Below are 135,828 nucleotides of genomic sequence, written 5' to 3'. Positions count from 1 at the left end.
TGGGGGTGGGGTGGGTGGAGGTTGGGTAGGGGTTACGGTGGGTTTTGAGGTTGGGGAGGGTTTTGGGGGCAGGGGTGGGGTGCCTCTTCGTTCAAGTTCTATTTTCAGGCAGCACTGAAATGATAAAAGAAAAGTGGGCAAATTAGACTGCAGCAAATAGAGGCGATAAGATGTAATCACCTGATCCGATCGCTCTCATGAGACGTTTTGCGTGTGTAACTCCTGCAATCGGAGCAGTCTACCCGGGCCCTTCTTTCATTCTGTTTTGTTTTTCTTTTCTTTTTTTGTTGTTCTTTGAAAAGAGATAAACACGACGAAGCGGTAAATGTGTTTTGGAAGAAGGAAAAAAAACAGAAGAAGAAACCTGAGGCCCCCGTGGTTCTCCGCGATTCTCCGTGATTCTCCCTTTCTGCGAGCAGCCACGCTGCTCCCCGTGCAGGACCAGCCGCACCGCTCCCGGAGGATCTCCCGGCCTCGCCTTTGTAGTCGGGGCCCGAGCCGGGCGGGTCGGTGGGCCGCGATCGCATCGGGCGCGCGGGCCTTGATGATAACGCCGACGGAATGTTGACATCGGGCCGATAATATTTTACTGTCTCCTTTTTCGCTCGGCCGACCGGAACCTCCCCGATAAATGATTGACCTGAAAAACAGAAGAGCCGCAGCCAGGATTTTTATCGACGCCGACAGCTACGGTGAAAGATTTCAGGCCGGGCGGCTGCCGTTGTCTCAGCGAAAAAACAGTTCGGATTTCGGCTTGTTCAAAGTCTTTTCTTTATTTTTTTCTTTTTTTTCTTTACCTCAGTTGCAGTACAAGGACCTGCCACATCACCGCCTCGTCATTCTGTGCTTTATTTATTTCTCTTTCATGACGGTTTGGGACAGATTAGGGTCTTTTGTGGCCTCAGCTCCTTTTTGGATTCACACTCGCCATGAAAAAATAAACTTTGTTGCTGTTATGAATAGAGGTCGGAAAAAATAAAGTTTCATCGAACACAAACAGTAATTTTGTTACATCCGGGAAGCATAATAAACAGACTTTTTTTTTTTTTACAGGGCCTACAGTACCAGTATTCCACCCACACAGCACGGTGCTGTTTAAGCAGAGGAATGTGATGTGAAAACAGAGATGTTATGGATGGGAAGCATGCCTTTGAAGCTCTGAAACTTTATTTAAAAATATGATCATATTATGGCATTCAGAAGCACAAAAGAACACCAAACAGGCAACTGGCCTTGACACATTATCCGCAAATGACAAAACATGTTTTCTCACATCTCATCTTTCCTGCTTTTCCCTAACACACATTATCCTGGTTAGACAGATTCTTCATGGACGGACATAGGCAAGCTGATGATAAGTCACAAACTGACTGTAATGGTTAAAATACCAGTTTTGACGCACCTTCCAGAACTATCTGCAAAAACACACGCAACGCCGCCCTCTACTGGTCCAACCAGATCTGAGTTGACTGAAGGGAACCCACTGATAGACTCACAGAGGGAATTTGCATTGTACTCCCATATCACCCTTTGTGTTCCCCAGCTGGTCAGGCAGTGTTGCTCTGGCCTAATGCCCTCTCCAGTTAGAGCTGGCTCTCCCTCTCTTAATGAGCCTGGCCTGGCATTCCATTCAACAGCAGCTCCCTTGCCACTCCGTCCCCTGCCAGCAGTGCTCTGGCAGTTTACCACCCTGTAATTCAGAGATTACCCAGCATGCCCTCTGTCACAGAGCAGGAACGCCAGCTCACAGGGAAAGGTTTGGGGAAAAAAGGCCTTTATTCACACATTTTCTCCGCAGGGTGAGGCTGAGGATGAGGAGGTTGCAATGTCCTCGTTTGCGTGACGCATTCAGCATGTCTCTGGCGCACAGCAAATCATGAATTGTCTGGTGTGAAAATTGCAGTGGGAGAGGGGTGGCTTGTGAAACAATGAACTCCATTACAACCCCTTCGGTCTATATACCCCCCGTTCTCCCAAACAACCTCATTTCAATTCAGTGAAAATATTTTGCCGCTGTGAATTGGAGCGGATATGAGAGGCTGGGGGTTCAGGTCTTCACACTGCATCTCAGCCTCTTCTTAACCAGGAGTTTTGAAACTCAAATATTATAAGCCCATGATGTATGTATAGTAAGATAATCAGAAATATTGGGTAAAGCTACAAAATTATGGATAAATAAATGGGCATTAAAGTTACCACATTCACAAGTTAGGTGATTATCATAAAGCAAGCAAACATAAAGACAGTTAACTAAAATGATTACTATTTTTTGCGTAAAATACCCTAGTTGTCTACAATTATCTGACCAAAAATAACATCGAAAGTGTAAAAAAAAAATGAACTGGGGAAAACTAGTTACTAATTTTTCTAATATTGAAAACATTTAATGTGCAAGCTAACCCAAAAATGTTCTTCAGCCATTTATTCTTAATTTCCTTCTCAACCCTTAGTGTATTAGCTGATTTATCCCAAAGTGTTCTCTCAGACAATCAAATCTAAAATATCTTCAGTGTTTCCTAGCAACATTGAAGCCAAAAAAAATTGAGATCTAGGAATGAGTCACGGAAATCAATATGTCATAATTACTCAGTCACAAACCGCAAGCCAGAAGTAAACAGCTTTGACCCCAACTCAAATATTTACATATAAGATAAACTGATCTGTCAATCAATGTTGCAAGCACATTACTGGATTAAATCCTCTGCCTACGCCCCCCACTTTGAGTGTCGGCTTGGCCAGACAACATAACAGATATTACCGCAAACAAGAAGTTCCTTTTCATACAGTGGGATATATTTTAACGATCTGAGCGCACAGTCTAAAGCGCATGGCGCAAGTGCATTTAGGGTGTGTCCAAATCCACTTTTGCTAGTTTAACGGCGGATAATCTGAGCGCAAAGTCAGGCGCATGGTTCAAAGGGGTTGTACTTAGTCTCGTAATTAATCGTAGGTGTGTTTCGGGCGTAACATGAAATAAACCAATCAGAGTGTCATCTCCCATTCCCTTTAAAAGCCAGGTGCGCTTGCACCTTGGCGGAGTGCTGTTATAATGACGGATTTGCCAAGTAGTAGGAAAGAACGCTAATGACTAACCATTATGACATGTATTTTTTATTTTTTATCGCGCGTTGTGCACCCGCCTATGTAGGCGCATATTACTAACTTAATAATGCGCCATTAAAATAACAGTAAATACTGCGCCATTGACTTAAGACCAGGTTTTTGTTGGTCAATCGCGCAATCGCTTTCCGCTGCCTGAAGATAGCGATGCGCCTGACCACACCTCATTTTAAGACCATGGGCGCAAGTACATTTGCTATTTAAACAACGTGGGCGCTGACGGGAAAATGACAACAGCGTCGGTCTGAAACTAGCAAAGACACTTGCATTGCGCTTGGTGCCGCTTTGTGCCGGGTGTAAGATAGAGCCCAATGTGTTCTTATCTCAAGATTTACTGAATGTGGCTTGAACTGAAGGGAACGAGAACGCTTGCCACTGCAAACACGTTAAACATTTTGGCCTGTCCTGGTCCTGCTCGTCCGTATCTAAAATGATCCCACATGATTCCTGACCTGCAATACCTTCTGCCCATGTACAGATCAGGCTCCGAACCAGAGTGTAGCTTTGCATCAGAATTAAAGTTAGTATGGGAGTGGGCGATGCTCAGATAGACTCCCTTGGGTCCTTTTTAATAGCCTTCTGCTCGCTAACAGTGGCCCTTCCTGCCCTCCAGCAGCCCACTTTGGGTGCAACTGTTGGCCTGCCAGCATTTCAGAAATCGACACTACGGTGGTCCGCTCGCAGACTGCTGGTGATGCGGTTGAGATGATTATCAACTTTTAAAAGAATACTAAGAGGCTGGTGAACGGTCCTGCAGCAAGGCACCGCCAGTGATCCAATACCTGCTTGCTCTCTGGCCCATGGTAATACCTGAAAGCTCTGGCATACAAATCAATAAACCCTGAATGCATTGTGTACCAAAATATGTGAAATTGTATATATGTAATCTATGGGTTAAGCTACTGGTTAGACTGGTTATTTCTTCACTTAAATTTGTAACAGGGTGTCTATTTTACATTTACATATACCTACACAATTTAATTAGAATAAGCATCAATTTGCACAAATGATGTTAAAACTAAAATTCCCAACTTCAGCTTTCACTTGAATTGAATTGCCCTGATATAAGTTACGGTAAATTGTTCAGGTGTGTGCAGTATTTTATTTCCACAGTCGCTCAGTTCAGGTAACGGATGTGACAACGCAGTACCACCAGTCTGCTGACTGATCCTTAAAATATACTTAGCTGTATCATTCTATTACTTTACTATGTTTGTATTGTTTTAAGAAAGGTACAGCGTATTTCAGTATAATCAATATATTTAATTTCTTGTTGTGAGAATTTGAATAACTGATTGATACTTTTTGTGGCCGACCATGATACGCTCTTGTGACCGTGGAATGAACTCCGCCCCATCCCATTAGTGCGGTGATTGGGCACAGGTGATGAGTGGATCCAACCCGTATAAATATGAGGGCTGGCGGAAATCCAGGAACTATAAACAAAGCGAGATGCCATGAACACTGAGTGACTGAAAACGTAAACGCAGACAGGCTTTGACTTCAGCATTAATAACAACAGGGTTTCTTCTGGCTCCACAGCCAGGCAAACGCTACCAGCAATGGCACCAAATGGAGCCTAAGCAAGCATGCTTCAAGGAGTTAAATAGTGTGCATTTGAAGTATGCTTCAGCAACACAGCAAGACTGAGGGCCTAAACGTCTATGGCACATTCAGTTATGTGATTGGAAAGCAGTCTTACCACTCATTACAGAGATTATAATGCTCCAATATATCTCTGAATATACTGTGTGCACAATGAGGAATGTTCTACCTCAAGAAATATGGTGAACTTATACTGTAGGTCAAGTGAAAAGCCATACTTTGGTTTGACAAAATACAATTTGTGATGTGAATTGGTCAGTGATTATTGCATAAGCATTTAATAAAACAATCTACATACATTAAAATAATGTAACTGTTTCAGTCAACAGACCCTGTATAAATAATGGTTAATGGCTAATAAGCAGTCATTAACAGCAACACAAAATGGCTGTCTGCACTGGATGCATCAAACTCACTGGTCGTTCATACAAAAATCCAATAAACCACTGCTGTGGTAACTAACAGTCTTGGCTAGCAGAATAGCACTGGCAGCATTCATTTAACTGTTCAGTCTATATAAGCTACGTATTTCACAGATTTACAACTGAGCTATTATTAATTGTACTAAACAAACAGTGCTGGGCTGCGATAATATTTATCCTCCCACAATGAACAAGCCTTTTCCACTGTCAATTACTGACATTGCCACTGGGTGGCATCAAATACACATCTTGGAAGCAATAAAACCTTTTAATTACATTTGCTTTTCAACAATTTAATATTAACCTTTCCACTGAATTAATTTAAATCATATACACATGGTTTAATTTAGATGACACAAGCTTTTTATCTAAGAGACTGAAATTCTCACACAATGAATGATTATTTTCTGTCTTGGTGAAATATGAAAGTTTAGATTATTTTGTCATTTGAATGTTATTTTAAATGAATGATAGGTATTTTAATTCAAAATATACTTGAATTAAGACATTTGTTACCTTTACCACACTGACAGGTGCAATTAAAATATCATTCTTCATGCACAATTCTCCCTCTATAACATAATATTTCATATTTGGGTTAAGCCCAAGAATGCTTGAATATGGTAAATACATCACAAGCTTATTTCCAAAGTCTCTGAATGTTTACATTTTAAGGTCTTTACCTCTTCATCTAAATCAGCGACAGTCAGGGGTGTATTCATTGTGAAAGACACACAATTGGATAACTTAAAACAAGCCTGTCTGAATTTAAAAGCATACCTTCACCTGGCTCCATGTAAGATGTCTTAGAAAAATAAAGTTTTGAAATACAGTTTACCACTTGATTTGGGCATACACTGTTATTAAGCTTCTGGTATCTGAACAGGATCTTACTTCAAAATGGGAAAATGACTTTTACTTGTACATAGTACGGTTTTAGCATTGATTTCATGATTATTTTGACAGAACTGAGTTTTGCTCATTCCACAGTTGTTCCTCAATTAGCAATGTAATTAATGGGATCAACCGAGCCATGAATATTGTCCAAGTAACTCTTCCAGGTCAGAAATCCTCAGTCTTCCTGACTGTGGAAAATGACCAGCACAACGCCGTGCGCTTCGCAGCTGTCCTATGGGGAATGGTGTGGGACGACGGTTTACCGTACTTCCTGTGGAAGGCAAATCCTCTTTGCTAGCACTCTCTCAGTGGTCACTGTCATCTATAGAGCATCGGTAATGTCAAACCCCTCCTGGCCCAGCCAGCCCACAGAATTACAGCACTGTTCACCCTCCAGGTCCTTGTAAGAACGGGTGCTTCTGATAAGCCTTTGTTTTGGGCACATGAGCACATAAGCTTGGCAGTAAATGCCGTGTCAGCACCGGTAGGTCAGGGTAAGTGTTAGATCAGCACACAGAGCCAGTGAAACCAGGCCTTCTGTGCAGTCAGCTGGTTGCATGCGCTGACTAAGCAAAACATGCAATTATATACAAGAAGAAATGTGTTTATTTCTTTTCAATAATCTGCAGTTTTAGTGGAGTCTAAAGGGCTATCCCTATGCCATCATACACAAATAATGTACTAACCCTTATTTCTGGTAACCCTTAAAGGGGAATTGCACTGTATAACTAATCGAAAAATGAAGGGCGACACATTCATTAGAAGGACAATATCAGTCATGAGAAGCAGGGGCGTGTGTTTACAATGAGTCTAACGTGGTCTAAGTTTGATGTTGAATGGGCTGCTATTGGATGGGGGGGGGGGGGGGTGAACTAGGCTGCTGGAAGTTATGCTTTGTAAAACAAAGTGGTGGCTATTTACAACAGAGCGGCCATCAGATACAAATGGCGTCAGTGCCAGAGGCAATATTGAACGATATGATTTCTCTGTGGTCAGAGTATCAGATGGACTGAAATTGGCTACAGTAGGCTACCCCTGGTTTTATTGAATAAAATTTAAAAAAAACAATTTGACAAACCATACATTCTTACAAACTGTGCTGCTAAACTTTGGTGAAACCATGATTGTAAATACAATAGAATTTATTTTGTTTGGGTTGTTTTATGATTCACATGGCCTTTTAAAAGCCATTCCCATTTTTGGGTTGTTTCTTAACGTTTTTTAATTTTAAAGTATTGTCATATGGATATGACTCTTCTCCTCTAAAAAGATTAAATAATGACAATCATGCCAGTCCTCACCCATTCAAATGAACAGGGTCACTTCAGTGATAGGACAACTCCACTAATGGGTATTTCATTTTGGGGAGAGAAAGGAAAATAATAAACAAAACAAAATGGAGTTTAACGGCCAGTGAAGGCCATGCAGCTCCAGTAGCTGCAGAGACAGAAGGAAACATCGAGAGACATCAAATTTAACATCAAAAAAATTGTGTTCGAAGACAGACTTCAGACTACTGTGCTATCCAAAATATAGTGGCGTGTACTCAATGTCAGATGGTGGTAGCGTTAACCTCATAAGACTTCACTCTCTTGAGAGAAGACAGCTGATCTCATGCACTAGCCCACACCCTTCTCCGGGCAGAACGGCATATATGGAGCCACCTCCTGATTGGTCAACGGAAACGAAAACACAGAATGGCCTCGCATGACCTCTTACACCTGATGAATTCAAGCTGACATTGCCCATTTTTTTTTTTGACAGTCGGATTGGTTCGGAATGGTATCTCATACCTTGCAAGTTGTGACGTTAAAACCTTCTTTTTTGTACAAGATGGTCCCGATCTGAAAAAAACAAAACAAACGGGAGCCCGCGAATCGTATAATGTACGCCCGCCCTAGGACTGTTGCCTTGGTCCCGTGAAGCAGAAGCCGCCACAACAAACGTCCATCTGCTGAGGCCCCCCCCGGAAAGCAGACCACGATCTGGGGCTGGGCAGGGGATGTGAGACAACGACATGGGGCTGGAAGAAGTGTTGCTCTGCAGCGAGGCCACAGAATGACACACGTTTTCACACACGCGTCAGCCGACAGCTTCTTCACCGTCACGGATTCTCAGAAATGACACGCGAAGCTGGGCGCTGCCTCATCTGACTTAGATATCGGATTTCATATGCAGGAAAACCATCTATCAATCAAACATGTCTTCATAAAATACCACCGTGACTTTTGTGCTGTTTGGCTATGTTGAATTATTGGTAACCGCTGAACCATATGCTATTAAGTCTTCATAATGCAATAATAAGCATGGCATATCCCCTGTCCTAAACTGTAGGCTATATGGCATTGTAGTATATGTGCTGTATAAAGTATATGATTAAAATAATTTAACTTACTGCAGGTGAATGCTGTGAAATGTTCACAAAGTTATTACAATGGTCATTGCTAAAACAATAGAGATATATTTCCTAGCTATCCTTTTGTAAAATTAGATACTGTTGCTTTCACACACAGTTCATAGTTTTCTGACCTAATACAAAGGGCTTCACAAAACAGACCAAAAAAAAACTGCTCCTGAAAGCTTGGTTCTTTGAAACATCTTGTCAGAGCTGGAAAGGACGAAGAGGTAACATATAAGACCTGTGAGATCTGGGAATGTAGCCTTTCCTGGATCTGGTGTGAAAGGATGATAGGCTCTCGCTGATGTTCCGTTTCCATGATCTGCAAGTGGGACACGTCTCGCATTGCGACGCTTCCGTAACTGAATATTTCCTGAGGAGACACTGCCCTGCTCCCATTGTGGGTCCTGGCAGCCTGTTTGGAGGGTGAAGCCACTGTCTGGATCATTCCGGCAGGAGAACGGTTTGAGCAGACAAATCCTGCTCGCTCTTCTCTTACACTCAGGCAACAGTAGTCTGGAAAAGACAGACTTCGTTTGCAGGTTGAGAGAGAGAGACTGTTCTCATCTTTCAATTTCTGCTGGTACAAAACATGTTATCCCTCATGACTGCACATGCACGTCTCCAGAACAACATTTTCTCACTCTCCACAAAAACTGACATTATACAGATACATTTAAAATAAATTATGAAACCTGTGCAAGGAATGTTTTCATTGCCCACTGTGAAAAGTCTAAGACTCATTGCTTGGCCAATGGAATTGTTTTCTCAAAAATTTCTCAAAAGATAGTTTCTTCTAAAATGTATTAGCAGTTGTGCATTATGTTTAACCAATTAAGACACTAGGGGCCAGATGTACTAAGCCTTTCGCGACTGGTTTCAGACACAGATGTAACGGATTCTGCCCCATAAAACAAGCGCACGGGGTTGGAAGCGCGATATGCGTGTCATCTACGTGAGCCATCGCAAAGTGCACCTCTCTCCTTAATGTAGGCTATGTGCATTTAAGGGAGGATCCGACAAATAACGTTTGGAGATATAGTTGAGGCCAAAAGTTTGCATACACCTAGGCTAAAAACATTCAAACTCAGTTCTTCACAACTCCGTGCATTTCGTGTTACCATTCATTTCCTGTGTTAAGTCAATTAGGGTATCCACTTTATTTTCATAAGAGGTCATTTCGAAACAATAGCTAAGAGACAGATTTATGTCAGCTTTTATGTACTATATCAGATTTTTAGTGGGTCGATAGTTTACATACACTTTGCTAGTATTTGGTGGCATTGCCTTTTAATTGAATCAAGCGCTTGGGGTAGCCTTCCACAAGCTTCTCACAATACTTTGCCAGAATGTTTGCCCATTCCTCCTGACAGAACTGGTGTAACTCAGTCAGGTTTGTGGGCCTCCTTGCTCAGACACGCTTTTTCAGTTCAGTCCACAAATATTCTATGGGATTCAGGTCAGGGCTGAAATTAACATCTTATTTACTAAGGCTACAGCTAATTACGCAATCAGGCTGCATTTTCTCTGTGAGTTTCATGTCTGTAAATGGGGCCCTAGGGGTTTTCCTGATTGGTTATTGTACACTATTGAAGCTGAGCATAACTGAACATGGTTGTATTTAAGTCACCCGGCACAAGCAAACATTTGTGAGCATTCCCTGACTAAGTGGCTTTTGATGAATGCATAATAAGTGACAGTCAAATCATCCTGTTTTATCATTGGCTTAAAGCCCCAATTTCTGTTAGTCCTGGCCGGATGATGCAGCACAGTGTCCTATTGGCTACATCTGAATGAAACTATGACTGATAAAATCTACAGCATTCATACCTGAACTCTCATTTCAAGTCAGTTTTTTTTTTTTAGTCCTGAGGGAACAGAAGCTGCTAAAGTAAGGAGTGTAATGATTATCAGTTGTGTGGTGTGTTATTCACTTACACTGTGTGCAGTGAGCCTTATTATATTTGGATCTCAAATACACATTATAGCATTTAGGGGAAACCATTTTTAAAAACAGCATAGCTATAATAATACAATGCTCCAAGGTTTGTCTGCCATTGAGAATAACTATTCTGACAACATAAACATGTGGTATTCTATAATCTAAAGCTATATACATTATGTTTATCTTGTTTCATTTTGATTTGTGTTTAAAACAAACACCTGGTAACCTTTCCTCAAGAGCAAATGGTCACATTATTGGTAATTGCCTAAGCACGGAAAACCAGACTTTGTGTCATTATTAGTTCAGAGGGGTCTGAAAGTAATGGTTTGCTCCAAGTGCCTCAGAGTTATGTAACTACTGAAACTTAATAGGATGTAAACATGTGCTTTTAGTGTGAAAGGAATTTTTTCATACCAATTGTTTTATTAAAATACTATCAAATACTATTAAATACTACCATTTTCACTCTAATAGTCATTCATTGCGCAATAAACACTACATTTAAGCAAAATGTACCTATTATAGATATATAGAATTTAATTTATAAGGAGGTTTTGTCTGGCAATATAACAAATGGGATTATTACATGGGCCAAATTACACATAGTAAGTGGCGGACATGACAACTGGAAAAAAAATCCTAAATTTGCACTATAAATGGAAAAAAGAGTAAAGAAGCAGAGAATGCATTAGGTGCATGTCTTCTCCACCTTCACTAGAACCCCTGGGAATTAAAATATTCAAAATACAAATTAGTTGGAAAGGGGTTGGCACACACACCCCATCCCCCAGTTATCACCGTGAATTATCACAAATATTGTGAAACAGAAGACCAAACTTCAAACCAGTTTAGCACACTACGGGGCTCACTTACTCTGCGTGTGTTACGTTAAGGGAATGCTTTGTGTTCGCTGGGAAAACAGATGCAGTCCTTAGACTCAACACGTACAGGAGCTATTATTGCCATTGGGGGTGATGACCAAGATGTGGGAGGAGTAAAAATGATAAGCCTTTGTGTGTAACTGCCTGACTCTGTCAGAACAGCTGCAGGATGAAGTTGGGACCCTCAAAGAAAAAAAAAAAAGAAAAAAAACCACACCTCACCCTGCATGGAAAAGCCAAGCCAGCAGTTGGGAGTTCTACAGTTAATATCTCATGACTCATGTTTGCCAAACTGCTCAAATAAAGGAATAACAGTCCTTTGAGCAAAATGCTCCTAATTCATGGACTCAGCGCATGTTATCTCCTCCTGCATGGAAAACAAATGATTTATAGATCGATGTATATGTCCAGTTTTATGCGAGTGCGATAAAAAGGTTTGTTTGCTTAAAAAGAAGTTTATGGACCTCAGACGTTGACGATCGCGACAGTCCCGTGGGACAGGAATTTAACTGGAGTGTTCCCTGCTGGAATATTATCTGCCCAATTCCCAGAGCACGTCACTTTATGGGCCACGGATTATAAATCAATATGAACCAACTCCTTGCACCCAATCACGCGCCAGAAAAAATCTCTCCTGGGTCCCAGGTGTACAAGGATTACACAAATAAGAGGAATACCTGGAAATGAAGCCGTGTAAATTCCCTGCAAACACACACACACACTCGGACATACAAACACATGCATGCGCACACACACACTCACACACACAGACACACAGACACACACACATGCCCACACATACACACATGCACGCACACACTCACTCACAGACACACACACATACACATACATGCACACACACACACACAGACTCAGACACAGATACACACACACACATACATGCACACACACACACACTCAGACGCACAAACACATGCATGCACACACATACATGCACAAACACACACACACACTCTTGCTACACTCTCAACCTCAACCGATAATCAGACAAGATGGATGTGTTGGCGCTGCCTTTCCGTGATAGATGCACCCAGAGTCTGGTTGTGTTGACAACGGCCACCTGAAAATGCACGGTCATCAGGCCCTGGCTTTGTGAAAGGCTCTTCCATTTTACCTTGCTAATCAGACCTGTTTCGGACACCAGCGCCCTGGATCGGCGCCTCAGCTTTGGAAAGGAGGGCTGCCCCCTGCAGAACATCCGCCTCGCAGGACGGGTGAAATCCGCTGCTTTATCCGTCCAGCAGGGCGGCCTCCTGGAGGGGGACACTGGCAGAACGGGGAGAAACCCTGCAATCAGTTTCATGCAGTGCAATGATTCAGATGTCCTTCTATTGTGATTGTGAGGCTGGAGATACTGCTGATCAGCATCACAAGATCAATCAATATCTATCTTTGAGATAAGCAAAACAGAGGCTGACTGAGAGGCTATGAAAATGAAGGGCCAAAAACATAAACACAATTTCAAATAGTGAAATAGTAATTGGAGAACTTGAATTTGTAAGTACAATAACTATAAGTATTACAAATTCAAAATATTGCCGTACAAATTTAAGTTATGAAATTCGAATAAAATTTCTGTGGACGCTAATTTCTGTCCATAACCCCGAAGGCCACCTGGGGACGTGTGTTGAAAATGGACGCTTGAGTATACACAGCCCAACACGTCTTGGCACATTTCTTTACACAATCTGTGCAGGGTTCATTGTATTTGCCAAATCAAAAACACAACTCAAATAAAATCATACAGGAAGTGACGAAAGAACAGCTCACTTCGCGGAATAGCTCTAAGTCAGCGTCTTTTCGTTTTTTGCTCTTCAGTGTCACCCTTTGTCTGTCAGGAGACATCCTGTGTAGACTTGGGCCTCGTGTGATTTGAGTCTGGTTTTTCGCGCCGGTCGAAGCCCGTTGAGGTGGTTTTCCGCGGACCATGCGAGCAGAACAATGAGACCGGTGTGCATCTCCCCTGCTCTGGAGAGAGAACTTCCCTTTCGAAACCCCTGAGGTTCAGCCTCTGCTTGGTTCCCTCTGAAGGCCTGCACTGTCTGCTCGCATCAGAGCCCCTCCTGGATGCTAAATTGACCACTTTGTGTTCGGCACATGATTGCTTTGCCTGGCTCGGTTACAGATTAACCAGAGATTGGAGATCTGCGAGCTCTCTGCCCACACTCTCTCTGCTCGAACAGTTATGGCCTTTGTGTGACTCTGTATGCGTAGTGAGGAATTAAATGGAATTTTATTCAGTTTAGTGCAAGAAGAATTAAAGATCATTAATAAACACACATGTTTCTGGCAGTGCAGAAGAACATTCGCTATTCAAACATTGCTCTGGTCCACAGTGTATCTTTTAATTATTTAACCAAAAATATATAGAAGAAGAAGTAGTCATTAATAGCCATGCATTATCTTAAAAGGTATGACCAAATTCTTCATAGTTTATTTTTCAAATATACAAACTCTTTATGAAATGTTTGTCTTTAATTCACCATGTACCTCTTTCTCTTCTTTACTGTTTTTTAAAATTTATTTAATAATATTTATTTTGCAATGAAAATGTGCTTTGAAAGTCATCTTGAGTTGAATGGACAGTGATGTCCGTAAACAGTTAAACTATATAATTTGATGTGTTGTGTTTTACGAAAGTGACCTTTGTGAAAATCGTATTGAATTGTTTTTTTCATGTTTGCATTTGTGTAAAAATATTTTATCAAACAACACTATTTGTGTGTCATGTAGGATTTGAATGGTAGTACTTCATATTTTCACTTCTAAAAGGCACAGCTCAGTGTCATTAAATGGATAATGAACAGACCAGTAATCCCTCAATAATTGTGTTTGAGATAATTCAGTATTCAGTTATACGTTGCTCATTAACTGTTCTCTTAACAATGGTTCGTTTCTAAATTACCGTTAAGTGGATAAATTAAACTGCACATGTTGGCAACGTGCCTGAAATGTGGCTGCTAGCCAGCAGGCCATATTAGCCCAGTGTTCCTCACACAAAGCCCTGCTTCCAGTAACCATCCGCATCACACAAAGGGCCGTGGCCCCGTCTGATAAAAATCTAATGTCCCAAAGGCCGACGCGCTCAGAAATTAAGTGCAGGAATTAGGGGCGGACGGACCTGTTTGCCAATAGCGCGGCAGTCCACCGGTGAGAATATGTCATTGTGTCTGGAAGCACGGGGGGGGGATTCCCCTGCTATGTTTCCTCGTACCTGTCTAATTTGCTTGTGGCCGGCTTTCATTGAGTGCGGGGTGTGGGGCGGGGGGAGGGGGATTCCTTCAAACTGTAAAACTCTCACACCTGGTCATGGGCGATTGTGTGTGGGTCACACAGTGCCATGCATTTGGGGGGGGGGGGGGGGGGGTTGATGCTTATCCTGCAGCCAGAGAAGCCCCGTTTTCCCCCCCGCTCCCTCACCCATGTGCAGCCGAGCGGGAAAACACACCAGATCTGCCCCCCCCCGGTTCCTCTGGAGTGCGGGTCCAACAGGCAGCACACTTTCCCCATTACATTATTAGTGTAAATCCGCTCCGACGCTGATAGATTTGCACTGATAGACTCATGTAAACTCGGCTGGAGTTCAGTTAAAATACTGAACGTTTTACTAGGTGCGAGGGAAGCAGAAACACTTTTCCGCCTAAGGAACCTAAATGTGTTAAATCATTTACAGCTATTATAACTTATGGGCCGGTGGAGGAGGCCTTGGGTTACGATGAACAACACAAAATCACCGTGAAGCGCTTTGAGCGTTCGGAAAAGTGCTACACAAATGCAACGATTCATTCATTCAGAATACACATAGACATAAAAGACTGATGAAATACATTGGTAACTTCTGAGCTGAAAATTGAGGAGGCAGAGAATTTCCGCTAAAGCTGATTATTGGTTTCGACCTGCTTTCAATCATTTTATTAAAAAGTGTGCCTAAATAATCTAAATAATCCATTGGCAGGTAAACACACAGCTTCTTTCTTCATATCAAGTCAGGAAAATGAATTAATATATTCCATTTAGAAATATCAGTTTTAATACACCATTTTATACAGCATTCTGTTAACTACCACGTTAGCTTTTAGCACAACCTGCGCTATCTAACAATACCTACCTGATTTAAATGGCAAGATCTGTGCATTGCAGTACTTTGCCATTAATCGTCTCTGAGTATGAGTGTGGAGAACAAACAGTACCTGTATCCACAATTTTAAATGTCGATAAAATGTGCACAATTTTGCAATGCAAATTAAAAGAATTGTATGACTCGTCTAATACCACAATTGAGGAGAACTGGTGACATCTGTTGTATTGAGTATTCTGTGAATGAATAGCTGGTTTGTTGAACAAGGGAAATGACTGAAAACAGAGACAAATAATAAGTTTAAGGGTAAGTGTTCTGTCTCCTAAATTTCCAGCTCAGCAGCTGCCACCAATGAAAAACGACCACCAAAATAAAATTAAACTCTACAGAGGCCCTACCCTTACATAACTAAACATCGAGGAGACACGAGGCTCGGACAGTCAACATCCCTCAACATTAACAGTCCATAGGAATGTCAGGACAAGTATCGTTCACAACTAAAATGATGCAAATCGCCATGTGGCTCCATTGGCCATTGAAAACGCCTTTTATGTGCAAGGTATGAGGCCTGATATATGTAGAATGTGCTCAATTAATTCTTCACATATGTTACGCCCCTGTTTATGGACAGACCGTAACAGGGCGAATGATAAGGGAAATGGGTAAGGGAACGTACTGCAAACTGACCACTACCTCTGGTCCCCATCTGCTTATCCAGACTGTAAGCTAGCTAGTCAATTAAGGGTACTGGGCATGGAGCGGCTTTGAACGCTGAACTTCGGACAGTTAGCCGATAACCTGAAACTAAAAATTCTGAATAGCGTACCCCCAACGGAGAGTTAAAACTCCACCCAGACTACCTTCAAAAATAATAAAGAAGGAAAAAAAAACAAAGAAAAATAACAAACTTGTGTCCCAATGGAAGGATCGGTAGTCCAGCTGGGAACACACTGACTAATCGGAGCGCTATACGGCGAGCAGAGGGCTAAATGAGAGTCGAGGTTGAGAACGAATCAGTGGTGAAACACACGATCCAATCAGCAAACAAACCAGAAGGGCTAGATGGGAATCGGAATCAAACAAAAATAGGGTTGAATACATGAAGTGAAATGAATCAATCGCTATACACAACACACCAACCAAGGGTTCGAAGAGCTCGTCTCCACGGGTCGGTGGCAAACAGCAGCCACCAGAGTAACCAGAGACGGAAACGGCCAATCAGAACCAGAAAGCCGAAACACACACACAACAGAGACAAACGTAAACACAAACTTACAACAGGGGGTCGCCACACATATAACACCCTGCTATGCATGTAGTTCAAATTAACCATATGTTCAGTTCAACCCACTTTGAGATATCTTCTCTTTATCTGTCCTGTCTTTGTACTGATATCCATCCCTCCCCTATATCTGGCAACACAGGTGCAGTTAATTGGAATACAAACTGCCAAAAAAAAAAAAAGAGTCTATTATCATGGGGCTTTTCCAAACTAGTTTGTCCAGTCTTTTTCCAAGAGTGCTTTAAAAAAAAAATGAAGACAATAAACAGCAGTTTCCCAGACAAGAAGTTTAAAAAAATTTTTTTTTATTTTTATTACCATTTAGCCCAAAGGGAGAATCATTTGAATAAGAATGTATGCGGAAAAAAAGAAACAATAAATAATGAAATAACTGTGTAATAGAGTGAGTTCTGTTGTAGAGGCTGAGGTACAAAAAATAATCAGTTATTGGTAAGTTTGTTGTTGGTAACAATTATACAAATCTTTGTTTTTCTCTGTAAAGGGAGGGTCTGTCAAGTGTCGTCAGTTGATGAAATGGAAGCTCTGTGATCTCTAACGCCTTACAAAACTTGATTCCGTCAGAGAAAAAAGTAGAACATCCACCTCAGCGTGCTGAACAGGCAGATGCCAAACACAACAATCAGGCCGTGTTTGTGGAGGAGCAGTTTCGCTCAGAGGGCTCTACCCCTGGCACGGAGCCCTCCACGCAAAACAACAACCGCAGAACTCACTCGTGGGGCTTTCTCCGAAAGGGCTTACGGAAAAGTCATCGTACGACATGAGTGAACGTCATGAGAGCTGCTTCCTTAATAAAAAAAATATGGTCTAATGAACAGTATTGAATTAGTTTTTATTTTTTCATCTGTTAGATTGATTGCAGTGAGTGAATGCATTTTTCACATTAACATTTACAGATACGCATGTGCAGGGGAACGTGTGTAAACAACACACACACAGCTCCATACTGTGTACAACACTGAATGGGGAAATGAACATAGATCAATGAAGGAGCTTTTGTCTACGATGTGTTAATTTTCCACATAAACACATCGTAGACAAAAGCTCCTTTAGCAACCAAATTGCTTATTCACAGGGGTCATCACTGCTTCCTAAAGGCTAGTTTTTTACATGAATGGAAGGGGATGCTTATACTTACAATGTAATTTCATGGTGTTATGCAGCACAATATTGCATTACGTAATTTGTAAATACAATATACTACTTGTTATACTATATACAGTATCACATAGTTACATGTACATTTACATGATTTCATATACAATTCCCAATTATAAAATTATCTCTTTTCAAATATACTGTTTTTTTCTGATTTTGTTAGAGTCTTGTAACTGTTTTACACTGTACATATTTGGTGTACAGTCTCTCAATTTTACTACCTGGGGTTTTATAGAAGAGTTTTTAGTAATTACATATGAGTATTCAGTATAAGACAGCACTATATATAACAATATATACATACATATATATATATACACACTCACCAACCAGTTTATTGGCTACACCTGCCCATTAACACACACAGCCTGTTCCTCCAAGCAGCGAATTACATGGCAGCAACTAAATATATAAAACATGCAGACATGGGGTTTTTTTTTTTTTTTTTTTGCCCAAACATTAGAATGGGCAACATACAAACATGCATAATCTAAGCGTGGTATGATTGTTGTTGTCAGTCATGGTGGTTCCAGCATCTCAGAAACTGCTGCCCTCCTGGGATTTCCACACACTACAGTCTCTCAAGAATTTTTAGAGAATCAGTGTGCACGTGATGATCAAAACTGGGCAAATGAAGACCGGTAAAATGTTGCCTGCTCTGACAAATCTCAATATCTGCAGATGGTCGGATCAGAATTTGGTTGCATAATGGTGTGGGGAATGTTGCCTTGGCACACGTAAGGTCACATAATAACTACTGAGCATCATTTGAATGTCACAGCATACTTAAACACTGTTGTTGACCATGTGCATCCCTTTAATGCTACAGTCTACACTTTTTCAAATGGATGCTTCCAGCAGGATAATATGCCATGTCACAAAACGCACATTTTCTCAAGCTGGATCTGTGAACATCACAATGACTTCAGGTTACTCCAATGTTCTGCACAGTCCCCAGATCTCAGTCCGATAGAGCGTCTTTGGAACAGGAGGTTCGCAGCATTGAAAGTGTGTCCAAAAAATCTGCAGGAACTGCATGATGCTATTGAGACAGCAAGGACCAAAATCCCTGAGGATGTTTCCTGCACCTTGTTGAATGCATGCCACATGTATATATACACGTATATATACTTAAAAAAATTTTTTTTTTTAAATCTAATTTGTTGTGTTCTTTATTAAAATGTATTTGCCTGTTAGGCACTTTCATGAACGGCACAAAGGGCGTGCATATCGCACACCACCCGTTTGTGCATTAGGACATGTGTTGAATCTGTTCCAAGTAAAGTTGCTTGCTCAAGGGCGTAACGGCTGAGTCCCACCCATTCTTAAAGCTGGTGAAAAAACGTCTGGGTGCAGTACAGCTGTCTCACCACAGCTAGAACAAGGGGCCAGCTGCAGTTCCATTTAATATTAACATACCTCCATTTAACATTAAAACGAAAAACATTTTTTTTTTTTTTAAAACACCATAAACAAGTACGCCAAAGCAGTACTTAAAATTCACAAAATACTGTTTGAACAGTCCCACTTACAGTATGTGTGAACCGCTTTGGCATCTGTTAATTATCTTTCGTAGAATTTGGAAAGAACACTGGAAATTCTGCTGGTATTTAAAACACGAGTCTACCGACAGGTACAAGAATTTCACAGAAGCGCTGCGCGGAAGTTTTATTTACTCTCCGAATGAGCAGGTTTCCTTTGGAGTTTGCTTGCCAAACCGCTAGGTAAAAAAAAAAAAAAAAGAAAAAGAAAAAAAAATTCTATTTATTTTTTAAATGGTTAGAAGCATATTTATTGAGAATATAATCGCCAATGTGTTCACTGTTTGATAATTGGGCGTTTTTTGTTTTTTTGGGTTTTTTTTAGCAGCTTGACGGGGAGATTGGCGGTTCAGCATAGCAGACACTGCGTGAAGGACATCCATAAAGAGTGCCATGTTCCAGATGGTGCCTTATCAGCGTCAGTAGTTCAAATCACAGAGAAATATTGTTCCAGCTGCCATTGGCTTTTGTGCAGGTGACAGCATTGTCATTTACAACAAGCTTGTCACTGCCACTGCTACTGGGACTGCCATAAATTTCAGGACTCCAAGTCAGTCCACAGAAACTGTGTGGAAAAATCAGTGGACACTCACCTACTTTCTCCAAAGTATCACAAGCCACATGACATTGTAAATATATCATTTTCTCTCTTCTTACATGAATTTTTCAAAGAATATGAGAAAGTCTGTTTTCCTGGTAGGGAGTTGCTTTGATTGGTAATTATTTTGGATATAAGATGGCAAATATACTGGATTGTAAAAAAAGGCTATGTTTTGGGACCTTTTTTAATCCTACAATGCCTTTTTGTATCTCTCATGACATCACTATGCCACTCGGACCCAAGGAGCACTGAGCTGAAGACCTCCCTTCCACAAAACAGTTACTTTTTTAACCCTATAGGTCATGGTCAGCTAATGTCAACCAGTACTGAGTATTAATTGCAGCAGATTGTGTGTGAATGTATGACTGTGTAAGATTCCATTATTGCTCTCTCACACATGTGAACTGCCCTTTTAACCCTTACAGTACTACCACATCCTTCCTTTGTCCCTTAGAGAAGCTGAGTGGCGAGCAAACAGGAAAGAAGTATTTGAACGTGTCGCTGCCCATGGAAAACCTGCAGGGTTACCCTGTGGGCTTATGGGAATTCACTCATTCATTTGACACGGTCAGCCAATCAGATCAGTTGAACTGTCTGCACTAGAGAATTGGTTAAAAACTGAACGGTAAAATCCCTCAGCGATGATGTCACCAGGCTGTGGTATATGGGAAGCATAATAATTTATCCAGTAATATTTCTGTCATGCAGCAATCCACGGGAACAATTGTACTGGAACATAAAAAAATTCCAGCGACTGAACTATACAAAGTCAGATAGTTCGTAGGTCATTGCTGGAGAAATGGAGCCTGAAAACCTTTGTAAATCTATTTATTTACAGCGTGTGCTTACATTTTTATGTCACATTATATTAAACTTATAGTACGAATTACACACAGGTGTAATTTCACAGCTTTGCCATTGTGATGAATTGCCTCGCATTCTTCTATATGCTGTAAATTTCAATTGCCCCAAACCCCTGATTTGATTGACAAAGATTATTTGATTTACTACAGTAAACACTGCTCTGTCGTAAATTCCTTTGTGGGCTTATTTGCTTGAAATATATCACAATATCAGTGTAAACAGGAGGTGCCCTTTACAAACTTTTATCTTAAAAACACCTGGAGCAATTTTTAGCTAGGGTACATTTTTTTTCTTTTTTTTTTACTGTGGCTGGGTGTGTCTGGTAGATAAAGATGAATTACTACAGAAGCTTGAACCTTCATACATTATACCAGAGCTGCAACCAAGTCCCAGTTTTCCAAGTGACAGTTAAGTGTCAAGTCCTTCGACTTAAGTCAAGTAGAATTTGACACTTAAATTTGACTTAGGTGTCAATTTAGTCAAGTCAAGTCCAAGGCAAGTCACAAGCTGTCTCCACGTGCACAATCCAGTCAATTCTTTGAAACTGTCAGGACGTTTATGCATGCTTGGTTAATATTCCAGCAGTAATATGGACAAAGACATGAAAAAAAATGCAATTTATTAGGGCACCAAGTACCAGAGCTATGTAGGCACCCTCTTGAGCAGGTTGCTGAGGCTAAACAGCTGGGAGTCCACTGATGGACAGCTGTCTCGGGTAAATAACATACACAAAACAGTCTGAAAAAATGGGAAGAGGAGTATCGATTATAAGAACATACTCCTACTTCATTACTCCTAGTACTATCCTGCAGGTTAAAGGAGCCTTGGTATTGTCTCGTTTTGATTAGTTTGGTCAAGTGCTGTAAATAAAGAGCTGCGTCAGCTTCATTTAACACGGAACAGAGTGGCCCATCTGGCAGCCCGGTGAGCTCAGGGAGAGTGAAAATGCCTGCAGTTCTGACTTGGCTGAATGTGGAGGACAGATGCAGTCTTATAAATGTGTTTAGAAATATATGTGTTTTAAAACAGCCCTACTATCTGTACTCAAAAATAATATTTTCTGAGAGTCGACATGGACGTGAAACCAGACAAGGGGTGAATAGGGGTCACCCTACAATTCCTCTACCTAGAACCAATGCAATGAAAATAACTTATCATAGAGCCATTTTCTCATTTCTCGTACGCATGCTTTTAGACCAGCAGATCGTAGTTGCCCTTTCACTGTAGTCAGGGGAACAGGTTTCTTTCTAGCTTGCATTCAGCTCCTCCTGTAGTTGTGGTGGAGTTTTACAATGGTTTCTCTGGCTAGACTGTGTGAACTAAACTGTGTTCTTGGCTAGAAATAGCTGGACAAAATAAGTATTGTACCTTACTGAACCTGTGTTTAGCAGTTGTCTATGACCATGAAATGCGCTTTTTGTACGTCGCTTTGGATAAAAGCGTCTGCCAAATAAATGTAATGTAATGTAATGTAGACAACACAAGTCTTCTCCTGTTAACATTACTGCCCATCAGCTGGAACCCTCCTTCTTTGCCATATTTTTGCAACTTTAGTGCCTATTTCACTTGTACTAAAGGCTTGTATTAGGCTGCCTGGGGTTTTTAAAAATCTTAAGGTAGATAAGATTTCACTCACACACAGTTTAATTAAGTGAAATAAAACGACACAACATCTTACTCTCATCGTCTTCCTTATTCACTGTCTCAGCTCTGGGCAGCAGAAGCTGATAACATGGGCAACAACACTAATGCATGACATTAGCTTGCTGACTAATGCCATTACTAATGCTGTGCTTTGAATTTCTCAAAGAGTGAATTAGTAAATGCACCTGTGTCCCACTGGAAGACATGTACTACTCACTGATCCTGCAGAAAATTTCAGTTTAAACTAGCCAAACTGCTCAAGCTTGTTTAAGATGTGTTTTTGATTATTTTAACTGGCCAACCAGCTGATCACCTGTATAGTCAGCTAATCTACCAGTCCGATCACCAGATTACTCTACTAGTTTAACCAGCTTTGTCCAGCTAGAGACCAGCTTTTACCAGCCACAGACCAGCTATGACCCACTGTGTCAAAAAAAAAACTGCTTAAACCATTTTAAACCAGTTTAGAATCCCAGTTGATTTTACCTGGAGGCACAGTCTTAGCAAGTAAATGAGTAAGTCAAATTGCAAGTGTAACCCAGTAGAAAATGTAGGTTACTAATATTTTTTTTGTTAAAAAAAACTGTGAGGTCAAGTTAAATCAGAAGTGAAAAAATATGAAGGCCCCGCCTTTAATTGATTTTTGAGTGACACTTATTGCATGCGTGATCAGCAGGGCAGTGAGATCGAACAAAGAACAAAAAAAAAACATTCTGTGTAGATTGTGTTAAAATAAGTTCATAATTTGATCAGAACATTAAATAAATGGCTAAAACTTATTAGATTCATTGTAGGAAGGTTTATGCCCACGGTTGAGCGGTAGGGAGTCCGCCTGGAGTCTCGTTTTCACACTCTTTCCTTCTTGGTGAGTGAGTTTGCTTTTAGCTTGCTAACATGTTCACTCTTTAATGTGAAGGAGGCTAGCTCCGGTTAGTCGCTAAGTTAAATTCATGCTCAGTTCATGAAATAGGTAAATGTAGCTGTTGATTTGAGCTGCCACGGTATAAGTATTGTTGGTGTGTATTCAGCAGAACATGTGTTATGGTTACCATTCGATCATTTCGTCGAATTAACAGAGCTGTTGTTCATGGTTTTGTAATCTAAACTATGCTAAGCCTACACCACGTTAAAAAATAGCCAGTAGGCCTACCGCATTTATTTGGTTACAACCTAAACATGTTGCATGTTGGTGACTAACTTCTGTGTTAATTTGAGTCGAAACACTTAATAAAGCTGAGTAAGCTAATTGAGTTAGGCACTTATTCCAGCTACATAAGCTGTAATGTTACTCAGTTTTATTTAATGTGTTAAAATGAACTGCCTGTTCATTTTATGGTTGAATATTATACTGTACAGTTAAAGAGGATGTTATTTTGAGTTGATACTTGAAATTATTGAACTAAAGTATAACAGATAAAGGGCCTATATTGTTATTATCCTAGTATTATGTTACAATACTATACAACAGTAGACTGTAAGCCCTGTTTTGTAATAGCCTACTAGTCAGGTCTAACTGGAGATCCTCAGCTTTTGGGAGACCCTGGTCTTTTGAGGAGACCTTGGTCTTTGTGACCCCGTGATTGTGATGATCCGATCTTCTGGGCAAGGAAAGGAGTCTAATGTTAAAGAAACCAATCTGTGGCTGATTTGCGATTAGTGATGGCGAGCCACCCAGCTTGATCTTCATTGACACGCAGAGGACAGAAACATCACCTGCTGGAACAACTGAACTTCTCATCGTCACCACGGTGTGGTAGGACTGTATCCACACAGAACATAGATATTCACACTTACATTCATTCTAAGGGTGAACCCAGGACAAAGTCTTTCAAAGAAAGGCACACACTGTTAAAAAAAAAGGCCTGTTTATTATTTTATTTTCTTTAAACAGAGTTTATTGATGCACGCCCAGTACTTTTGTAAATATGTACGAACCTTGTTTTCTAATTTCACTCTAGCAAACCATTTTCTATACAGTTTACACCTTTTGTCGTCTCCATTCATTTATGGTACATTGTCTGCTCCGAACCTAGCTATATGGTGTACATACCCAGAAGTGGGTTACACAAGTATTTAACTTGATCTCACAGCATCACATATCTAAAAAGTGCAGGTTCAGTGGAAACTGGGCATTGTCTTGTAACAAGATTTTACCTTTGGCAAGCACCATATTTGAACAGTGATTTCAGTATGGTCTGTTCCAAAAAGCCACGTGATTTACCAGTAGGTACATTTTATACCAGAAACCACCACCAGACATCTTAGCAATTGGGGTGTTTAGAATACCTTGTTTTAAAAATTCATATAGTTCAACAAGGAGGCTAAGTTGGGCACACCCTAGTGTGCTAGGAAACGCAAGCCTAATTTAACTGTTTCCATTTGGCCCCTTTTCCTTTGGTTTTTGCTGGTAAAATGAAAACTGTTCACCAGTCTGCATCTGAACTCACAAAAGGAAGAGTAGGTCTACCCGAAATTTTTTTTTTGTCTCTCCAGAAAACAGCTTTTTGGCTTCATGCCAGAATTTTTTTAAATTCAGTTAGTGGGTACCTGCAGGGATGAACAAAAAAGGTATTCAGGTTAATAAGGAGGGAAACAGATACAGGAATCCCATCTGGTGCATCCCTGGTGCATGCTGGGCCTGTGAGCATGTAGCTACACGCTTTCAGATTAATGGATAGGTATGCTTCAAAAGTATGGCTCCTGAGGACAGCGTTAAAAAGAAGAAGACTTTTTTCCATTCCGGAGTGAATGCGTAAGACAACATCCCGTAAGGTGGGGGTGGGGGGGTGGGGTTTACACACGGGCTGGGAGTTCAGGAGAGACCTGCAGCCAGAGGGGCAGCGCAGCGGGGGGTGTGTTTGGCGAGGGCGGGGCTAGACGGGAAGAATAACTCAAGGAGGCGGTGAAGGTGACTGCTGGGGCGTGCGATCCGCTGGCGGCCGTTATCAGAGCCGCGTCCGAGCGCAGGCCGGGGACACGTCAGGGGCAGTCCCCGTAGCGCGCGGAATCCACGTCTGCTAGCAAAAGACTGAGAAAAAACGGGGAAAATACACTCCCGACTCAAACGTCCACAGAACATTTTGCATTGACAAATGAACTTTTGGCTGTATTTGTGGTTTTATCTTTTTTAAATTCCAGTGTAGCTGTTTTTGTCTGAATGAAGTGTATTATCAAATATGAAAAAAAAATTTTTGCAAGATATTATACATACAGTGCCAGCCATAAATATTTGGACAGTGACACAATTTTTGGCTCTGTACTCCCAACACATTTGAAATAAAACAATGAATATGAAGTTAAAGTCGGCTTTAGTCTGCAGGTAGGCCTATTTATATTCATATCAGATGAGCCATGTAGAAATTACAGCCCTTTGTGCACATAGGCTAATTCCCCCATTTTAGGGAACCAACAGTAATTGGATAATTGGCTGCTCAGCTGTTTCTTGGCTAGCTGTGTGTCATTGCGTCATTAATTCGTGAATAAAAGGTTAACAAAAGGTCTACAGTTGATTCTGGGTGTAAAATTTGCATTTGGAGACTGTTGCCATTGTCTCTCGGCATGAGGATTAAAGAAGTGCCAATGCCAGAAAAACAGAATCAGAACAAATCGAAATAATACTTTCCATTGTGAAGAAAAACCCCTCTTCAACTGTCGAACAGATCAAAAACACTCTCCAGGCTGAAGGCATAGTTGAGTCAAAAACAGTGGAGTCAAAGACAATACTGCACCAGCAGGGCCTCAGAGGGTTCACCGCAAGATGCAAACAAGACGGTAAGCTTCCAGAACTGAATGGCCTGGTTAGTGTGGGAGTACATTGTACAATTTTTTCAAGGGTTACGATGTCTGGAGTTCGGGTGCCCTCTCATACTTAACGAGGTTCAGATTGTGGCAACCCATTGGATGATAGCATAGACTATACAAGCTCCCAACCAGGTCAGATGACGTTACAGTTGGCAAACCACAGCAGGCAAAACATCATACACGGAGCCATCTCCTGATTGGTCAACGGGAACTGAAACACAGAATCGGCTCGCATGACCTCTCACATCTGACAGATTCAAGCTGACTGTGCAACAGGGGTTAGCAAATCCCTTAAAAAAATCTACTGCTTCTATGATTTTAGTTTTTATTTAGTGTCACAAGCAATGCATTTAATTCCACTTTGTGCACCAGTGGTACCGTTTTAAAGTGTGTCAAGTGTTACTAAATTAGTTTAACTCCAATGCCCTCAAACTTCCAGGGTTAGTGTAATATAACCACCTGAATGTGAAACTGACCTGATGACCAGGACTGCTTCTTTAGGAAAAGTATTGAAACAGGAGCTCAAATGTTACCAAATTTTCCTTTCAGACATGTCATTAAAAATAGGATGCCATAAAAATAGAATTTTAATCAACTTTTTTTATTTTACTCATTTGGGTTTTTTTCTTTAGTGTTCCTCCTCTCATTTTCCGATTTACACCATTTTTTTTTTTTTTTTGTCGCTTCCTTTAATTTTTCAATTTTTAAATCCTTCATTCCCATTGCCGGGAAGAGGGGATGTTTCTGTTGGTAAATCCCTGACACTCAGATTAGTCATGTTGCCACGACAACCTGAAGTGAAACACGTCCTTCTTATGATAGAACCACAAAATGAGATCTGAAAGCGCCATCACACACCTGCTGTTCAATTCCGAGACTCACTGTATCGCTCCCTTGTGCGTATGAGCATGCAACCGCATCCATGCGAACAATCGCTTTTATGTTTAGGCGGCAAACCGAGATCCAGAGCCTCACCTGTGGAATGTACTTCCTTTTAGTGTTGCAACTGGTGAATTTTTGAAAAGAAACAGAAACATTTGCCTCTGAGTCGGTGTTATTGGGGCATTTATGTTTATTTATGTTTTTTTTTTTTTCACTCAGCAATTGAACTGCATATGCCACTTCGGTTAGGTTCACTTTTACCAGTATTACTGCATGTTTGCATACACCTTTATTGGCTGTACTGGCATTTACATACTGGTCCGTATCAAATCAGAGCACTGGATGCCAGATTTACCAGTGATATGTATGCAGCATTGCATTAATCTATGGCATTTAGCCATCCTCTGATTTAATTGTTTAAAAAATTGCTCCCTCCCTCTCCAATTCAGCTGATGAGCTCAGGTGATGAGCGTTCTGGTGTAAAATGGCTGCCGTGCATCACCCAGGTGGATGCTACGCATTGATGGAGGTTGAGGCCAGTTCCCCTTCAGCACTGTAGTGCGCTTTGACCTACCTACGTGAGATTTACAAGTCTGGTTTTCTATTCATGTGACTAAACCGTTACCCTGTAGAGTATCGCTCTGCACTGAGGCTAGAACGGCACTGAAACAGGCATTGTTCGTCTGCACCTGTCGGACCGCTCAGTGGAACTAAAAGAGCATGCGCAAGTATTGTCCTGAGTCAGGCGCAACCTGACTCGAAACATTGTGGTGTTTCCATTTATTTCCTCCTGTCGGCCATGTGTTCGGATAACCGTTATGGGAGCTCAGCAGTGTGTCCACACAGGGAAGTCAGACTCACTCACAAAAACAGCACTCTTTGCTTAAGCTTGGTTGACCTCAGCCAGGAGAGACTACTACATTTACTTATAAGCACATACTAAATTAGCTTTAAGCACATTATAATGTGTTTTAATGTACACTCAGGGGCCACTTTATTATGTGCTGTGTTTTAATGTACACTCAGGGACCATTTTATTACGTGCTGTGTTTTAATGTACACTCAGGGGCCACTTTATTACGTGCTGTGTTTTAATGTACACTCAGGGGCCACTTTATTAGGTGCTGTTTTAATGTACACTCAGGGGCCACTTTGTTACGTGCTGTGTTTTAATGTACACTCAGGGGCCACTTTATTGCGTGCTGTGTTTTAATGTACACTCAGGGGCCACTTTATTAGGTGCTGTGTTTTAATGTACACTCAGGGGCCACTTTATTACGTGCTGTGTTTTAATGTACACTCAGGGGCCGCTTTGTTACGTGCTGTGTTTTAATGTACACTCAGGGGCCGCTTTATTGCGTGCTGTGTTTTAATGTACACTCAGGGGCCACTTTATTGCGTGCTGTGTTTTAATGTACACTCAGGGGCCACTTTATTACGTGCTGTGTTTGAATGTACACTCAGGGGCCGCTTTATTGCATGCTGCGTTTTAATGTACACTCAGGGGCCACTTTATTGCGTGCTGTGTTTTAATGTACACTCAGGGGCCACTTTATTGGGTGCTGTGTTTTAATGTACACTCAGGGGCCGCTTTGTTACGTTCTGTGTTTTAATGTACACTCAGGGGCCACTTTATTGCGTGCTGTGTTTTAATGTACACTCAGGGGCCACTTTATTGCGTGCTGTGTTTTAATGTACACTCAGGGGCCGCTTTGTTACGTGCTGTGTTTTAATGTACACTCAGGGGCCACTTTATTGCGTGCTGTGTTTTAATGTACACTCAGGGGCCACTTTATTGCGTGCTGTGTTTTAATGTACACTCAGGGGCCACTTTATTGCGTGCTCACTTTATCTATTTGGTACGGGGTAGGACCCCCTTTTTCCAGCAGAACAGCTTGAATTCTTCGATGCATGGATTCTGCAAGGTGCTGAAAACTCACTTTTGTATCCACAGTTCCTGCAGTTTTTTTGGCTGCACATTCTGCAATCTACCCTTTCCACCTCATCCTACGGGTGTTCTATTGGATTAAGATCTGTGTGCTTTATGACATGGTGCATTATCCTACTTTGGATAAAAGCGCTATATAAATGCAGTCCATTTACCATGCAGTCCATTTACTGGAAGTATCCATATCAAAAATGGTAGACAGTGGCCATAAAGGGATGCACATGGTCAGCAGCAATGCTTAGGTACGGTGTGGCATTCCAGTGATGCTAAACTGGCATTAAGAGACCTAATGTGTGCCAAGAAAACGTTCCCCACACCATTACACCACCACCAGTAGTCTGCACCGTTGACACATGTTAACATCAATCAATCTAATTTTATTTATATCGTGCATTTCACAGAAATGATCACAATACGCTTCACAGACAACCCTGGCCTAGACCCCCACAGGAGCAAGCCTAAAGAAACAGTGGCAAGGAAAAACTCCCTGTGGTAGATGGGAAAAAACCTTGGACTGACCCAGGCTCAAGGGGGGAAACCCGTCCTCCTCTGGTCGGCTCAGGGTGCTGGTTGGTGATCATGGTCATCAGTCAGTGTTTACGGGCTCAGATGATGGGCGGGGCCGGGTGGTGGTGGTGGGGAGCAGCAGGTGGCGACGACAAAAGAGGCTACAGGCTTCTCCAGAGTATAACTGATTATAAGCCTGAGCATAAAGGTGCATTTTAATCTAGATTTAAATATTGAGACTGTGTCTGACTCCCTTATAAATTTTGGTAGCGTGTTGGGATCAGAGTGACCTTTTGGGTTTATAAGCTAGGAGCAGCTTAGTTATGTACACTGGTGCACGTCCATACAGAGCTTTAAAGGTCGGGAGCAAAACCTTGAAATCTATCCTATGCTTAATGGGTAGCCAGTGAAGCAACAAATTCTTAGTTCTGGTCAAGATGGATCAATTGGTTCATGCTGTTCATTGCCAAATTCTGACCCTATCATCGTCAGACCAGGCAACGTTTTTCCAGTTTTGGTGATCATGTGCTCACTCCTAGCCTCATCTTCTTGTTCTTAGCTCATAGGAGTGGAACCTGCCATGGTCCTCTGCTGCTACAGTCCGTTCGTTTGAAGTTTTGACGTGTAGTGCATTCAGAGATGCCCTTCTGCGCACTACTGTTGTAAAAAAGTTGTTATTGGAGCATTTGTGGTAGATTGCAAGTCTGCCCAAGTCTCTTGTGACCTCTCTGATTCACTCAAGAGTTTTGTCCACAGAACCACTGCTCACTGGATGTTTTTTTTTTGTTTATCACACCATTCTCTGTAAGGGCAGCTTCTTGAGATCTAGGATCCACCACAGCTAGCACCTGGAATCCCACCAGGCTCAAAGTCTCTTAGATATTCTAGTGCATTCTAATGTTTGGTCGAACAACAACTGAACCTCTTCACCATGTCTGCATGCTCCGTGTATACAGTGCTGGAGCCACGTGATTCGCTGTGTGGAGGAACAAGCTATTTGTGTAAAAAAGCAGGTGTACCTAATAAAGTGGCTACTGAGTGTATCATAGTATCCTTTGCAGGGTCAACATGGGTTATAACTGCACATGGATGGTTATGCAGGGCAGAAATGTCCTTTAGGGGAAGGTTTTGGTTATAGAACTGCACCATATTTTATCTTTTTCACTGCTGCAGCATTTAGTATTTCTGTATTTCAGGAAATTAGCTTCTCTGTGTAGCGAGGGGCATGCACATCATGTCACATATTCAAAAACACCCCAAAAAACCATGAATATCTCACATTGCAAGGCCCAATGTGTGAGAAATTGAGAATATGACGCTTCCAACCTCAAAAATATTTCCGTCCTCCCAGCTTCTGCCCACTTCGGAGATCGCAAACCTTTGACCCAGAGAATAACTGTACATACAATTTCTTTCCACGTTTATTCCTTTGATTACAGTCTTTTTAATCATTTGAAATAACTGTAAGAGCCAAGTCGCTGCCTATTTTAGGCTTGTACTGGTCACCCAGGGAAAATTATCTGTGTGAGGCTGCATCTGGACTGTCTGTTAAAGATAAAACATTCTAAATCAAGCACTGCTGTATGTGAGAAATTTGGCAATGTGAATGGGAAGTATGGTCATGATCAGTGGCTCCCAACCTCAATCTTGGGGGACCCCCTGTGCGTGCTGGTTTTCATGCCAACCAGTCTTACAATCCCAGAATTGTAAGTGTGGTTGTAAAGCAGTTAATATTTCTTAATTAGGTGCTTTTTGTGTTTATTTATCCTCTTAAGCCATATGTCAGCAATGGCTTTGTATGGCATGAAGAATAAAAATCCTATGTTCGCATTGTGCTTATTGCGCTATAGTAGAAACAATTACATAAACATAGGTAACAAAAATATTTAACCGATCAAATTAAAGACTTGTGGTGAATTGATAAGCTTCTAACTGGTGAAAGTGTGGACACTTGACCGCTATAACTAACAGTTTGGTAGAAAAGTAAGAATTCAAAGGCCAAGCAATAACAAGCCAAACCTGCTTTGTGTTGATAAATTGAAGGAAAAAATTATGAATGGACTGAAACGCATTCTGGAAAATCTAATTAGGAGCCTACTGAATCACCTAATTTGACCAGTTTAAAAAATCTGTTACACTTTTGTTACTAAGAGAGTAAATAGTTCCTCTAAACATGAAAAGCAACTAATTAAGAACAACTAACAGCTTATTCAGTTCTAGGACAGCAATTATGGCTGGAACAATAACCAGCATACACAGTGGGTTCCCAGGACCATGGTCGGCCTACAGTAGATGTCACCGAACATCCCTCCTAGATGCACATTGTGACACAAGGCCCAGTAGGGGGCAGTATTCAGCATTTCTATTTTTGCTTTTTAACTAAAAGAATGCTACATTCTTATTATCCCTCTCCCTATGCACGTCCACACTTTGGGTAAATACTTACAAGCGTATATCGCATACATTTTTATTTACTGTACTCAGACGCTATGTAAATGATGCCCTATTTCGGAATGACACTCTGTCCTTGGCTCCTTCTCAATCTTGCCCGGAGTGCCGAGCAAACTGTCACCTGTTGCAGCCTTTGACATAAGTATTTATTTGAAGCTTTGAAGCCAGCGCCCGCTCTTCTGTAATGCCGGGCGTGATGACTCCGCACGAAACTGCATTGTGCCATAAGAAAGACTGTCGTCATTCTATGAAGCTTTTCCTTGCTTCATTCATCATCCTAAGACACCCTTTTACAATGAAGAGAATGACCATTTCAACTCCTCGCGAAGGAAAGAGTGTGGAGGCAAGATGTTTGTGTACCTATAAAACAATACAGTGTTATGTATGTACGTACAGTCAGGTCCATAGGTATTTGGACAGTGACACAATTTTCATAATTTTGGATCTGTACGCCACCACAATGGATTTGAAATGAAACAATCAAGATGTGATTTAAGTGTAGACTTTCAGCTTTAATTTAAGGGTTTTGTCAAAAGTATTGTATGAACAATGTAGGAATTACAATCATTTTTATACATAGCAAATGCCACACTTGAAATCAATTCTAGACCTTTTATCTGCTTACTTGTAAATGAAATAATGAGGGAATAACACACACCTGGCCATGGAACAGCTGAGCAGCCAATTGTCCAATTACCTTTGGTCCCTTAAAAAGGGGGGGGGGCACATATAAAAAGTGCTGTAATTCCTACACTGTTCACCCGATCTGGATGTAAATACCTTCAAATTAAAGCTGAAGGTCTGCACTTTGAGCTCATACTCATTATTTAATTTCAACTCCAATATGCTGTGGTAGACGGCTAAAATAACAATAACTTTGTCAATGTCCAAATATTTATGGACCTGACTGTATGTATGTTGTATACAGTGATGCTTGAGACAAAGACATATTTTTTCTTGATTTGGCTGTGTATCCCACAATTTTAGATTTGCAATCCATCAATTCACATGTGGTTAAAGTGCACGTTCACTGCTTTTATTTAAGGGTACTTTTTTTTACACATTTTTCACTATGTAGAAATTACAGGACTTCAGAATTAGAGGTTCCTATTTCAGGGCCATCGTTAATGTTTGGGACAAATGGCATCACAGGTGTTTATGATTAGCCAGGTGTGTTCAGTTGCTTCCTTAGTGCAGTATAAGAGCTTTCAGTATCAGTATTCAGTTTCATTGTCTTTGTCCCAATGATTACTGAGCTCACTGTACATTATGTATGTACATACATGCATGCATGCACGTATTTGTGTATGTTTGTATGTATGTATGTAAGTACATGCGTGCATGTTTGTATGTGTATACTGTATGTACGTGTCTATGTATGTTTGTAATGCAGTGTGTTCACTAATGGGACAACAGTATGACAATAAATCAATTATCAGATCATCCAGACTATTTCCTGAGTGACTGTTGATTGTTTGTGTTCATATGATCTGAACAGTATGGACCCAAACCTGAACATGTAGTGCATACGCACGGCATGAAAAGGGTCGTTTAAAAAATGTTGTAGATTAACTTTTGATTTAACAGCTTTGAAGTGCTTTTGCGTATTTGCTTGGCACAGTCGCTGTTATATTGCTGCTTTATAGCTGGTCAGGGAACATGCAATTCATCAAAGTGTAAATGTGTTACAACCTTATTTCAAAACAAACTTTTCTTAAGCTGTATCCCAAATAGGTGTTGTATGACTATCACTTTCTCAATCTGAACTTCCAACTAAGTCTCAAATTCCATTTCAACTGATTCCAGTGCCCGCCTAAAAAGTACAGCGCCTCACACATCCCCTTTCAGAAAGCCGAATTTTCCAGTTGCCATTTCTAGTTCGTCTGCCAGTGCATCCCCCACCCCCCAGTTACTGTGTGGTGGAGAGAAATAAGTAGCTTTGACACCTGTGTCAAGTTACAAGATGCCTGAATTAAAATTAAAAAAAAAAAACCAAACAAAACAAAGTACTGTACTCTTATTCACGAAGGTGATGCAGGCACGGCTTTAACGACAGGGGGCCGAAACAGAACAATGGGAACCTTAGAAAACCACGGCTGCCCGTGGTTGGAGGGCCACTGGCAGGACTGATAAGAGCACCGCGCTGTTAATCTTGCCGAGAGTCTGATTATGAGAAACTTTGCATAAAGCGATAAGGACCTTGGCAGCGGGCTGTGGGGAATACAGCCTAGGCGGGGGAGGGGGGCGGGGGGCGGGGAGGAAGGGGCGGGGGGGGGAGGCAGGGTTTATAAAAGGCCGGGCCTCTCTGTTGACAGCCTAGTTCAGGTGTGTCTCCGCTCTCTCTCACTCTCGGATATTAGCCTCTCCCTCCCTTCCTCTTCCGAACTGCTCTGGTCCCTCAGCCGCGTCTCCTTCACCATCACTGCCTCCTCCTCCTCTTCCTCCTCCTCCTCCTCCTCCTCCGCTTCAGCACGCAGCTCCAGCGGCAAGGTATTCCCTCCTCCTCGAGCCTCGAGTCTTTCTGCGCCTTCGGTCCTGAGCGGGCTTCTCTGACCTGCCGAGTGGTGGAGATGGCGGTGCTTGGTGTGGGGAACTTTCTTTCTTTAGATTTAAAAAAAGCAGTCGCATTTTGCTCGATTGTGTGTCTGTGCCAAATTCTGAAAAGTCAGCTGAGTTTCAGTCAAGTCCAGACCAAATCCAGACAGTGAGGCATTTATGATTGAGGAATTGCATTTCAATGTCATTTGTTGATCAAAGGGTCTTGATCGATTCAGAGCGACTGCCTGAAAAGTAGTACAAAATCATGAGTTGCTTATGTTTTTTGTTTGCATCGCTGTCCTTTAGAATGGTAGACAGAAGAGCAACAGCTTTTATCTGTTTTGTTTTTTTTGAACGGCGGGCGATACAGTGTTTGGACTTGAACCTGCTTTTGGTACAGTTTCTCTGCTTGCTATCAGAATTGGTGTTTTTGAGAAATTCAATGTATTACACGTTAACACACCCAAACATATTATGAGGTATTTCAAAAACCTGACCCAAGATTCCTACCTCTCTTGATGCTCATTGAATTCTCTCTTTTTCTTCTCTTTCACAGGTCTTGTTAAGCAGTCATGCTGGCAACGCTAGAATCTGTGAGTGTATATTTCTGAACGGGCGTACTGTATTTAAATTATCTTTCTCACTGTCGTGTGAGGTTAAAATTAACTCCCCACTGTGAGTTACAAGCTCAAAGTGTGAATTTGATCATTGGTCAGCACTGACAGCAGGCTGTGTAAATGTAAATGTAATTCAATAGCAATATCACAAAATTTAAAGAAAATTTGATTTTAATTAATTTTTTTAAATGTTTTTTTTTTAAGTTCATTCATGTGTGTAGCTGATCTTGCTAAGGCCAAAGCAATGTATTTCTATGGTTTTTTTTAGCAGTTACCTGCACAGCTTGCTCAAACACATACACACACACACTCACACAGGGTCATGTTATGTACAAGCACAGAATTTGGTCTGTCATGCAAAATACTTTTTGATGTGTGCAGATAACAGACTACATAATCCTGTGCTCTCCATGCAAATAACTCCATGTTGCCTGGAAGCTCATAAACTTCACTTTCCCTGAATTAGAGTTGAAAAGGTTGCGTTTCACTAAATGAAAACACTCCTCTATAGAGCACGTTCAGAAGGAGTAGCGAAACATACATTTTCTGACCAGTACCCAAATCATCTAAAATATGACATCACAATCATCTAAGCTGAGTCACAAGCAGGCATCCATTGTGTGTAAAAAAAATTGGCATGACAAAATCAGCAACCACCAATCACGGGCAGCTACTCCCTTCCTAATTTTTTTTTGTTTGTTTTACGGAACAGAGATGTTTCTGTGTATTTCCGCGACAGATCCGATACCTCCAGGATTTCGGGTCGAGGGACTGGGGCTCTTCCTCTTCGGCAGAAGTGGACCTGGATGTGATTGAGGAGTACCTGCAGGAGCACTCGGTGGAGGTGCAGCAAGGAGGCCCAGCTCCCTGTCGCAGGAGCGAGGAGGAGACCAGCATCGTGGGTGAGCAAATTTCCCGCCAAAAAGCCAGCTGGGCTGCTATCAATTCCCACTTCAGTTCACTTCAGGAAAATAACTCTCACACAATTTGGAACTGAAAGATATGGAGCCTCCTAGCTCTCAAGAGAAAACATTCTGAGGGAATTATTAATTTGAGAGAACATATTACAAATTTTAGGGAATGGATTACTAATCTGTGGGAACAAATTATCATTTTTTTCTCCCTCGAGACCCAGGGAGCTCCATAGAAAGATGATCTCACAATGTATCACAATTATTTTAATTATTTCTTGATGAACTTACCTGAATTTCAATTATTTTCCTGAATTTCCTGACTTGGAATAAAATTAAACCCTATTCTAGATTTTAGTTGCACACAAACAGAGAGAGAACACACATTGCATGGCTATTAGTGTCAGTATCCCATCAAAGAGGGTTTTGTTGAATGAATATTGTGCTGGATTGCTTTCATTTGGCTACTTGTAACTACTGGACTTTAGCTGAAATAAGAACACATTCCGTTTATATTTAAAATGATAGGAGTAAATAAATAAATATGTAATCCTATATTTTAGGTGAGAAGGAAGAGCTTAACCTTTTCAAGTTTTTATATGTTTTGTATTATATTTAAATACTGTAAAACTTTGTATTTGTGAGCAATATTACAGTATGTAATAATGTAAAAAAAAAAAGGTATTATCAGCCACATTTACAACACAAAAAGTAAACCATTTTATATTAATGTTCTCCTATCTGATTACATACTGTACAAAAGCACCTGCCTGAAAACCAAAAGAACATTAAACACATTGCAGATTCTTAATGTTTTCTGGCATGTTTCCCAAAAACTTTTAGTGACTCAAGAACAGGACAAATAACAGTAGCATTTCAGGAGGAGTTATCTTCTTTGCATTTTGTGTGTGTGTGTGTGTGTGTGTGTGTGTGTGTGTGCATTTGCCTGTAAGTGTGTGCAGTACGTGTTTGTGCATGGGTCCAGTGCTTTCATGTGTGTATAGTATGTGTTTGTCTTTTTTGTTGTACATTATGTACGTACATTATGTGCCTGTGTGTGTACAAAATGTGTTTGTTTGTACTTCCATGCACCTATTACCAGTGTGTGTGCGCGTGTGTGCTTTTGTGTGCGTTCTTGTATGTTTACAGTACTGTATCCAGTCCATGAGCATGAGTTTGTATCTCATGGTTAGGGTTAGGGTTAGAGTTATATGTTTGTATCTCAGGGTTAGGGTTACAGTTATATGTTTGTATCTCAGAATTAGGTTTAGAGTTATATGTTTGTATCTCAGAGTTAGGTTTAGAGTTATATGTTTGTATCTCAGGGTTAGGTTTAGAGTTAAATGTTTGTATCTCAGGGTTAGGTTTAGAGTTAAACGTTTGTATCTCAGAGTTAGGTTTAAAGTTATGTGTTTGTGTCTCAGGGTTAGGTTTAGAGTTATATGTTTGTATCTCAGGGTTAGGTTTAGAGTTATATGTTTGTATCTCAGGGTTAGGTTTAGAGTTAAATGTTTGTATCTCAGGGTTAGATTTAAAGTTATATGTTTGTATCTCAAGGTTAGGTTTAAAGTTAAATGTTTGTATCTCATGGTTCGGGTTAGAGTTATATGTTTGTATCTCAGGGTTAGGGTTAGAGTTATATGTTTGTATCTCAGGGTTAGGGTTACAGTTATATGTTTGTATCTCAGGGTTAGGTTTAGAGTTAAAAGTTTGTATCTCAGAGTTAGGTTTAAAGTTATGTGTTTGTGTCTCAGGGTTAGGTTTAGAGTTATATGTTTGTATCTCAGGGTTAGGTTTAGAGTTATATGTTTGTATCTCAGGGTTAGGTTTAGAGTTAAATGTTTGTATCTCAGGGTTAGGTTTAAAGTTATATGTTTGTATCTCAAGGTTAGGTTTAAAGTTAAATGTTTGTATCTCATGGTTCGGGTTAGAGTTATATGTTTGTATCTCAGGGTTAGGGTTAGAGTTATATGTTTGTATCTCAGGGTTAGGGTTAGAGTTATATGTTTGTAACTCAGGGTTAGAGTTATATGTTTGTATCTCAGAGTTAGGGTTAGAGTTATATGTTTGTATCTCAGGGTTAGGTTTAGAGTTATATGTTTGTATCTCAGGGTTAGGGTTAGTATCTAAGGCAAACTGAATTTGTATGAAAGTGCCAGTGTTGACTGTGCCATTTCGCTGTTGCGCAGAAAACAGTTGGTCAGGCCGCTTTGCGTACGAGTGGCGGTACAGCTCACTCGCCAGATCCACAGAGGAGGGCATGACTCAGCAGTTACCACAGCAACCTACCTGGCCTGGCCCATCCAGCACCGAGTGGGTGAGTTTACTCTCCTTATACATGTGAAAACTAAAAACATGCTTACTGTAACTCTCCTTATACATGTGAAAACTAAAAACATGCTTACTGTAACTCTCCTTATACATGTGAAAACTAAAAACATGCTTACTGTAACTCTCCTTATACATGTGAAAACTAAGAACATGCTTACTGTAACTCTCCTTATACATGTGAAAACTAAGAACATGCTTACTGTAACTCTCCTTATACATGTGAAAACTAAGAACATGCTTACCGTAACTCTCCTTATACATGTGAAAACTAAAAACATGCTTACCGTAACTCTCCTTATATATGTGAAAACTAAAAACATGCTTACCGTAACTCTCCTTATACATGTGAAAACTAAAAACATGCTTACCGTAACTCTCCTTATACATGTGAAAACTAAAAACATGCTTACTGTAACTCTCCTTATATATGTGAAAACTAAAAACATGCTTACCGTAACTCTCCTTATACATGTGAAAACTAAAAACATGCTTACCGTAACTCTCCTTATACATGTGAAAACTAAAAACATGCTTACTGTAACTCTTCTTATATATGTGAAAACTAAAAACATGCTTACTGTAACTCTCCTTATACATGTGAAAACTAAAAACATGCTTACTGTAACTCTTCTTATATATGTGAAAACTAAAAACATGCTTACTGTAACTCTTCTTATATATGTGAAAACTAAAAACATGCTTACTGTAACTCTCCTTATACATGTGAAAACTAAAAACATGCTTACTGTAACTCTCCTTATACATGTGAAAACTAAAAACATGCTTACTGTAACTCTCCTTATACATGTGAAAACTAAAAACATGCTTACTGTAACTCTCCTTATACATGTGAAAACTAAAAACATGCTTACTGTAACTCTCCTTATACATGTGAAAACTAAAAACATGCTTACTGTAACTCTTTTTATATATGTGAAAACTAAAAACATGCTTACTGTAACTCTCCTTATACATGTGAAAACTAAAAACATGCTTACTGTAACTCTCCTTATACATGTGAAAACTAAAAACATGCTTACTGTAACTCTCCTTATACATGTGAAAACTAAGAACATGCTTACTGTAACTCTTCTTATACATGTGAAAACTAAAAACATGCTTACTGTAACTTTCCTTATACATGTGAAAACTAAAAACATGCTTACTGTAACTCTCCTTATACATGTGAAAACTAAAAACATGCTTACTGTAACTCTCCTTATACATACTTCTGCATTAATGACTACAAGACTCCCTCTCATAAGCCTGCTTATAAATGTATCTGCTAATTATTAATAACACCAAAATGCACTCACCCTGTGGTATAGCCTGCCTATATGTAAGTCATCATTAATTTCACCAACACATACATGCTTGCGGTTACGCTGGATAATAGAACGTTAAATATGTATACACACACGCACACATACATACACAAACACACACACACACACAAAGATAAATATAACATACAGTAACTATTCATAAAATTGAGAAAATCTGAATATTATATAGAATTCTCATAGAATTCATGCAAAATGCAAAATGTTGGTACGATGTCAGAACTTACAGGAAAATAAAATTTTACTGATGGAATGTTGAGAGAAACCCCCAAAATCTCACCATGACGCATACATCTCCCCAATAACTCCCCAGCTCCCTAATAACCAGCGTATTCTGGATAACTTGGACCCCTCGATTTATTTCAAATGAAGAAATGACCTGCATGTGTGATTGACAACTGTTGGTAAAAAAAAAAAAAATACTCCTCATCTTGCACCATCAAAAACACAAACGTTAAAGAAGAACAAAGATGTAGGCTGAAATGTGTTAACTCGACTGTGACTGCGCTCTCGTGGTAAAATTGACCATCAGATAGGGAGCCTAGAAAGAGGAACAATGACCTGCAAACAGTCACGCAACTTCACATTGCCCAGCACGACTAAACCATCCTCTGGCCCTTCTAGCACTTAGTCCATGCATAAACGCAGGAAACAACACGTTAAAATTAGTTTTATTGTGCACACGTTGGTTTGTTCTCTTTCATTGAGCTGCTCTGAAGTTTGCCCCGCTGAAACCTGCTCATTTCCAATGGAACACAACACCGTGTGCACATTATTGAGGAGGAGGTGTGTGTGCATGCGTGTGTGTGTGTGTGTGTGTGTGTGTGTCTGCTTGTTTGTACATTATACTGTGGCCAGATATGCAAATGGTGTGTTTATGTGGGAGAAACCTTGTCAGAATTTTCTGAGAAATGGCACAGTGTGGCAAACACCCATTCTCACTTCTCAGCCCAGCTCTAAACGAGTGCAGTACATTTTCTGACACTTTTCTGACGCTGGTATGCAGATATGAACTGATGTGGATTTTCCTGTACTACAGTATGTGCTGTCAGACAATTATGTTTTTACGTCTGATAATTCCACGGGAACAAGGGGATTCACGCATCAATGTGTGTTCCAGGGTGAATTTATGGTTGAATTTACATTAATTTTATAGTTTATCATTACAATTTTACTTTCAACATGACTGTTTGGTATTGCAACCCCAGCAAGGAAAGCTCATAGAAGTCATAATTATGGCCAGAAGAATTACAGCAATGCCACAGGTGCGGTTAGGTCCCGTATAATCACTTGAAGGAAAGATTTCTGAAAATTTCCCATACTTTCTCAACAACAGAAAAACTACCCTATGAGAGTCATTTCAGTATGCCACAGGCTACTGGAAACATTTTTGTGAAATATTTTATTTCAAGTGCAACAAGCTACGATCCTGATGGTAGAAGAATACTCCTGTTTTTACATTGTTTGTCAATGAGTGTTTTTGTGATTCCGAAGGCATATTTCCACATTGTCTGGACAGTGAGGTTTCTTCTCTGCCCCATTAGAGGGGGGGGGGGGGAGGGGGGGTTTGCAAGCTCTGTGTCCACTCTGGCCAGCGGAAGTGGTAGTGTCAGTTGGGAAATCTCTTTGTTTAACTGGTTCCAGGGCCACTGCCAGTACGCATACCACGCCAACAGTGATTCAGACTCCCAGTCCATCAGCTCTGGGGACTACCCCCACTCGCCCCCCATGGAGAAGAGAGGAAAGAGGGGGTGCGACAGCTTGCCTCTCGCTCCCATAACGGGTACGACAGGACACCCTCCATCACAAATTTATACATAAATATACATCTCCCCCCTTTTAACAACTGCACTGTTTGTTAATGTTGGCTCTTTTCTTTTTTAACATGGTGTTTCTGTATTCTGTTTTTACTCTGTTAAACAGCCTTGGGTTCGACATATATGCTAAATCATTATTATGGATGTGATACATCTTCTGAATGATTGATGCAGCTTAATTTGTAAAACTTGTCATTTCAGCACTAAATATTATCTGTAACACTTGTCATAAGCATACTAATGCAATAATAGCAATAATAATAATAATAATAATAATGCATTTTTATACATTTTTACACTTTTATAGTGGTTTTTACAGAGACACTGTCACAATGATGCTTTAAAAGAAAATATAAAAACAGCTAAATAAAAGAACAAAAAAAAAAGCAATTAGGGTTAAAAAAAAAAATCCCCAGTAGGAATAAAAAAACAATAGAAATGAGAAATGCACATTATTCTACTGTTACACTATTCGGCCGTTTGTTTGATTCTTTTTCCCATCAGGGAAGAAGAAAGAGCGGCTCTTCCAGTTCCTGTACGAGATGCTGCAGAACCCGGACATGCGCAGCTGCATCTGGTGGGTGCAGTCGGGTGACGGGACCTTCCAGTTCTCCTCGCAGAACAAGGAGCGGCTGGCCCAGCTGTGGGGCCGGCGCAAGGGGAACCGCAAGACCATGACCTACCAGAAGATGGCGCGCGCGCTGCGCAACTACTCCCGCACCGGCGAGATCTGCAAGGTGAAGAGGAAGCTCACCTACCAGTTCAACGAGGGCACCCTGAGGGGGCTCCGGACCGGCGGCGGCGGCAGCAGCAGGACGGTAGGATGTTAAGGGGGGGTCCCCCAGAGGGGGTCCTACAGGAGTGCGCACGGGGGCGCCGGCTTAAATACTGAGTATTTGCGGGGACGGTGAGTCGCGGACACGAAACGGCATTCTGGGAGCCCCTTCGTACTTCAGCTGCGGGTCGGGTCCTGAGCGGGAGAGCGGGTGTGGAGAGTGCGTAAAATGCCACGAGTGTACAAATGTGAACTTGATTTAAAAAGCCAGCAATTACCACAGGAGTGCTGAGAGACTGAATCACCGCCAAAAAGGAAGGTCCACTGTGCTTTGAACATATCTGTAAATCTGAGGATTGTCGAGTTTTAAAGAGCTACTTTATAAGTAGAGTGTGCCAGGAGGTCGCTGAAGCTTGTCTATGCCATGAAGAGGATTTTCTTATTTTTCCCGTGTTTTGTTGAAGACTGTTTTGTTCGCTGTTTTTTTTTATACAGAGTGCTGATCGGTGTTGAAGTACACATGTACATAATGAATGCTTTGTAATAAACTTTTTTTTCTAAGAAATTAATTTGAGCGATGGTAGATTTTTAAAAAAACTCATTTCAGTTCTAGTTGTTTACCCTGGTTTAAATAGATCGTTATGTACACCGATGTTGTAGATTAGACCACGTTAACATTTCATATATACGGGGGCAAGCGCAACCTTCAGCAGACAGTTCTTTAATAAATGTGACTAAAATGTCACAACGTGCCAAAATCACATGAATGATTGAATTGCTAATGAAGTATTTAAGAGCAGAAGTTAAAGCTGAAAACAGAGAGTGCCCTGATGGAATTGTGCTTCAGGCTGTTTACTCATGGTGTGAATTAAAACGCAGGCCGCCCAGTGCAGCTGTGCAGCCGCAGCCTTTAGCTTCTTATCTCTGCGTTCGTGTGAACGGCCATTTGCTAACCAGCAGTGGTCCAGGGTGACAATTTGCTGAGCGGTAAATTGTCGGTAAATTGAGCGGTAAATTAACTGCATGCTAGCGGTGGTTCCGATAGGCTCGGAGCTGCTGCAGCAGCAGCAGCAGGCGAACCTTTTATCTCGTTTCTGTGGTCCCCCCTCCTCGGCCATCGCAATGTGGAGAACATGCAAACCACATCTGCTCGAGAAAACTGTCACCGCAACAGAACTGCTAATGATTAACAGGAAATGCAAAATGTGTGGCCTGGCTAGAAAGCCGGGTGGGCACGTACACTACACTCACAGAAAACACAAACACTCCTGGACGCACGCACGTACACTACACTCACAGAAAACACAAACACTCCTGGACGCACGCACGTACACTACACTCACAGAAAACACAAACACTCCTGGACGCACGCACGTACACTACACTCACAGAAAACACAAACACTCCTGGACGCACGCACGTACACTACACTCACAGAAAACACAAACACTCCTGGACGCACGCATGTACAGAACACTCACAGAAAACACAAACACTCCTGGACGCACGCACGTACACTACACTCACAGAAAACACAAACACTCCTGGACGCACGCACGTACACTACACTCACAGAAAACACAAACACTCCTGGACGCACGCACGTACACTACACTCACAGAAAACACAAACACTCCTGGACGCACGCACGTACACTACATTCACAGAAAACACAAACACTCCTGGACGCACGCATGTACACTACACTCACAGAAAACACAAACACTCCTGGACGCACGCACGTACACTACACTCACAGAAAACACAAACACTCCTGGACGCACGCACGTACACTACACTCACAGAAAACACAAACACTCCTGGACGCACGCATGTACAGAACACTCACAGAAAACACAAACACTCCTGGACGCACGCACGTACACTACACTCACAGAAAACACAAACACTCCTGGACGCACGCACGTACACTACACTCACAGAAAACACAAACACTCCTGGACGCACGCACGTACACTACACTCACAGAAAACACAAACACTCCTGGACGCACGCACGTACACTACACTCACAGAAAACACAAACACTCCTGGATGCACGCATGTACACTACACTCACAGAAAACACAAACACTCCTGGACGCACGCACGTACAGAACACTCACAGAAAACACAAACACTCCTGGACGCACGCACGTACAGAACACTCACAGAAAACACAAACACTCCTGGACGCACGCACGTACACTACACTCACAGAAAACACAAACACTCCTGGATGCACGCACGTACACTACACTCACAGAAAACACAAACACTCCTGGACGCATGCACACATACTATATCCACAGAAAACGCAAACACTCCTGGACGCACACATACACACGCACGCACGCACACACACATACACACACACACAAAAGCACACGCAGACACACACACAAATGCACGCATACATACACACATACATACACAAACACTCACATGCTCAGGCACACACACAAACACACATGCATACATGCACACACACACACACACACACACACACACAAAGTTTCAGAATGGAATGAAGTTTAAATTATATCAGGTGCTTTTTTACATCCTGAAAATCATCTCTAGATGGTTGCATAACTGTCTTACTGTAAACTAATCACCTGTATTGTAAAACACTAGGTATTTAACTGTAGGACTCAAGGGCCTGGGTGTAAATGAGATTTCTCTTTAAATTATCCTTAAACATTTTACAACTCTCAAAATGAAGGACACACTTTAGCAAATGAGGCATACAAAGTATACTGAAAGCAGGTTCCGTCACACAGGTGTGGTTCCTGAGTTAATTAAGCAATTAATCTCCCAGCATGCTCAGGGTGCTGTATAAAGATTTTGATTAGCCCAGCTGCACTCCTGGTTGGAGCTTCAGTGACTAGTGGCAGTTCAGGAAGGATGTTGCCATGGAAGTCAGAGGGAAGCATCTTCAACCAGGGCAGGGCAACAGTGGTTGAAATCGCATACTCCTCAACTGTGATGTGCATGCATTGGCAAAACAGACATGCAACTCTGACAACTCTGATCATTTGACAGCACATATCAATATAGGGGATGCGAATGTTGTTTAGTCAAGAACAGTCCACTGAGAACTTCAGAGCAAGTGATTAAATGGTGGCTGTTTCCTGGACCTTTTTAATTTCTATAATTGAAAAAAGACTTAACTATCATTGAGGCCTACGTAACTGAATAGTGCAGCTTGATTAGGTAAGGCTGACCCTGTGCCAAAAATGACTTCTGGTAGAAAAGGTAATTCATTGAATGTTTACGTTGACAACTTTGTAGAAGACAAACAAGCTGTCTTGTTCAAAGACTGCCACTAGATGGCAGACATGTAACAAAATGTACAGCAATGTGCCCACAGTTTGAAAGCTATATTGTTAAAACTGCATCCTCCAGCATTGTTATAAAATGTGAGTATTTAGCAAAATGCTAAAAATGAATACTTTTGTCTGAAAAACTCTTGCCATCTCAGCCATCTGTGAACATTTCCCTAGCATTAAAATGCAAGGCATTTTGTAAGGCAGTACTGTAGTTGTGCTTTTTACACAACCACATCTAACTCTTCACATGGCTGTTTTGGAAATTATATATGGGGCCTCATTTATAAAACTGTTCTTAGATTTATACTTGAACTTAGTCTTAGTCTCATTTCCGACGGTGTGCTTACATTCGATTCATAAAAGATACTGAGCATAAAAAACCTTGCTTACGCAGGTTCTAAGAAGCCCATTTGTAACTTACGCACCTATGATCTATAAATCTCAAATTAACTTAAAAGTGACGGCACCTGAATGTGCCTTACACTCAGCGAGTTCCCCTTATATATTGCTAGTACAAATGAGGGTTTAGTCAGGAATAACCGTGGACCAAAAGAGAAAAGTAAACTTTTTGGAAGACGAGATCATGGCGATGGTAGAGGAGACTGAAGACAGGCAACACATATTATTTGGTGGACTAAATAGTGCGTGGTTGACAAACAAAGCCAAACAGGTAACTTGGTAGTGTGATGCTACTGCAGTGAACAAATTGTTTATAAAGCTAATGCAAATTCACCACAGGCTTGAATGCATATGCGTCCCAAACTGCAATACCCCTACATAGCCAGCCGGAAAATCACTTACGTCAAGTCGAGACTTTGCGTAGAGATAAGATCAATTCCACGTCAAAGTAAGGTTTTATAAATAACTACTTATATGTGATTTCCTGCATAAGTCATACTTCTGTTCAAAATTGATCATAAGACCGTTTTATAAATGAGGCCCATGACCTTTGAAATAAATAAATAAATAAGATGTCATATTGAAAGTGGTCAGATACCCATAAAAAGCAGGGTAAAAATAAACTTCCCTCAGCAGGAAGTGTAGGTGTCAATGTGCTGGGGCAGGAGGCGGAGCAAACATTCTGCCAAGAACATAACCAAGAGAGCCCCCCCAGAAAAGCTTTCAGGACTCAGGTCGCATGGCTTCCCAAGATGTCTATATGGCTCTGGAGATTTTGGTGGGCCTGGCCTGTTGCCTGGGCAACCTGTTGGTGGTCTGGGCGGTGTGGAGGAACCGCTCCCTCCGGAAGCCCACCTTCTGCTTCGTGGTGTCGCTGGCGGCGGCGGACTTCCTGGTGGGCGCGGTGGCCATCCCGCTGGCCATCCTGGTGAAAAGGGAGGTGACCTCCTTCTACGGCTGCCTCTTCTGCACCTGCGTCATGCTGGTTCTGACCCAGAGCTCCGTCCTGTCCCTGCTGGCCATCGCCACGTACCGCTACCTGTGCGTCCACATTCCTCTCAGGTGAGTCCCCAGCACAGCGGGCACTGCGAAGGCACGGGCGCCTGTGATTGGTCAAAATGTGCGTCCCTGTTCAATTTCATGGTGCGTGTTACATGTGACTGGGTGATGTTACATATGATTCTATGGTTATAAAATGCAAAACTATTTACGTGACATGACAGGCAGTAAAATAGTACAAGTATGTATGGATGGCAGTGCTTTTGCAAGGTGACATGCAATTTTCAGGTAATGGGTTAGAACCGTTTACAAATTTGATCGATTCCGTGAGGATTGTTAAGGAATCTCTCATAAAGTGGCTCACATCACCTGGACTTTAAAGAAATCTATTCATTACTGGACATTTTATTGTAGTAATTCAGTACTTTTCAGGTATTTTTATTTATTATTTATTTAACCTTTATTTAACCAGGTTAGTCTCATTGAGATTAGAAATCTCTTTTTCAAGAGAGCCCTGGCCAAGAAAGCAGCAGTCGATAACAGACACAACAAAATTTCAACATTTAGGAGCTGAGAACCTGAATGCTTTTTGCCAGCCTCAGTACAAACCTTTGGCACAGACAATAAAACACTGTTTTGTGAGCGAAGTCGGTATTTTCCATTAGTCTGCTGGACAATGTACATTTCAAAGGTAAGATGAAAGCAATTTCAATATGGCCTTGTAAATATGAAAATATTAAATATGATAATATTGAAAATATACCAGTGACACAGCCTATGTAATGCCAACGAGGGCCAGCCCAGTCTTCTATAAAGAATACAGTGATGTGTCAAAAATTTGTAATTTGTGACAAACCTCAGTGCCCCATGATACACCATGTCCAACCGACGCAATGACGCTAAAGGTGCATGCATATATAAAATGTCTCCATAATCTATTACCAGTAAGAAAGTAGTTGAGGCTAGCCTCTGTCTCACCTCAAGAGAAAAACAGGACTTGTTTCTAAAATAAAAACCCAACTTAAGCCTAAGCTTTTTTACAAGGGAATCTATATGAAACTTAAAAGTGAGACCATCATCTAATAAAAAACCCAGGTACTTATAAGTTGTCACCCTTTCAATTGGTTTATTCTGTGTGGTAACGATAAAGGTAATGTCTGCGGCTCTATCTTTGACCTAGTGAAGAGCATCAACTTGGTTTTCTCAACATTTAAAATAAGCTTCAGCTGATAAAGCTGAGCCTGTATGGTAAGAAAATCCTATATTGATCTTTGTAGCATGATGTCATGATCTACAGTGTCAAATGCCTTTGACAGGTCAATAAAAAGGGTGACACAGTGTTGCTTCTTATCCAGCGCACAGATAACATCATTAACCACTTTAATTGTGCACACACCTGTGTCTCCAAAACCTTAGCCAGAATTGAAAGCTTAGAAATAGGCCTGTAGTTATCTAGATTTGAGGGCAGATTTCCATACACTGGGGATAACATTCAATTCAAAAGTGAGATTAAAGAGAAACGTTAGGGGCTCAGCAATAAAATCAGAAGAAAGTTTCAATAGATCCAAGTTGTCAGGACCAGCTGCTTTTTTTGAGTCTATACCTTTAAGCACTTTGTGTACTTCTGGTAGAGAAAAAGGGGAAAAACAAAAACTTTTTCCCATTCTCTTATTTACAACGGCATCAGTAAATGGCTGATTACCTGATGTAGCCTTAAACAGAAAACCAGAGGAAACAAAAAGTTTGTTGAAACAGTTGAGCATTTCAGCTGTATCAGTGACCTTATCAACACCCTTTATAATACATGACGGCAGTTCATAATTACAGTTTGTACTCAGGGATTTGATTACTTTCCAAAATTTGAGAGGGTTGTTTAAATTTTTAGTTGTTGTTGATACAAAGTAGTCAGATTTTAGCTTCTTAACTAAAAGTGTGCACTTATTCCATAGACAGCCTAAATGTTAGCCAATCTGACTCTGAACTTGTTCTCCTAGCAGTAGCCCAAGCTTGGTTTCTCATGTGTAATTGCTTAGACAACTCGTCAGAAAACCAAGGATTTTCCCTACCTTTAATCCTATAAATTCTAAAAGGAGCATGTTTGTTTGAGATTTTCAAGAAATTGTCCCTAAAGAAAGTCCAAGCCATTTCAACATCTGGAATAAGACTGATCCTGCTCCAATCACAATAGTGCAGGTCGTGTAAAAACGATTGTTCTGAAAAATGTTTAAAATTACGTTTTTGGAGAAAAGGGATCTTAGTGTTGCGTATAGCTGCAATGGCACAGTGGTCACTCAGATCATTAACAAAAATACCAGTTGCAATATATTTGTGCGGAACATTTGTCAGGAAAAGATCAATAAGGGTCGATTTCTCTGCACATTTCTGATTAGGACGTGTTGGGCCACTTATTAATTGCGTTAAATTCATAGAGTCGCAGTAAGCCTTTAAATCATCAGAGATCGGTTTTAACCAATCCCAGTTTAGATCTCCGACAATGACAACCTCACTGTAGTTCAGTTTCGCCATGCATTTCGTGAAAGAAGACGGCATGTTACTTGGAGTAGATAGAGATCTGTAACAACCAACCACAGTAATGAAGACGTCTTTCGACACCTCTACTCTTACAGCAAGCATTTCAAATTGTTTGGACGCGGACTCTGACAGCAGTACTCTCGTACGGAAGTTGCTTTTGGCATAATTAGCTACACCTCCTCCCCTTTTGTGTCTGTCAGTGCGGAACACGTTGTAGCCATATATATGAATATCTTTATCAGGAACCGACTTGCTCAACCAAGTTTCAGATATCACAATTATATCAGCATCAGTTGATTCAACCAAATCCTTATCAGGTCTATTTTCGGAACTAAACTACGAACATAAAAATGTACTATACCCAGACCTGATGCACTTTTAAAATTTGACGGAGTTTCCAAACATTTTAGACTTCAGTCTGGGCCAGGGTTTGGTTGAACATTTCTCGATAAAAGCAACAGTAGAACAATTAAGCTTCTCAGTTTAGTGTGCTTCACTTTTTCGGCATTTAATTTGTCCACAAAATAAAAACGTATTTCGAGTATTTCGATACAACAAAGTAGTCATTCAAAAGCAACAAAGTAGTCATTCAAAAGCAACAAACTATGAAGATGATGTAGGATTTCCGAATTGTTTGTTGGCTTGACGACAGACAGGGCATGATCAAAATGAAATACTGAGTCCGTGGCAGTCAAAGGGAAGATTATCCGCGAAAAACGCTCGTGATTGGAACTACTCACCACTTTCTGCTCGGTACGGACGGTGAGTAGATAGTAGCTATCTCATAAAAAAACACGTTTTCAACGTACAAAAATGCCAAGTTACTCACATACAAGACATACACCGTCTATAACTCATTCATTCAGACTGCCAAAATCCAGGCCTGCCATTAAAAGTATTGATATCAAAATGACGCCAAGTTACGGTAGGCCCCTACTACAAACAATATAGGCTATCTTGCCTCACCGAAATTAAATAAGATGTATTCCAAAGCAATGCTACCCAATATTTCCTCAATTCTTTCAAGTCACTTGGCCCTGTGTGTATAAGCATGCAGTACATGGACAGGCCAAACATATGTGTGGATGGCTTTCTCACAGTCTAGATTGATTGAATAGGCGTCTAATGTCCAATTTGTATTGCTATGTATGTATTTCGCTGCCCAGCGTTTCTGTTGCGTGAATGATTGTATGTTTCTTGGTATAAATGTCTGTTTGTAAATGTGAATGTAACATGCTGCGAGGGAAATGTCCCCATGAGGATAAAGAAGTTCTCTATGTATGTATGTACAATATGTATTTTACATGCAGTATTTATTGTACGTAGCAAATGTACAATCACTTGTACATGTACTGAAATTCAGTTCAGAAGCAAGTATAAACATATGTTTTCTGGAGAAATATGCTTCCTGTAGTTACTGACCAGCAGTTTTCTACGTGAATTTCAATGTGTTCCGTGAGGCAATTCGAAATATTTGACACTTTGATCTGACACAAGTTTGTATGACACTGTAAAATGGTAAGATTACAAAACACAGGGCCAAGTGATTTGAAAGAATTGAGGAAATATTGGGTAGCATTACTTTGGAATACATCTTATTTAATTTTGGTGAGGCAAGATAGCCTATATTGTTTGTAGTAGAGCCCGACCGATATATCGGTTTGGCGAAATATCGGCCGTTATTTGACTTTTTTGACGACATCGGGATCGGCAGTTATGCAGCCGATGTGTCCCGATTTTTAAATAAGTATAATAAACAAAAAAAACATTGATTATTTATCTGTACTTGTCTGTTCGAACGTTGTAATGGCTATTTACTAGAGTTATCCAGTAGAGGGAGCTCTAATACAAGTGTGAGCAGCTGACACGCTACTTCTGTAATAAGACGTTTGTCACTCGCGCCTCATCGAATATTCGCCACTACAAGACTTGTCTGCACAGATTCGATTGCCGCAATAAAGGTATGTATATTTAGTGAAAGTTTTTAATTAAATGCGTTTATACGACCACTATGTTTATCAATCCTCATTATCAAGCGAGCGAGCTAGCTAACATATATGGTTCACTTTAGCAAGCTAGCTGGCTAGCAACCCTTTATGAAGTGGCAGTGAGCACATAGCGTAGGATCTACATTTCCGAAGGACATCGCTGTATTCTCAAATAAATAACCAGTCAAAAATGGTGATTGAATGCATCACACATTTGTTTTTTTATCTGAGATAATGATATTAGCTACTATATGATGCTGTGTCAATAGCCGACGCGTTATTGCAAGCGAGTGTGTCATCTAGTCATGCATCATCGTAGCAAGCTAACCAGACAGTAAAAACTCAGATAAAACACTTCTAACGTGGATCATTTTAAGCCATGTTATCTAGCTTTGTCGTGGTAACATGAGAGAAGGATTGCTGTTGAAGTGAATCAACCAACAGTTCGCGTGGGTAACCTGCACGAAAGTGCATTGTTTTTTCACGTATTTCATCCAGTCAATTTAATTTAATCTAACGTTACACTTGATTCACTCATTAGCTCCGCTAGATAATGTCTTACTCTTTGAGATCGTGTAGTAGAAATAAAATAAGAAAATATAATTCATTTAACTTACTGAGATTATATAATAAGAAATAATGAGGCTGTGTCAATAGCTAATGCGTTATTGCCAGCGAGTGTGTCATCTAGTCACGCGTCAGAGCGCATTGTAGTTATTTTCACCACCGAATTCTTATGGACAGGGAAGCTCGGTAGATAAAATCTTTGCGATCATGTTGTAGGAATAAAATAAGAAAATATAATTAATTTACTGAGAATAGATACTAAGAAATAATAATAACAAATTAATGACAACAACAACAATAATAATATTCATAAAAATACATGTTTGAAACTGGAAAACAGATCTTTTTTTTTAATTAATTTTTATAGATGGCTGGAAAAGAAAGGAGTAAAAGCAAGGTGTGGAGTTATTTTGATTTCACACACTTAAAGATGGTGTTAATATATATATTTAATTTAATATCATCTTTTACATTTTTTTATCTAAAAAGTTCTTTGTGTGTTTATTTTTATTTTTGTTTGTTTGCTTATAAGTTAAATGTTCTTAAATATAGAAACTTTAATAAAATATTTTTTATTTGAAATATAATTGATTTGAAAACTTTGCAGTTTTTGACAAAATATCAGTCAAAACATTGGTAATCGATGGGCTAGGACTCTCCAAAATCGGGATCGGCATCGGACCCAAAAATCTGGTATCGGTTGGGCTCTAGTTTGTAGTACCGTAACTTGGCGTCATTTTGATATCAATACTTTTAATGGCAGGCCTGGATTTTGGCAGTCTGAATGAATGAGTTATAGACAGTGTATGTCTTGTATGTGTGAGTAACTTTGCATTTTTGTACGTTGAAAACGTGTTTTTTATGAGATATCATTTCTTTTTGCAAAGCGTTTTATTATGAGAGTGAGAAATGAGAAGTGACCCTGTAAGAAACGGTTGTGGATTATGGCTATCCTTGTGTGAATTTGTACAGTCTGATGAGTGTGTACCGTTTAGCAGTTTCTGTTTGCTATATATGTAAAACAGTGGCTGTGACAAAGGGTGCGGTGGCGTAAGTGTAAACGCATCAGAAACGCAGGTGAAATATGGCCAGTGTATGTACTCACGGATTTGCCGGCCATCCAACGAGCCTTGATTGACAAAAGAATCAGCAAACCCGTAGAATTAGAGCTCCCTGGGTCGCAACTTGTGTACTGTTCTGTCCTGCTCCGTTGTCTGTTATTTCGTGGAGATGCACTTTCAGTGTTTGTAAGGTTTATAAGGCATTTTGATAGGCTTATCTGCAGGTAGGAATCCTCTTCACTGTTTTGCTAAGCTAGAACCGGAAAACTTGATAGTGGAGAACAGGAGCAGTTTCCTTATCGAACGGCATATATAACAGTCTGTATGAAGTATTGGTCGTTAAAGTGGAGGGTTAAGTAACGTGTGAAATCCATTGCACTGATGTGCTTTTCTCATGTTCAGTAGTAGTTATAATTATGAGTGAGTCATGATTTTAAATGTAGTGTTTTAATAGGGAGTTGCAGAACGTACATTGTTTGTATGTGGCTAGGTAGAGAACAGGGCGAGGTAACATGAATGTAGAAACGTGGCATTTGCTGATAAGAAGGTTTTGTATGGTAGCCAAGTGAAGAAATATAGTTAGTAGAAATGGCACAGTGGTGAACTGGTGTAACTTTTTAATAAAAGGAATACATTTGCCGTCATGAAATACATATGTGTGGCCGTGAGTGAGTTTTGGTAAAGCAAATATAAGCGTAAGAAAACGTAACGTGTAAAAGAGGAAATTATCTGCCTGAGGGCGTGGCGGGATTCAGTCTTTCAACCGGAGGTTTACCAGTCTGTGACTTTGTTAGTGCAGCACCATATCATAGCTATGCAATGCGTGAAATATCATTAGCAAACCTGTCCGTGGTTTGAAAGAAGAACACAGGCGAGTAAGCACAGAAGAGCTCCCGTTGAATCCATATGGCTTTGAAATATTGTAGCCGGTTAATAACTGAACGTGCAAACGGTACGTCATAATGCAGTGTATACGTTCGGTGAACGGCGGGTAGGTATGGTGCAAAAGCAATAAGTGAGAAGTAGTAGACAATTATTAGTGAGAGTAAAAGCAGGTTAAAGAAACACGTTCCTAGCTGGGCTTGAACCTAGACCCCATGTTCCCAAGACTGTGACCTTGCCCGCTAGGCCACAGGCAGACTAGCTGTTCAAACTGGAAATGTTTCAGAGTAAAAAGGTATAGGTATATTTTGCGTGTGTATGCAAGTTTTTGATTGGGTCGTGTAGGTGAATATTTGGCTGGTGTCGGTAAAATGTCCAATGGGGAGACATTTTGTTTGTGGGATAGGCGGCAGGAAAAATAAGAACGAGACGAAGAAGAAGAAGAAGGAGAAGACGCAAAATCCCCTTAGTTTGGGGCTTTAATGTGTGGACGTGAAGTTGTTTATGAATTCTGCCTGTTGAAATGGGGTGAGAATGTACAGAATGTAATGTTTTTAAGGGATGAGTGTCTGTGGCTGTTGTGGTTATTTCTGTGGGGAACCCTGAAAAGTGCCAAACTCTCGGTCCTGTATAGGTATGGGGCATGCCCCCGCCAAGGCGTAACTTGGCGGGATGGCATACCTGCCATCCCAATATTATTACCAGGAGAGCTTTCATCTTGACTGTACTTCGACCCACTGATTTGTGTTGTGAGCTCAAACACCAGGATTGCCAGATGCGCTCAAAGCTGATTTCCAGGCTGTGGTGTGCACTATACGGGTTGCCAGATAGCCATAGTCTTTGATCACAGAGAGACACTGTGTGGGTTGCCAGGTGCACGAGGACAGGGTTGCTTGTTGCTCACAAAGTGCCGTGAAGTGCAGGTAGAAAGAAGATTCAGCTGACCAGGAAAAAAAACTTCTACTGATGTGCAGGCCAGCTTCCTTCATAGACAACATCAGTAGGCAGCCATGGAGAATGTTGACCATGGAACAGGGGCTGGGAGATGGTGGTCTAGCTGATCAGAACAACTCCAGGGAGAGGCGCTGAAGCCACTCTTATGCCATTTACACTGGCATTTTGAATCATATAATCCACAAGCTTTTCTTTTGCAGACTTTGTCGTACTTCAAGGGGCCTTTTGCTAGGCCTTGTTTGGTGGTCCTGTTTTCAAGTTTGGGCAGCAAGCCAAAAATAATGCATCAACGAACTTTTCAACATACTCTACTCCATCTTGTTGGCGGGGTTTACCCAACTTGATACTGACACTGGGATGTAGATTTTGTCCACAGGAGACATTCCTTAAATTCCTGCCACATCCGTATGGCTCACCTAATGTGATTATTTCTTCTACACTACAGCAAAAGGAAACTTTTAATGACACTGTGAGAGATACCTTTCTATATATTTATTTGAACAACTTATCCCGTATCATTTCCCTTAACTACTAAAAGCAATGTGGACAGCAGGTTAACTCAGGTTAAATGACTAAATGGATACAGTTAGATTTATTAAATGACTCAGGTTAAATGTTTGTCACACTATTACAAATACTACTCCTATGAATGGGGACATATTTAGAGTACATATTCAGCAGATGTGGTTATCACAACTTTTTTTTTTTTTTTATATATACATACAACTAACTTATATAGCTGGATATTTACTGACCCATTTCCTTGCTGAGCAGCGTCTCCCCTTTGATTCGAACTTTCAACCATTAACCATTATATTATTCTTCCCATGCTGCATCACTGCTATTAACAACAACAGTATTATTGATGCAAATGACTGTAATAAAAAATAGAAAAAAATAAGCTTGATGTGCGATAGTTTTTCTTGTGATAGCATTTAGGATATTCATTCAGAATATATTCAGAATACATTGTACATTGTTTTGGAGGTGTTTGTCTACTTTTGTGTTAAATATATGCTTACTGCATTTCTTTCTGAAAAATTAAAACAACGAGTATTCATTCATTGCGGTTGGCGCCAGTGATGTTTTACGTTTTCATCACCTGGCTAACTGCTTTCTAGGTGAAGCCAGTTCACCCAAATTAACTTTTTCCTCGTATGGCTTTGACTGCTGTACCCTTCAGCACCTATGGCATAGGAGGCCAACCCAGGTCCTGGAGAACCACAGGGTCTGCTGGTTTTTGCTTTTACTCAGCAATTAATTGATCAAGTAACATACTCGATTACACAGTGAACTCAACTCACCTGCTTTCTTTGGTCTAAGTGGTTGTTGTATTTAAAGTGAAAACAAAAACCAACCGACAAAAACATGTGGCTCCCCAGGACCAGGGTTGGCCATCCATGACCTAAAGTGTGTATCAAAATGTTGGATGCTCATAGTTTTGAGGGTTAATCTCTTTTTCACGCAAAGGTTGATTTGTGCCAGATTTTGAGCCAGTGTGTCCAATCTTTTCCCAAAAGATACGGGTGCACGTTTTCATTAAGCAATGCAGACACCTGATTCTACTTATTAAAGTATTGACTGAAGACCATGATTAGTTTATTAATTTGGCAAACCAGACTCTACTAATTGGCAGCTCAATAAGATCTCTAGTTGTTGAGTGAGGAGTGCTTTGTTTGGTTTGGAAAGACGGTAGATCTGCAGGGAAAGAGTTGGTTACCACTGTTCTACGTGAAGCTAGAAGATGTAAATAAACCTCTACTGTTTAGGTGCTTGGAGTATCTTCTGGAGTATTATATGTAATTTCAGATTGCAAACTAAATTAACTGACATCCCACTACTTGTCATGCAAGTGGGGAACACCTGATTTTCTCTAAATGACATGTTTCCTGTATGAAAAGTTTTTCGGCATATGGGTCTACATTGTTTTTGAACCCCTTCTGTAGTACCCCATTTTTTAACACAAGCCTGAAAATGTCATACCCAAAAAAAAAAAAATGGTTACAATTCTTGAATGTAAAGTAACCCTTGGGAGTGAGTATCCCAAGAGGGTAACTCTAAATGTTACTGAAACCAAGTAACAGAAGCTCAAACACAGGGAAAATGGGAGCTTTTTTTCTTAACTAAAACATTTGAGTGGATACAGAGGCTTAAGCCTGTGCCTGGTGGTTTTAGAAACAATGTAGACACAGCCACAATGCTGGACAAATCCTGGTTCAAATTAGATGACAATACCACCAAAAAATGCAGGTGCAAGCAGCGATGAGGGGGCCAAGCAGTCCAGCAGGGCAGAGTCGCCATGGCAACTTGATCGGATCATGTTAAAAGCGTGGCTGTATGTCAGGGTTTTGGCGGGTTGGACCCAAGCGCAGAGTAAAAAGAAGACTCAAAGGTAAATGAAACAAAGACTTTACTTATACAAAAAAACAAACAGGAACAAACAAAAGGCATCGAGGGGCAATAACAAATGAAAACTCAAAAATACTTAACAAAAACACAAGCATAGAAACTCAGTCAAAACACTGGGAACACACAACAGGCAGAAATCAAGCAGGGCAAAACAAGCAGACGGAACACATAGGCAGAAAAACAAATGAAACGCACAAGCAGGACCGAAGCGGGCAGAATACACACAGTCATAAACGAACACAGAAACAAAGTCAGAAACACAAGGAACCAGCACCCGAGTCAGGGAGACAAAGGACTTAAATAGACTCAAAATCAACAAGAGGCAGGAGGGCACAATTAACAATCAAACCAGGACAGGGTGGGAACAACGAGACACAATCAGAAACAATAATAAAATAATTGAAAGCAGTAATACAATTAACGGGAACGAGGAGGACACAAAACAGAAGTGCAGCCAACAAGGAAAAACAGAGACAGAAACACAGAACCATGACACTGTAAGCACTGATAGCAAGTTTTAGGTCAGCTGACCAAAGATTGGGTGTAACTGAGATATGAGCTCATGTCCTGTTTGGGTCGTTTGCCTTTGATTTGGCTGTAATGGATGAAGGTTTAGAACTTTTTTGATGGTTGGTCTGAAGATGATCTGTGCCACGTTTGGTGAAGATTGGACAAAATATGTTGGTGTTGAAATGCCTACTTCAGGGTGAAGGACTGGGGCAAATCCATGAGGGACACAGAGGCGATCGAACAGCACTTCATCAGTATTGGTGAAGTTGACGTGTTCGTCAACGCTGAGGGGCTGATTGTTTCAATTAAGGTGTATGCGGCAAACAAACAGCGCAGAACTATGCAGAGGGATTAGATTAGTTATTCTTAGAGGATGGCAAGGAGGTAAAGGCCTGAACTACTCATTTTTGTAGTTTTTGTTTTCTTTCGTGTGTTTTCATGTTTCATGTGTTGATGTTAATTTGCCACTTGTTCATGTTTTCGCGGTCTAGTTCTAATTTTCCAGGTTAGTGTTTAAAAGTACTTGCTGTTAGTCTGATTCAATTTGTAACGTCTCCATTTGACATTGCCTCTTTGTGTTGTTGTTTTATTTATGTCTGTGTGCATTTTCTCCAATAAAGTCCACTTTTTGTGTTATTCGTCTACTGATGTGTAAGCCATGCAGTTATTTTCTGGAAGGAGAAAAAGAAATTCATCGGTAATTGGTATTTCATTAGTATTTCAGCGCAACTGTCTGCTCTTGGTAGAGCAATGCTGCAATAAATGACACCAATGTTTTTGCCACATCCTCAGGAAGGAGTCCTGAGTCCATATACCAAGTTTGGTATCAACACATCAAAGCGTTGCTGAGATATGCCCTCACTTCCTGTCGTTTTGTGTCCTCAAAATGGGGTACTGAGTCTATGTGCCAAGTTGTACCAAGTTCGCTGTCGATACATCAAAGCATTGCTGAAATATGAGCTCACTTCCTGTTTGGCGGTTTTGCCGCCATTTTCTATTGACTGTAATAGACAAATGCTTTTTTCTCTGCCTTGGGATCTCCCAAGATACAACCACATACAATAATTACTTCTTTAAGGCAAACACATCAACAGTTATTGGGCAAAACACGTTTTTCCTTATTGCGGTGCCCCCCAGTGGTCAAACGACATTTTTTTGCACGTCCTCAGGAAGGAGTACTCAGTTTATGTACCAAGTTTGGTGTCGATACAACAAAGCGTTGCTGAAATATGAGCTCACTTCCTGTTTGGCAACGTTGCCGCCGATTCTGATTGGCTGTGATGTACAAACGCTTTTGGAAATCAAAAATCCATCTGATAACTTTTGTGAGACTTGTTCTGAACATCATCTGTGTCAAATTTGGTGAAGATTGGACAAAATGTGTGGCCTGTGAAAATTTTTAAAACTTTTATAGAAAATCCAATATGGCGAAAAATTCAATATGGCGGAAATTGATGTTAATGGATGCGTTGAACTCAGCTTGACGCAAGGAATCCAACGGTACCTCATTTTTAAAAATCGGGCATACGGCTCAAAACTTACATGCATAAACATACCTCCAACTTTGACCCATTGGTGGCGCTAGAGCACTTGAGGTGGAGACATGAATCTCGGTGAAAAGAATCATGGGACAGTCCCCAATCAGTGTGTCAAATTTCAAAACTTTTTACCATACGGTTCTAAGGGCTGCCATAGACACCCTTGCCAGAAGAAAAACATGAGGATGATGATGATGATGAATAATAAGAAAAGGTACAAACACAATGGGTGTCAACCAGCTTTGCTGCTTGGCCCCCAATGAGCATTCTGCATTTTTTTCTGAGCTATGTCTGGGGGGGGTTGACAGTCAGGGGGGAAGCAAGCCTACTACTTCTTCCATGAGCATATAGTAAACATTATATTGAATTTTGCACCACTAATAACCCATAGTACCATTTGGTTAATTACAAAATAAACATGAGCTATCTAATTTACTAATCCATTGATTGCAGTCCATTGATTAAAGTTTACAATGCCTTCTGTTTTGGAGTCAAAGCCATTTTCACTGTCCTCCTCAGAAATATTCACTCAGATGAGTGATTTCTTCCAAGACCTACAAATGCAGAGTCTTCTGTTTGGACTGCAAAATAAATTTTTGTTGCAAAACAACCTTTGTCAGCACAAAGTCTCAAAAATTTTGAAAAAAAGTTATGGCTTATTTACCCAGGGGAAACAATGCATGTCCTTTTATGCAAGCAAAACATCCGATACACTGAAATGTCATTTCATTTTCTAAAATGCTTCTCAGTCGTCACTAAAATACCAGCATATCACTAGCTGACAGTGTACAGGGCAGAAGTTATACTGTCCATGTTGAGTTGTTGTGGGTCCCATTGGCTATAGTGAGAGACTGCTTGGCCAGTACTGATCAGAGAAACTTTTTGGTGGGCTTGTTTTGTTCCGGAGACTCTATACAACCCAGAGATGACATTCTTTTGTACACTTTTATACGCAAATATAACACTCATTTTCATTGTTATGCCGACAATATGCAGTTATATCTACCAATAAACCCAAATGATCAAGCCTGCATAGCAGCCCTTCACAAGTGTCAAGCGGACATCAAAATGTGGATGTCTGATAATTTCCTCCAGCTTAATGATAAAAAATCTGAGGTTATACTGTTTGGCCCACTCCATGCCAGAGCCCAGATTGAAACTGACCTTGGCCCACTCTCATCAAATCTAAAGCCCACTGCTAGGAGGGCGTCATATTCAATCCTGACCTCAACCTAGAACAACATGTAAAGAAGGTTATCCAATCTTGTTTTTATCATCTAAGAAACATTGCCAAAATAAATTTTTTTCTGTCTCTGATCTGAAGAAAGTCATTCATGCTTTTGTTTCTACACGTCTTGACTATTGTAACTCTGTACACCTGTCTTACCCAAAAATTCCTCAGTCGTCTTCAACTAGTACAGAATGCTGCAGCTCGGCTTTTAACTGGCTCAAAAAAATTTGACCATACCTCTCCTATCCTAGCATCCCTACACTGGCTGTCAGTCTCTTCAACGTGAGGGACTACATTCCGATAGCGCTTAAAGGTTTTATGAAGGAGCCATTTGGCTAAAAATTGTAAAGGAAAAAGGCATTGTGGGGGGGGGGGGGGGGGGGGGATGGTATTAATATTAGCATTAGTAACCACTGTCCAATAGTCTGTGTTAGGTGTACAAAATTAAACTAAGCTAAAATATGTGTAGTTATGAGGAGATATTTTAGAATCTTCAGTGAACAAGCACATTCTTGCATTTCATCTATCATAGTGACCTCTATCATTCTATAAACATTCCAAATCTTGAGCTGGCCTTAAAGGACGGAACCCTGTCTGTTATGACGTGTTGGCCTTAATATGGTGTAAATGCCTGCAATTATGTAAATATGTTATTAAAACCACATGAGAGACTTTAGTTATTTAAATATTTTTTTTAAATCCTTCAACTCGTAGGTTGCCTATGTTATTACTATCGCAATGCACTCATTACATTACATTGCATTACAGGCATTTGGCAGACGCTCTTATCCAGAGCGACGTACAGCAAAGTGTGTAACCATAACCAGGAACAAGTTTGTAGAAAACCCTAGAGAGAAGTACCGTTCCAAGTGCAGGGAACAACCGCATAGTTCAACATGGACCCTGTAGGTTAAACTGATTAACACTAACACAAACAAGAACAGCAACAACGCAGGCTATGCAAAAATACAAGCAGCTTTACGACGAGTGCATTAACTAAGTCAACTACGAAACAGCTACCTAGTTACAACCCTAAGCTTACAGTCAATTTAGAGATAACAGGGAGGTAGGGAGGGATGGGGAGAGGTGCAGCCTGAAGAGGTGAGTCTTCAGTTGTCGCTTGAAGTGGGTCAGGGTCTCAGCTGTTCTGACCTCCACGGGGAGGTCATTCCACCATCGTGGGGCCAGAACAGACAGGAGACGTGATCGGGATCGGGAAGCGCAGGTGCAAAGAGGGGGAGGTGCCAGGCGGTCAGACTCTGGGTAGTGACGTCAAATTGTTGCTCGGGTCTCGATCCATTGCACTTGTGCATTGAGCGGTATCGAAAATGCCTTATGTTCGGACTTTTCGATTCGAGTCAGAGCGGGACATTCCTCAGGAGGAAAGCACAGAGGACGGCCCTCATCAAATAAATCAAATCAAAACGAGGAAGATCGGAGGAGACGAGAGCAGGGCATAAGACTGGAGACTGTGTGCGGCAACTGCTCGCATATGCCAACAGAGATGGAAAAGTTGACTATTGTAAAGAGCTGCGCTTTCTAGCAGCAGCTGTTCAAAGTCATTTTAGCATATGGGCCAAACTGTCCTTTTTGGTGAAACTGAAACGTGTCATCATCCCCGTTAATTTAATTGACATAACGTTACTGTATATATACGACGTGGATCCATAATAACGATATTATGATATGCATAATCCCTAAATTATAATATGTGCTGATGCACTAAGATGGTTTTTGAATCCATCCTATTCACAGATTTCCCGTGTATCACATCACACACAAATTCTGAGGCATTGCATTAATATTTTTCACTATTAATAACCGCAATTGCTGTACAAAACAGCTGAGATAACTTCCAGTGCAACCATTTTACGTCACCTACCCAAAGTGCACTGCGCGTCTAAAATAATGGAGATTTCCATAGGTCAAAATTTCAATTAAAGGCTGGGTTTTTATTTTAAAAAACTGAAATCTTTGTGTTGTTTTTACAACATATTTCCATAGTTGAGGGAACATATTAAGCCATACCAGTCTTAACAGGCAGGGTTCCCTTCAAGTCTCTCTGAAAATACCTACAACGTATTTCTTAATAAACATGCTCCAGTTAAAATGATTGAGAATTAAGTATCATTACATTTTATTTGGCAGCACTTTTATCCATAGCCATATACAATACGTGTATTCCCAAGGTTGTTGTAACAACTACTGAACACAGGCCAGATAAGGTGCAATTCTCATAAAGTATCAGTTATGCACAGCCATGAATAGTTCTAGTTCATTCTGCAAGCATAGGCTGAGTCAGTAAAAGTATGGTAAGTCATAAACTAGAAGTAACGTAGAGATAGATCCAGCTCTCTGTTCACCTCGAAGCTTTCAAATTAATTTCACTCTATAAAGCCTGGGCCCTGGCTAGATGCTCAGGAGACCCTGGTCATTGGCTTGCTTTTAGACAGTAAGCAGCAAATCAGCATTGGGGAGGGCCAAGGCCCAATATTATATGAATGAATTTACCAGATGCTATGCAAACCCTACAAAGTTCTGGAAGTTAGTAAATTCTACCTAGCAATATAATGCCACATCTTTGCATGTCCATGTCAATTATTGCACTACTTTAGTCATTGGACAAAAGGATATGCACAACAAACATGCAGGCCCTATTCCTTGTGTGATAAGGACCCTGCTTTAGTTTCTGGCCAGATATATCCAGATTGTGTCTAGATTAAGTCGAAACAGATGTCAGTTCACACCTGGCATTCACACCTCCACATGTGTCTCGAGTGACCACTTGTGTTCAGATCTCACTTCCCCACTCAATATGCAAATAAACATGTACATATTTTCCGTTTGCAAAGACCAAATGCGTTGTTTTGTTTTTTTAACCGGCGGGAGGTTAAAAACAACCAGTATATATGTTTTTAACTGGTATATTTTTATACAGTCTATGGCAGCAATGCACTACCTGTGCCTAGTCTGCCAGAAATTAAAAGAAGAAGAAGTTTGCAAAGACCTTGGCGCGTGGGCAAAATCAAAACAAAAACAGACTGGGTCTATTCCTTGGCGTGTTCCAGGCAAACCAAACCAAAGGATGTCAGATAGGTTTATCAGCAAACATATGGCTTAGCTATGCCCAGAAGTCCTCAATAATAATAGTATTTATTATGAAAAATCGTTCACAACATTTCTTTAGGTGCAGCGTCTTTTACTGCTACCACAGAGTGAATGTATGCGTAAGTGTATGCGATGATAAGAATATTTTCGGTTACGCTGACCTATAAAACGCAAAATTAGATTTTTCCAAAAGCAAAATTAGACATGTTATACATCGTTAGAAAGCTTATACTCTCACCTACTGAATAAATGAATTGTCAATCAAGCCAGACTGTACTAAAAAGTAAGACAACGCCATAAACAACACGTGTGGTATTACGCACAGCTATTTTGGAAGGTACCCAGGCATTTTCACAAACAGATTGTCCAAGACAATATATGTCTTGCATAGAGTATGCATCAGTCCTCATGCATAGAGATGTCCTCAAAAGGGACATCTCTATGCGTAAAACCGATGGTAAGGTTGTATATTTATTCAATATTTAGTCCCAGATATTGACTGTAGAATGACATGGTATCATTTTTTAAACTTTGTTTCGTTTATTTCGTTATCCAGTGTGGCTTCTTGTTGTTTCGCACTTTAATATGATGCCGTTGACGTGCGAATGAGTATGTACTTCTGTTTAGGCAGAGGACGTCAGTTGAGGGGCGGTCCTTCAATGTGGCCCAGGACGCATTTGTGTACACACTGCTAAAAGAATGTGGCCATATGCGTCCCAGACCACCACCGAATGTGGTCTGAGTGATCGGATCTCAGTGCATCCTGGGTGCGTTCTCACCTGTAGTTAGAGTTGTCCACTTCTGTTCAGATCACCGAAGACGCATTTTAATGCCAGGTCTGAACAGGGCCATTGTCCTTGTACAGCTAGAGAGGTTGCAGATGAACTTTTGGCTATAAACCCTAGGTCCTCCACTGGGGAGAAAAACCTGGACCCCTTTTTTCTAAAACTTCCTTCTGATTGCTGAGTATGTTGAACATATTTCTGACCAATCAAAATGTCTATGGCATTATCCCTGAAGTTTGGAAAAGTGCTCACACTTTGCCCTTGCATAAAAGTTGGGGGGAAAGTAATTTAAATAATTATCAGCCAATTTCCAAATGGCCATGCCTAGCTAAAATTTTGGAGTACCTGCTTAATATCCAGCTGAAATAATTTAATTGGAGCGAATCTTTTCTTAGCCTAACTTGCTCAGTCTGGGTTCAGGGCTAAGCATAGCACCATGCCCAAGGGCGGTTTTAGCGATTTGGAGGCCCCAGGCAAAGACCAATGTGAGGCCCTTCTCCATTTTGCTTAATGCAATCATAGCTAGTGAACAAAAACTATTTGGAGGCAGCTCTTTTCAGTTAACAAAACCACAGAACTAAAGGACAGACCCAAATGAGAATTCTAACTGAATAACCTCAAATGACCTTCAATCAGTTAGAAGAAGACAATATGGCAAGAAAAAGATTATAAGTATATAATCTTTAATTCTTTCAAGACAAAAGTATAGTAAATGCTTTTTGATAAAGCATTTGAACATCCACTTTTGTCTAGGGGTAAAAGTCCCGGTCCAAGCGGGTGTCTGGTTTGTGGTGGGCTGCTGCTGTCTGTCGGAGTCGACACTTTCCTCCCGCACTGTAGCTGGTTCACCGCAACCAGCAGAGACAGTAACGCTAGAAGTTGCAGTAGGTGCGGTGGGTGCACAACAGGCTGAGGCAGCAGTAAGGCTGCTAACGTTAGCTAGCCCAGCTTCTTCAACTAACGTTACACCTGTTGTAACGTCAGCTAGAGTGAGAGCACCTATTATCAACCAACTTTGTTCAACAGACAGGAAAACGTAAATTTATTTGCAAAATATCGGTAACAACCTGTACCTAGTTATGTAGGGAAAAATGTCCTCGTTATTCTCCAGTAGTTATTTTTTTTTAAGTACTTTCACGATTTTTTTGGGATTTGAGCGAGAATGGCCTTCTGACAGGCAACATCTTCAAGCACGGCTGTCAGGCTTTTGAACTTGGACACCCACAAGTCTTTGTCAGTTATGTCGGCCAGCTCAATTTCAAGGTCGGGTTGACTTACCCCTGGGAAAGCGGAATGTTCAACAGGGATGGGTCAATGTGCAGGGGTGTGACAGGGAAAGATAGTGTCGTTTTTTCCTTTCGGAACTCGCTGAATCTTTCCCCAAATGCAGTTTGCATTCCGATGATCGCACGTTGTAAATAATCACAATTGATGTGATTGTGTCCTTCTTTGAACTCTCTTAGGGAGGGGAAGTGAGAGAGCGTGCCTCTCTGTACATCTCTGGCGAACACTGTCAACTTGCGCTCAAACGCTAAAACATCTTCCAGCATCTGCAGGACCGTGCTTCCCTTTCCCTGGAGGCTTTTGTTCAGCCTGTGTAGGTGACTTGTCATGTCCACCAGGAAGTGCAACTTTTCCAGCCAATCGGGATCTTCCAGTTCTGGATAGGTCAGGCCTTTGCTTTGCAAGAAAGTTTTCACATGTTCTACACAAGCGGCAAACCGTTTCAGGTCCTCCCCCCTGGACAGCCAGCGGACTTTGTTACGCAGCAGGAGATCCGAATATGCGCGGCCGACCTCATCTAGCAATGCACAGAACGGTCGGTGGTTTAAGCCTTTTGCCATTATTTTATTCACTATCTGAATGATGAGGTTCATCACCTCCATACACTCGGGGGGGAGTGTTTGAGCGCACAGTGCTTCTTGGTGCAAGATGCAGTGCAACGTAAGCAGCTTTCGATCCAACGACTTCTGTAATAAAGTCACAAACCCCTTCTGTGTCCCTCTCATACTAGGTGCCCCATCTGTAGCCACTGGCACCATGTGGCTGGTGTTCATTTCTTTGGCCGCACAAATGTCCTCCCCCCGTGTTTTCCTGCGGCCCATCAGAGGTCACATACCTGCATAGCAGCGCTGTCTGCTCAGTGTCGTTCACATCGCATGACTCATCGCAGGCAGTTGAGCATGCTGATCGCTTGACTCATCGCAGGCAATCGAGTATGCTGGAGTATACTGATGTCCTCGATTTGCTGACTGGTGATATTTGTTGCCATTTTTATTGCCCTGTCTTTGACGGCCTTTGCAGAGAGGGGCATATCTTTAATATTCTGAACTATCTCAGTTTTGTTTTTGAAGTCTGAGAATAGATGCTCTGATATTTTGATGAATGGTTCTTTCATGTATTCACCAGCCGTGACCGACTTTCCATGCCTTACTATCTCCTGAGCTGCCACAAAACTAGCAACAGTAGTAGAGTTTGGAGATTTGATCCAATTCTTAAAAGTACATTTGCTCTGCTCTGCTTTCCACAGTAGTTCCGAAATCACTCTCTTTCTCCCATCCCCAGCCGGATACTTTTCATCAAATGCAGTGTGCTTGTTCTGGTAATGTCTTTCGATATTACTTATTTTGTTGTTTGCTAATTTCTCGCTGGGGATCAAGCATACCGGTAAGCCAGCAGCGTTGGCGGTGAAAGCAAACAAATCTGTCCACGCACTATTAAATTCTGTATATTCGTCCGAGACTTTTCTTTTTTTGGATTTGGAATCCATAGCTATCCTAGCAAGGTAAACTCAAGACTTGTGCAAATCTTAACTAGGAGGTATGATATGATGTTACTTTGACTTCTGAAAGCTGATGACAGAAATCCAATATGGCAGACCAAGCTAGTGTGTACTAGAAAATATGTTTAATGCCAATGGGAAAAACTATTGGCCTGTTGGCTAATAGAAGCTTTTTCGGTGCATAACATGAGAAAAGCTTTTTGGCTCGTGTTATTACGTTCACCTAACTTTGCTTTTTTTTCTCTGCAGATACAAAAGAATGGTCTCCCAGCAGCGTTCCTGGGTTGCTGTGGCGACGTGCTGGTTGCTGGCATGTGTCCTGGGATTCACCCCGTTGCTCGGGTGGCACAAGCCCATGACAGAGAAGCAATACGGCTACAGGTTCATGGACGTGATGGACATGTCCTACTTGATCTACTTCAGATTCTTCGGCTGCATCCTGGCCCCTCTGGTGGTGATGGCTCTCCTCTACGCTCGCGTCTTCTGGACCATCCATAAGCGCCTGCAGGAGTCCGCAGCCAGCGGTTCGGAACACGGAACGTATTACCTGAAGGAGCGGAACCTGGCGCTGTCCCTGGGCCTGGTCCTCGCCCTCTACGCCGTCTGCTGGCTGCCCCTGCACATCATGAACTGCATCTCTTACTATGGCGGTGAGGACCTGACTTTCGACGTGGGCGTCCTCCTCTCGTACGTCAACTCGGCCGCCAACCCCCTCGTTTACGCCTTCCGGATCCGCAAGTTCCAAAAGGCCTACCTGGAAATCTGGAAGCAGTACTTCCTGTCCCGGGGCAAGGAGGGGCCCCAGGGCGAGCAATCGGGCGATAACTTGGGCAGCGCCTGCCCGACCAGCACTAACCAGAGCGACAGGATGGTGAGGGGGACCATGTAAACCCATTGGCCACGAGCTGGGGTTTTGAACGCTGAAAGTTGTTGGCGTGAGCGCCAGAAAGCATTGCTCTCCAAAGTGTTCAGCGTCTCTGTGGCGGTCGGCGATTGGCAGTTGGGATGGGGAATTTCTCTCTATTTAAAATGTCTCCTTCCGAGGTCGAAGAAGACATTTTATGTCTGTATGCAATATAGTCAAGGATATTAGAAAACGAAAATGGTTGTATTTGTGTTGTATGAAATGTTGCTAAACAGCTTCTCCTATCATCCATATCAAGAGTAAAAACATAAATAAAAAATATCTAGAGAGATATATATATTCATATATTTTTTAATTAAATACTCACACTGAATATTAATTTTGAGTGTCAATTTATTTATTTATTTTTTTTACTTTTGATTGTTTACTCTTTTGTTTTTGCGATGGTGGATATTGGGGTCACCCGGATAAATTGATCTCAGGTCCCAAAATAATTACAAATTAAGCGATTACTCTATTACTTCTCCACTTATATAGTGCAATATACAGCAGCCTGTGCTAAGACCAACATTTCCGCTGGTAAGGTTTTGCTGTGGCGTGGCGCCACGGCAAAATCCTTGCCGCCAGACCATAATAAAAAAATAATAATTAAAATAAAATAAAAAATTATAAAATAAAAAATTCTATATATACTGTATAAAGCCTATATATTAAATTCATAAATTAAAAATGTTAAACTTTCTAAATATTTCTGCCTAAATGCACTTTCAAAACCATACTGTCGCGTCCACATATTTATTTTCGAAAAGAGCCTAGGCCGTGCGCTCCGTGCTTGCTCCTTTCTGAGGCGGTCGGAAGACTTGCAGCACGCGAAGGTGCTTCAGCGACCTAAAGACAACGAAGAGGTAGGTAGGGACGCTTCAAATATTACAAAAATACCATAGTGTTAACCATCTAATTGGACCAAAATACGTGCCGGTACCTACTCATCAAAATACATACCAGTGTTTCCTGTGCAATTGATCTCTTGGTGTGGTGCTGGGTGTCTGAAGGGAGGGGGGGGGCGGGGGGGGGTGTAGCAAATGCGAAAAAGTGAGACTGTATACAAAAAACAAACAAACTCATCCCACCTCATTGTATGGTATCAAATGCTCAGACAGAATGATGCTAAAACAATGGGTTTTATGGGTTAACAATATGATTATATGTCAGATTAAATCGTGTTTTTGATATTTAATTTAAAAGCAAAACGCAACATAATTTTATGACTGTGGCCTAATTTGAAATTTTAAGAAGCTGAACTTTCTCAGCAGACTCAGTTCTCTGGGGGGAATTTGTCTGACCAGACTGGTTTCAGAAACTTTTAGCAGCCATCACTTTCCTCAGAAGCATTCGCTCATGCATGCCAGTTGTTATGTAATGTGTAGTTGTCAAAAGGAAAATGTAGTTTAATACTGCCTTACCAGGCTACAAAGGGGACTGCTCCTTCATAGTTAAGAAGATCATCAGTGTCATGGTTCTGTGTTTCCCTTGTTGGGCCGCCAGATGGCGGCACTTCTGTTTTGTGTCCTGCTCCCCCCTGTTAATTGTATTATTGTTGTCTCGTTATTCTATCATTGTTCCCACCTGTGTCTTGTTATCCCCTCCTTTTCTGGTTTGATTGTTTTTTGAGTTCACCTGTGTCTTGTTACCCCCTGTCTATTTAAGTTTTTTGTTCCCTTGACTCAGGTGTGTTTGTTTCCTACCTGTGTTTGCTTCCGACTTGTACTTGTTCCTGACCTGTATGTATCTTCTGGTGTTTCTTATGTGTTTGCCTGTGTGTTCCACCTGCCTGTACCCTGCCTGCCTGCCTGTGTTCTGTGTTTTTTTGTTCTTAAGAATGTTTTGAGTTTATTGTTTTGCCCTTTGTGGCCTTACCTGTTCCCTGTTTGTGTTTGCCTTTTTTTGTTGTAGTAAAGTCCTTGTTCGTATCTATCCTTTTGAGTTTCGTGGTTTTTTTTTTTTTTTTTTTTTTTTTTCTTTTTCCCCCCTCTGCTTTTGGGTCCGTACCCCCCACGAGTCCTGACACATCAGACTGTACACACCGGCCAGAACCCCCCCCCCAAGCCAGCACTTTACGGTCGTATTTGCGCTGGCCTCTCGGAGGTTGAATGAGGTTCCCACGGTGACCAGAGCAGCAGAGATGTTGGCCATCTTCTGACTCAGACTGAAGACCCACTTCTACAGACTGCAGCTCCACCCCAACCATCCCGAGCAGTGTTATTTAGCCCTAACGCCTGATGTGTCCTTTCCGGTTTCTTTTTTTTTTTTTCGAACCTGTGATTCTTAACTTAGTTTTTTGTTTAGTGTGGTGTAATGCTCCTTAGGGTAGTTTTGTTCTTGCTTGTATATGTAAAGTTAAGCTAATGTTACTGGCTATACTACTATCAGCAAGGTGAGGATTAATTGAAATATGTTTAATTTTCCAAACCCAGCAGTTTTAACCATGAACACCTTCGTTTGACGTCACCCGTTGAAACACCTCACTTATCTAACCTGTAAAATATATTTATTTGATTTATTTTGGTCATTATTATCAGATATAAATTATCAATTAAATTGCCAAATTCTTTGATAGGCAGAGCAAACTGTTGGATCAACTTTATCAAAATGTACAACTCACAACCAGATGAAAACTAAGAAATTTATAACTTAATTGCAACAAATATTCACGTCTAATCTAAAGGCGAGGTTCAACTACCTTAAAACAATTAACAAAGGTTACAGACATGGGCAGTCACGCAAGAAATGAATGAAAGCAGATACCAAACCACAGCTTTTCTCCACAAGTAATCCAAGGACGTGCCCACTTCCAACTGACTTCTTTCCAAGTTGCCCAAAACTGACAGATTAAAAGAAAGCTGCATATTTTATGTAGTGAAAAGGAGGAAGGGGGATGGCATGGACACACACACACATGCAGACACACACATTCACACCTCAGGTGGTAACCCCCAGTTCCTGCTCTGTCTTCTCTCCAGGGTATGCTGGCCGAGCACTTTTCTGCCTGCGTGCACTTTTTCCTCCAGAGTTGGAGACAGTTTGATTGGTCCTCACAGTAAAAAGCAATGGTATGATGAACTGAGAACATAATTTTCTTTTTACAGTTGTGACCTATGGCAATGGGAAGTGATTGTGTATCCAGGCAGGGATAGAATAGGATTTGTGTCTTGTGTAGACAGCCAGATATTCTTAATTTTGTCTTTTAACCAGGGCCAACACCCCTTATTTTTTATATTTATCTTTAATGACCTCCATGAGCAAGCAAGCACAGGAGGCTAAGCTCCCATTTCAAAGACAGCCCGTTCTATGGCCAGAGGGGCATCAGGTTTTACTTTGCTGGGAAGATTAACGCCCTCTACTGGCTCAGCAACACGGTTTTGTCAGCACTGGAAGTTATCCAGAGGATAATTGTTGACAACCTAATGTGCAGCGCTCACTTGGGCGATGCATGGCAAGCAATTTGAGGGAGGAGATTTTTGTGTCCTGTCACTGTCCGGGTCATTGGATTTATTTCATTAGTACACATAAGTACTCATGCATTTTGAACAAATAAAATATTTTGACTTTGCAAGCAAGTAATGAAATATATTGATATTGGTATGCATTATCAACACAATGTCTTTTTCCTTTATCTGTATCCATCTAGTATATCCCTGGCACTGTGTATTGAATTCTAAATATTATTACTGCATTTCGGTTCTTTGCAATTTCTATGAACACATTTAATGGCTATTTACAAGAGAATAAGGTTGTGCAGTGACATTCACAATGTTTAATTTTAAATATAAACATTTGAATGTTTTCATCAGGAAATATGAGTCTCCACCAGGTGGCAACCCAACCCTAAAAACCCCCCAGTTCTTGTGTTCGTCAGTCAATGGGAGGCGAATGTGAGAGAGAAGGAGACTGTTCTGTGCCTCCTGTGAGGTTTACCCAGCTGCAGGTCAAAAGTCTCACCGCACTAATCCGCTCTTAAACATTATCAAACATCAGCTTTCCTTCTTCTCCCTTTTTTCCTTCGAAGAGCTGCGTCGCTATCTTGCGCAAATCCTGTTTGTTTTGCTACCGGGGAGGGAGGGAGGGAGGGAGGGAGGGAGGGGGGTGTTGGGGGGAGTGGCTTCATGCTTCGGGAAGAATCCTTGCGCCTTGGCACAGTTCTGAGGGGACTGGCGTTGCGCCGGAGGGGGAAAACTGCAAGCCGCCAAGCTCCGCACGCTGTGCCCGTGCCTCCACACTCACATAACTCTCACTCCTCGCGTTGTTGGGGCAGGCTCTTATCAGCAGAGCCACATCGCCGCTCAGAGAGACGTGAAAGGTACCCGAAGAGCGCGTGGTCTGCTCAGAGGAGTGGCCGCAGTTTTATTTAAGACGTTTTCACAGAAACGGGTGGACTTTAGCCTCCTTCACGGGATAAAACAGCTGATTTCGTTACCGTCCAGGTAGACCTGCTGGAATTCTTCCGGCTGTTCCGGGCTGAGTCGAAGCCCAGACTCAAAACCTGGCTTCAGCTGCATCCTTCATCGTCCGCATTCGATAAAATGCAATTAAATCTTAAATCTAGATTCACAGCTATTACAAGTTTGCAATAATCTTGTCAAAATTCCACTGTAAAGACAAGCTCATCATAGAGTCTTAGGGTCTTGCGGTTTAGCCCTGAGAGAGTTTGGCTGTAGCAAATGCCATTATACCGTGGCAACAGTCATTTAGATGTGAGCGCTCTGGTTAAGGGTGACCCAGTGATACCAATTCATACAATCCACAAGTGCTTGGCCAATGTTATTATGTTATTATTGTAAGGAACCTCAAATTGGATTCTTACAATGTACTGCATTACAATGAAATAATTTAGCTGATTTAGCCAAAATGACTTTAAACGCATGTTTCACTTGGAAGCACAAGAGCAAGATGTAGGTAAACCTACCATCACACGTGCAACTGCATGCCTCAAAACCAACAAGACAAACAGAGTGAAGGGTCAGCTTTTTTATAAAAACATTGAGCCAATCAGAAACACTGAGGTACACTTTCAAAAGGTGAGTTTCCATGCAGACATCAGTAGAAAACAGCCAGTGAATCTACCTTCCTTCCTGACACGTCGAATGAAATCATTTAAAATTTTTATTTGCCATTTATCTGCCGATTTAAATATACGAATGATAAAACTCAGCAGGTCCTTGTCGGTCCATAGAATAAATATATATATATATATATATATATATATATATATATATATATATATATATATATATATATATATGTATATACAGTATGTGTGTCGGAAGAACAACAGGAGCTTTCCGTGCATTGTGGCATTCTTCCTATAGATGTGCACCAGCGCACAGCAAGCCGATATTGATGTTAATAATGCAGGATGTGCTTGCTGAAGAAACAGGCCTCAGGGCAATCTGAGGCTTTATAAGCCACAGGGGACTAGAACTCAATTAACCTGCATGCACCTGGCAGAAGGGAACAGTCTCTTCCTACACCATCTCTTCAGCACTAGAAATCATTCAGTGTTAAAATGAAGTTCACTAGAGGGAGTAAAATACCTAAATAAAATCTACTCTATCAGATGGAGTTGTTTTATCGGTAAAGATTTTACTGTGCATAGTCCTAGTAATACTGTCATATATTGATACATATATTTCTCAGCTATTGTGTAGTATTACAATCTCTGAAAGCAGCAATAACTTGTGTATTTGTCAATATATTGTGAAGTGCTGCTCGAGTGTGTTTTGTTTCATTATATTGATAATATATTCCACGTTTGTAACAGCTGTCCGAACTGGAGGTCTGTTCTTTCCACAGAAACGACCCTTCAGAGGGTTAAGGGACTGGCGGGCCAAACCAACAGAAAAAGCCTTTGGACGTTTGCCCGGGACCCCTGTTTCCAGGGTAGAATGGGGGAGGGGGAGCCCGTTCCCCGCGAACAGTCTTCCTGTTCCTCTGGCCTTCCGTAAATACGAGCACGGGGCAGGGGAGACGCAGGCGGTTCGAAGCGGTCGGACGGCGATCGACGAAGGGCGCCTTTTTCTCTCGGACGCTCTGGCCACGCCCCCTATCGCGCACACACCCTTCCTGGATGCCAGCACGGGCGCCCGTCCCCCTGCCGGCTCCTCGGTGCCCGCCTGGCTGCCCGTCCCGGGCCAAAGGGCGCTGCTCACGTGTGTGCACGACATAGCTCAGGAGGTAAGAGCGGTTGTCTGGCAGTCGGAGGGTTGCCGGTTCGATCCCCCACCCTGGGCGCGTCGAAGTGTCCCTGAGCAAGACACCTAACCCCTAATTGCTCCCAACGAGCTGATTGGTACCTTGCATGGCAGCCTTTCACTGTGAGTGTGTGTGAATGGGTGAATGAGAGGCATCAATTGTAAAGCGCTTTGGATGAAAGCGCTATATACATGCAATCCATTTACCATGTTTGTTTGCCCATAAATTCATTTACACTGCGATGGCGACGGGAGGAACCCAGAAGCATTGTACATGCGTTGTGCTGCTGCTACGTTCTTCTGAGTGTTGAAAGTCTGTCTGTTGCACTGCGGACAGCCTTTCACACACAACGGGCTGACCTGTTGCCTAAATTATTACCCACCGTAAAAATGTGTACAAAGTTCACAGAGAGTCTCCACCTCTGTCCAGGCTGTTTTGATTCTTTTATTCTTTTAACTACTTAATTCACTCAGTAAAGATATTTTGTTTTACAGCTAAAATGGGATTATGAACACACACACACAAGCACACACACACACACACACACGCGTTGAATTTGCACGTCACCATTTTCTCATATAATCTAAAAACTAGTTTGTGTACACTATTAATGCTCCCAAAACAAACTTGTTATTGTGTCAACATTTTGTTTAAATTGATTTTCATCGGTCAGACGTGACTGACCAGACAAAAACAATGAAGCAATAAGTGTGTTTTGGTAGCATTGATATTGTGTGCTCTTAAAAACCTTTTTTTGCTCAGTAACCTAAGCATGACGTCCTTGTATTTCACAATGTATAATGTAATAAACATAATGAATTATGCAAGAGTTATATACAATAGTTCAATAAGACATCAAATTACATACAACAGTTCCATGGATATTTTTGTGGATCCTCCACAAAATCATGTTTTTTAAAATACCTTGGTCTCCTTTAAGATTAACATCCAATGGTACCTCAAATTAAAGTTTGAAATGAAATTTACCTTTTCCGGAAAGAGTGAATAGGTATTTAAGATGATGTCCTTGTATTTGGTATGACATCCAAATCACTTGCCATGTCAATGACCTTCACAAAGCTGGTTTAATAATATGCTCATTCAGAGAATTCTTGAACAATAAATAGTTAAATGTTAAAATAACTAGAACTTTCCTTAATTAATATGATTTCCAAGCAGAAAACGTAAACTAGGATCTATTTCTATAACCTGGTTTGTAAAGCTATACTTGTTCATGTAAGACAAACAAAAAGGAGCCCTTCTCTACACATATTTCCTAGGTCATGAGGCATGCACATCGACTGCAGCACTTATTACAACTTCTCTAAACTCGAGTGGTGTTTGCTTACCATGAAAAATGCAATTTTGTAAGTTGCTTTTGGTACAAGACTCTGGCAAATGATTAAATTGTAAATGTAAAATTGTATCCCAAAATGTAATTCTAAGAAACGGCAAATCTGTCTAATAGATTATGAAATCCATTTTTATTTATTTTTCTCCTGATCCAATACATTTAAGCAAGATGATAACTGATGACCATTTGTCATCAATCAAAAAAAACAACAACAGTATTTCATTCCCCTCAGCCCCCAAGCTTGAAGCTACCTGTGTGAGGCAACAGTACTCGCAGTGGTAGTTAAAATACCTAAAGAATGTTCCAGAAGAAATTCCCACTTTTGACCTTGACGCGTGCGCACGGCCCGCCCAGGGAAACAGTGCTTTGCCCTGAGGTGTTCTTCCGCTTCCTGGTTTCCCGGCAGTCGTCAGTGTGCCTCTCGAGGAAGGCAATAGACTGTATAGTTATCACCTGAATAGGGTGCGATCCCACCCAACAAACTATACAACCTACTACCTCACCTCGAAAGGGCACGGCAGGCCTCCAGCATGTAGGCCGCAGCCAAACTCCTCCGGCAGGGATGCATACCCTTGTCTACGGACTGTGAACCCTGTAATGCAGGGCTAACCAGCTGAACAACTGTCCCCCTGAATTACTCATTCAGTGTGTCAAAAATACAACCATTTGTAAAACAAAGACAGTGCCTCCTGATGGAGTGTGTCTAGCATTCAAAACATATTTGTACCTGTAGTGGATAAAGGGCTGCGTGACCATATTTGAGCTGAAGCTGTGATGGCTGGGCTTAGAGGGCAGGTGGGGTAATATCATAAAGGAGTGGATTCAGGAGGAAATGGCTTTTCGTTTCTCCGCTCGCAGGCAGTGTGGTAACTCTCTTTCCGACGGAAGATGTGCCTGTCTCCTTAGGAAAGACAGTAGATTGCATAGTTATCTCAGAGGGAGGGCACATACCCCACAACTATCCAATCTACTACCTCAGCCCCAAGGACAGCATCTACTGCGCGATCGCTCGAGAGAAGACGAACAGGAACTCTGAGGAGAAAGAGAGGGAGAGAGAGAGGGATGTCTGTTGTTAGTCGAGCATAGACTCCGCATACACCATGTGCTGACCGTGTGATTACAGTTTGCAATGATTCATGGGAACTTTACTTCCTGGACAGGTATGTGAGAGCGAAAGCAAGAGCTCCTCGCAGAATGAAGAGGTTTCTTTAAAACAGACCAGAAGATGACAGCACAGAGGAGTCTGTGTTTGATTTCCCTCTCATAGCCATTCAAATGTTCCATTTCAGTAAAAAAAATACATTAGACCTGATAAACTGCATTACTCCATACCCTATATAATTAATATCATTAACAATCAATATCTGTGCATGATAAAATTTATAATAATTACAGCACACATGCATATTAACCAGTAGTGCATCTGCAATACCAATTGTAATAGAATGTAGGCAAGGTTAAAAGCTGGCACACACATCACAGGAAAGGTGGCGGAATTTTCACACGACTGTGCCCAATACTACGGTCACATTACCATAGCGACCACAAAAGGCATTTCAACAAAATTATTTGACGCGGAATTGTCCAGGAGGGTGAAATTTATTTGGTCGTTTGTTTGTTTGTTTTTTGTCTGTTTGTTTTGCTAGTCGTAAGATGACTGTGAACGCTTAGCAACTGCGTGATCATAGCCTGATACTGACCCCCGAAAATGACTCGGTCCTGGGCAGTCAGTACAGACCTCACTAGGAGAGAGAAGAAAAACGCCTCGGAAAAAAGGAGAGAAGAATACAGGTGTATCGTCCCCACGGAAGAAAGCTGGCAAAGGAACAATGGCACTATTTACAGAAGCATACTTTTCAAAAAAGGCAAATAAACACACAAACACACAGAGACGTGACACAGTAAGAGTGCTAATTTGTGAAAGCCTAAAGCATAACTCACTGGCATCCAGAGAGGTTGGCATGCGGTAGAGAAAAGCCGCTCGACTGTTTGCCAGGAGCTGGAGCCCGTTTTGCCAAAAACTGGGCGCATTCCAACTAGACGACCCTGCGGAAGCTTGTTGTTTAACAAGCGGGAGTAAACAGCTGAATTTAAACATGGCTTCCCCCAGCCGCCCTCCCAAGCCTGCACAATGCTGTGATTCTGCTACGTGAGGGGGGGGGGGGGGGTAAACAAAATGGCCACGCTGCAGCCATTTTAGGGTACTAGACTCAGCACTTTAAGTGACAACATCTGTACAGCAAGCCTGTAGACGTCTCCAGGTTCTAATCTGGGCGGGTGATATTCAGTGTAAAACTGGGATTTCTTACACAAGAAAGAAAAAACACTTTGACTTTGAAAGCAGGCTCAGAGGAAAGGCCCATTTTGTGCATGTTGCATCAGGCAAATGTTCTCTTTACACAAGCAAAGCCAGCAAAAACCATTTTAGTCATGAAGGATACTTCATACATTTCAAAATTCAGATTCACAGAAACCATTCTTAATATTTAAAAAATTAAGTCATAAAACTATAGCCCCCAAGATGTGTTTAAAATGTCGATAACTCATAACACCATTCCTCCAACACCGTTAACATAAGCTTTCCCATGTCCCAGGTTATGATTTATTTCTTAGGGTGAATGTAATATTTTGGCCTTGACACAAAGTTATAAAATTGTGAAAGGTATTGTATGATTCACAGGGTGAATAAACAACTCTCTCAGTATAAAGCAGGTCTACAGTCTTCCCTCACACACTGTTCTAGCAGCTTCCATGAATATGCCAGCAGTGTTTTAAAGCCAGCACATTACCTTGGGAGAGTTCGGTGATGTCACCTGGGTTGAAAATCACAAATCTACCGAAACGACACGAGGAAATGTAGCCTGCTGTATACTGAATGAAAACGATCAACCTGCACCCCAGAAACAAGCTTCATAAATTCAATTTCTTCTCCTCTAGCTACTTGGAGCAGCCTATGTATCGCGTAGGTGCATAGGCTGCTCAAAGTGGCTGGAGGAAAAGAAAGACAGGAGCGGGCACTCAAAATAAAAAACGATTCTGTAATATATCGTAAACATCTTGGCAACGGCTCTTAATTATGGACATTGGAGATGACCACATTTCACTGAGACACAGCCATCCTCAGTGTCTCAATGCTCATCGCTGGACCGCTCTGAAAAATATAGCCTATACACAAGGGCTTATTTGAGCTTCTATTTTAGCCTGTTGCTTGTACATGTCACCTTAGGTTAATGCACTCTCACTTGGCTGTTTCAGGAAGCGCCGATGTTTGGAGTTCATCCCGCGTTCACCGAACAAATCCCCGCCGAAACAGGCTCATGAAACATTTCTCGCTGACGTCAAGATCAGACATGAAGCCGATATACGTGCTCCCTTTTTGACCCATCAGGAAATTAGGATATATTTTAAAGGTGGTGATGAAAAAGCCTGCTTGTTCCAAATTGAACCAGCTACATAGTTCAGATGGTATCATAATGTAAAAAAAAGAAGGTACTCCACTCTGGTTCTGGAAGTCAATAATGCATTTGTTAGTCACGCTATTGAGAAAATCATGGCTGAGCCGTGTTAGCCAAGCCAACCTCCCCAAGGTGGGTTTGAGGTTTAAGGTGGATGCCCGTATGGTAGAGTGATGAACTGCGGAGGGATTTGGGGTGGGTTGGGGGGTGGGTTTTGGGGGTGTAGCATGGTCCTGCGGGGGTGGGGGGTGGGGGGGGGGTTAATACCAGGGAGCCCGTGAGCAGCCCCACCCCCGAGGATGCGAGTGGGAGGGGCGGACCCCACTTTGCATAATCTGGCATGAGAAGCAGAGCCTCTGAAAGGCACCAGACCTGCTCATTAACATTCAGGACTCCTTTTTGGCCTAATTAACACAGAAGACAGTGATTGAAATGTTTTGGCAAAGAATTAGGCTCCGCTAGAGCCGGGCCATGTTTGGTGGGGTCAGAATGAATAGGCGCTGGGGCAGGGGGAGGGTATGGGACGTGGTGGGGAGGGGAGGTGAGGGAGGGAGGAGGGGGGGTTGGGGGGCTTTAATTGAGATGTTGAATTTATTTGATGATGAACGGAACCAAACCACTCTCAGTAGCCACTATGTGATGAAAAGACATACATTTAATAATAAAATGTGCAGGCAGGACAGGACATGGTCTGTCATAACAACCAGAGACATTAGAGTCCAACAAGACTGCTGTTCTTGGTACCACCAATCTGCTTTTAGAAACTGTGGTACCACCAATCTGCTTTTAGAAACTATGGTACCACCAATCCGCTTTTAGAAACTAATTGCTTTTTAGATTAATTTGTTCCAGTGTCCACACGTTTGCTTGATTCTCAAACAGATTAACACTGATTAAGTTTTTATCAAGACTGTAATGTTCTTTGTGCATAATGATTCCCTAATTTTGCTCAAAATATTCTTTCTGAAACTAACGGTAGGCTGCCCGCATTCATTAATGCTAAACAAATCACAGTTTGTACAATTAATATAAACAGAACCAAATTTGCATTCATTACCACACTCCTGTCCAATTTAAACTATATTTCGCCGTTTGTCGTCAATAAAAGACTTTAGTGCTCTGTAACGAGGACCGTCAGATGCTGCTGACACAAAAACTGTGGTGGAGAGCTAAACAAAGCCCACCCTGAACTGGACCAGCACTGCTGAAAGGGTACTTATGCGTAGAATGGGATTCCATTTGGCAGCTGTTAGGCCCCCATCACAAGCCGGTGGCGATCTGTTCTTGGGACAGAAGCCTGTCTCATCCAGCACTCCCTCCTGCCACAATGCAACGCCACGCCGCTCCGGAGGAACGTTACCCAGAATGCCGTGTTTTGTTGGCATTTGGAGGCGTGTGGACGCTGAGGGCTTGCCACCTCGCTCACTGACTCAGCCACTAGAGGAGTTCTCTGCATCTGTCCCTCTCTCCCCGTGAAAAAAAATATGCCCTGGCAGATGTGACAGTTGGATAATTTTCAGATAAAAGCAGAGAGCAGCCTGTCTGTCCTCAGATCTCCAAACCAGGTCTGCCTTACCGTAAGGTTTTTACAAATCGTCCGTGTGATTGCTGATCACACAGACTTCACGTAGTTCTTTTCCAAAAGCAAAGTTGATTCCATATTTTCAAAAAAATATTTTTTTTTAAATATGAATACCCTCAGTTAAAAAAACTGATTTGTACTTTAGCATGGAATTACAATAACCCAGTAGAAGCAGGATTATCCATTGTTTCATTAACCCTAATTACAAGTACATTGAAAATATTCAACAAATGATCTAGTTGTATTGTGTAATAGCACAGTCTGAACAGGTAAAGAAAAATGTCCAGTTGGTGTGTTATTACTGAATAGCTATAATTTTCATCTAATTTCAGGTGATCCTTAAAATGAAACTGCTCTTTATCAAGCAGTGCCATCAGATTAATTTCCTATTAAATATGTTTTAAATATTTTAATTCTAAACAGCATATGAATTAGGAAAATGAAAAATTACATACACACAAAATTTTTTCATCTAAATATAGCATTCTATTTCATATTAATTTCATCTCATGTCTACTGTCAAATTTGTCAAATAAATATATGTATGTGTGTATGTGTGTGTGCGCACCTGTATGTGTGCATGCATGCTTGTGTGTGTACATGCATATGTGTGTGTGTGTGTGTGTGTGTGCATGCATGTGCACGTGTGCGCGTGTGTGTGCATGCATGTGCACGTGTGTGCATGTGTGTGTGTGTGCGTGCTTGTGTGTGTACATGCATACGTGTGTGTGTGCGTGCATGCATGTGCACGTGTGTGCGTGTGTGTGTGCATGTGTGTGTGTGCATGCTTGTGTGTGTACATGCATACGTGTGTGTGTGTGTGTGTGCATGCATGCATGTGCAGGTGTGTGCGTGTGTGTGTGTGTGTGTGCGTGCTTGTGTGTGCACATGCATACGTGTGTGTGTGTGTGTGTGTGTGTGCGTGCTTGTGTGTGTACATGCATTGTGAAAATATCATGAGTTGCTCTAAGTCATGTGACTTAAAAAATCTGACATTAAACTTCATTGCACCAAAGTATGAAAATGCACGTGTACAAGGCTACACATCTGTCATGTGCAATCACTTTATCAGGGCAAGAGCACCCAGTACATAACACGTCGCCATTTGTTTCCACCTCTGTTCATTTTGACCTGGCAGCATAACAGGAAATGTTTTTCTCGGCAGATTTCCTTTCCTGCTCTGCTCTGACTGAGATGACCGTCGCTTCGTTTTTTAAGCGAGGGGCCGCGTGTCCCTAACAATAGCAGTGCGAGTGCAGGGCCGGGGCAGGGCCGGCGTGAGTCAGTGCCGAGCTGGGACGGGGGGGTGAGCTGAGGTTACACCCGTGTCCCGTGTCCCTCGTGAACTCTCTCAAGACCTTGCGCAAATCCAGCCAAATCCTATGTCCTCAAGTGACCAGGCCACAGTGGTCATGTTGTGCATCTGTTTTGTTTTTTTTACACGAATCCTCAACTGGTGTACTGTACACTCAGATTTACAGGCCTCAGTTCTGTGGTCATCTTACCAGCACCTCCTACCCGCAGTTTGCTTACATGTACAGCTATGGAAACATGTCTTTAATGTGTTTTGAGATAGTTAAATATAAATAGCTAGGAAAATCTCTCCTCCATTTTGCGTATTGCTCAATGCAGGATTGTTCTTAATCGGCTAATCGGAGCCACACACACTGAATGTGGGTGTGCATCAAAACCTCCATTGTCTAATTGGTGGCTGAGCCATGCAAAGGGACGTCACATTGCAGTTTTACACAGTGAGCAATCTGGCCAAATGCCCTCTGTTTGGACTCATTCCAAGGCGTATGAGTGACTCCCTTGAAAATATCATTTCAAAAGGGAATGTGAGGTTATACACAAAGCCATTTAAGGAAACATGCACAGAGAATAACAGCCCAATAACTTAAAGCCATGCTAGTAATACACAGAAAACATCCAAGTCACTTTTGTTTCTACATCTGGTCTCTTTGAGGTCAACCTCATGCCACGGAACATGCTACCCAGGCCTCTATTCTAACTAGTTGATCTTATCAGTAAGAAAATGGCTGCCATGTTGAATTCTTAGCATTACACAACCCCACAAGCGTGCCAAGCCTAAGCTTTGTCTCAACAGCAGTCGTCATTTTGTGTAAAACGGTATTTTTGAAAGACAATTCTCGCACTTTTTTTTGTTTCTTTAACAGAAATGAAAAGCGTGAGAAAAAACAGGCATCACAAATCAGACAAACAATAGGCCATCTCTCAGTCTGCTCCCCGCATACAGCCACAGGCAGCTTTCCTTGCCACCCAATTCAAAAAGTAAATACATTACCAAAGATCCCCCAAACTGTTAAACTGCCAAACATGACGCCTGACCGACAATCACTGGAAATAAATACATCAGAAATACCTATTGGTACGCAGGGTTTTTTTGTCCGCAGGAACCCAGCTGGCAGAAGGGCACAGCCACGGCGACTGTGACCGAGACGACTGGTAGAGATTCCTGTTTTTTTTTTTCTCCTCCCAGAGCACGATGCCAAGAAATGGGCAGCGTCTGCGTGCCAGGCTGAATTTCAATGAAGGGAAAAGAGGAGGTGGTACTGGGGGAGTGCGTGGCGAGGTGGGCACAGAAAGGCGGGGGGGGGGTGGGCTTTTGGGGGTGGGGGGTGGGTGGGTGAGGTTGGCAGCAGGAGAGTGAAAAAGCCTGTCATTTTTTAAAAATGGAATCTTAGACAACGCTTTTGTCGTTGCTTAATTTGAGGGGGGGGACTTTCCCTATTAAGCTTTCCTTGATTCGACAGCGACCCAAAATGAAGCAGAGGTCTGATACAAACATCCTTCGCCTGCCTGAGATTATAACAGAGAAAGAACCTCCCCATTCCAGGGAGTGTAATTTATCAGTCCTGCGAATGATTGGCAGCATTTTGGCATTTCCTCTCCCCTCTGCATTCCCGAAGGAGTGTATATTTCTTTTGCTGTTATTTAAAATGCACTGGAGGAAGGGGGAGGGGGGAGGTTCGGGGGCGCTTCTTCTTACCATCTGCACCAAACACTGTTCGTCCTGCCAGGCATCCCCCTGTCTACGTAATTAACTTGAATTTCTGATTACTGTTTCGTTTTTGTTTTTTTCTTTTTTTTCTTAATTGGGGAAGGCTTGAAATCCTTGTTTCTGGTACAATAATGATAAAACTGCCACTCGCTCAATTTTTTCTGTAATCTCAATCCTCGGAAAAAGTGTTTAGTTCTTCAGCATTGATCTAGAAGAATAAAAGGGGATACCTCATTGTTTCAAAAGGTGGAACGAATTTCTTGTTATTGTGCACGACTGTTTACAAATGATTAGAAAATCGCCTGCCTTTTTAGGAATGGAAACTTTGTCATTCACACCACTGATCTCTGAGAAAAAAATGTTCCGAAATATGCAGAATCTGCAGACATAAATGTGTGAATCTAAATGTCCAAGAATTTCAAAATAAATTTTAAAAAAACTGTCTGTACTTATTGAAACATATTGTCTATAATCAAGAGCAAACTTGATTAATTTCATAACAGAATTAGTGTGAGAGTGTGAGAGAGAGCGATAAATCTTTTGTTAAATATTTAGCCTTGATTAGCTGACATTAGCTGCGTTCTACCTTATTTTATCATTCAGTGTCATTTCATTTTAGTCTTTTGAGCAAATAAATGTATTACTACTCACTGCAGTATGAACTAGAAAATTATTAAACTATAACCTTTATTGTGGTGATGGTGGTTTTGCCAGGCAATTGGGAGCTTTTTTGTTTGTTTGAGAGATTTTCTGCTTATCCCTTTTTAACTGTGATATATTATAGCTGAAACTGTAATTAAAATGTGCAACGCAGTCTCAAAGCAGCTTATATTCCATCTGGACAATGTCACATGTGCTGTTTCAATGGTTTTGACTTAATGGTATTATAGGTTAGCTTCGGAATGTCTGTCCAGATTTGGTATTTGCATTGGCACTAAACAGCAACAAAGCTTAATCCAAAGAAGCAGCACCATATTTCCACAGAACAATTTTAACTCACTGTTGATACAGCACAAAATGATCTTTTTTGACATTTTATCTTTAATAAAAAGCAGTTAAATCATTTTTACTCAGTCATGCATCTGAAAAATAAAGCATTTAAATTAAAATTAAGGTATTAATAATTGAGTCCGTGTACTTACACAAAAATACATTTAATTATTATTTTAAAAGCTTTTTATGTTTACTATATGCTTACTACAATTTTATATGATTTAATTTGTATTATGTCACTTTTTGATTTTTTGAGCCACTTCAGTTTACCCACAGCGCACATTCTCTTTAAACAACATTGTGTTTCCTGAAAAAATATTTTAGCATGCCCTTAAATTAAGAAGAATTGTGTATTATCAAAACAATTATCCTTACTTCATTTTGCTAATATATGGCCTGTTCACCGACACTCCAGCTATGTGTGGCTGCCAGAAAATGTCTGCCTTTGCCCTCCAATTATGTGACTCCTGCGCTGCCATGTCCTTCCTTCTGTGCTCATTCCTGATTGGCTGGGTCTCCAGCCTCTGTTTTCATGCCTCTTTCTAATCAATGATTATGTATAAAAAGTCGGTTGCAGCTGCTATCTAATGCTACTACCCCCAGCTTTGAAGACTTCAAAGCTTGTTTAGTATTTCCACCGTTCTTGTTGTTGTTTTCTGCTCTTACTGCCTGAAAGATATTGTGCTGTCATCGGGTAAACCCGAGAACGCCCCGCTAGCAAAAATAGCGGGCCAGAAGCAGGAAGTCTAGCATTGACCTTGTTTGACTTCAACCGGCGTTCCCCTGGGTCTTAGTTAGGCTCGTCTTCTTTGCGGTCATGTCGATGGCCCTGGCTTGTTTATGAAGAAACACAGTAAATCAGCAAATCCAAACATCTGACCTGGTTGTTTAGCATTTTTGCTTTAAGGAATTTAACCCAGCCATGTTTCCACAGACTTTGTCAAACAAGTGTTTCACACTGTCCAATTCATGTTCTATCTCTGTACATTACATTCCATTTAAAATGATATAAATGGTATCAGAGAGAAAAGCTGCTAACAATTGTTAACAACATTGTTGTTAACGTCTTATTCAGTATTAGTAGCATATGTGTTAAGGTATTATCCAAAAAAGTTGATATAATCATAAATTATAATTCAGATCAAAGCAATAGTTTTACCTTTTGAAAAATCAAACCTCCCTGCAGTTTCTCAGATATGGTTCTATTGGATCACTGTTAGGTCTCCTTGTATATTATTTTTAAGTTGGTAAAACAACAATTGAAATATTTAAAATTTTTGATATGTTTATTTCTCTGTTTCTCTGTTTCTCTTTATCAATGTGAGAAACTCACACTTTTTCAGTCAGGGACACACAACCTGAAAGGATATAGTCATAACCTGAATTAAATCCACAAATTAAAAAAAAAAAAAAAAGTTGGAATGACGGGTAATGTGGTAGAAACAGTAAATCCGCATTTTCCCAAGTAATTTGGAGTTTGTGTTTCCAGCAGCTAGCTCACTTCTCATCTGGCTTTTTAAATGTGTGGAATGTAAAGGAAGTGGCATAGTTTTAATTAGCATGTGGCTAAAACCACATATGAATGTAAGGAGCTGTTTTGGAAAAGTACGTCTTTGCAGGTGGAGACATACATCTCTTTCTGAGTGCAGGGAGGGATGTACTCACCACACAGTAATGTGTCCACTGTTAATTCAACTCTAACAGTGTTAATTCAACTCTAACAGATATCATTTGGACTGAAGTGGGACCAAATGTTGACTTGAATTAACACTGGACATTTTACTGTGCAAGAAGGAGGGGGTTTGGTATTGTGGCATTCGCTCTGTCTGTAGTTTAGGCATTTAAAACAAGCTACGCACTGCATTTAAGGTTTCAGCTGATAAAAAATGAAGACGAAGGAAAAGCAGTCCCAGAAAGGCCTTTCTCCAAAATATCACACCAAACCTATAGCAAATTAATCACAATGTACAGCCTAATACATGTACCTCTCTACAGAAACACAATGGCTATTTGGATTTTAAGTTAAAATGCACTGAAAGTCAGGTCTGTATTTACTAGTTTAGTCACCTAAATGGCCACACAAAAATATTAAACCTTATTATTATTATTATTATTATTATTATTATTATTATTATTATTATAGCAAAAAAGCAATGGTACCTTCACTCCTACCCTAGAAGAGCACTAGCCTGAACTAGCAGTCAGCGTCTTAAGTCATACTCTGTTTAAATATTGGGATGATCATTATGATCAACAATTCTGTAAAGATACTTTAAAGAGTTGTAAAGTTTGGAGTTAGGTGCTTTAAAAAATAAATTACTATGTGAAGGCTTATCCAGATCTCCAAACACTTATTTTTTCCTCTTCAGCTATTCAGAGCAAGACCAGTCGAAATTTGTACCTTTTAACAATAAGAATCGAATATAAAGCCCTTTACCTACACTGACACTTGGCTGTTTTTCTTCAAACAAATAAATGATTTCTAATACATCCAATGTAATTCATAACTACATGAAAACGCATTTAATTTGTGACACTGGAAAATACATAAGAAAGAATTTTGGAAAATGATCATTAAATTGAATTTTACAAATGGTCAGGGTCTAATCTAGCGATTCGTCATCGATTGTAACTATGTAGGGTTTATGTACACCAGTGGCTACCCTAGTCATATTCACCCTTCTCAGGTGAAAAAACTACACCATGCCATCTAGTTTAAAATCGATCTGAAGTCTCAGTTTTTCTAAACCGAGTACTGAACACGAAAAATGAAAACATGTATGCTACCTTTATTTTACCACATTATACTACCAATACATTTTTAAAAATAGATTTTTCATCGCACAGCGTCATCATACAATGACAGTGGTAAAATGTTACTAATAAAAACCAACAAACGACAAGACTTGTCTTACTTTACCAGTCAAAGAAGATGGCGGACCAGTGACAGAGAAGTGTTTAAAAAGTCTGCCTCAGCTGGATAGAGCAGGAAGACTTTGTTCCTGATAAGTTCCATGTTATTGTGGCTGGTGGAGCAAGACAAGGCCTAATTGTCAGAAACGCTGTAAAAGCAGGAAGTGGAGCAAGCTGGTTTGAAAAAAAAAAAAAAGAAGCAATATGATAAGTTCGTCTGAGGATAAAAGGGGAAGGAACAACCATTCTCTCTCTCTCTCTCTCTCTCTCTCTTGCTGTCTCTCCTTATCAGTCTGCCAAAGCATATGTACAGTACACTCGATATACAAATGAAAATGCCAAGATATAGTCACATGTACGCATATATATGCATATATATATATATATATATATATATATGTGTGTGTGTGTGTGTGTATATATATATATATATATATATGCTGAAATAATCATGGACATTTATGGATACTTCAGCCTATGATAAATTATTAAATAATTATAGCATTTCTTACATTTTTGTATGAATAAGAGTTGCTCGAACATAAGCGTGATAAAATGAAGACTGAGCTGAAGGAATGCATCTTGCCTCACAAGAACACAAACACGTGGCACAGAACCGCCATCTTGTACGCCGAATCTAGCACCATTATTTTAACATGGTAATTCAGCTCAGAAAAAATTAAATATTCAATTTTATAGTACACAATATACGATATGATACGATCTTGTTATCAGATATTGAATATTACCTATTGAATAGACCGTTTGTGATCGTTTTATTGCCTTGTATTCTTCTGAGTCACCTCAGCAAACAAAAATGTTGCTAGAAGTATTAGCTTCCTTTCAATATACCAAAGTACTGTTGTGTAGACCCTAGGATTTTACAGCACAGTCAATTTATAAGACAATGTTTATGTTTCCTGATCGCTCTCTTGCAGATATAAGTACAGTAGCATTGTTTATACTTACATCAGCGAAACATACTTCTGAAGAAACAATACAGTCGAATGACTATTTTTTACCTTTTTTTAAGAATATCAGTGATGACATTCTTTTTGCATATTCAAATCTTTCATATTCTTTCAGAAAACAAGCTTTAAGCAATTTGGTACTTTTGAGCCATAAGAAATAAAAGAATGCATCTTGGATGTTTTTTTTCCCCACAGCTATAATTCACCAGTGCATATTTTGTGTGTGTTTGTGATTTGCACCTAATGCAGTGAATACGGCATGCGCTTGTATGTGCGGTATGCGCTGTAAATGTGGTCTTTCTTGTTGGCGGCCTGGCGAGAGTGCTATCTCGAGTTGTAGCGCAGCGCTAGGCGCTGCTCCTGGAAACAGGCGTTTATGAGGAATACGCTCACGTTCGTTCGACAGGCCCTGGGGTCTACGCTGTTTGTGCTCTCGGTCATTCAGTCATTTAACAGCCAGCGGCTGCTTTATAAGACACCGTTAATGGCCATAAAGACACTGTCAAAGACAAACAGAGGGGGACTCTGCTGACAAAAAGCTTGGGTGGTGCTGTAGAAACACGAGGGACACTCAGCTAGACACGTTAGACTGTGAGTTAACACATAATAATACTCCCTCTGCGTTACTCACAAGAAATTGGTGCCCTTTCTTCCCCCTGAGTATCCTGCTCTGGGGTTGCTCTCTCATAAGCTCTCTCTACACTGTTCACAGGCAGTGGATTTGGGGCTAGGCTAGGCTAGGCTAGGCTAGGCTAGGCTCAGGCCGTCTCTCTCGGCGTGTGCGTGCGCGAGCCTGGCGATGCTGCTCTCGAGCGAAGGCAGACGGGCGGCAGCCGGAACGCAAACGCGCCGCGTTCTCTCTCCTCAGCGGTGGCCGTGGCCGCTTCGCCTCTTAATCACGATGCACGCGACGAAAACAACTACAGTGCTGTGGTAAATGCTGTGGTAAAGACTCCTTGTACATACCTATCACTTAAAAATATATGACACTGATAAGTAACATATTTATCCTGCAATTTCATAGTAAAGCAAAGGTAGACCTATCTATTGATCTGCGTCGAGCGTCCTTGTCTCTCCAGCCTCCCTGAAAAAAGTTTCTCTCCCTTTTTTTTCCTCTCTGTCCCCTGGACAGAAATGGCGGAGATTTCAGCATGGCAGACACGTTTGCGGGCGGAAGGCGAGGACGCGGGAGAGAGGAAGAGACGGAGGAAGAGGAGAAGGAGGGAGGAGAACGGCGAGGTCGAAGGGAAGAAGAGGGGAAGGAAAAAAAGGACGGAAAGGTCTGGAATACCTGGAGCCCGTTTTTGGGGGTGCGGGGCCGATGGCGGCGGCGGCGGCGGCGGAGTCGCACGCGCGTGTGCCGCCGTTAGTCAGCAGCGCGAGAGAAAGACTGAGGGGCGCGATCGCAAAACCAAACGCGCTCCAGCAAAGGGGCTGTGGCTCCACAGCCGGACAGCTCCACGGCCTCGGCTCTGCCCTGCGAACGGCTCTCTCTCCTTTATCCCTGCCCACTTCGGCACCGCTGCCAAGTGGGAGAGGGCGAGAGAGGGAGAGAGCGACAGAAAGAGAGAGAGAGGGAGTGAAAGAGCAGGACAGAGAGCATGAGGCAGCGAGAGAGAGAGAGAGTGAGAGAGAGAGAGAGAGAGAGAGAGAGAGAGAGAGAGAGTGAAAAGCGAGGAGTTGGCGCAGACGGCGCGCAGCCGTGAAGCGGAGGCGTCCCGTCCCCTCTGAAACGCCGATGTCCGTGCGTCAGGTCGCTTACTTTCGCCTGCTCGCTATTCATGCGATGGAACGGCATTTAGGGAGGAAGGCAGCCTCCGACAATCCTATCGACACAAACCCCAAACCCCAACCGCCCCCCCCCCCCCCCCCCCCACACACACACACACGCACACACACACACCCTTCACCCCAGAGGGCTTAATATAATTCACCACGCGGCTAGGTGACAGACCTTCTAAAAAAATACCAAAGTAAACTCAATGTAACTTACGCCCTACGAGCGCTCTCTCTACATTGGAAAGCAGAGAAGAATGGTAAGACACAAACAGAAAAATAAACTCAAAGAGTGGTGTACTTACATGATTTCTTGTGCATTTTGCCAAGGATCCCCCCTGTCCCACTGCCCCCCCCCCCCTCCTCAATCTCATCCCCCCTTCCTCTTCCTTCTGGTCAAATTCAATATGGCGAGAACGCACGGAGACAGGGATTTTTAAAAAAGCAAATAAAAATAAATGAAAAGCAGAAAAAATGTGTTCTCTTTCTCTCTCTCTCTCGCTCTCTCTCTACCTCTCTCGCTCTTTCTCCCTCTCTCCGAGCATGTGGTGAAGGCTATTGTCAGTAGTTGGCATCCTTCCCAGGTTGTACATGCCGCACAACTCCCTTTCCCCGGCTATCCCTGCACGTCTTTAGCTGTTTTCCACCCCGCTGTGTTTTTGTTTTGATTAACTCCGTTATGATGACTGTGGATGTATGTGTATGCGTGTGTGTGTGTGTGTGTGTGTGTGTGTGCGGGAGGGGGGGGTGTCTGACAGTACTGTGCAAGCTCACGCTTCTTTTCTGTCCTTGCCCTCTCCACTTCGCCCTTCTCCTGAACTCTGCTAAAAACAGTTCGGCAACAAAGTTAAAAAAATAATTTAAAAAAGCGAGAGATTCGGTTCTTCAGACTGGCACCTGATCTCCTTCTGCCGTACGGTGTGTCACGTGGCAGTTCACACACTGGCGTGCTGCTTTAGGGAAGAAATAAACTGTCCTCCCCCCCTTCGTTTTTCCCCCTCTCTCCCTGATTTGCTCCGGATGTAGAAAAGCAGGTTGTTAACGGTTAAAAAAAAAAAAGGAAAAGATGCAACTTCTGGTCACAGCTGCCAACTGGCGAAATAGTTCCCGAGCGCCAGAGCTGAGGACCTTCAGGTGCCCGGACTTCTTGCCAAGGAAGGGGAAGCGGCCAAAATAATCCAGCTTCGCCGTGCCAAATTTCCCCGGCGGTCTCCTCCTCCCTGTCCAGCGCGGTGCGCGGGCGAAGCCGTCTCCCTCTCAAACTCAGACGCTACGGTCCCCTCGATCGCATCTTCTCGCAGGCATTGTCCTGGGCAGCACCTTGTGTGACGTCACCCCTCCCCCCCCCCCCCCCCCCCCACCTTCTCGTTTGTTATTTATGGATTTATTTCTCTACCCCCAGCGCACTCTCTGGCACCCTTCCACCACACACACACACACACTCTCTCTCACACACACACACACACACACACACACGCACACACACTGCAAGCTCATGCCAAAAAAAACAACAAAAAAAAACCCAGTCAGCTTTTAAAACGTTCTTTGAAACAGAAGCCGCGAGGAAGGGAGGAAAAAAAAAAAGCGCAGAGGAGGGAAGAAGCGAAGCCCCGCGTCTCGCCTTCGTCGCGGACGGCCGAGGCAGGAGAGCGAGGGACGGAGAAACCGCGAGCCCCCTTTCACAAACGTCTCTGTGCGCGTGTGTGTCTCTTTTCCTGCTTCGCTTTTGCTAGCCGATTGGGGAGCGTGTTAAAAAAAAAAAAAAAAAAAAAGTTATCGCCGCGGCGACGGGGCCGGCCTCTTTTGGCACAGGTTCAGAAGAGAGCGCCAAGCTGACTGAGGGGTCGGGCCTGTTTGGAAGGAGCACACTGCTCCCCGCCCATGTTTGTCCAGGGCAGAGCCTCCCTCTCTCCCCCCCCCCTCCCCCGAGCACGCAACTTTTCTGTGCTACGGAGGGGAATCTAGGTCACACCGCGCCGGCCTCTCTCTGTGGCCAATAGAAAGCACCTACTCATGATCGAGCTGGGGGGGTAATGTAACCCTCTCCCTCTCTCTCTCACACTGTCTCTCTCGCTCTCTCTCTCTCTCGCTCTCTCGCTCTTTGCTCCACCCTCCCCTCCCCGACTCCTCCATTTCAGAGCGGTTTGTTTCCGAGTTCATCTGAGGTCTCGCGCATGCGTCCTCCGCGCCTGCCTGAGGAATGCTCGCCCCGCCGCCGCCGCTGCCCTCCCTCTCTCTCTCTCTCTCTCTCTCTCTCTCTCTCTCTCCCCGTGTTGATTTAAGAGCAGCTGAAGGTTCGTCGGCGAGAGGGCGCTTCCATCTCCCCTCTGTTTTCCCTCCGTTCTTTTGTTTTTTTTCTTTCTCTTTTTAGCCGCGTGCTTTATTAATCCGGCTCCCTCTCGCCGAACCTGAGCATCCGTCCGCGGCTAGCGCGCCAGGCTCCGCTTAGCGCTGTGTCGGTCCTTTGTCTTGGCGTTGGCAGACTTTTGTGATTTTTTTCAATGGCTGGGGTTGTTTATTTTGGCGAACCTGTTTAACAGGTGGTTTTGCCCTTGTGAAATGTGCAGCACATTTATTTCCCTCCCTGAGATATGCACGAGAGGTGTGAAACTAAAAAGTTTCCGTCTTACTGTTGATAAGGTGGAACTGTTCCATGGCTGGGTCTTTGAAAAGGCATCTGCACGGACGTCCATTTCCTGTGATCCCCCAGGACTGCTTCCTGTTTGGTGGGCGGATAATTGATTCGCAGTCTTAGAGCAGGGGGATTCCATTTTCCCACCCTAATGAAAACGCCAGTTGGTTCAAAGATGTTAAATTTCCGGATCGCGAGACACCGTCTCGCAACCGTAAGAAGGACGTCAAAGGGACTCCTTACCGGGACGACTTCACTGGGACTAGCCTGTAATGAGGAAAAAGACACTATTCTATTCAAAGAGTTAGTCTGAGGATGATGTCATAGACATTGAAGGGTCAGTCAATTCAATTCAATTCAATTCGCTTTATTGGCATGACAAATTTGTACATTTGTATTGCCAAAGCTTGGTAGATACATGGCAATGTATAAAAATAAAAAAAATAAAAATAATAGAAGTCTCTCCTGTTCTTTAAACAGTGTCTTTTGCCCTGAGCTCTTTGGGCCCCAGCATTCCTCATTTCGGGCTTGTCCCCGTGAAGTCACCCAGGTAAGGAGTCCCTCGTTATAAGGATGTCAAAATGTAGAACTAATGTGGGGACCAGGCCGGGTGCAGTTCGACAGTTCCTCCGCTGAACCTGGCTCACCGCTGGCTCAGCAGCCTCCTGCTCTCAGCCAATGAGGCCTCGCTCTCGTCCGTCTGAACACGCTGACAGATTTCTGAAATATGAAGCTGCTAAGTAGCCCGGCTGCTAAGTAGCTGGACCGCAACTTACAGTCAGACGTGGGGCCTCTCCTTCCCCAGCTCATTAAAGCGCTCCCTGCTCACGGACTTCAATTTAACCTGAGTCCCTTTCAGACACCACCCATGTCACACCATCAAGGCCTCGCTCAGTTCATTTCTAAACGGGAGCCACACGAGTTTGTGAAACGAAGCTGTTTCTGATTCGCTGAGCGGCTAATTAGAAACGCCTAACGTTTGCCAGTCAGTTTTAGTCGCGGGCTGTGTCCTCAGATGGCCCAATAGCCCATTGCATTGTGCATTTGCATATCAGATTGCTTCTGTGGCACACATTTACATGCTATCTGTTTATAGAGCTGGCTGTTCAACAAAGCGATTCAGGTAGAGCGGCTGGCTCCAGGGTGTTTTAGCAGAACCACACCCATTTGCTGAACCCACTGGCCTCTGTACAACACAGGAGTCAGGCAGTCTGTACATTAGTGCAAGTGTAGTAGGCTACAATGATGTTGTTATTATTATTATTATTATTATTATTATTATTATTAGTATTATGATGATTATCATTATTATTATTATTATTATTATTGGTGCAAACACCGCCGTACCGCCACCCAGATCCAGCCGAGGATTGCGCGGCTCAAACACCTGTCAAGGTCGAGCGCCTGCCTCGAAACTAGTTACTGATTTACGCCGCTCAGCCCGGGGGGGGGGGGGGGGGGTGAGGGCGGCGCGGGGAGGGAGGGGAGAGGGAGGGTCATACCAGGTTAAGAGTGTCACATTAGGACACCAGGCTGCAACCCAGAATTGACTGCAGCTTTTTATAAAAAAAAAAAAACAAGCGTCTCTCCCGCAGGGAGTGGCTTCCAGTGTGCTATCTACAGTATCGCTCAGAATGGAAAACATCGGCCGCTTTGCATAACTGCATGGCCTGGGCGCATGCAAATGCCCCCCCCCCCCCCCCCCCCCCCCTAAACATTCAACCCTGTGCTTTCAGGTAATAAACAGTGTGGGTGAGGGGCTATGCTGTCTTTTATGTTATTTACTCATTTTTATTATTTCTATTATTTACTCTGTATTTTATTTTATTTTTTTTCCTCCCCCGTTCAGGAAGTGTGTGGGATTCAACACAAGAGCATTCAAACAATGTTTTCAGGCCACCTGTTTCCCCGTAGTGCATTCCAGGCTGAGGCTAAAAGTGTAATTCAATTATCATAAGTGCTTGGTAATCTCAGAATGCTGGACGCAGCGTGTGTGGTGGTCAGGGCCGCTGTGGACGTGTCAGGCCCCCTAGCGCCCCCCCCGCCCCCCCACCCCCCCTCTGTCCCGAACCCTCGGCCTCACCCTGGGTCTGCCATTAGCCCGCTCCCTCAGGGGGCGAGCTTCAGTTATTAGCGGCCAGCTCGATATTTCGCCCGGAGGTCCCGCGTCGATTTCTCTGGCGTGTCGGGGCGATTTCGGGATCGCGGGCGGTCAGCTCGGCTCCCGCTCAGCTCGCAGTGCAGAGGGGGGGTCGGGTCGGGTCGGGGCGGGGCGGGTCAGTTCGGGGGGGGGGGGGGGGGGGGGGGGCGAGGGAGCACAGCCGCCGGGTGGATAGCTGTGGCCTGGGACGGCGTATCTTGTCCCTGATTGACTGATAAGTTCTCAGCTGCGGCCGACTGCGCGGCTCTTCTCCCAGAGACGCAGCCCTGCCACTTAATGACAGTTAATTGCTTCACAGCCTAATTGCCCGATTGGTCACAACACAGAGTGTGGCGGTGGGGTGGGGGCTGGCGGAGGGGCGGGTGCGGAGACAGCCGCCCTGTTTGACGGAGCGGGGCGATATCAGCGGTCCTAATCGTAGTCATGGCGCCAGTGCCTGGGGACGCTTGTTCTCCGCAGAGGCCCTCCATTAGGCCTGCAGGCTGCAGGGCCTCTTACTGCACAAAATGTCATTTTGGCTGCAATTACAGCTTATGGAAAACAACCCCCTTCTCTCTCTCTCTCTCTCTCTCTCACTCTCTCGCTCTCTCTCTTTCTCGCTCACTCTTTCTCTCACTCTTGCTCTCTCTCCTCCCCTCTCTCTTTCCCTCCCTCTTTCTCTCTCTCTGTTGCTCTCTCTCTCTCGCTTTCTCTCTTTCTCACTCACTCAAATTCAAATTCAAAAATGCTATACACACTCTCTCCCTCTCTCTCTCTCTCAAATTCAAATTTTTTTCAATTTCAAAATGCTTTATTGACATGACATATTTTGAAATACGTATTGCCAAAGTGCAATAATCAACCAGAATAATAAATGAAGAAATAATAAATCTCTCTCTCTCTCTTTCTCACTCACTCTCTTCTTTCTTGTTCCCTCTATTTTTCTGAGCGCTTCAAATTTGTTGGCTCACATCAAACTGTCCACAAAGCTGTTAAACCTCTTTTCCAGCTACGTTTTTGGAGGGCTTTTAAAAACAGACACATAAGATAGTGTGAGGGTCATAGCCCCCACACGCATTAGACCTGGAAAGCCACTGTTGTGTGCCTTTATGCCGCCGCTTCACTGGACCCACTGACCTCCCCAGCTGTGTTTCTTTCTGTCTGAAATACAAGTAACATGATCCCTGGGGTTGGGCCCTCGCTCGCTAGCAGAACAAACGCGGTAAAGCAATCTGCGGTGAGAAATATGATTACTCACCTGAGGAAAGGCCAGGGATCAGGATACTCAGCTCTGCAGCTGCAGCGCGTCTTCTGTTTCTGTCATGAGTCTGTCGCACATAAGCAGCCCCTGAGAAGAAAAACAAGCACCATATGTGCATGGAACATCACCCGTACGTGCATGAAACATCACCCGTATGAGCATGGAACATCACCCGTATGAGCATGGAACATCACCCGTATGAGCATGGAACATCACCCATGTGTGCATGGAACATCACCCGTATGAGCATGGAACATCACCCGTATGAGCATGGAACATCATCCATATGTGCATGGAAAATAACATGTATGTTCATGGAACATGGCCCATATATGCGTGGAACATGGCACGTATGTGCATGGAACATCACCCATATGAGCATGGAACATAGCCCGTATATGCGTGGAACGTAGCGCTTATGTGCATGGAACATGGCCTGTAAATGTGCGAAATGTGGCCCGTATTTGTGTGGATCATGGCCCGTATATGTGTGGAACATGGCCCGTATATGTGTGGAACATAGCCCGTATATGTGTGGAGCATGGCTCGTATATCTGTGGAACATGCCCTGTATGTGTGTGGAACATGGCTTGTATATCTGTGGAACATGCCCTGTATATGTGTGGAATATGGCCCGTATATGTGTGGAACATAGCTTGTATATCTGTGGAACATGCCCTGTATGTGTGTGGAACATGGCTTGTATATCTGTGGAACATGCCCTGTATATGTGTGGAACATGGCACGTATGTGTGTGGAACATGGCCCATATGAATGTGGAACATAGCCAGTATGTGTGTGGACAATGGCCCATATATGTAAGGATTATGGCCCATATGTGTGTGAAACATGGTCCATACATGCGTGGAACATAGTCCATAAATGCGTGGAACATGGCTCATATGTGCGTGGAACCTGGCTCGTATGTATGTGGAACATGGCCGGTTATTGCATGGAGCATGACCAATGTGTGCGTGGAGCATGGCCCGTGTGTGTGGAACATCACCCATATGTGCGTGGAACATGGTTCGTATGTGTGTGGAACATGGCCCGTATATGTGTGGATCATGGCCCGTATATGTGTGGAACATGGTTTGTATGTGCGTGGAACATGGTTCGTATGTGTGTGGAACATGGCCCGTATATGTGTGGATCATGGCCCGTATATGTGTGGAACATGGTCTGTATGTGCGTGGAACATGGCTAGTATGTGCGTGGAACATAATCATTATTTGTGTGGATCATGGCCCATGTGTGTGGAACATGGCCCGTGTGTGGAACATGGTTTGCATGTGCATGGAACATAGTCCGTGTGTGTGTGTAACATGGCCCATATATTTGTGAAACACGGCCAGTATGTGTGTGGAACATGGCCAGTATGTCTGTGGAACATGGCTCATATGTGTGTGGAACATGGCATAGTGCTCAACTTCACAACAGGCAAGTCTGCTTTTGTCCTTCATTTAGAGTTTTCAGTTGTGACACTTTGCATATTTACACATTAGCTATTCTTGTTTCTACTGTCAAGTACAGTATTATGCTGTTATAAATTAATATTTTAATTAATTTATCTGAATAAGACAATCTATTACTTTTACTAGAGTGAATATTTAGAATATTCAGCAGTTTTTTGTTACCTGCTAAAGTGGAACTGCTTAAACACCATGAGTTTATGGCGTCAAATATCCTGTTGTTTCACTCAAAATAACGCACTTATTGTACAACGCTTTGGATAAAAGTGTCTGCCAAATAAATATAATTTAATACAAGGGAGCAGAGTTTTGGTCCTGAAAAGTTTCAGTGTCCGCTTGTGAGGTATACAGGACCATTGTTGTATCTGGGATTAGATCTGTTTTGAGATCTGAGTCAGAGAAACATGGGCCAGGTACAATCAGCAAATCTTCTTCTTTGCCTGTGTTATTAATGGAAAGAAGGAGTTGGTTCAAGTCCACTTAAAGAGATTCAACAGCTGGTCCTCTCCAGAGGTTGATAAAACAAAGTGAGCCCTGTTTCATAGATCATTTGAAACCATAAGAAATCTCCATCATTTTCACAAATTTGTCACAAGTTTGATACCTTTGTCAAATGTCACATGTCTGATGTCTTTAAATGGGCGTGGAAGCCTGCCAGTGGCAGGGACGCGATGACACCTCAGCCTGCTCTTAACATACAGTGACTGCGCAGAGGAACGTGGGGGCCAGTGCCATTCTACCCACAATGCACCGCTCTCTGTTTCCTGCACAGGGACAGCGGTCCTGGAGCTGCGCGTTGAAAAACCCCCTCCGGGGCTGAGGCGGCCTGTCTGGATGCTGAGAGCCCAGGGCCCCGCAGGTCGTCCAGCGCTGCATTTAAATGATTAACAGGGTGGGGGAGGGGGTGAGCGAAACTGCGTCATTTTTCAGGAGTAATTAGATGAAGTGCTTAGTGCTCTGGGGTGGAAAGAAACGCAGCGAGACAACACACTGACCTTGGAGCACTGGCCAGTTAAACAGAGTCCAGTGTGTGCAATCAATTCGTTACTTTGCCAACAGAAGCATTCATTAAGGTTTATTTACAATACATGTATTAATTCCAGCAAACTTAGTTAAAAGTCATTTTTAGAGAACTACCTAAGATGAAATGATTTACATTGATGAATTGTGAAATTTAAAAGCATACAAGAAAATATAATAGATGCAAGTATAAACCTGAATGTTGATTTTTTAAAAATCATAATAATCCAACTAACCCCAGTTCTAAGCCTGGTAGCCCTTTTTAATGCAGCTGATTCATAAAGGATTTAAGACAAAGTTTCTGGCTTCGAGAGCGAGGTGCAGGAGTATATATTGAAACACAAGATTTTAAATTTGAAGCCATAAGCCAGAACAGCCCGAAGGCCAGACTCCACACCTATAACCATCACTCCACACTGCTGCCTTGGCAGTGAGCTTCGTACCAAACAACCAATCATTTTTAGTGCACTGTCTGTGCGCAAAAGCCTTATGTTAATAAAAACTGGAAACGGGGTGGGGGGGGGGGGGGTAATACAAGAGGGAGGCATACTGACTCAAGGGGGGGGGGGGTATTTTAGAATTGGTCCTTTACCTTCTTTCAGGCAGAAGAATTAACCATCTGGTTTCTTTTTAAAACAGATAAAACATTTTTTTTTTAATCACTGTATATTGCTCATTGTAAAGTCAACCCCAATCAATTTTACACTGGCCCTGATTTTACACTTTTATCTTTCTGCCCTGCGGACTCGTATGCACTCAGTTTGAGGTGAATTAGCGCTGAATGTAGCCGCTCTGAGCGCAATGACGCGGAACCGCCGGAGTGTGAGGCGGGGGCGCGCGCGGACCGGCTCAGCAGCGTCCCAGCTCCCGGCGGCCCGGCGCGGGGGACTAAACGCGGGTGAAAACCCGCCGGTGAGTTCCACGGTCCCCCCGTTTCACCGCGGCATCGCGAGGCGGTACCGTGTGATGGCTTTCGCCTCCCCGTCCCCGTCCCCGTCCCCGTCTTCGACAGACGCCCCAAACCCACGAACCGGCTCCACGGCTCAGCCGCCGCGGCTCATCACTGCGGCTGTCCTGGGCAGCGCAGAATGAATCATTCAGGGCGTCTGCGCAGCAATGAAACATCTCACCAAGGACCTCTGCAGGGATTTATTTATCCATCCATCCATCCATCCATTATCTATACCTGCCTATCCTGAGCAGGGTCGCGGGGGGTGCTGGAGCCTATCCCAGCATGCATTGGGCGAGAGGCGGGAATACACCCTGGACAGGCCGCCAATCTATCGCAGGGCACACACACACCATTCACTCACACACTCGTACCTACGGGCAATTAAGAGTCTCCAGTTAGACTACCTGCATGTCTTTGGACTGTGGGAGGAAACCGGAGTACCCAGAGGAAACCCACGCGGACACGGGGAGAACATGCAAACTCCACACAGAAAGGCCCAGCCCAGATTCAAACCCAGGACCTTCTTTCTGCGACAGTGCTACTCACTGCCCCACCTGGTGCTAATGCTGATCTTTTCGCTGGGCTTCGTACCATGGTACTGTTGTGGGGGGGGGGGGGGGGGGGGTGGGGGCTGTGAAGCCTTTATTTCCTGTTTGTCTTTAATGTGCTGCACTTCCTGTGAGTGACTCTGCAGAGTTCATAGGGACCCGGTACCTCATGCCATCGCAGTCCCAGCCAGAAACCACAGATTACAGAGAGAAATGCTGAAGCAAAGGGTTGCTATGACTCCCCAAATGTATCGGTCTGATTTCTCGTTTCTTACTATACTGTACACTCTTTGAAAGCGAGTGTGTGCTTTCAAAGGATATACAGTATAGTAAGACACAGTTCCAACAGATCTCAAGGTTGCATGTAGCATTTATTTCTACCTTTCAGCCTGGTTTATTTTGCTTTGAACTGGTAAAAAAAAAAAGAAAAAAAACTAGGTCATATACTACAAGTACTCAACCTTGATGTAGGCTTATGTTTGCATACAGCAGCCAATTGAATTCATTATTAGTCCTGCATCACAAAAATGCATTCATAAGATGTGATTAATTCTATAGTTTTAAAATAATGTCCTTGTAATTTAATTATTTGTAACTGAATTTTGTGAGTGTGTGTGTGCGTGTGTGCGTGTGTGTGTGTGTGTGTGTGAGCATGTGTGTGTGTGTGTGTGTGTGTGTGTGTGTTTGCCTGTGCAGGTGTGTGTGTGCCTATGTGTGTGCGCATTTGTGTGTATGAGCCTGTGTGCATGTGCATGTGTGTGTGTGTGTGTGCATGCTCCCACGCGTGTGTGTGTGTGCACGTATGCGGGTGCGCACTTGTTTGTGTGTGCACGCATGTGTGCGTGTATGTGTGTGGATGTGCATGTGTCTGTGCATGCGTATGTGTGTGTGCGTGTGTATGCGTGCATGTGTGTGTGTGTCGGCGTGTGCGTGTGCACACGTGTGTGTGTGTGTGCGTGCGCGCGTGTGTGCATGTGCGTGTGTGTGTGAATGTGTGTGTGTGTGCATGTGTGTGTGTGTGTGTGCGTGAATGTGCGTGTGTGTGTGTGTGTTTGTGCGGCTGTGTGTGTGTGTGTATGTGTATGCCTGTGCGGGCATACATAAGAGTATGACTGTATTTTTGGACATGTGCATGTGTGTATGGCTGCAGGCACTACACAGCCGATATCCGTGTGTTTGTTGTCAGAGAACACCCCGTATATGATCTCATTGTTGCTGCTCGACATCAAGGGGACTGTGGGTTCTTCTCATATTGACAAAATATTGCACCTCAAGTTCTTTTCTATTGTTGTTTTTGTCCTTCATCCAGTAGACCAGGAAAAGTTCGTCTGGCAGCATAAAGTGCGAGCGTTTTCGGTTTTAACAGATTGGAAACTGTACCGCTGGCTCTCCCGTTCAGAATGAAAGCCAGCTCCTCTCGACCGGTCAGGTTTTCACCGAGTGGGGTCGAAGTACAGCGATGTCAGCCAAAAGCTGCAATCCGCATGGAATTTCCTTTTTTCCCCTTCCGTTTGCCACATCCACACGTTGCTTTTTGATGCTTCCCTTTTATAGAGCGTTGGGCTGGCAACGAACTGGAAAATTCTGAAAGAAGTCTTATGCCATAATAATAGTTTCAACACAGCGCCTTAGTTGATAAACCAGATGATGTCAGTTAAACGCACCATCCATTCTAACTTTATAGAAATGTGCTGCATGTATTTAATATGCACTTTTCGAAGAAAATATTGATACATTTATTTCACATAAATGTTTTGAGATATTGTAAGATCGGAAAACTGATTATTTTTATTAACCCATTATTTCACCATCAGTACCATTATTTCTATGCATAATTCTGATGCTCCAGCCTGTTTCCTTGGCCTGAATCCACGGGATCGCTCCAGTCCTGTCCTTTGCTCCATGGTCATGGACTGCTTCAGCCCTGTTCCTCCCCTGCCCATGCCTTGATGCTGTCTGGAGCTCCAGATCCATCACCCGGCTCCTCTAAACTGCACTATTCTGAACTATACCATTTGGTCTTCTATTATTCCTGTTAGCTTTCACCTCAGCTGTAACCTGCTCAACCCATTTTATCTGCTGTCTGCTACTTTACACCAAGCCAGCCAGTGGAGGAAGGGCTCCCCCTCTATAGCCAGTTTCCTCTTGAGATTTCTTCCCATTGGGGAGTTTTTTCTCGTCACTTTTTGAGGGTTTTCTCCCCACTGGGAGTTTTCTACCTCATGTACTTGCTATTCTGGGGGTTCAGGCCTGGTGTTTGCTCTGCTTGCTCTTTTTTGCTCTGTCTCTTGTCTTGCTTCTCTGTAAAGTGTCTTTGTGACAGTTCTCTGTAAAAAAACGCTACACAAATAAAATTGAATTGAATTGTATTAATAGTAAAGCCTGCAGGCTTGTAATGCTCCCAATGTGGCCGATTTTAATACAGTCACAGGCATTTGAATCTGAAATTGGTTCTAGTCAGGACATATTTTGTAACCCCTTGTAACCCCTCCCACCCGCCCAAAGGGATCACAGAGCTTCTCCACCCTAGCTCCCCAGTGGTGGAACGAACTCCCCGTCCCTCTCCGAACCTCCCCCTCACTATCCATCTTCCGCCGTGGCCTGAAGACTCATCTCTTCAGACTATACCTAGAATAACCACCACCACGCCGTATATATATATATATATATATATATATATATAATAAACCCTTTTTCCTGTCACTTGTTACATGTTGCCCCATCCCTGCACTTCTTGGTAAATTGTATTTGTCCTAATACTGTAGCTTATTCTTCTGCCTAGTTTGGCTTTGCAGATGTTAGACCAGGATAGTGTTCATTTTTCTCGGCTAGAAATAGCTGTACAAAATAAGTAATTGTACCTTACTGAACCCGTGTTCAGCAGTTGTCTACGATCATGAAAATGCACTTTTGTACGTCGCTTTGGATAAAAGCGTCTGCCAAATGAATGTAATATTTAGTTGAAAAATTGCATAATTGTCCCTAGAGTGACCCAAGGAGAGAGGGCTAAATGCTGTAGGACATTCCTTGCCTGATTGCATAGCACCTCCTGGGGTCAGCCTGCCTATCACCTGCTTGTGCCTCCCATGTCTTTATACTACATTACATTTTATTTGGCAGATGCTTTTATCCAAAGTGATGTACAGTAAGGTCCGATAAGGTACAATTCTCATTAAGTGTCAGTTGTCCATAGCCATGAATGTCAGGTCTAGTTCACCCAGTAAGCATAGGCTAAGTCAGTAGAGATATGACAAGTCAGACTAGAAGTGAGGCATGATTACAAGAGCTATGATAAAGAGCTACAGCATCGAGGTGACGATACAGGTGCAACATAAGTGCTAGATGAAGATACAAGTTTAGCGTGGAAGTGCTAGAAGATCAAGATACAAGTGATATACCGTAAGAGTGATCTGAGTTTGTGAGTAACCCTGCAGAAGAGTAGTGTTAGAGTTTGTCAAGGTACAGTCTGAAGAGATGTGTCCTCAGACCAGGGTAGAAAATGGGCAGCGACTGAGTTGTCATGGAGGAATGGGGAGATTGTTCCTCCACGGGGAGCTTGGGTGGAGAAGCTCATTATTCGGCACCTTATAAACAGGAACTTCAAAACCAGAGCAAAAACACTGGGAGTACTGTGATGTGACTAACCGTACGAAATCCAGGCAAGGCAAGTACAAAGTCACCGGGGGGGAGAAACTGCAGTTTACTCGAAATGAGTGATGACATTTGCAGCTGGGGTTGCCAGGTTGTAATCTGCCTCACCTTTGGTCTGGTCCGGAGATAAACAGAAGCTGGCATGAACTGGAGCTACCTGCTACCGACAGTAAAGCTGTATCTGACCTCTAACCTCAGATAATAAAGATGTTTTGCTTGAAGATATTGACTCGGGAGCGTCTGATGCATGTTTGCACGTATTACATATTAAATTGCATGTGAAGAAAGTCTATCACCAAGGCAGAATGTATTTGCGGAGGCCAGGAACATTAAATTCTGGCCCTGAGTCTTGGATCAAGGCATGATGTGGAAAAAATCTGTCAGATGTCTACTGCTGCTATTTTTCCATGTCCGTCTTCAGTGCCGATCAGTCTGTCATGTAATGCAAAGACAACACGCAAAGGGAAGATTATCTGTTGTTCAGCAAACATGGGCTGCTTTCTATGAACACCATTATATGTCTACCCAAAAATTGGGTTCATTTAGTTCAATTCTAAGGCAGGAGATTAAATGAAAATTAGGTGGCACTAAAAATTGACGGTTTAAAGCAGCATTACTGCGTTTGAATACTTCCGCAGCTCCCAGAACTCCAGTTCAGCCTTCGCTCGAAGCTTTGATTTCAGTTTCTGCTAAACTCGCATGCCGTTAACAACCACAATTCCTGAGCTCCTGTGCACCCGCTCCAGCCGAGCTTTGACTCTGGAAGAATGGGATACGCTTCCTCATCAGCTCAGTCTCGTCTCAGGAGCAGACCCACTAGGGAATCTGACCCGATAGTCCAGCCCAGAGCTGGAATTACGCGTTGTTTATATGATAATGAGTTTTTTTGTATGTGTAAAAACAAAAACTTTAAGGGTGATTTAGAGCAGGTTTTTTACATGTATGTAACCTTAGTCTACTGTAGAGATCATTTAACAACACCAAGGAAACACCAACTTACCTTCAACACCTCTTCATGAGACTATGACTCCAGTGCATACGACACAAATGAACATATCAACACAATCATGAATACTGATATAAATTCAGTGGGAAGAAATTCCGAATTATGCAGCTGCAAAGCAGTGAAATTCAAGAGGTTTTTCCATGGGAATCTCTGTGGGGTTGTGTAATCATATTAAATTCAACTAAAATAAATGTTATTTGACAGAATTGCAATACACGTTTGACTTTAAGCAATTGTCCGGGATATTTTGGCTCTTTATTTGTTTGTTTGTATCTGTTTTCATATTTAGTTTTAATGTCAATCGAACCCATGTAGGCCTATAAAAAACTGAAGAAAAAAAATAATTCAACAAATCCAGTCTTGCTTTAGCTTAATTTTGTTTTTATTTCCTAATTCAGTATTTGAGGCTGATTTTAATTTCAGCTGTGAAATACATGAGACATTAGACTTTTGAATCCATGTTTACTTTTGCAACCGAGAACTAATCGTATGGCCACTTCCTGTTTAACGCATGCTGCACTAATGCTCCCTGCTGGTTGTTTTGCTATTTATCCGTCTCAGCCTAAACTAGTGTGTCCCCTGGTGGTCAATGTGAGACACATACAATCTGCTCGTATTGTCTCTGATTTAAGCAGATTTCATTGATAAGATCCAGTTTTTGCAGTTTCAGGGCATTTCCTGATGAGTTCAGTGATGATTTAGGGAGGTGCAGTCCAAGGTTTGACTATTCAAATGTGAGTCACCCTGCATGAAGTGTGACGGTCCGGGTAGGGGGGACCCAAACGCAGAGGGAAAAAAACACAAACTCAAAAGGGAAAATTAACAAAGACTTACTAACACAAGGTGAACAAACAAGGAACAGACAAGGCCACAATGGGCTAAAACACAAACTCAAAAAATAATCTAATGAAACAGAAAACAGGAACTCAAAAACACAGACAGGGCAGAACACGGGAAGGCAGAGCACAAGGGAAGGACAAAAACACAAGTCAGGAACAAAATACAGGCAGGTGAAACACAAACTCAAAAAATAATCTAATGAAACAGAAAACAACAAGAACTCAAAAACACAGGCGGGGCAGAACACGGGAAGGCAGAGCACAAGGGAACAAGCAGGTACATACAGTCGGGAAACAAACACAAGCAGGCAGGTACATGTATGTCAGGTAACAAAACACAAGGCAGAACAAACGCAAGGAACCAGCACCCGAGTCAAGGGAACAGAGAACTTAAATAGACAGGGGTAACAAGACACAGGTGAACTCAAAAAACAATCAAACCAGAAGGAGGGGATAAGACAGGTGGGAACAATGATGGGATAACGAGACAATGAAACAATCATACAATTAACAGGGGGGGAGCAGGACACAAAACAGAAGTGCCGCCATCTGGCGGCCCAACAGGGGAAACACAGACAGGAAAACAGGACCATGACAGTACCCCCCCCCCCCAAGGGACGGCTCCTGACGTCCCAGGAGGCCGACCCGGGGAGGGAGTCAACAGAGGGTGGGGGCTAGAGACAGGACTCAGACAGGAACAGGGACTGGACACAGAACTGGGGCAGGAACAGGACTGGACTGGACAGGACAAGACTCAGGGCTGGACTGGACAGGACAGGAACAAGACAAGAACAAGACTCGGGGCTGGAGGGGAACTCGGGGCTGGACGGGAACTCGGGGCTGGAAACAGGACTCAGGGCAGAAACAGGACTGGACAGGAACAGGACTGGACACAGGACTGGAACGGGACGCAGGACTCGGGACTGGACTCGGACGGGGGAACAGGACTCGGGACTGGCCTCGGACGGGGGAACAGGAGGACGGGGGAAAACAGAACACAGGAAAACTGGGACAAAACTCAGGAACTAGAAAAACAGGGCGACACGGGGAGACTCAGGGCTGGGCAGGACCCGGGCGACACGGGGAGACTCAGGGCTGGGCAGGACATGGGCGACACGGGGAGACTCAGGGCTGGGCAGGACCCGGGCGACACGGGGAGACTCAGGGCTGGCCCGCACTCGGGCGACACGGGGGGAACTCAGGGCCCGCACATCGGGCGACACGGGGGAAACTCAGGGCCCGCACATCGGGCGACACGGGGGAAACTCAGGGCCCGCACATCGGGCGACACGGGGGAAACTCAGGGCCCGCACATCGGGCGACTCGGGGGAAACTCAGGGCCCGCACATCGGGCGACTCGGGGGAAACTCAGGGCCCGCACATCGGGCGACTCGGGGGAAACTCAGGGCCCGCACTCGGGTGACAGGGGGACTCAGGAAACCAGGGGGGACTTGGACAGGGGCAAGGCAGACATACAGGACAGGACTGAGACGGGGCACGACAACACTGGACTGGGTTGGACAAGACTGAAGGGGAAACAGACTGCCAGATACTGGCACAATCGGGAGACCTACAAGGACAGACACAGGGACAAGCAGGCGGGGAGGCACACGGCGACACCGATGGACACACAAAGGGACAGGCAGACAGGGAAGACGAGGGGGGAACCCAACAACTGACATAGGGACTGACACACAGGCAAACAAGACAAAACACACGCGGACTGGCACACAGACAGACAGGCAGACAGGCGGGCAAACACGTTAGCCGATGGGTTGACGGCCTGGGGGGCAGACAAACAGGCCAACAAACTGGCTGACACACATACGGGTAGACTAACAGACAAACAGGCGGGCAGACAATTAGACAGGGGGGCCGGGGAACACACGGACACACGGTTGGGAGGACAGACACCAAAGGGAGAATGGACACCAGGGGGAGCGACGAGACCGGGGGAGGGACGACCACTGGGGGGAGCGACGAGACCGGGGGAGGGACGACCACTGGGGGGAGCGACGAGACCGGGGGAGGGACGACCACTGGGGGAAGGACGGACACCGGGGGAGGGACGACCACTGGGGGGAGCGACGAAACCAGGGGAAGCACGAACGCCAGGGGAAGCACGAACGCCAGGGGAAGCACGAATGCCAGGGGAAGCACGAACGCCAGAGGGCAAGGTGTGGACACTAGGGGGAGCGAGAACACTAGGGAAAGAACGGACACTGGGGGGCGCGAGAACACTAGGGGGAGCACGAACGCCAGGGGGAGCACGAACGCCAGGGGGCAAGGTGTGGACACTAGGGAGAGCAAGAACACTAGGGGAAGAACGGACACTGGGGGGCGCGAGAACACTAGGGGGAGCACGAACGCTAGGGGGAGAACGAACGCCAGGGGGAGCACAAATGCCAGGGGGAGCACAAACGCCAGGGGGAGCACAAACGCCAGGGGGAGCACGAACGCCAGGGGGAGCACGAACGCCAGGGGGAGCACGAACGCCAGGGGGAGCACGAACGCCAGGGGGAGCACGAACGCCAGGGGGAGCACGAACGCTAGGGGGAGCACGAACGCCAGGGGGAGCACGAACGCCAGGGGGAGCACGAACGCTAGGGGGCAAGGCAGGTGGCTTAGCCTGCGGGGCGGCCAGAGCAGTCTGCGGCGGCCCCTGCGGGACAACAGAAGGGACCGTTGTCCTCTCCGGGGCTCTGGACGGCTCTGGAAGCCTCTCCGGAGCTCTGGACGGCTCCGGAAGCCTCTCCGGAGCTCTGGACGGCTCCGGAGGCCCCCCCGGGACTCGAGGCAGCTGCGGAGGCCCCCCTGGGGCTTGAGGCGGCTCCGGAGGCCCCCCCGGGGCTCGAGGCACAAGTAAAGCCCGAAACTTGGGTGTAGCAGGCGGCCTCCGCGGAAGGGTCAGAGCAGGCGGGACCTCCGGGGCTGGAGGCGGCTCTGGGGGCCTCTCCGGGGCTGGAGGCGGCTCTGGGGGCCTCTCCGGGGCTGGAGGCGGCTCTGGGGGCCTCTCCGGGGCTGGAGGCGGCTCTGGGGGCCTCTCCGGGGCTCGAGGCGGCTCTGGGGGCCTCTCCGGGGCTCGAGGCGGCTCTGGGGGCCTCTCCGGAGCTCGAGGCGGCTCTGGGGGCCTCTCCGGAGCTCGAGGCGGCTCTGGGGGCCTCTCCGGAGCTCGAGGCGGCTCTGGGAGCCTCTCCGGGGCTCGAGGCGGATCTGGGAGCCTCTCCGGGGCTCGAGGCGGATCTGGGAGCCTCTCCGGGGCTCGAGGCGGATCTGGGAGCCTCTCCGGGGCTCCAGGTGGCTCTGGGGGCCGCTCCGGGACTTGAGGCAGAGCAGGCCGTGAAGGCCGCTCCGGGGCTTGAGGCAGAGCAGGCCGTGAAGGCCGCTCCGGGGCTTGAGGCAGAGCAGGCCGTGTAGGCCGCTCCGGGGCTTGAGGCAGAGCAGGCCGTGAAGGCCGCTCCGGGGCTTAAGGCAGAGCAGGCCGTGAAGGCCGCTCCGGGACTTGAGGCAGAGCAGGCCGTGAAGGCCGCTCCGGGACTTGAGGCAGAGCAGGCCGTGAAGGCCGCTCCGGGACTTGAGGCAGAGCAGGCCGTGAAGGCCGCTCCGGGACTTGAGGCAGAGCAGGCCGTGAAGGCCCCTCCGGGACTTGGAGCAGAGCAGGCCGTGAAGGCCCTTCCTGGACTTGGGGTGGAGCAGGCCGAGGGCCCTGCCGACTGGGCTGGGCAGGGGACAGGAACACAGACCACAGCCGTAGGGAACCAGGCTGGGCAGCTGGACGGGACCGGCGGGACCCCCGCGGGCCGGGCCCTGGAAAGATCGCCAGTCGAGTCCCTTCGAATGACGCAGGGCCGGGAACCGCTGGCTGGGCAGCTGGAGGTCTGGGCGACCGGGAGGCAGCCCGACCACGGCGCCTCCGTGACCGCCCACCCCGGGCACTGGGAAGCTCAAGGGCGAGGGACTCCCAGTCGCTGGGTGGCGAGTCCTCCGGGTCACTCCACCACCCCGGTGGCATGATAAACAAACACAAACAACGAACAACCAAAAAAAAAAAAAAAAAACACCTCTGCTGGGTCCCACACTGGCTGGTTCCTTCTGTGACGGTCCGGGTAGGGGGGACCCAAACGCAGAGGGAAAAAAACACAAACTCAAAAGGGAAAATTAACAAAGACTTACTAACACAAGGTGAACAAACAAGGAACAGACAAGGCCACAATGGGCTAAAACACAAACTCAAAAAATAATCTAATGAAACAGAAAACAGGAACTCAAAAACACAGACAGGGCAGAACACGGGAAGGCAGAGCACAAGGGAAGGACAAAAACACAAGTCAGGAACAAAATACAGGCAGGTGAAACACAAACTCAAAAAATAATCTAATGAAACAGAAAACAACAAGAACTCAAAAACACAGGCGGGGCAGAACACGGGAAGGCAGAGCACAAGGGAACAAGCAGGTACATACAGTCGGGAAACAAACACAAGCAGGCAGGTACATGTATGTCAGGTAACAAAACACAAGGCAGAACAAACGCAAGGAACCAGCACCCGAGTCAAGGGAACAGAGAACTTAAATAGACAGGGGTAACAAGACACAGGTGAACTCAAAAAACAATCAAACCAGAAGGAGGGGATAAGACAGGTGGGAACAATGATGGGATAACGAGACAATGAAACAATCATACAATTAACAGGGGGGGAGCAGGACACAAACAGAAGTGCCGCCATCTGGCGGCCCAACAGGGGAAACACAGACAGGAAAACAGGACCATGACAGTACCCCCCCCCCCCAAGGGACGGCTCCTGACGTCCCAGGAGGCCGACCCGGGGAGGGAGTCAACAGAGGGTGGGGGCTAGAGACAGGACTCAGACAGGAACAGGGACTGGACACAGAACTGGGGCAGGAACAGGACTGGACTGGACAGGACAAGACTCAGGGCTGGACTGGACAGGACAGGAACAAGACAAGAACAAGACTCGGGGCTGGAGGGGAACTCGGGGCTGGACGGGAACTCGGGGCTGGAAACAGGACTCAGGGCAGAAACAGGACTGGACAGGAACAGGACTGGACACAGGACTGGAACGGGACGCAGGACTCGGGACTGGACTCGGACGGGGGAACAGGACTCGGGACTGGCCTCGGACGGGGGAACAGGAGGACGGGGGAAAACAGAACACAGGAAAACTGGGACAAAACTCAGGAACTAGAAAAACAGGGCGACACGGGGAGACTCAGGGCTGGGCAGGACCCGGGCGACACGGGGAGACTCAGGGCTGGGCAGGACATGGGCGACACGGGGAGACTCAGGGCTGGGCAGGACCCGGGCGACACGGGGAGACTCAGGGCTGGCCCGCACTCGGGCGACACGGGGGGAACTCAGGGCCCGCACATCGGGCGACACGGGGGAAACTCAGGGCCCGCACATCGGGCGACACGGGGGAAACTCAGGGCCCGCACATCGGGCGACACGGGGGAAACTCAGGGCCCGCACATCGGGCGACTCGGGGGAAACTCAGGGCCCGCACATCGGGCGACTCGGGGGAAACTCAGGGCCCGCACATCGGGCGACTCGGGGGAAACTCAGGGCCCGCACTCGGGTGACAGGGGGACTCAGGAAACCAGGGGGGACTTGGACAGGGGCAAGGCAGACATACAGGACAGGACTGAGACGGGGCACGACAACACTGGACTGGGTTGGACAAGACTGAAGGGGAAACAGACTGCCAGATACTGGCACAATCGGGAGACCTACAAGGACAGACACAGGGACAAGCAGGCGGGGAGGCACACGGCGACACCGATGGACACACAAAGGGACAGGCAGACAGGGAAGACGAGGGGGGAACCCAACAACTGACATAGGGACTGACACACAGGCAAACAAGACAAAACACACGCGGACTGGCACACAGACAGACAGGCAGACAGGCGGGCAAACACGTTAGCCGATGGGTTGACGGCCTGGGGGGCAGACAAACAGGCCAACAAACTGGCTGACACACATACGGGTAGACTAACAGACAAACAGGCGGGCAGACAATTAGACAGGGGGGCCGGGGAACACACGGACACACGGTTGGGAGGACAGACACCAAAGGGAGAATGGACACCAGGGGGAGCGACGAGACCGGGGGAGGGACGACCACTGGGGGGAGCGACGAGACCGGGGGAGGGACGACCACTGGGGGGAGCGACGAGACCGGGGGAGGGACGACCACTGGGGGAAGGACGGACACCGGGGGAGGGACGACCACTGGGGGGAGCGACGAAACCAGGGGAAGCACGAACGCCAGGGGAAGCACGAACGCCAGGGGAAGCACGAATGCCAGGGGAAGCACGAACGCCAGAGGGCAAGGTGTGGACACTAGGGGGAGCGAGAACACTAGGGAAAGAACGGACACTGGGGGGCGCGAGAACACTAGGGGGAGCACGAACGCCAGGGGGAGCACGAACGCCAGGGGGCAAGGTGTGGACACTAGGGAGAGCAAGAACACTAGGGGAAGAACGGACACTGGGGGGCGCGAGAACACTAGGGGGAGCACGAACGCTAGGGGGAGAACGAACGCCAGGGGGAGCACAAATGCCAGGGGGAGCACAAACGCCAGGGGGAGCACAAACGCCAGGGGGAGCACGAACGCCAGGGGGAGCACGAACGCCAGGGGGAGCACGAACGCCAGGGGGAGCACGAACGCCAGGGGGAGCACGAACGCCAGGGGGAGCACGAACGCTAGGGGGAGCACGAACGCCAGGGGGAGCACGAACGCCAGGGGGAGCACGAACGCTAGGGGGCAAGGCAGGTGGCTTAGCCTGCGGGGCGGCCAGAGCAGTCTGCGGCGGCCCCTGCGGGACAACAGAAGGGACCGTTGTCCTCTCCGGGGCTCTGGACGGCTCTGGAAGCCTCTCCGGAGCTCTGGACGGCTCCGGAAGCCTCTCCGGAGCTCTGGACGGCTCCGGAGGCCCCCCCGGGACTCGAGGCAGCTGCGGAGGCCCCCCTGGGGCTTGAGGCGGCTCCGGAGGCCCCCCCGGGGCTCGAGGCACAAGTAAAGCCCGAAACTTGGGTGTAGCAGGCGGCCTCCGCGGAAGGGTCAGAGCAGGCGGGACCTCCGGGGCTGGAGGCGGCTCTGGGGGCCTCTCCGGGGCTGGAGGCGGCTCTGGGGGCCTCTCCGGGGCTGGAGGCGGCTCTGGGGGCCTCTCCGGGGCTGGAGGCGGCTCTGGGGGCCTCTCCGGGGCTCGAGGCGGCTCTGGGGGCCTCTCCGGGGCTCGAGGCGGCTCTGGGGGCCTCTCCGGAGCTCGAGGCGGCTCTGGGGGCCTCTCCGGAGCTCGAGGCGGCTCTGGGGGCCTCTCCGGAGCTCGAGGCGGCTCTGGGAGCCTCTCCGGGGCTCGAGGCGGATCTGGGAGCCTCTCCGGGGCTCGAGGCGGATCTGGGAGCCTCTCCGGGGCTCGAGGCGGATCTGGGAGCCTCTCCGGGGCTCCAGGTGGCTCTGGGGGCCGCTCCGGGACTTGAGGCAGAGCAGGCCGTGAAGGCCGCTCCGGGGCTTGAGGCAGAGCAGGCCGTGAAGGCCGCTCCGGGGCTTGAGGCAGAGCAGGCCGTGAAGGCCGCTCCGGGGCTTGAGGCAGAGCAGGCCGTGAAGGCCGCTCCGGGGCTTAAGGCAGAGCAGGCCGTGAAGGCCGCTCCGGGACTTGAGGCAGAGCAGGCCGTGAAGGCCGCTCCGGGACTTGAGGCAGAGCAGGCCGTGAAGGCCGCTCCGGGACTTGAGGCAGAGCAGGCCGTGAAGGCCGCTCCGGGACTTGAGGCAGAGCAGGCCGTGAAGGCCCCTCCGGGACTTGGAGCAGAGCAGGCCGTGAAGGCCCTTCCTGGACTTGGGGTGGAGCAGGCCGAGGGCCCTGCCGACTGGGCTGGGCAGGGGACAGGAACACAGACCACAGCCGTAGGGAACCAGGCTGGGCAGCTGGACGGGACCGGCGGGACCCCCGCGGGCCGGGCCCTGGAAAGATCGCCAGTCGAGTCCCTTCGAATGACGCAGGGCCGGGAACCGCTGGCTGGGCAGCTGGAGGTCTGGGCGACCGGGAGGCAGCCCGACCACGGCGCCTCCGTGACCGCCCACCCCGGGCACTGGGAAGCTCAAGGGCGAGGGACTCCCAGTCGCTGGGTGGCGAGTCCTCCGGGTCACTCCACCACCCCGGTGGCATGATAAACAAACACAAACAACGAACAACCAAAAAAAAAAAAAAAAAACACCTCTGCTGGGTCCCACACTGGCTGGTTCCTTCTGTGACGGTCCGGGTAGGGGGGACCCAAACGCAGAGGGAAAAAAACACAAACTCAAAAGGGAAAATTAACAAAGACTTACTAACACAAGGTGAACAAACAAGGAACAGACAAGGCCACAATGGGCTAAAACACAAACTCAAAAAATAATCTAATGAAACAGAAAACAGGAACTCAAAAACACAGACAGGGCAGAACACGGGAAGGCAGAGCACAAGGGAAGGACAAAAACACAAGTCAGGAACAAAATACAGGCAGGTGAAACACAAACTCAAAAAATAATCTAATGAAACAGAAAACAACAAGAACTCAAAAACACAGGCGGGGCAGAACACGGGAAGGCAGAGCACAAGGGAACAAGCAGGTACATACAGTCGGGAAACAAACACAAGCAGGCAGGTACATGTATGTCAGGTAACAAAACACAAGGCAGAACAAACGCAAGGAACCAGCACCCGAGTCAAGGGAACAGAGAACTTAAATAGACAGGGGTAACAAGACACAGGTGAACTCAAAAAACAATCAAACCAGAAGGAGGGGATAAGACAGGTGGGAACAATGATGGGATAACGAGACAATGAAACAATCATACAATTAACAGGGGGGGAGCAGGACACAAAACAGAAGTGCCGCCATCTGGCGGCCCAACAGGGGAAACACAGACAGGAAAACAGGACCATGACATGAAGATGCCATATAAATTTGGGTTTGGGTTAGCTTAAGGATGTGGTTTGTGTTAGGGCTGAGGCAGGATTAGGGTTAAGTTTAGGAGCTATGGTTAGGATTCATGCTCGGGTTAGTCTGTATTTGGATGATTGTTTTCATCAGTTTTTAACTTTCAGAGGTAAGATATATGTATTGCTGTATTTTGTATGCTATATGCACTTTCATGTTTTTGATGAATGAATGAAAACAACCTAGAGGTGGGATCTAAACCGTACAGTCCTAGCAAGAATTCTCTCCCATTAACACGTATTTCTCTGTGCATTTTTCCCATGTGTGTCCACCACCCAAATGAGCTCACAGAGAATCTCATTATGCACATCTGCTGGAAACTCAGAGACTACAGCTTGCTACACTGTCTGAAGTCTTATATTTCAGTTCCCTTTGTTATTGGGAGGATTTAATTTACCATTATTTCATTTGCTCAGTTTTTAGCAGAGCTGAGTTTTTTGGTAATACGATTTCACCACTCTGTCTATGTCTACAGAGAGGGTGTGTGTGGGTGCGGGTGTGCGCGTGCGTGTGTGTGTATGTGTCTGTATGCATGTGTAGTCATGTTTAAGAAGTCGTCTTGTACAAACGTTTGAAGTGGCATTTACTTCAAGCTTCTGAATTTCAGCTTTAATATCTTTTTGCTTTTTGTTAGACGCAAGAAAATTCATGGTACTGCTGATTTATTTCCTCATCATGCAGTTCAATAACCATTTTGTTCAAAAATGCTGTTACTGCTTAGCATAATCAAATGCATTCAATTATGTTTCCTATGTTTTTGTGCATACTGTATGGGGCTATCTACGGTGGCTCTGAAGTGCAAAACACAAAAACAAAAAGAAAACGCAAAAACAAAAACTTTCGGCCTTGAGGTGCAGATGCAACATACAAAAACACTTCAGGGCTATTAGTTTTTGTTTTTGTATGTTGCATCTGCACCTCCGGGCTGCTAGTTTTTGTATGTTTGTGTTTTGCACCTCAGGGCTGCTCCTTTTTGTTTTTGCATTTTCTTTTTGTATTTGTGTTTTGCACTTCAGGGCTGCACGTTTTTGTTTTTGTATGTTGCATCTGCACCTCAGGACCACTCCTTTTTTGTTTTTGTATGTTGCATCTGCACCTCAGGGCCGAAAGTTTTTGTTTTTGCGTTTTCTTTTTGTTTTTGTGTTTTGCACTTCCGAGCCACCGTAGCTATCCACAGGTTTGGAGATTGGGATGCACGTGTGCTTAAATTCAATCTAATGTCACACGTAATTAAAAAGTAGTTCTATTTGGGAAGTTCCAGAACAGAAATACTGGAACATTACAGTTTGTTTACAGTAAATAGGAGCATCAGAGTGAAATTTTCAGCTGCTACAAGGATTCCTGGTAATTTTGTCCTGTTGCCTGGAATTCCCTTATCACCCATACATGGCTGTCTTTTTGCTTTTTATGGTCTGACAATGTTTCTGTTCACAAGGTGCACCGCTGTGAACAAGAATATACGCCCGTACTGATGTGACCATGCTTTGTAAATTTGTTTTGTAAAAAAGGCTATGTCACAATGCCGCTTGTGTTGTATCTCACTACGACTAATTTTAACACTCACCCTTACAAGCAAAGCTGTTATTTTGCCATTTAATTATGTCATTAGAGATTGGAATTGATCAATAGTTTGGTAGTAAATGCTTTAATTGCATTTACGTACATGTGTTATAACATGCCTTCTGTTTGAAGAAAATGTCGGCTCTGTAAGCCCACGTTCATGTAATAGGGGTTACATAACTGCTTAACTTACATAGCCTCACAGTAGGCATGTGTAGCTAACTGCAAGTGGGATTCAGCTTTTAATGGCTACTAACTTGAAGTACAAGTGAGTTTTGCAGCTGTGTAAAAAAATACCTTCACCAACAGTTGATGGAGGTTATGTTTGTCTGGCAGTTAGCAGGATATCTCCAAAAGTTATGAACGGATTTGTATGTGGAACGCTTGGTCAGGGGGCAAGAAAGAACTGATTAGCTTTTTATCCCGATTGCCCACAGAGGGGTGAGGCAGTGGGCATGAATTCTCACAAAAAGGCATATAACTTCCCAGCAGATTCATATATGACCATGAAACATGAGAAGGGTAAGGAAAAAATGATTTACGTTTGTGAATATACAACATGTGGAACTGGCATATCCTGACAATTGCACAGAGATACCATATGTGTTTTCCTGAGCGCCATCTTCTAGTTGTAAATGCATAAACCATGACTGTTTTATGACCCTCTATGTTTCAACATTATGCAATTTTTAATGGTAACTAGGAGTGTTCTTTTCAAAATTATAAGAATTATATCTTAGTAATTACCTTTCGGATGACTTTTTTTTTTGTTAAAAGTCAATTAGTATTAGAAAATGAGCACAACAGAAGGGTTGGGTGTACTACCACCACAAATTGATTCATACATGCATGATACATCCAACCAAGTACTTGTAAGGGCCTGCTGTGTACACAACCTGCTGTGTACAGGGCCTGCTGTGTAGTGGGCCTGCTGTGTACAGGGCCTGCTGTCTCAGGGTCTGCTGTGTACAGGGCCTGCTGTCTCAGGGCCTGCTGTCTCAGGGCCTGCTGTGTACAGAACCTGCTGTGTACAGGGCCTGCTGTGTACTGGGCCTGCTGTGTACAGGGTCTGCTGTGTACAGGGCCTGCTGTCTCAGGGCCTGCTCTGTACTGGGCCTGCTGTGTACAGGGTCTGCTGTGTACAGGGCCTGCTGTTTCAGGGCCTGCTCTGTACTGGGCCTGCTGTCTCAGGGCCTGCTGTCTCAGGGTCTGCTGTGTACAGGGCTTGCTGTCTCAGGGTCTGCTGTGTACAGGGCCTGCTGTCTCAGGGCTTGCTGTCTCAGGGTCTGCTGTGTACAGGGCCTGCTGTCTCAGGGCCTGCTGTGTACAGAACCTGCTGTGTACAGGGCCTGCTGTGTACTGGGCCTGCTGTCTCAGGGCCTGCTCTGTACTGGGCCTGCTGTCTCAGGGCCTGCTGTGTACAGGGCCTGCTGTGTACAGGGCCTGCTGTCTATAGGGCCAGCTGTGTACAGGGTCTGCTGTGTACAGGGCCTGCTGTCTCAGGGCCTGCTGTCTCAGGGCCCGCTGTGTACAGGGTCTGCTGTGTACAGGGCCTGCTGTCTCAGGGCCTGCTGTGTACAGGGCCTGCTGTCTCAGGGCCTGCTGTGTACAGGGCCTGCTGTCTCAGGGCCTGCTGTGTACAGGGCCTGCTGTCTACAGGGCCAGCTGTGTACAGGGCCTGCTGTATATTTGCAGGCCTGTCTCATTTCTGCAATATTCTCGGTCAGTTAAAAAGAGAGCAGGGAAACATGAGCTCTCCTCCAAAACCTGTGCTACCAGCCGTCTCTTCCTGCAGCGCCACAGTCACAGGCGGTTATGCAGTCGGCCAGAGGAGGTCGCTGTTGCGCACTGAGACATGGACAAACATGAGCCGCGTTTCCACCAAAATTACCCGGAACTTTCAGTCCCAGGAACTACTTTACCAGGAACTAAAAGGTTCCTTCAGCCAATGGTTGTCTGCGTTTCCACCGGGGTCTAAAGTACCGCGAAGATTAGGCAAATTAGCCCACTGACGTTGTCGTCGGTCCATCTGTCATATGATTTCTTCTGTAACCCCATACTACCACCGAAGTAGCCTACATTATTTTCTAATAACCGGGACAGCCCGGAGGGGTTTATTCCACTTATATACAACGGGTTACCAACAATGACTATATATGGTTACTTTTGTATTTATTGATTTTCATATATCCTCTCAAACACATTCATTAACAGCAGAAAACATGCACACGTTGTAAACAATTTGCTGTTTTATTACTTTCTCGTTGTCAATTCCATATAGGCTAATCGCAAAATGACAAGAATAGAACGAAAACTCGGACTTGCGTGAAAATGTAAATTAGTAGTGGTACAGCCACCGTTTGCTTTCCTTCGAAGTTACTGCTAGCCGAGCAGCGAAGTGTGCCCTCCAGATGCGAACCATGCACCATAAATGAGTCCATAGTCTTCCTGGTCTTTTCGTGGAATTGAAAAATGGCAGTAAAATTGAGTAAAATTACGGCAGTCTGAAAAAGCTAAAGCGAAGATTACTAGAATTAACCTGTTATTTTACCCGGATAAAAAGTGCGGAAGGTGATTTCCAGTTTGCTTGTACTGTATCACCAATGTTAATTATGCAGAACTACCGCATACCTCACATAACTGTATCAAACGTTTTGAGTCAATTACAACGGGCTAACAAAGAAAATCCGGAAGAAAATATTCAGCAACCGAATTAATCCGTTTGAATGTTTTGGTAGCCTACGTAATATGCTGTCCCAGCACGAATGCTTAGCATTTTATAAAACGAATACTAAAGCAAGAAAAGAACAGAAGAGCACACGTTATAATTCCAAGACGTTGACAGGTTATAACCAAAAGTAGGCTACTGCGCCGCATAACATACAAGTTTGATTTGAAGTTATTATGAAAATACATTAGTTTGCCGCTGCATATTTTCAAACATGGCGGGTAATGGCGGAAAATAAATACAACACAAAAGCTACGAGTACTCGACCAATCAGAAATGTTCAGCGCTGCAAGCTCCACCCAAAAGGTTCCTGTACTTTCGGAAAGTACTACCCCCCGAGCAGGAACGTTTTGGGGGGTAAAACAAGGCCCCCAGAACTAAATTTAGACCCTAGTTCCTGCGGTGGAAACGCACCGAGTTCCTCAAAAGGTTCCTAGTTCCGGGGTATAGTTCCTGCGGTGGAAACGCGGCTATGGACAGTACTGCAGTTCCGATTTCCTCCTTTGGCAATACTACAGTACTACCTACTTCCACAGGCTTTTTTGACACACTTAATTGTCCTCAGTCTGTTGCACGAAACACACTTTCAATAAAAGCTGAATATTATGAACCTGTTTATTAAAAGATACTTACATGTGGTGCAGTCATGCATACAGTTTTAATGTCAATAAATTCCACAACATACAGAAAAGCACTATCAGACCAAAGTATCATGCTATGAAATCAAGGAAATGCCTTTATGAATGGATCTCACATGATTTATTATATGAGAAAAATTTCCTCTCAGGGGTTAACAGAATATATGGCTACTCAGGAGGAATGACACCAAACTGCTATTGTTGCAAGGTTGGTCTAACATATGCAATTAATTTGGAAGTTTACAGTTTTCCATAGAACACTTCAGTCCACTATTTATTCTATAAGACTCTGAAATATTCCAGATTTTTTTGTTCAAGTCAGCAGAGACAACTTTAAGGAATTACTTTTGTCCTTTGATTCCTTCATCTTGAACTCAGGTTCTGACTCTGGAATCATTGTCCTTGGGAATCAAAAGGAAAGAGTCTTCCCCCAACCAGTTTCTATAGATTTTGATCAAATCAAATCTTTGCCTTTAAACCTCAAATGGCACCCGATGAGCACCTTGTTCTGTAAGTGCTCTCTGACAACTGAGTTGTGGTTGAAATAATAATACCCTCCTCACTTAAATGCACGTAATAATGCAGGAAATGTTCGTCTTGCTCAGTAACAAGTTCTGCCTAATATAAATGCAAATATAAATACAATTCATTATGCATGAACATTAAATTTTGTTATTGTTATTATTTGTAACATTTTGAAAATCTTCCGAAAAACGTCAGGAAAACGAATCAAAATTTGTTATAATTCAATAATGTAGCAAATACAATAGGTGATAGTAGATTATTTAAGCAGGCCTGGCAAACATTACTCCTCGGTAATATTTCATAATGAGAACATTCTGAGGTGACCGGTCTATATTTACAGAGTCACTCCTGGTTGCTATCTTCCCTGCCATTCATATTCCTCACAACTGCTAGTAATGGTTACACTGTAAGTCTTTGTCTCTTTTTCTGTAAGTTTCATTTTAAGTGCAATCTGTTATAACATAACGTAACATAACATGAACATGAACCATCATGTGGCCAAAGAGTTCCTCCAGAACTAAAAATTTAAGAATTATGTTTCTTTTCAAATTGTTAGGAATACATAGGCATTTCACAGGTGTAAAGGGTTAAAGTATTTAACTCAGGTGTGATTACAGATGACGCAGACAGCAGCACTGAATTCTGTTTCCTTGGCTGTTTTTTACAGATGGCACCATGTAGAAACCACAGAAGAAGAGGAACCAGTCCCAGCCAAGCCCAATGAACCAGTCGCCAGGTCAAACAAAAGCTAGAAGAAGAAGGCTGGCTGGCTGGCTGGTGAACAGGAGAGTACTGCATCATGATGTGAGGATCACAATGGACCCAGAACTGTGGAATTGTAAAAACCCATAAGCCAACAACAGTGAATTCATGATTGGGAACCTGAATTTAAAAAAAACTATCCTGAAGGGTTTTTTAAATTAGAGGGGAATTAGAGGAAGTAGAATTTAATTCAACAGCATTCAAAGAAATTCTCATTAATTTTGGCAAATAATGCTCCATCCACTTCTAAAAAGAACATATGTCACTTATCAATGCAAACAACGCTAATTCCATGCAAAACCTTAAAGGTTAGATGTCACATTGTGTTATGAAAACATTGTCCACTAAGAGTTGTTCTTCTTTGTCACTCTTTAAGTAGTGCATTCTGGGAAATGTATTCTGTGAAATTCAGAATTCAGTAATATGGACTGCTCACAAACCATCTTTAAGTATAAGTGAACTACTGTACTTATTTTAATTTTTTTTTTACAGTTGTGTGTTTTAAAAATGATAATTATCAATTAATTTGATTCATTGTAATTGTCCTTGTAATAATATACCATTGACATAGAGGAATAATGTTAAAGTATTGTTAAGCAAGCTAGATTAAAGGTAATCATGCAGATATGCTTTTAATTCTTAAAGGCATACAATATAGGGTTTCTACCTATAAAATATTATAAAATAACTATGCTAAGGCATATCTATGATGCACTGGAAATCTCTGTCTTTATGCACTTTGCTGAATTTGTGCACCTTTACATTCTAAAATGTGTTTGGGACATTTCTGGGCGTGGCACTCTTTACTGTGTGGGCAGGGGTGGGTGTGGCTTCAGAGCCAGTGGTTTTGGGATCAGATATAGAGTGTTTGTTGCTAGCTAGCTACATGGCTGCTGTAATGGCCCAGATACAGTGAAGCAAACAGACAAGCCGAGAGGGCTCATTCGAAAACTAGAGTTAACCTTAGAATTGCTTTTCCTCAATGGCATCAACTGAAGTTCACCAACAGGATGAGAAGTGACACGGAGCTGGCTTGTTTTCTCTTGGACCTGTCAGTAACATTATCTCAAGCTATCCAGCTAGGGTTGCCAGTGATCCGGTTTTAGACCGGAATGTCTTGTTTTCAAAATATTTGTATATGTCTGGTTCATGGTCCTGACCGAACTTTGTCCAAATTGATGGGGAGCGCTTACTGGTAGTTCCTAATGAATTTGCATGTCTGTGACTTGGCCGGGTACTCGGGCTTGAGTGAGCAGCGTTAAAGACAGAGTAGGAGACTTCTTTGATTGTAAACATAGGACCTCAGCCAGGTTTAAAGTCCTGCTTAGTATGCCTTTAAACAAATTAATAGATTTTTTCAAATGTAAAATGAACCCTGCTCATTCTTTTTTTTCCATTGTTGAACCTTCTTTATTTACATCATTCTTTGTGGTGTCCTTCTGGGAAAAGACACAAAGAAAGTAAAAAAGAAAGCCCTCTGAACACTTGGCAGAGAAGGAGGCACAAAAGTCAAAAAGTTCTTCCAAAAAGAAGAAACCTAACGTAAGGGTCCCCCCCAGCTGTGATGTAAAATTTGGTGGGACAGATGTGGTCCTTGACATACAAAAGTTTTATACTATCAGATATTTCTGTTTTTGCACTAGATCTATTCAAATCAAGTACATGAGTTCCCCAGTTTGACTCCAGACATGCACTTAATCAATAACTTGATTGAAAAAATTAATCTTGATTGTTTCTGTGAAGTTTTTTTTATTATTTTTTTTAAATAGGCTTGGAAAATTAAAATTCCATCTGTGTCTAGAGAGATGCAGTATAAGTGCAATTCCAATTCCAGTATTTTGTCCACCCTTAGAAAACATGTATAACATCCACTTGAACAAAAATGCTTTCCATCCCAGTGAATCGGGCACCAAAGCCAAATCAGCAAAATACAATTTGTAGGAGCCAGGGGCCATGTTCACGATCAGCAGGGACAAGCCAGAGCTCTCAAGCAGGAAGAAAGGAGACTTGTAAAATGCTACTGGAATGGTTCTGGAAGTAATATGAACCTTGTGGATACCAGTGTAACCATGCATGTACTCTTTGTGTGCTACACCATAGACCATGATTAACCCTGATCCAACATTACATTTAGAGACACATCAGAGCCAACATACTGTTTCTCCTACGTGTCTTCAACGGTAAGAGTTTGTGAAATATTTCTTGACCTTAATATCCATGATCAAATCATGAAGTCTTCACATAACTCTGTGTTTAACCGTGTGTGATTTATTCCACATGATGTGAGGGTTAGAATTGTACTTTTTTGTTTTGTTTAAATATTAGATTTTCCTGTGGCCTATGGTGGTTATTGATAATGTTGCAGGAAATTGATTTAAAAAATCTACCTAAATGAATGCAAGAATAGCTTACATCCAACGTTTGAACATCAGGCCTAGTTGTTGATTTGTGGTAATGTAGGAACGAGAAACAAAATGTCCATCTTCATATACACCAGCGTAATGGCAGCCTCTGGCCCAGTGATCCAATCAGGAGCCAAACATGACAGTGACAGCAGCAAGCCTGAAGACAAATCCCGCAAAAGCTTTCTTCATTGGTCTTTGCTGGGGCTGCTTCCTCTTTCTTCTTCTTTGGTTTCTGCATGGTGCAGTTTTAAAACAAACAGCCAAGGGAACAGAATTCAGTGCTGCGGCCTGTCCCATCACTACTTGTATGAGTCAAATACTTTAACCCGGTTTACACTCGTAAAAATAAGGCCAGCGTCATCCCTGCCTCTCTGTATCAGACAAACAAAGACAAAGAGAAAGACAAGAAAGCGATGCAAAAAAAAGGTAACAGACAGCCGTGACGTTGATTCTTACTGGCTAATCAAACCACCTTACAAATGTCTTTCTCTCACCCAGATACTGCTAAGGCTGAGGACACGGATGAAGATGACACAGAAGAGATGAAGAAGGAAAAAATGGAAAAAGAAGAAGAGAAAAAAAATTTACCTTTATGTTATACAGCATGAACATGTCAACTATTATAGATCTGAGGCTTAAAAACCCTGTAAGATCTACAGAAACTGGCTAACTGTTGTGGCAGTGTAGATTGTTGCTGGGAGAGTGCCCTCTGCTGTTTAGAAGTGGAGTCTGCACCTCTCCTCCGTGAACCTGCTGAATGTGAGTTCAGCCAGGCAGCTCATTCTCGTGGATAGTGCTGCTGTTCAAACAGCATCACAAAAAAGTGACTACTCTATGTGCCCAACATTAATGGGCACATCAGTGCCCAACCTGGGCATTTTATTTTGTGATGTCAAAATAGACCTGCCGTGGAAACAAATCTATTTTGGTTAAAAGTGAAATGTAATTAGAGTTGTAGCATTATGTCATATGCTGTAGCATGCTACATGCAGTAGTAGTTTTTTTTTTCTAGACACAGGCTAGTCAGTGTCTTTGTATTTCTCTTAATGAACCATGCAAATGTTGGACTTGGTAATCCTACATATGATTGTCCTGTCCTGTCCATGTTCTAAAATAGTATGTACCAGTGGATATGAATTTATACACACACACACACACACACACACATATATATATAATTCATTAATTTTTTTTTACTTTTCCTAGACACAACATTCAAGCTAATTAATCCCCGGTTTCATTTTCATTTTTTAACGAACATAATTTTATCTGGGACATCTTTGATCTCATTTTCCGTTTTGTTGTTGTGTATAAGTTGTGGATTTCTATGTTATGATGGTTAGTTTTTTTTAGAATGTTATGGCTTCTTGCATGTGTATATGCATGTACAGTAAAATGGCTAGCGTTAATTAAACTCTAACAGAGTGCATGTGAGTCGAATAGGGACCATACGTACTCTGTAAGAGTTGATTTAACGCTAAATGTGTGGAGGGAATTGTGTGGATCCATAACACCAGTCTAATTCACAGTTTTGAGATGAAACCACAATTATTTACAGATTGTAATGTCTATATAATCATTGCACTTATCTTTCTGTGAATTTGTGTGTGGTTTACTGTTTACTGTCCTTGTATGTCATGTTCCATGCTCTGTTAAAAGTAATAAACCTTTATATACAGTCAGGTCCATAAGTATTTGGACAGTGACACAATTTTCATAATTTTGGCTCTGTACGCCACCACAATGGATTTGAAATGAAACAATCAAGATGTGATTTAAGTGTAGACTTTCAGCTTTAATTTAATTTTAATTTTAAATTTTAAGGGTTTGTCAAAAAAATATTGGATGAACAATGTCTATCTGTTCATAGGATGTTGTTCCAGGACTGTACAGGCCTTTTTAGATGTTTTTTGGCAAACTCTAACCTGGTCCTCCTGTTTTTGAGGCTTACCAATGGTTTACATCTTGTGGTAAACCCTCTGTATTTACTCTGGTGAAGCCTTCTCTTGATTGTTGACTTTGACACAGATACGCCTACCTCCTGGAGGGTGTTCTTGATCTGGCCAACTGTGAAGGGGTTTTTTCTTCACCAGGGGAAGTATTCTTCTGTCATCCACCACAGTTGTATTCCATGGTCTTCTGGGCCTTTTGGTGTTCCTGAGCTCACCAGTGTGTTCTTTCTTTTTAAGAATGTACCAAATTGTTGATTTGGCCACACCTAATGTTTTTGCTAGCTCTCTAATGGGTTTTCTTTTCCAGACTAATGATGGCTTACTTCACCGACAGTGACAGCTCTTTGGAGTTCATATTGAGAGTTAACAGCAACAGATTCCAAATGCAAATGCCACACTTGAAATAAATTCTAGACCTTTTATCTTGTAAATGAAATAATGAGGGAATAACACACACCTGGCCATGGAACAGCTGATCAGCCAATTGTCCAATTACCTTTGGTCCCTTAAAAAGTGGGGGGGGGGGGCACATATAAAAGTGCTGTAATTCCTACACCATTCACCTGATTTGGATGTAAATACCTTCGAATTAAAGCTGAAGATCTGCACTTTGAGTTAATATTCATTATTTAATTTCAACTCCAATATGCTGTGGTAGACGGCTAAAATAACAATAACTTTGTCAATGCCCAAATATTTATGGACCTGACTGTACTTTGAGGTTCATCCATACATCCATTATCTATACCTGCTTATTCTGGGCAGGGTTGCAGGGGGTGCTGGAGCCTATCCCAGCATGCATTGGGCAAGAGGCAGGAATACACTCTGGACAGGCCGCCAATCTACCGCAGGGCACACACACCATTCTCTCAAATACAGTACTCATACCTGTGAGCAATTTTGAGTCTCAAATTGGCCTACCTGCATGTCTTTGGACTGGGAGGAAACCGGAGTACCCGGAGGAACACGGAAACTCACCACAGAAAGGCCCAGGCCGGATTCGAACCCAGAACTTTCTTGCCGTGAGGCGACAATGCCACTGCACCACCGTGCTGCCCCTACTTCAAGGTTCATTTCTTTTAATTACGTAATCATTACAATTGCTCACACATGTACAACATGGGAGTTTGCACAAGGCTTTTCAGGGAATGGGAATTGGAAGAGTTGGTTGCAGAGAAACACCCAAAGAGTAATACGTTCAAATAGAAAAAAATTGACATAGTTTAGTTTTTTGGCTCAGAAGTTGCCAAAGCTCCAGAGCAATGCCTGTTGGCAGCTTCTAGCAGTTCACGATAAGGTGGCTTGGTAAGAATACCCAAGGATCATTTTATCTTCACAGGGAACATTCCACATCTCATACTTTGAGAGTACCAAGACTAGAGGGCCATGACTAAATACCGATTTTGTTTTTCAACAAGTGTAAAACCTAATGGTTAACCATAACAAGTGAATTTGTTTTAATACAAGTTAATTCAAAGAGGTTTTGGACTCTACAGATCAAAAAGCATGAACTCTGCATTTTTTAAACATTTAATAGAGACATAAGTTGCAGACCTTTTGGGAGGTGCTGTCCATATTTTATACTGTTGCACAAGGACAAGAGAGTCTCTGGACAACCACCCCCCCAAAACTGAGCTGTTGTTTTCCAGTTCTGGCAGGCATAATGACAGGAAGGAAGAGAGTGGTGCCAGAAAAACCGGTCCTGGTTCTTCAGCTGGAAGACGACAGGCGGGTGTGTAGCCAACCTCGGCCAATCGCCGCTGGCTGAACCTACTTCCAGCCCTCAGATGCGTAGCTCTTGTTCTGGGAGTCTCACTCAAACCAGTGTTCTCCACAGACACAGGCCCCCTCAGAACAATGGCGCGAGAATTACTGCCAACCTCATTTCTAAAAGGAGTAGATTTTCTTTTAAAAATACAAAATAATTTGTTCGATAAAAATGTTACAAAATAATTTTAAGTTTTATCTTTGTGAAGAGCACATGTTCATCTGATTTGTTTGGCGATTCCAAAAGGAGTAGTACAGTGGAACCAAAGCATGATATGAAGATTAAAACCTGAAATCCTCAATTCAGCAATATCAAATACCGAGAAAAAAAACTGTGTCGTGAAACAGACGGTTGGCTTCAGACTCAGTGAATGAAGCTGACATGGAGTTGTACTTTAGTTTAAAAGGTACAATCTCAAAACAATTATTGCCACAGTAGATTGTAAGTTATAATAGCCTATACTGAATTGTATAACGGTTCTATTTGAATCAAATCCTCATTTGATTAAGAAATAGCCTATAGCACAGTAAGTCCACTTCCACAAATTTCTGCGTTGGCAGAAAGATCTAATGATATGAATACACATTTGCGTATTGTCTATTTCGCGCGCCATGCGCTCAAACACGAAGTCTTCAATCCTGCAGAGGGCACTGTTGTTGGAGCCGAAACCATGCTCAAGGAAACGAGTGACACTTGCTGATTTCCATAATGGTCGTTTGTTCTTGGGCAGCCCTCCCAAAAATTACATCACGGAGTTTGCCTAGGCTATTGCGCTTTGCAGGAATCGAAAAAGAGCTGAACCATTTAACTGTTTGCACCTCGTGACGGAATGCATACAAATTCCTTGAGAATTCCTGGGGAATGATGTCCCTCCGTACTGTCCGAGAACAGACTATTGATTCAACGCTGCTGTATATGTTGAAAACATTAGTACACTTAATCAAATGAAATACTTGAATACGCATATCTAGACTACAAATGGTGTTGAAAGAAGGGCGAGCGAAGTAGCGTACACTGTGAAGTTTAACACACGTATGCAACTGTTATGTATTACAATAATATTATGATAATTACCCTACTTATTAATTGTCTTATGCTAACTATATTTTTTGGACCGTTTACACTAGCTTGCTAAGTAGTCCCATTGTTCGAAGGATTGCTTTGCGTCGTCCCAGTTTACGTCAGCCAAATAAGCTACATGGTCGGTGTGATTATATTTTTTATTCCTACGAGTTGATTATAACGTCTTTTTTCGATATTTCAATATACAATTGAATATCCTTCACAGTAGAATATTGTGTGTTAATTCAACTCTAACAGAGTACATGGTCCTCTGGAACAGTGATACTGATAAATAAAAGGACAGTAGAGGTACATGTTTGTACAATGTACCCTGAAAGCACAATAATGATCTATTTCGGTGCTAACAAGCAATAAAGGTACAAATTAATAATGTATTGCTGGCTAGGGTTACAATTTTATGTACCTATAGGGTGCCACCCCAGTGACTTTATATGTCCTTTATAGGCACTTTTGTATGCCTATTTTCGAGAGTGTACCAAAAACTGAATACAAAAAATACAATAATAAAAACTACAATCAAGGAAATTCAAAACACTTGTTTCTATCTGAGGTAGCTTGGTTTTTGAAGGTTGCGGAAAATTACTGGGCTACTTGTGGCCTGATTGCTGGTCTATTATTTGGATATCTGCAGCCACAATGCCCTTTTCTTTTGGTTTTGCTATCGACAGTGAAATCAAGCCGTTCAAATACTTTTGCTGATGATTTCTCCGGGCTTGCATCAGTCATGTGTTCTGTTGTTTCACGCGTTAAATCGGCCAGTGCAACTTAAATAATAAATCGATTTATTTATTTACGGCATGGTATAAATGGTGATAAAATGACGTTGGTGCGCGTGACAGCGCATTTAAAGGCTATTCTTTAAAAAAAGAAGTACAATCATAATGACAATAATAATAATAATGAGAAGAATAATAAGAATTGGCATGTTTCTATTGTTGTGTCTGCTATTTTTTTCAGATGCCTCTTTATTGATATTGAAATATTTACTTTTATCTTACCTTTAATATATATGACCAGTTTACACAACTGCGTGCTACTAAACTACAGGTTAAGGAACGTGCTCACTGGCACAAAGAACGCCCTACATGGCAGGGATTAATATGTCGGCAAACCCCGGTCACACTGGTATTTAATTTTGTTCTTAAGCTTGGTTTCATTTTCCCCTACACAATACATAAAGCATTGTCAGACAGTGGTGACTTGACCCGTCAACGTGAACAGCCTACGCCAAAGACATTTTTACTAGTCAAATGATGGGCAACTCGAAAGTACTGCCCTGTATTTTCAAACTCGTGGGGGTGGAGATTTCAGCACAGTGTCTGCCCCCAACTTTGTTGATTGACGCAAGACCGTGGCTCCTCCTTGAAAGTTTTTTTCTTCGTTTTTCAGTGTCGTGCGTTGATTTCATACCAAAGTCATACTTTACATTCCACCTTTACTCTCAAACCCGGAGAAATATTTATTGAAAATAAAAAAGGCGCATGAAAAATAAACAGTTTAAATGAATAAACTTTTACGTTGCGCTTGAAAAGGCTGAAGTGCGAACCAAGCAAAAGGTGAGTCTTTATAGCTAAATACGCTTTCTTTGTCTGAGTGGGTTTGTGAAGTTTCATGCAGTTGCTGCTCGCTTGAAGTTTTCAGATCTTTGTCATTTTTTGCATTTTTCCGCGGAACTCCCCGAGTTGGGGAGGGAAGAGAACTATTATGATTGATTTGTTTTGCCCGTCTTTCTCTTCTTGTGTGTATGCACTGCTTGATATGTAACCCACTCTTTAAATTTTAGATTTAGTGTAATCCTTGGTTTATTAGCATTTTTGCCATTGCCGATACTACCAAGAAGTTAAGCATTATGATTCTCTCTGTTACCCGCAGCTTCTTGAAACTCCGCTTCAAACTTCCCAAAACTTTTCTAGGGGAGAGGAGATCTTTATTTTTGCCCGGGGATCAATTGGAGACGAAAACGAAAATAAGAAAACGTGGATTGCTGAAGTAAACGCGATTTCATTAACCACCATCTCAGTAATCTTATAGGTAAGAACACTCAATGTATGTCCATACAGCAAGATTGTTACTAGTCATTTTGATGCATTTTTTGCACGAGAACAAATTTGTGTTTGAATTATAAAATTAACCGTCTACCTCATGATGCTTATGCACTTGTGATTTTAAAAAGTACTTTGTTGCTCACAAAAAAGGGAGTTTTGTTCCCGACCTTTTGTCCCTCCGCCCTTTTGCTTTTATATCCCAGGGTCAATCACAGCATCGAATATATTAGTTTTTCCTTAACACCCCCCCCCCCCCCCCAAAAAAAAAGAACATGCTACTGCCTGTGTTGAGAGGTGATAATACGGTAGTTAACCTACCATTCAGAGTCATCACTGAACCGATTTCAAGGAAGCATGAATGATGAAGGAACCAAATTTTTCGTTCCACGTTCATTTTGGTGTACGCTCACAATTGAATTCAAAACCTATTTTGTAAACGTGTGGATAGACTGCATTGTTATATTCGGCCATAATTTAATAAAGCCAAGTGCGTGTGATTTTAGCTTTCCTAGATCAAAATTTGTTCTATCAAACGCAAGCAGGCAATGTTGTTTTGATCGCAACACTTGACATCGTGGTTTTTAAGACGCAAAATATTTTCCTCCAGCGTTTCCTTTCCTTGGCAAAAAAGAAAAAAAAGTCAAGATGAATGAAGGTGAATGTATACGAACGAAAATAGCCGTCGTAGACGAATTAAGAATGGGGAAATATCGAGGCGAACGGTGAGGAGGGAGCGCAAAGAGAACGGACCGTATGTTGTGATCTTAGCATGTTGCAGCACAAATAGCACTGATATAATTATCCCACCATGATTTGGTAATGTTGACAGAGGAGGAATCCGTTTCCCTTCCATGTGGAAGTGGCTGGCTCTGCTTTCCTCACCAAACTGGAAAAGTGTAAAAGGGAGGGAGATGGGATTTTAGGAACAAAAGGGAGCCACTTCCTCTGCGGCTCAATCAGTTCATCATCGTCTCCTCCTTCCACCCCCTCCCTGCCCCCCTCCGCTGCCTTGCTCAATCTTATCTACTTACACTTTCACTGGAATTGTTTCTAAACTTCCCGATCTGTACCGGTGTGAATCACATTCCATATTAAAATTGATAAATTGTGAACAGAACTGAATCAGAAAGTTCTCAAATACGAACCGCTGGATCCCATGGTAATGGCATATAATAATTTGGAAGTTTGTTTATACATTTTCTGTTTTCTGTTTACAAATTAGTTTCAAAACAAAAAATTTTTTTTTTTAGCCTTTTAGACTTCAGTCATTTTCATGTAATTTTGTACTTATTAATAAATAAATGTGCCTTGAATTGTTGCTACTTAAAAATAGTTGAGTAGTTTTCAACATTTTTAATTTAAAAATAAAATACACAAACAGTAAATTATATGTCAGGGAAGCGAAAATGTATTGTGCCCCCATATTACTGTAACAAAGATACTGTCTGTTGTTCATTAGATTGATTCCAGATTTATTTGATTTTCAATCGCTTTTCTAAAGCCCCTCCTACACCCACCCACACACACACGCACCTCTTGTGTTATCAGCTTTGGACCACGTTATCTAAACAGTCTCTGTTCCCTCCAAAATGAATGGTCTAATGTGACAGGTTTATTATGTGGTCAGTTGGGGTTGTGCCTCTTTCACAGATCTTTGAACAGCTGTTTGACTTTTTTTTTTAAGAAAGTAAACTAGTGGGGGAGCCATACGAGTAATCATATGTCCTCTGGCACATCGTCCTAAATCTTAAACCTACATAACTCCAGGTTGGTCCTCTGACTGGCTGGCTGTTTAGCCTGGAGATTTATAGAGGAGTTTGTTTGATAGCGTTTTCTTAAAATGGGTTCCAGTGAGCTCCACTGTTGAAGAAAACAAAAACAAAACAAACAAAAATAGGATAAACGCAGGCAAAAGGAGTAAATGACATTATGAAAATGTTGTAATGTTCTTCTTCCGAGCGGATAAGTGAATGGAAGCTATGGAACGTAATAATTCGATTGTAGATTGAACAATTGGCAGATGTAAAACGGATGGTTGTATTTTCATCAGTTTGTTTCTGAAATTACCCGTTTGTTGTACCTGTTTGAGATGTTCTGGCTCCAGATTGAGTGATCTGATTCTGGGTTTTTGTGAATTTGGAAAATGCTGGAATGTGCTTTCCTTTTGGCGGCAGTGCCTTCTGGCCTGTATTAAATTCCAAACCTTCACTCTTAAAGTGGCTGTATCAGTAAGGTAAGTTTTGCTGAGTGTAAAAAAAAAATCAGAGAAAAGAAAATGAATTTGTTTCAGTTTTTACGTACGTTAAAACAAGTCAGGTCATTATCCGCAAGTGTGCTTGCTAACTCCCTGTTTGAATGTTTGTATTCAAATGCAAATGCGAGTAAAATGCAAAATGCTTACCAAAGGTTCGTTTTTTAAATTACTTATTCTAAGGAGTCAATCAGCTATCGTGGTTTTCTATGCCACACCTTCCTTCATTGGAACACTCCCTTTGGTCTGACTTGACAGACAGGAGTAGTCAAGCTTTTCCAGTTCCAAATTCTTCTGAGCAATGAAAGGAACATTTTTTGCCACCTGTAAATTTGCGTTACAGTGACAGCTTGCTGACTAGGTTTTGGCTTTCACAGCTTTTAATGCTAAGAGCTGCTCTGTTAGAACTTGCTGGAAGAACCTCTGTTATTGTTTACAATGAGTAATGCATTCGATTTGTTCATTGTGTCTAAAAACAGTGTTTATAATTATAAAAATGTTCTTTAGATGAAGCAGCAATATTTTGTTAATGAGTCAATTTCATCATGAGTCAATTTTATTCTCACAAGGACAACTTTAAAAGTAAAACTGTTCATTGATATATAATTGTAAAATATAAACTCAACGGGTAGTGATAATTCCTTAGAAGATCTTTAATGCATTGTGAACCGTATATAAATCATCTTAAAGGAAATGAAAGAGAATTCTGGGTGTGGTGTCTGGCGAGTAAGACCGAGCACAAGGATTAGCCGTTGGGGGTGACTGTGACATTTGGGCTGGTGTCTGGGCGCCTGGGGAGCTGGCGGTCTAGGAGGCTGGGTTTCTGGGGGTTTAGGGGGCTGAGGGTCTGGGGGTTTAGTGGGCTGGGGGTCTGGGAGGCTGGGGGCTGGGGGCCTATGGGGCTGGAGGTCTAGGGCGCTGGGGGTTTAAGGGGCTAGGGGGCTGGGGGTCTAAGGGGCTAGGGGCCTGAGGGTCTGTGGGTTTAGTGGGCTGGGGGTCTGGGAGGCTGGGGGTTTAGGGGGCTGGGGGTTTAGGGGGCTGAGGGTCTGGGGGTTTAGGGGGCTGATGGTCTGGGGGTTTAGGGGGCTGCGGGGCTGGGGGTCTAGGGGGCTGGGAGGCTGGGGGTTTAGGGGGCTGGGGGCCTGGGGGTTTAGGGGGCTGAGGGTCTGGGGGTTTAGGGGGCTGACGGTCTGGGGGTTTAGGGGGCTGGTGGGCTGGGGGTCTAGGGGGCTGGGTTTCTGGGGGTTTAGGGGGCTGGGGGTCTAGGGGGCTGGGGGGCTGGGGGCTGTGAAGAGGATGGCTCTTCAGCGCGCCCATCACTTCTGACTCCTCTGCATGAGCGGTGGATTATGTGGGATTTAGCAGGAGATGGGCTTTTAAACAAAGGCCTGCTGGAGGCCCTCTCCGTGCTGGGAAAGGTCAGGGGGAGCGGGACTGCTCTCCGGCTTTGCCCTTTGATCCCTCTCCCTCCCGCCAACTCACCTTTCGGCTGGCCGCTCTGGCTCACGGGGGGCTGTGAACCCTCTGGGGTGGGTACTGCACTGCACTGGTCACCCCCCCCCCCCCCCCGCCCAACCCATCCTCTGGAGTAGGTACAGCACCGATACCGCACCCCCAGTGAATAAGACACACCAATTAAAATTTACCCCCAGACACAATAATCTGTCGGAGGTTTGCAGCTGTTCAGTCATCGATATGAACCTGCAGGTTTTCTAATGTACCCATCAGTTCCTTATTTATTAATCATAACTTGTTTTCAGAGTGCATTGCCTGTGCTCCTCAATCAACAGTCACAAAGGGTAGTCTGGTCTGAATGTGAGAATGTATGTATTTTTCAGTTCTAGCAATGTAAGCTCAAACTTTATGATTAGAATGAATTTAGTGCTGCCTTGAGTCTTTTATTTCTCAATTATAATACGATCAGTTGAAATGTGAAGATACATTTTATTTTATTGTAAGATAAACTACACTTTGCAAATAATATTGGTGACGGGCAGGCTTGTGTTCTAGCTTGTGCCGTATAGCCTGTGTATTCTGTAGTGCAGTCTCGATTGCTTCCCCCATATTCTTTATCGTCTGTCTGAAGGGTAAGAAAAACAAGCGATGCAGAGATGGAAGTGTTTTTGTAAGGGCTGGCTGTGAAGTTTCAAACTGGTCCGCAAGCATGACCAGTGTGTTCTCTGACATCATCGCTTTATATAGCGCCCCCGGTTATTCCTGCCGTGTTGTTCCTGCAGGCGAGACGACCTTTGACAGATTGTAGTCTTAATTAAAACCAAGACTACGTGACAGAATCCAATGTGTTTCCTCCAGCCCTTGTAATTTACATTGTCAGTTACAGTGACTTAAAATACAGATGGTTTTGAGTGCCTCCTTTGTTTTCATGGAAATTTTTCAGGGTGGAAGTTTCTCTTTTTAATGCATCTTAGGCTTTTTGTCAGAATTTTTTGGGAGAACAAATCCCTAATCAGTCATTGGTAAAATTTTGTTTTTATTCAGTTTTGCCTGCGGGGGAGTAGAAAAACAAAATGGCAGCTGAACCTAGTCTAGGGAGATGACTGGCTTTTCATACATGTTTTTAAGGTGGTGAGATATCGCTTTGTTCCAGAGCTGGCCTGGTGCAATATGTCTCGTACTCATTTCCTCTCAGAAGTAGAAGCTGATACGTGTGACGGATTCCTGCTTGCAGGTTGCAGTGTGGATCGAGTGTGTTTATATTACTGTGGTGAAGACTTTGTGCTTCTGGACCTGCTCCTATCCAGGAGCCTTCCACATATGTTGTAGATGAAAGCTTTAGTGCATCCTGACCTGCTTACCCGTCGGTGTTTTTCTTTTTGAGGAGGCAGCTTGGGAACCCTGCACAAAGGAGGTGTCTGGACTAACTGCAGCTGCCAGCTTGAAAGCCCGGCACGTGGAAAGCTCACTGTGTACATTTTCG

General features: G+C 43.3%; 3 protein-coding genes and 1 long non-coding RNA gene across 11 annotated transcripts in view; 3 read left to right on the top strand and 1 right to left on the bottom strand.

The window, feature by feature from the left end:
• The first annotated feature begins 34,379 nt into the window (after positions 1-34,379).
• LOC118207451 (ETS translocation variant 2) lies at positions 34,380-42,697 on the top strand. Of its 2 annotated transcripts, none has more exons than XM_035381060.1 (6): positions 34,380-34,554; positions 35,159-35,195; positions 35,959-36,121; positions 38,320-38,447; positions 41,449-41,587; positions 42,126-42,697. In XM_035381060.1, the coding sequence occupies exons 2-6, from the start codon at positions 35,175-35,177 to the stop codon at positions 42,449-42,451; spliced, it is 777 nt and encodes a 258-aa protein (XP_035236951.1). In that variant the 5' UTR covers positions 34,380-34,554; positions 35,159-35,174; the 3' UTR covers positions 42,452-42,697. The 2 variants fall into 2 exon arrangements, with proteins under 2 accessions (XP_035236951.1, XP_035236950.1); XM_035381059.1 differs by having other exon boundaries at positions 35,932-36,121.
• Positions 42,698-46,862: 4,165 nt separating this feature from the next.
• LOC118207588 (adenosine receptor A3-like) lies at positions 46,863-68,689 on the top strand. Its single transcript, XM_035381341.1, has 2 exons — positions 46,863-47,185; positions 67,719-68,689. The coding sequence occupies exons 1-2, from the start codon at positions 46,863-46,865 to the stop codon at positions 68,356-68,358; spliced, it is 963 nt and encodes a 320-aa protein (XP_035237232.1). The 3' UTR covers positions 68,359-68,689.
• Positions 68,690-76,048: 7,359 nt separating this feature from the next.
• Positions 76,049-90,474, bottom strand: LOC118207193. The gene is made up of 2 exons (XR_004761333.1): positions 90,165-90,474; positions 76,049-76,969 (listed from the first exon to the last, which is right to left on the bottom strand). It is a non-coding gene; the product is annotated as an uncharacterized LOC118207193 (long non-coding RNA).
• A 39,495-nt stretch (positions 90,475-129,969) lies between these two features.
• tead3a (TEA domain family member 3 a) overlaps positions 129,970-135,828 on the top strand; it is a 71,291-nt gene continuing 65,432 nt past the window's right edge. For 4 of the 7 annotated variants that reach the window (XM_035382575.1, XM_035382573.1, XM_035382574.1 and 1 more), the window contains exons 1-2: positions 129,971-130,150; positions 130,467-130,625. The gene's annotated coding sequence lies outside the window, so the exon portion shown is untranslated. Of the gene's footprint in view, positions 130,151-130,466; positions 130,626-135,828 lie in introns of all 7 variants that reach the window. The other 3 variants (XM_035382569.1, XM_035382570.1, XM_035382568.1) reach the window with 2 other exon arrangements.

This window comes from Anguilla anguilla, chromosome 11 (assembly GCF_013347855.1).
Source record: "Anguilla anguilla isolate fAngAng1 chromosome 11, fAngAng1.pri, whole genome shotgun sequence".
NCBI classification, from domain to species: Eukaryota; Metazoa; Chordata; class Actinopteri; order Anguilliformes; family Anguillidae; genus Anguilla; species Anguilla anguilla.
Note: the sequence above shows the minus strand (reverse complement) of the source record. Positions and strands in the feature narration are given on the sequence as shown.

Coding starts and splice junctions, on each gene's coding strand:
- LOC118207588 (XM_035381341.1), top strand. CDS start 46,863: ATGGCTTCCCAAGATGTCTATATGGCTCTGGAGATTTTGGTGGGCCTG. Junction 47,186..67,718: donor TGCGTCCACATTCCTCTCAG/GTGAGTCCCCAG, acceptor TTTTCTCTGCAG/ATACAAAAGAATGGTCTCCC.
- LOC118207451 (XM_035381059.1), top strand. CDS start 35,175: ATGCTGGCAACGCTAGAATCT. Junction 35,196..35,931: donor TGCTGGCAACGCTAGAATCT/GTGAGTGTATAT, acceptor TTTACGGAACAG/AGATGTTTCTGTGTATTTCC. Junction 41,588..42,125: donor GCCTCTCGCTCCCATAACGG/GTACGACAGGAC, acceptor TTTTCCCATCAG/GGAAGAAGAAAGAGCGGCTC.